The sequence below is a fragment of the Onychostoma macrolepis genome, chromosome 14, assembly GCF_012432095.1.
Source record: "Onychostoma macrolepis isolate SWU-2019 chromosome 14, ASM1243209v1, whole genome shotgun sequence".
NCBI lineage: Eukaryota > Metazoa > Chordata > Actinopteri > Cypriniformes > Cyprinidae > Onychostoma > Onychostoma macrolepis.
Genome location: NC_081168.1, coordinates 31,500,054 through 31,644,061, shown reverse-complemented (window position 1 = coordinate 31,644,061; position 144,008 = coordinate 31,500,054). Strand labels below are relative to the sequence as shown.

Genomic DNA, 144,008 nt, shown 5'->3' with positions numbered 1-144,008 from the left:
AATAGGATTTCAGCACTGCGTGCTTGAACCCCTAAAAATAAAACCTGGAGTTTTGACTATGCTATATGGTCGGCGGCCGATACGCGCCAGTAGCCTAAATAAAATTATGTGATGGCGGCAGCGGTGGTCGATAGTTTACATGACAACATACTAACCTGTCTTAAAGAAGGTCTTGATAGACTGGGATACAGCAATTCTCCTGGCCTCTCTCTCCTTCTTTTCATTCCGTTTCTGGTAACCTGATTTATATTTTTTTTGACATTGTCAGTCAGCATGTACATTAGGGTCGTTCTTGAACGATTCGTTCTTTTTGAACGAATCTTTAATGTGACTCGGGAAGAACGAGTCGTCTCGGAGAGTGATTTGTTCAGTCAGGCATGTGCAACATCCTATAGGTTCTGCACTGAATTAGTTCACCTGTTTCGAGGCTTCGGATTTGAGTCGTTCGTTCATCACATGACAGCCCCATACGTGTAACCTATGCAGTAACTGTAAGAGTAAATAATAATAATAATAATAATAATAACTATGCACCCGTTTGTAAGGAAGCTTGTAAATTAACTAATTTATCTGTCCAATGCTGTCACATCACATGACAAAAGAACGAACGACTCGAAAGACTCGAGAGATGAACTAATCAATTCTCTTTCCGGCTCTGACTGCATAGGTTTAGCTTATGATGCTGTCACGTGATGAACGAACGACTCAAACCCTTAGACTTGTCAGATAAGAGGTGAGGTGAGCTAATAATAGACAGACCCGGTAAACAATTAATTAATCTTTATGTTTCTTATAGCATTAGTTTTGTATTGCGTGTAGTGTGATCAACGTTTGCATAAGTAGTAGATGTGTTAACATTTTAATTATATTTAGCTAAAATGAACGAAATGACTCGAAAAAAGATTAGTTCATTTTGCTGAACGAGACTCAAAGGTCCGAGTCAGTAAAATGATCCGAACTTCCCATCACTAATGTACATCGCTAACTTCATCTGATGTCTCAACTCTGATTGGTCGTCTTGTTCACGATCTGGGGTGGGACTTCTGAGGATACTTCGCATCAGACTAAACCATTTTTCGGGAGGGTAGAGGAGCAGATATTAGAAAATGTATTTAACCAAATTGCATGCTTTTTTGTGGTTTTCAATATCTCAGTTATACAACTAATAAAATATTAGAATTATTCACAGAACATGGGCCTATATAGTATAATTCCTGAATTTTGAGGGGCCCCCTGGGCGGTGACAATAAAAATCTACTTAATCTAACCCTAACCCTACCAGTCAACTAATACACTACTAACACTCCAATGAGAGTTAATAGAAATGTAGGGGCAACATTACTTATAGTCAATAGAATGTGTTAAAGGGACCGTCAAAATAAAGTGAAACCTAGATTTTTTCTAAGTATAAGTCAGGTATACTTAAATATCATTAATTAAATGGCACTTAAATGTTACTTAAATGTTATTTTAAGTTTAAAAGAAGTATACTAATAGCACACTTGAATAAACTTCTTTTCCGTATGGGCAGTGGAAACATCTGATGGATTAGCATACTGAAATACTGTATTCTTAGTTGCATGAATGTTTCTTACGAAAATTAATCAAGGTTTTACCACAAACAAACAAACAAACAAACACAAATACATGGTTAATATGTTAATATGCAAATTAGCCATGGTTTTACATAAACCATAGTTTAACCATGGTATTTATAGTAAATCTGTGGTTGTACAAATGGTAAATCAATCTGTCAAAAAAATTAAAAAAAGTTACTACACCTTTTGTGTAAGGGTTGTTAACTTATCAAACTAAAAGTAATCATCTTTAAGATGATTATTTAGAATGTATGCTAAACTGCTTGAAAAGATGTGAAGTGCTCCTTAGCAGACTTGGATATGGGTCAATATCACTATAAAGCGTCTTTGAGACTTCACAATGTCCAAAATAAAAATATGACATTTTCTATTAAACTTCATATTTGTTGTATTAAGGAGACTGTAGGCAATTAGAAATGCATATTGGTCAAGCTCCAGCACTTTTTCATAAAATAACTGCAACCAGACAATTTGAGTAAACCGCAAAATATGTCTCATAAGGCTGCGGTTCTCTCGGTTGGTTGTGCATCTTTTTCTTCCACACTTTTTCCTTCCACTCAACTTTCTGTTAACATGCTTGGATACAGCACTCTGTGAACAGCCAGCTTCTTTGGCAATGAATGTTTGTGGCTTACCCTCCTTGTGAAGGGTGTCAATGATTGTCTTCTGGACAACTGTCAGATCAGCAGTCTTCCCCATGATTGTGTAGCCTAGTGAACCAAACTGAGAGACCGTTTTGAAGGCTCAGGAAACCTTTGCAGGTGTTTTGAGTTGATTAGCTGATTGGCATGTCCCCATGTTCTAATTTGTTGAGATAGTGAATTGGTGGGTTTTTGTTAAATGTGAGCCAAAATCATCACAATTAAAAGAACCAAAGACTTAAACTACTTCAGTCTGTGTGCATTGAATTGATTTAATACACGAGTTTCACAATTTGAGTTGAATTAGTGAAATAAATTAACTTTTCCACGACATTCTAATTTATTGAGATGCACATGTATAACACACATTGGTAAAAGGATCTATTTTAATATTTATTTGTCTGTATACACTTTGGGCGGCCGCGGTACATTATAAAAGTAGCCCAAAAAAACGCAACCCACGGCTCTGTATAGAATGTACGAATGTAGACGGAAATAATTATAAAGCAATTATCTTGTATCTTATCGAATATGATGAACACGAACAAATCATAGAAAGAAAAAAACACGTCTCAAGCTAATTTTTTTTTTGGTCTGGTTTCAGAGTCGGCCTACTACAGTGAAAAACTTTGTGATTTATACAGAACGTGTCTTCAAGTAATGAGGTGTTAAACCTGTGAAACTGTAACAAACAATATTCAACAAACTAGAATCCAAAACTGTGAGCTTGTTTTACGTTCTGTAGATTATCTCAGTATGAAATCTCAGTTCACTTGCATTTTCAGGCTAACAGCTGAAATGTGGACTTAAGCTAAACCTATTTTTCAGTCCTTTAGGTTTGGTGAAATATAGGTTTTAAAATTCAACAACAGGCATGACAACTTTGTAAACACTTAACAACTGATATTTAAGCTAAATACATGATATGTAGAAGAAAAAAAAAGATATACTACAATATTTCAAGGGACTGTGCTGTTGAATACAGTAACTTCATGCCGCATTGTTTTAATAAAAGTGGATCAGTTATGAAGACAATCATGACGACACACAGCCGCTGTTGTGCGTGTTTCCCCAGGATCAAACCTTTTGGTCAAAGATAAATACCTAAAACATGTGTCTGTGTGCTGGTGCAGACTGTCTAAAATGGTCAAAAACATGCACCTTTCAATGAATTAATAAATTAAAATGACATCTGTGATATATTTATTAAAGTCATGTTTAGAGACGCATACAAAGAAAATAGTGTTTCCGCTTCAACTAGTAATGTGCAACTTTGTGTTCTAAATGAAATAGATGTGCATGTAACAGAGAAACAGTAAGATCTGTGTGTCTCGTGGCGGCTTTGTAGACAGACCAGAAAAAGCTCTACAGTACATCACAATCTCGGTCTAAAAGGACTATCCTTTTATATTCTTATAATGTATTTGTTCATATTTTCCTGCAAACACTCGCGACATGATTGACCAGATTCTGAGAATAGTCTTCTAAAAACAATGAAAAAGTATAGAGTGGTATCAGCTAGTGGGGTAGGCCATCAAAATCAACATTAAAACTTTAACAAATTTAGAAGAGAGGATTTCAGTATTAGGTATTTGTTATACTGATACATATTTCTGTTGTGCAAATATATTTCCTGTATAAACGACTATGTCTATAACCTTTTCAAAGGGTATGTAGTATAATGTCATGGTTCTTAATTGCGGTCACATTACCTAGGCTTTAATCTCAAGCGGAAATGTTGAAACGTGTACGACAAATAAAATGTGCACATCTGAACAAGAGCTCTAGATGTAGTGACGTAAGAAAAAAGTAATTTAAAACAACATTTACAAAAATATACCCAGATGATCATGAGTGGGTTTTCTGTATTCATATGATATTTACTTAGTGACTTGGACTCTTGAGTTACATAGAGAGCGCTAAACAGTTCCTTGATATTTTGTGTCTGTAGCCTTTTCAAGACCGTGTACGACCTCAAACTTTACTGAATGTGCAGCTTTGAGCACAATGGTAAGATATGACAATTCAGTTGTGAGTGTAAAACAGCACGCCTTAATTTTTGTGTCGATACTTAATGGGGTCTCACATCAAATAGATGAATAATCGCCCTAAAAAGAAATAACGACGATTTTCTTAATTTTCATTTATTTCTATACACACTGAATGCTGATGGCTCTCAGAGAGAAGGCCTCACCTACAGTACAGTCGTAGTAGTGACATAAACAGTCCAACAAACACAATGTGAGCCGCGTCGTCCATAATCCTGATCGTCTGACTTAGTAAAATGTCAGTCACAATAGATCAAGAGGAGGATTTCTGTATTCTGTATGCATTATAGCAATTTTTTCTTAAATGATGTATACATTTTTGCATTTTGTAATTCAATGATTATTCAAGATAATTCCTATGTAAAGATTATGTTTGAATTCTTTCTATAACCTTTACAAAAGCGTGGAACATCATAGTTCTCAAAATATGTTTGCATTACATCAAATAAATATGACAGAAGTGGAGAAACAAAGATGTTTATTACATGCACACATTGTAGATGCTTACGTACACCTGAGATGTTGCTTTATTTGAGTCAAAGAAAATGGCGACAGTGACTGATGACATTCTTTAATGTTTAATGTCGTTGTGTTGAAAAAGATTCTGTGGACAAACACCTCGAGGGAAATAATTTGAAATGGAGGTTTGTCAAAATAATAAAAAGTTTGGTCAAATGTTCAATCTGTTTCTTAAATGAATAAGTATGTGCTCGTCATGCTCTCTTTCCCATGCAAGGATTAGCATGAACTTGCAGAGGAGTCTTAAAACAAATACAGCCAAACAGACGAAATGTGAATTGTGTCATCTGCTATCTGAGCAAGATGACTAAATCCAGTCATCCTTTCACAATTGTTTATGAAACAGATTTTCCGAATTCTATATATATTATAAACATTTTCTTGTCTTGCTATACACTCTTTCTTAGAGATTTGGTCTCTTGAATGTATGAAAGGTTATGGATTAAATTTATCAATACAAGAATGTGGAAATTTTTAACATGCTCAAACTTAAATTCATGTGCAGCTTCCAGTGCAATAGTTTGATTTGTTTCAGTTGTAATAGTTTTAAGGGTAAAACAGCAAGACTAAATTTTCGTGTTGATGCTTCGTGTGTTCGCACATCATGGACAGACACAGAGGTGCTCTAAAAGAGATTTCTCAAAAAGATTTTCATTTATTCCTGTTATGATGACAGCTCACAAAGAGCTGTCTTCACCTAAAAACATAAACAGTCCAACAAACAAAATGTGAGCGGCCATCCGAAATCTTGATAAAATGATAATATTGATAAAATCTATTAATGTAAAAAAAAAAAAATGTTATTTACAAAACACTTCTTAGATGAGACGCATCCCTGACAAAATCTGTTGGCATGCAAAATACTCATAAATGTTTCAGCACAGCTATTTACACACATAGTATGAGAACTGTAGCCTACATTGTATCAGTTGTCATAGTAAATTCATCACCAGTTTATTAGGGTCAAAAAGAAATTATGATAATAGTTGAAACATCCTTATATTTTATACCCCTTTCATTTTGAAAATCACACATGCTGGTGCTTTAATCTTTTAGTAAACCATTTAGTGTTTAGTAAACCAAGTTTTGTGTTCTAGGTGAGAAATTTACACCAATAAAGTTTTCATAAACATTAGAAAACAACATGTATTCCCTGTGGCTGTTAAACATAATTTGAAATAATAAATAATTTGAAAACATAAGTCTGTCAAATGAGAAAGGTTCAGTCATACATTTACAAAAAAAAAAAAAAAAACCTTTTCTGAAGTAAAAAATTGTGTGTTTGTCACAAACACATCCAAAGAGTTTTCTATTCTTGTGAGAAAAGCACTTGGGTGCATTATCATCGGGCTGTTTTAAAAAATTCAAGAATAAAACTAAAGTTTAATTTAAAGACAATAGACAGCATGACTTGCTTTAGTGACACACAATGTGTTTAAAACCTTTTAAACATGTTTAAAACCGTAGGTGCAATTGTTTTACTGAGAAGTTTTAAGTGAAATGTATATTTGTTCCTTTACAGTACACATACTATCTCCGGCTAGATTAAAATGAAAACATTTATTAAATAACAACGAAAAGTAAAAACAACATTTTTGCTCATACTTAAAATTTAGTATACTCAGATTTGTGTGTGTGAGTGTGTGTGTGTGTGTGTGAGAGAGAGAGAGAGAGAGAGAGCCCAAATAATCAGCCAAAGTGTTGATTATTTGTCTAAAGCAGGGCTTATTTAAAAATGTTTATTTGTTTGGCTTGTCATATGTTATGTACTTTTCATTTAAACAATATTGTTTAGCACAATAGTCAACCATTGTTGTTTTATTGTGCTTTATAAATAAAATGAACTGAACTGAACTAAAGCATGATTCTGTGCACATCTATATGAGTGAATGCTGTAAAGCCATTAACACAAGCACAAAGAGGATACTGTCGTCCACTGTCAGTTAGACCCCACAATCACCTTCACTGTCAGAAGTAAATGGACAGATGAGGTGGACCGGTGGATAGTTGGTGGTTTGAATAATTTTTTAACTTAAGACTCCTCCTTATAAGTTTATCTATTCAAGCTACAGATTAGGTTGTTCTGATCCTACAGAGGTGTTAGCATACACACATTGAGATGAGAAAGAAAAACATGCCTGGACACAGCACCTTTTTTCAGATGCATATAGAAATTTTCATCAATTGGTGAATTCTTTAATTCTATGTTTCAGTTTTCATACAATCAAAACAGTGACGTCTTAGCTATCAACATTTAGCCTATAGATCAAGCAGAACTAAACCGTTTAGGGGTTTGACATTAGACACGTGTTTGGATGTCTTCCGTCCCCCCAAAAACAAAGAACAACCCCCAGACATGACACCTTTCTTTTATCCCCAACCTGGAAAGGTAGACGTCCTGACAACCTTCCTTATTCAGAAGCGGATGTAGACAAGCCGGTAGGAACAAATTGGTGTCTAGACAATAACATATGCCATACAAATCAAACAAACGTTGGTCCTCTTAAGGAGCCACTACATCACCCTTTGCTCGGCTATTTTTCCCACAGTCAGGATGACCCCCCTGACTAGGCATTAACATATACCATACAGATCAAACAAACATTGATCCTGTTAAGGTGTCAATACACATCCTTTGCTCAGCCATTTTTCCACAATCAGGAAGAGGCCCAACACCTCCAGGCTGAGCGTTAGCTACAGGCCTGGAAGGAACACCATAAAAACCCCATGGCACCAGGTGAGTGATAAAAACATCATAAATCCACTCATAAATCCAACAAATGTCAAATCAAATGTCATCTGTTTAGATCTTTTGATTTACACACATCCTACTGTCAGTCAGGGGTGACAGGACCCCTGTGACGTGACAGGCAGGGTGACAGAGGGGTCATATACCCATAAATCAGGTCATAAATCTACCCATGTATACATTTGACATATGATAACCTGTCAATCAACGCTGACAGGGTGCTCATAAATCTGGTCATAAATCAGGTCATAAATCATCAAAATGACGTGGAGTATTGGATATTACTACTCAGACTGTATACACTGCACTTAGAATTGCATAAAACCTATGAGATTAATTGATTTTAAATGGGCATTACTGGATTTTTACAAATTTAATATTAAATTATGAAAGTAATAAAAAATGAAATGATACTCTAAATATGAAACTAAAGCCACTGACTAGATTTTTTTAAAAACACGAATTCATTCAGTAACGAAACACCGCTTTGTGTTTCTCAGATGCACAACAGTTTCACTGTGGATTTTTTGGAACCATTTCCTTTGTCGATTGCTCTGAGATCGATTGCTTCAGTCTGTTGCGCTACTGAGAGGTTTGTGATTGTAGCTCCGTGTACCTTCGCTTTTTATTGAATCTCTACCTTACTTTCAATCCCTTTTTGTCTAAAGTGATAATATATAACTTAATTCCCACCATATTTCTGGTGCTATCCTTCAAACTAATCTAACTAATTTGATCGTCCGCTTTTAAAACCGCGAGTGCAGCTTGTTATCCCGTTAGCTTGTCACTCGCGGTTCCATTGCATTTCGCGCCTATTATTTATTTATTTATTTATTTATTTATTTATTTTTTCTCGCTCCGTTTTTCACGAGCTCTTCAAACAACAGTGGTAAGTGGTAAGTTAAGTTGGTATCATTCATCAATCACGGTGAGTAATGGCTTCTTCTCCTGCTATTGTTGTTTGCACTGTTTGCCACATGTATAGTTTATCTGTCTCTGTCAGCAGCGAGGGATTCACATGTGATAAATGCAGGGAAATAGTTAGGCTGACAGAGAAGGTTTTAGAACTAGAGACACGCATCCAAACTTTAGTTGAGGACAGTAAGAATGTGAGGGCTGTAGATACTACTTTGGATGCGACTAGTTCAGGGAGTCCTGTACATTGTTCGGTTTCGGTCGAGCCCGTGCAGCAGGGCAACTGGGTGACAGTGAGGCGGCATAGTCACGGGTCAAAACACCACTCTTCCGTTCCGATCAGAACATCAAACAGGTTCTCCCCACTCAGTGAAGCACCCACTGAGAAACCTGATGAAAGTGCTCTAGTTATTGGCGATTCTATTGTACGGAACGTGAAAATAGAGACACCAGCCACCATAGTCCATGGGATTGTGTCTGTTCCCCGAACTAGAAAATACAGAAAACATCCAAACCAAAGTAATAGTAACAATTGAATTGATGTTCAACAAATACAAAACCGATATAATACAGATAAACACATGATAAAGCTTGGCTTATTGAATATTAGATCCCTTTCTTCAAAACCACTTTTTGTAAATGATATGTTCACTGACCATAAACTAGATGTGCTTTGTCTGACAGAAACCTGGCTAAAAGAAGATGATTACATTACTTTAAACGAGTCGACACCCCAAGATTACTGTTACAAACATGAACCGCGTCCAAAAGGTAAAGGGGGAGGTGTTGCTACAATTTGTAGCAATATTTTCAGTATCTCTCACAGGTCGGGTTTCAAGTATAATTCGTTCGAAGTAATGGTGCTTCATATAACGTTATCCAAAGAAACAAGTATTTATGATAAACCCCCTGTGATGTTTGTACTGGCTACTGTATACAGGCCACCAGGGCACCATACAGACTTTATTAAAGTATTTTCTGATCTTCTATCGGAGTTAGTGCTGACTGCAGATAAAGTCCTAATCGTTGGTGATTTTAATATCCATGTTGATAATGAAAAAGATTCATTGGGATCAGCATTGATAGACATTCTAAACTCTATTGGTGTTAAACAACATGTGTCAGGACCTACTCATTGTCGAAATCATACTCTAGATTTAATACTGTCACATGGAATTGATGTCAGTGGCATTGAAATTTTGCAGCAGAGCGATGATATCTCAGATCATTATCTAGTCTCCTGTATATTCCATATAGCTAAAGCTGTAAAGCCAACTTCTTGTTACAAATATGGTAGAACCATTACCTCTACCACAAAAGACTGCTTTATAAATAATCTTCCTGACTTATCTCAATTCCTCAGTATATCCAATAGCTCAGAACAACTTGATGATGTAATAGGAACTATGGACTCTCTCTTTTCTAGCACTTTAGATGCGGTTGCTCCTTTACGCTTAAGGAAGATTAAGGATAAGGGAAAGTACCCTATCCTACAGAAAAGCATTAAAAACTGCTAGATCTGATTACTTTTTGTCTTTTCTAGAAGAAAACAAACATAACCCTCGGTATTTATTCAATACAGTGACTAAATTAACGAAAAATAAAGCATCAACAGGTGTTGGCATTTCCCAACAGCACAGCAGTAATGACTTTATGAGTCAGCTACAGTATCGCATCAGATAGCGCACTATAGATCCCCTGAGGAACAATTCCATTCATTCTCTACTGTAGGAGAGGAAGAATTGTATAAACTTGTTAAATCATCTAAACCAACAACATGTATGTTAGACCCAATTCCATCTAAACTACTAAAAGAGCTGCTTCCAGAAGTCATAGATCCTCTTTTGGCTATTATTAATTCATCATTGTCATTAGGATATGTCCCCAAAACCTTCAAATTGGCTGTTATTAAGCCTCTCATTAAAAACCACAACTTGACCCCAAAGACCTAGTTAATTACAGACCGATCTCAAATCTCCCTTTTCTGTCAAAGATACTAGAAAAAGTAGTATCCTCACAATTATATTCCTTCCTAGAGAAAAATTATATCTGTGAGGAATTCCAGTCAGGATTTAGATCGTATCATAGTATTGAGACTGCTCTCATTAGAGTTACAAATGACCTGCTTCTATCATCTGATCGTGGTTGTATCTCTTTATTAGTTCTACTGGATCTTAGCGCTGCGTTCGACACTATCGACCACAACATTCTTTTGAATAGACTATAAAACTTTGTTGGCATTAGTGGAAGCGCCTTAGCATGGTTCAAATCATACTTATCTGACCGCCATCAGTTCGTAGCAGTGAATGAAGAGGTATCATATCGATCACAAGTGCAGTATGGAGTACCTCAAGGCTGAGTACTAGGGCCGCTACTTTTCACGCTTTACATGATACCCCTGGGAGATATTATCAGGAGACATGGTGTTAACTTTCACTGTTATGCTGATGATACTCGGCTCTATATTTCTTCGCGGCCCGGTGAAACACACCAAATTGAGAAACTAACGGAATGCATAGTTGATATAAAAAACTGGATGATAAGAAATTTTTTACTGCTAAATTCAGAAAAAACAGAGGTGTTAATTATCGGACCTAAAAACCCCACATGTAATAACCTAGAACATTATCTAACACTTGATGGCTGCTCTGTCAATTCTTCTTCATCAGTCAGAAACCTAGGTGTGCTGTTCGATAGCAATCTGTCATTTGAAAGCCATGTTTCTAGCATCTGTAAAACTGCGTTTTTTCATCTCAAAAACATATCTAAATTGCGACCTATGCTCTCAACGTCAAATGCAGAAATGTTAGTTCATGCGTTTATGACCTCAAGGTTAGACTATTGTAATGCTTTATTGGGTGGTTGTTCTACACGCTTGATCAACAAACTACAGTTGGTCCAAAATGCAGCAGCTAGAGTCCTTACTAGAACCAGGAAATATGATCATATTAGCCCGGTTCTGTCAACACTGCATTGGCTCCCTATCAAACATCGGATGGATTTTAAAATCTTGTTAATTACTTATAAAGCTCTGAATGGTTTAGCTCCTCAGTACTTGAGCGAGCTCTTATCACATTATAGTCCTCCATGTCCACTGTGTTCTCAAAACTCTGGCCATTTGATAATACCTAGAATATCAAAAATCGACTGCGGGCGGCAGATCCTTTTCCTATTTAGCACCCAAACTCTGGAACAATCTACCTAACACTGTTCGGGAGGCAGACACACTCTGTCAGTTTAAATCTAGATTAAAGACCCATCTCTTTAGCCTGGCGTACACATAACACACTAATACGCTTCTATTATTCAAATCCGTTAAAGGATTGTTAGGCAGCATTAATTAGATCAACCGGAACCGGGAACACTCCCCATAACACACGATGTACTCGTTACATCGTAGGTAGAATGGCATCTACGCTAATATTTGTCTGTTTCTTTCCTATTCTGTTTCTCAGTCCGTGTCCGATCGGATGGTGGATCAGCGCCGGGAGATGGTGTCTGTGGCCCTGGTCGTCGGCGGAGACCAGGACACCCAGATGACTCCCAAATGACCCCCAGAGACATATCCCTAGCGAAAACCTCGATTAAATACAATAAAACTTAAAAATATAACAAAATAACTAAAAATATAATAAAATACCTAACTACATAATACTGCTATTGTTAGAACTTGCAACAAAATTAAAATAGAAATATAAACTTTTGAACTGCGGGTTTCGTCTGGTCAGAGGAGAACTGGCCCCCCGACTGGGTCTGGTTTCTCTCAAGGTTTTTTTCTCCATTCTGTCTCAGAGGGAGTTTTGGTTCCTTGCCGCTGTCGCCTCTGGCTTGCTCAGTTGGGGACACTTAATTTCTAGCGATTATCGCCGATTTGATTGCACAGATACTATTTAAACTAAACTGAGCTAGACAATGACATCTCTGAATTCAATAATGAAATACCTTTAACTGAAAATTGAGTGTTTAATCTTATCATTATACATTACTGACACTCTATCCTCCAATTTGATACTGTTAAGTGCTTTGACACAATCTGTATTGTAAAAGCGCTATATAAATAAAGGTGACTTGACTTGACTTGACAGTCCTACAAAGATATCAATACCTCGATTAGTTTTAACAGTAAGCAACCACTTTATATCGACATAAAAAAGGAGTTCAAAACCGCCTAGGTGTATTTGTGCAGCAAATGTAAACCTGAGAAAGCATTGATGCGCTATTGCACCCAAGGGGCCTTCTGACGATTCCACCGACTGGGTTAAAACGTCCAATGTATTCAAATTAAAATGACTTTTAACATTTAAAATAACACAGTCAAATTCTAAAGCTTGTATTGCTCATAGTGATTTACTACAGATGAGATTTTGCCAATATATATACTGTATGTACAGTACACAATTATTTACATATAAAAGATCCCTGGAAAGGTTTTTTTTTTCATGTTCCAATGGTTGTAGTACATTGCTAGATACAAAACAACTGTGTGATTCTTATTATTGATGTTGGTAATTGTTGGTTAAAAAACTACAGTAATTCACCAAAAGGGTTTTTCATGTTCCACAGGTTGTAGTACGTTGTGAAATTTTGCCAGTATCTCCCTTACTGTATGTACAATTCACTTTTTTCATTTTTAAAACAAAAACTAAAAAATCTGTAAGACCTCAAAAGGAATTGTTCATTTTCCAAAGGTAGTATAAAATATTTATGTACTTTATGTACATTAAGGGAGGTATTAGCAAAATTTCACCTATAGTAAGTGAGTCTAGTCACTAGGAATGTACTACAACTTTAGGAACACGAAAAAATTGTGAATTAATTTCTTAAAAATAATTATGTATGTACAATGAGGAAGATATTGGCAAAATGACAACTGTAGTAAGTCAGTCTGGTCATTAGTAATATACAACATTTGGAACACGAAAAATCCCATTTTGGTGAATTAAAAATTCTTAAAAATATTTGTGTAGTGTAAATTATTGTCTAAGGTGAGTTATTGGCAATATATATTTAGTCAGTTTGAGTAAATTATTAATTTACTGTAAACATTAATTTGAATAAATTATTTGAATTTAATAATTACATTTAAATAATTTAATAAATTATTGCTTCCCAGCAGGCACACAACGTCATAAGACGTTAATATTTGGTTAGATTTAGGTCGCGACATCAGGTAACCAAAATTCAATGTCAAGCCAACGTCTAATGACAACATTACTGTGACGTCCAATACCGACGTCATACTTATATTTAGTCGTCAGGTATGGCAACCAAAACCCAACGTCTCCTAGACGTCATAATGGTAACGTCCACACAACGTCAAATTCTAACATCATTATACGTTGATATTTAGTTAGATTTAGGTTGAGGCATTAACTAACCAAAATCCAACGTCGAGCCAACGTCACATTGACGTCAAATACTGATATTTAGTCATCAGGTATGGCGACCAAAACCCAACTTCTACTAGGCGTCATAATGGTAACGTCCACACAACGTCAAATTCTAACATCATTAGACGTTGATCTTTTGTTAGTTTTAGGTTGTGGCATTAACTAACCAAAATCCAACGTCAAGCCAACGTCTTAAGCCAACGTCATATTGATGTCAAATACTGACATTTAGTCGTCAGGTATGGCGACCAAAACCCAACTTCTACTAGACGTCATAATGGTAGCGTCCACTCAACGTCAAACTCTAACATCATTAGATGTTGATCTTTAGTTAGATTTAGGTTGAGGCATTAACCAACCAAAATCCAACGTCAAGCCAACGTCTTAAGACAACGTCACATTGACGTCAAACACTGATATTTTGTGGTCTGGTATGGCGACCAAAATCCAACGTCTAATAGACGTCATACTGGTTACGTCCACTCAACGTCAAACTCTAACATCATTAGACGTTGATCTTTAGTTAGATTTAGGTTGAGGCATTAACCAACCAAAATCCAACGTCAAGCCAACGTCTTAAGACAACGTCACATTGACGTCAAATACTGACATTTTGTGGTCTGGTATGGCAACCAAAACCCAATGTCTACTAGACGTCATACTGGTTACGTCCACTCAACGTCAAACTCTAACATCATTAGACGTTGATCTTTAGTTAGTTTTAGGTTGTGGCATTAACTAACCAAAATCCAACGTCAAGCCAACGTCTTAAGCCAACATCACATTGACGTCAAACACTGATATTTTGTGATCTGGTATGGCAACAAAAATCCAACGTCTAATAGACGTCATAATGGTAGCGTCCACTCAACGTCAAACTCTAACATCATTAGATGTTGATATTTAGTTAGATTTAGGTTGAGGCATTATCCAACGTCAAGCCAACGTCTTAAGACAACGTCACATTGACGTCAAATACTGACATTTTGTGGTCTGGTATGGCAACCAAAATCCAATGTCTACTAGACGTCATAATGGTAGCGTCCACTCAACGTCAAACTCTAACATCATTAGACGTTGATCTTTAGTTAGATTTAGGTTGGGGCATTAACCAACCAAAATCCAACGTCAAGCCAACGTCTTAAGACAACGTCACATTGACGTCAAATACTGACATTTTGTGGTCTGGTATGGCAACCAAAACCCAATGTCTACTAGACGTCATACTGGTAACGTCCACTCAACGTCAAACTCTAACATCATTAGATGTTGATCTTTAGTTAGTTTTAGGTTGGGGCATTAACTAACCAAAATCCAACGTCGAGCCAACGTCACATTGACGTCAAATACTGATATTTAGTCATCAGGTATGGCGACCAAAACCCAACGTCTCGTAGACGTCATATTGGTAATGTCCACACAACATCACACTCTAACATCATTAGGCGTTGATCTTTTGTTAGTTTTAGGTTGGGGCATTAACTAACCAAAATCCAACGTCAAGCCAACGTCATATTGATGTCAAATACTGACATTTAGTCGTCAGGTATGGCAACCAAAACCCAACTTCTACTAGACGTCATAATGGTAGCGTCCACTCAACGTCAAACTCTAACATCATTAGACGTTGATATTTAGTTAGGTTTAGGTTGGGGCATTAATCAACCAAAATCCAACGTCAAGCCAACGTCTGAAGCCAACGTCACATTGATGTCAAATACTGACATTTTGTGGTCTGGTATGGCGACCAAAACCCAACGTCCACCTGTCCCTCCAACGACGTACCCAGGAGCTCCGAGTCGAAACGATCAACAGAAAGCCGCTAGGACGTGGGCGAGTCCAGTATGAGGTTCCATCGATGTCACTCAGGATTGGAGTTCTGCATGAGGAGGAAATAAAATTCCTGGTACTGGATATCATCCTGGACGCCCCTGGCTCATCCTCCACTCACCAGTAATCAGATGGGAATCAAGTGAGATAATTCGCTGGGGTGAAGGGTGCCATCAACAGTGTCTCAAGGGAATTCCACGACCCTCCTTCAAGTTCTCCGAACTCCAAGTTGCCTCCACGCGGATAGAAAGTCCAGACTCTGATGAAGTTCCTGAAGTCCCATCTGATTACAGGGCGTTCCAGGATGTTTTTAGTAAGCAGGCAGCCACGCAGTTACCACCACATCGGCCATGGGACTGTGCCATAGATCTGCTGCCTGGGTATAAACTCCCCATGGGTAGAGTATACCCACTGTCCATCCCGGAGCGCAAGGCTATGGAGGAATACATCAAGGAGGCTCTCAAACAGGGATATATCCGGCCATCCAGTTCTCCAGCGGCTTCAAGCTTCTTCTTCGTGGGTAAGAAGGACGGGGGCTTGCGGCCCTGTATCGACTACCGAGCCCTCAACTCCCAAACCGTCAAGCTCCCCTATCCACTTCCCCTGGTCCCGGCCGCCCTCGAGGAACTCCGTGGGGCCCGCATCTTCACGAAGCTGGACCTGCGCAGCGCATATAACCTCGTTCAGATCAGGAAGGGGGACGAGTGGAAAACTGCCTTCATTACCCCATCCGGCCATTATGAGTACCTGGTCATGCCCTATGGCCTTGCCAACACCCCTTCCGTATTCCAGGGATTCATGAACGAGGTGTTCCGGGAGTTCCTCCATCGTTTCGTCGTGGTGTACATTGTGACATCCTGATATACTCCCGGAACCTGGCCGACCATCGCCACCACGTTGCACAGGTCCTGGAGAGGCTCAGACACCACCAACTATACCTTAAATTGGAGAAATGTGAATTCCATCGCCCCACGGTACAGTTCCTCGGTCATATCATTGGCAAGGAGGGAATACAAATGGACCAGGGGAAAGTCACTGCCGTTTCCACCTGGCCTGTCCCCCAAACGATCAAGGAACTCCAGATATTTCTAGGATTTGCCAATTTCTACCGCCGCTTCATAAGGAATTTCAGCATGCTCACAGCACCACTCACCTCCTTACTCCGATGAAAGCCCAAGTCCCTGTCCTTTGATTCCAACGCCCCCGAAGCCTTCGAAGCACTGAACAATGACACGTCTGGAAAGCCTTCTTCCGCCTTCTGGGAGTCATTGTGAGTTTAGCTTCGGGCTATCATCCCCAGACGAACGGCCAGACTGAGCGGAAGATCCAGGAACTCGGACGGTACCTCCGGGCATACTGTCACGAAGACCAATATAGCTGGAGCCGTTTCCTCCCGTGGGCCGAGTATGCTCAAAATTCCCTCCGGCAAGACACCACCGGCCTAACCCCCTTTCAGTGCATACTCGGCTACCAACCACCGCTCTTTCCTTGGTCGGGAGAGCCATCTGAGGTTCCAGCTGTAGACCACTGGTTCCGGGTGAGCGAGAGAGTGTGGGACTCAGCACACGTCCACCTGCAACGGGCAGTGCGGAGACATAAGGCCTTCGCAGACGCCCGCCGTAAGCCCACTCCCATTTACCATCCTGGAGATCGAGTGTGGCTCTCCACCCAAGATCTGCGACTCCGCCTGCCCTGTAAGAAGCTGATTCCCCGCTACATAGGTCCGTTCAAGATCTTGAGGCAGATTAACGAGGTCTCATACCAGCTCCAACTCCCTCCCAGGTACCGAATTCACCCCACATTCCACGTGTCCCTATTGAAACCTTGTTCTTCTCTCGCCCCAGATCCACAAGAACCGGACGAGCCTCCTCCTCCAGACATCCTGGACCAACCGTCCATCTACCAGGTCCACGAAATTCTGGATTCACGGTGGCGGGGAGGCTGACTGGAATACTTGGTCGACTGGAAAGGCTATGGGCCGGAAGAGAGATCCTGGGTGGCCCAGGACGACGTCCTTGACCCCCTATTGCTCCAGGAGTTTCACCGTAACCATCCTGATTGTCCCGCACCCAGAGGTCGAGGTCGCCCCCGTGGCCGTGTAAAGGCGTCAGGAGCCGCCCCTGGAGGGGGGGGGTAGTGTCAGAGAGTCACTGTCACTGTCGTCACCAGCAATCACGAGATCGCAATTACCTGAGTTCTAATCACCTGCACCTGCTCACCCTCATCAGCACTCCCATAAAGCACCCACGCTCTCTGGCATTCATCGTCCGGTCTACGGTTCACACACTGAACAGTAACCTGGCTCCCCTCATCACTAAACCCTCTGCTTATTGCTCCTCAGGTTTCCCCAGCGAAGCTCCAGCGAACTCCTACGACTATCTCCATTGCTCCCCGGATTCACCATCGGCTAAGGACTCAGATCATTCCCCATTTCAAGACCAATCTCCACTTGCACGTATAATCTGTTTGAAGTCTTTTAATAAACGTCACATTCACCTCTCACTCTTGGTTCTCGGCTCTGTTTGTGACAGTGACACTGAAGACCGTAGCTTTGCATCACAGAAATACATTATATTTTAAAGTATATTACAACAGAAAACCATTATTTTAAATTGTAATACCGGCAATACTGCACAATATCACTGTTTTTTTCTGTACTTTTGATCAAATAAATGAAGGCTTGATGAGCAAAAGATATGCAATGTTTAAAAACATTAAAAATAGTAATGTGTCCAAACTTTTGACCAGTACTGCACTTTTGTATGATAACAGAAAACTTGCTAGCAGAAGGAGCATCACAGCTTGAGCTATATAGCACATAGCCTACCTCATAAACTGTCTAGCTACTGTATAAACACTTTTTGGTATTTACTAGTTAAATGTGAATCCCATAGATCAAATATATTTAGAATATCAAAACTTAGATGGAGTCTTTGGGCTCAAATGCAGAAAGTGCGGCTTCAGAGAAAATGGAGGGGAATCCCCCTCTTAGGTGACTAGAGGGGATTGTGTGTAGGGGAGGGTCATTTTTAGACTGTTGTTTTGTTATTATCTCACCTAAATATTTGTTCAGTCAGTGTATTTGTTTTTACTATAGTATAGCCTAATGTAGTTGCACAGTATATTACACACAGCACAAGGAAGTTTTAAACATTTTTTGTAATATTCATGTAATTTATATGAATACTTACCAAGATGGACATTTTGATATTTTGTGTCCAGGATTTAAGAAATGATCTGTGCATGTAATGGTAGATAAGCACAGTGCATGTAGGGGGTGTGGCCTCGATAGCCCCGCAGTAAGCAGTGTGCTGTGTGCGATTGAGCTATGTGTAGAGTAGAAATTAAACTGAAATTACATTAAATCTGGTTGTTTTAACCAAGATTATGCTGCAAGTTTTTGTTCTCAACTACATTTAAGTTCCCAGTTCCTGCAATTTAGCAAATTTCCAGTTTATTCCAGTTTATTCCCATTAATTCCCGTTAATTCCCATATATTCCCATCAATTCCCATGGAAAGTTTCCAGTCTTGAAAATTCCCGGAATTTTGCAACCCTAGAAACGACTGACTGACGACACAGCTTAATGCTCATTGGTTCAGACAACTGTGATGCTGCGTTCTCTGCTAAAATGTTTTTTTTTTTTTTAATCTGATTTCATGTGATTGTGTATTTAAATTTTGCTTGAATATTCCCAAACACTATGACAGTGCGATCTTTGTGTGAGATATGTGATTGTTGTCATATTTCTATAAAAATCTAAAATACATGTTTGTATTAAAGTAGAATGGATGATAAATATGCCTTTCGTATGGGATTAAATAAGAAGCACTTTGAGTGTCTTGTTCATCATATTTATTTTTATATAAAGGCAACAGAACTGAAATTATATCATGTTTATCAGCAGCACAGCATATGAGTGAGAATAAGGCGATATCTGTCTTTGATCTCGTAGGTATCTGTTCTTCTTCGAGAGCTCAGAACTGTCCGTCTTGACTGTGTTTATTTCACTCCTCCCCTCACTGCAGCCGCCTGCTCTCCCTACATTTCAGGCGAGGCGCATCTCAAACAAGCCTAAAGTTACAGAAATAAGCAACCGAAAGCAATATATGTCTTCCCCAGATGTAATGTTAGTTCTGTACTTCAGCGTTGGGTAAAAGAGCATTATAATCTCCTTTGTGGTAGAGAAAGCTGCTTATATGTAGGCTACGGGAAACAGCGAAAATATTGAATTAAACATACACACAATCAGCGTTTCCACATGTTTATACTGGCCCCGATAATCAAAACTTCTACTTAGTGCTTGCTCCATTTCTGCAAATCAGTTTTTTTAAATGAATGACTTGATCCACATATGGCCTTCATCAACAGCCGCTTGTGCCACCTGCTGGTGAGCGGCTGACAGCAGCTGGAGATCATGCATCGGTGCTCTACTGCTATTCCTGCAGTTCCCGGATGTGCAACGCTGAATTTTCTGCCGAATTTTAACCACTAAATTTGTGGCAGCAAATTTGGAAAGTGAAATAAAATGACTGAAATTTGCCTGTCGAATATTATACATTGTATTTTTAAACAGATTGAATATTTTGGAAGTGAATTCTGGAAGGTGAATATGAATTATTGAATTTTTAATTATGAAAATGTATGTGAAATATTTTGAATTGAAATATTCACAGATTAAATAAACAACTATGTTAAATTTCAGGACCTAAAAATGCAAGCCCTGGAAATACAAGGCATTAAAATGCAAGCACTGTTAATTGCAATGCATCTTTTTTTCAATTTGTGGAATTCAGCATGCTTTATGTTTCAAAAACTATTGTCATTATTCTGCTTCCATAGTATTCCTTTTGGTTCTTTTCACATTCATTGCATTTCTGTTTTAGCACCATTTTAGCATGGTAGATGTAGGTTTTAGCAGCAAATACACTGTGAGATGGTCATCCTAAATTTCTGACACTGGCAGAGAAATTTTATAGACTATCTTTGGTCACAAGACCATGACAACAACCGTCTTTGAATCTCTCTCACAGTGTAAGCTGGGTTACTAATATGATAAAGCCCATATCAAAGCCTGTAAAAGAAAATAAATAAATAAGATTAGATGCACATGTAAACAAGACATTATGTGATTTATTGTACTCTATAGATGTACCAAATGATTCAATGATTTCAGAAAATGAGCAAGGAACCCAGTCTCCAACATTAAATTATTTGATTGAGCTACAAATTTTGATGTTGATACCAGCTCCACTTGGCAATGTGCATTGGTCCACATTTGATTCTCTTTTTGGACTTTGCTAAGCCAAGTGTTATGAACAGTTATTGTGTCTGTGCCAAGCTGCTGCCAGATCCATGCTCCAGTTTTAGGATTTTAAGGATTTTCATACATTTGTGCTGACAACACCCTACATGTGTTCACTCATTCATCTGACTTAACAAAATGACACAAAAAACACATACTGAATTGCATTTTTTGTGTGCAAAACAATGAATCATATGAACCATATTGATATTTTGTGTTTTGTGATATCATGTCACAACAAATGCATTTTTAGCATATTTGCTTTAATTTCGGCACTGCCAATCATACCTGTTTTCTATTTTCTCTCATGACATTCACTATAGCACCTGTATACGGATAAACACTGCTATTTTGAATCCAGAATCAACAGAAAAATCAGTTGAGGAATGACATGCTTGTAATTTAATTAAAAGTTAATTCACCAAATATTCTGAAGGGGTAAATTTACTTATTTTTTCTTGAATTCTTGGTTCTGGTTTCATGTTACAGGTATTTGGTGTTTGAGAGGAGAGTGAGGGAGAATAATATGCATTTGATTTGCAATGAACTCATCCAATCATAGTACAATCAAATAAATTAAGATTTACATTTTCTAGAAAGAGACTTTTCAGTTTGATTCTGGGATCTGTTTTCATCTGTTTTGTAGCTGTATGAGACTGTGTCTAGGGTCATGGAAGTCAATAATGTGCACATATATCCACTAACACATATATATAACATTTGTAACTCTTTTTAGGGTTTACAGAACCATTAATTGTATTTGTTTTATATTACATGATAAAAATATTATAAATATATTTATAAGTAGAAGTTATGTCAGCGCAGGTTTACTCTGTGGATGTCTTGTTCCTGCTCTCTTCCACTGAGGTCCTGAATATACTATAATATAAATATAAGAGAAAAATTGGTTCATTTCGCCCCCATATCTTGAATACTATGATACTATGGTAGACAATACATATTGCACACCCCTAGTTCCACTTCAGAGAGCCAAGCTTTGCATCATGCTCTTTACTCAGCTACTGCATGCAGTGTGAGATGATGGGGGCAGGTTTGTCTTAAATGTGTTATCATCATTGTTATCACATTTTTTAAAAGTTATATTTTGGGGGCTTTGATGCCTTTATTGTTGATAGAACAGTGAAGATACGACAGGAAAGCATAGGGAAGATATAGCAGGGATCGGGCGGGATCAGCAAAAGACCTCGAGTCAGGAATCGAACATGAACACGAGGTCAGCAGACATGTCAGTGCACTAATCACAAGGCTATCAGCGCCGACGTTATTTTGATGCATTATTTTTTTTCTCCCCAAAATCACATCTAACATATTAACAGCCCTAACATAACATAAACATAAATATAAAACTATAAATGGTGATAAATGTTTGCGTCTTAAAATAGTTTATGGCATTTAAACTTTGTTAATTAGAAATCCATACTTGTAGCTGTAACAATTACCTGTTTTAGTTACTTTTTATTATTTGAATGAATATAAATATGAAGAAAGGCAATGCTCCAGGGAGAAGGACATCTGTCTGTCAAAAGTCAAATGTGGTTCAGTGAATGACTTTTTTCACTTGCAGCTCCATATGTTCACCACTAGATGTCCTACATAGTACTAAAAGTTTTCTCTTGTAACCATTATTCTTCATTGGTTCTTCATGTGTCTCCCATATTCCTCAGCTTTCTGCAATGTAAGCTGTGCATTTCATAGCTGTTTATTTATTTATTTTATATGTAACACAGGTTCTGTATTTTATTTTGGAACTGATTGATAGTTGGTCTCATTAATCTGAGTTTATGCACCTCAGCTTTTGAGTGAATATTGCCAAAATTGTACGCAAATAATGCTTTTTCACTCAAAAACTGAGGTACTTCATTTTTTTTCTGTACTATCGAAGTCAAGGGCTACCGTCAACTGTTTGGTTACCAACATTCATCATAATATCTTCTTTTGCTTGTTTCTTTGACCCTTACCGTATAAAGAAAAGGTAAATGAGCTTGAGTATGTGATAGCTACGTACAGTATATCTGACACGAATAAAAAGTCTATGCCAGGGGTTCTCAAACCTGTCCTGGAGGCCCCCCTGCCCTGCACATTTTGTATGTCTCTCTAATCAGACACACCCAATTCAGTTCTTGCAGCTTCTACTAACGAGCTGATGAGTTGAATCAGGTGTGTTAGAAGATGAAGGAGACATATAAAATGTGCAGGGCAGGGGGTACTCCAGGACAGGTTTGAGAACCCCTGCTCTATGCTATATTAACATACTTAAGCCATACTTTGAGAAACCACCAGGAATGTCTGGACAAAGTCGGCTGTGTTGACGAAGGAGAAGGTTTAGGAGAAGGCCTGATTATGAGACGCTGTCCAGTGCTTTGACTTTTGACTGTTGAGTGTTCCATAGTTACTGATAGAGCTGTTATTCACTCTTGAGGGGGAGGTTGAGGCTGTTGATTTTCCAGTTACGGTACTGGTGGTGGGAAAGTTGAAAAATCAGGAAATTTGTCAAAATCTTGACTCTTACCTTTTTATATTTTACCGTTGCTGAACGTGTTTATTCATGTTACGCGGACTAACCTGTTTTCTGATGTTCCTTCTTGTACTTCACTGATAGAACATGACGTCCGTGTTGGTGATTCTTTGCCTATAAAACAGCATGTTTAGGGCAAAATATGAATTTGGTGAAGACTCGATAACATATCCGTGGAAAGGTTGTCAGTGGTGGGTCAATAACAACCGGTATTTATAACTGAAACAGATCAAATTCTATATTAAAACTTAAATTAACTAAAAAAAAATAAAAAAAAATAAAAAGATTTATGAATCATTATGAATACCTACAGATAAACAGTGAGACCAGACTGTATAATCTATGTCTGTCTGACAGTGCTGGTTAGTAGCTGATTACATGTAATCTGGATTATGTAATTAGGTTCCAAAAATGAAATACTTCTAATATATATTATATTACATTTAGTATGTAGTACATTTTAAAATACTTTAGATTACAATTACTTTTTTTAGATTACATGATTGCATATAATTCACACAATGGCAGTAAATTATTCATAATTCATTGATTATTTTTATTCTCTCTTATTAATGTTCCTTTCTAAAATTCCTACTGTGTGTCATTTAGTTTTGAATATATTCCTAATATAGAATGACTGTGTAAATGTAGTGTAAATAAATTTGCAAAACATTCTGAATTTGGGTAAAAAGAGCACCTCTCAAGCTATTAGACCATGCATGAAGTAAATAATTATGCAAATCACTAAACACTGGTGATGTATAGCTGTGGAACTTATAGCTTGTGTCTTCATCATATCCAGAGAAATCTTCAGTAACTGTTGATTCTGAAGTCTGGACAAATATATTTCAAGCCTGCATGTCATTGCTGTTTTCATGTTTACTAACGTCTGTTCATGTAATGCAGGGATTCCCAAACGAATTTGTCAGCTAAACCACGTTGTCATAAAATGTTTACTTGAAATGCCTCTGAGAAAGTTAATATTTCAATAATTTATCAACACATTTGCATGTTTACAGTTTGGTATTGGTTAATAGTCACATTGACAGGCAGGTATACAAATAAAATAATTCTGTTTTTAGTGCTCAAGTATTTAAATTATTTAATTTATTTTAAATTGTATAATGTTAATTATTAGCTTTTTATCAACTCACAAACCCACTTAAGTTCTTATATTAAGATCAGTTTGGGAAACCCTGGTATAATGTAATGTTTAAACAAATTATGATGCTAATATAAAAAATAAATTCAATATATCTAATTGCATTTTCTTCCTCTTTGCTTTTTAAAAAAAAATATAAATATGGTACATTTAATAGTAAGTTAAAACAAGTCAGTTAAATAAAATAAAATAAAAGTAATCTAAAAAGGTAATCAGAATACATCACCGAAAATGAGTAACCTAGATTATGTGGTAACACTTTATAATAGCTGCACACTATGAATCATTAGGTAAGCATTAGTAAATAGTCAATTCATCATTTATAAAGCATTGTTCCAACAGTAATAGGCATTAGTAAGCAGTTTATAAATACTGCTATAAATGTTTTGTTTTTGAGCATATTTATAATTGTATTTTCATACTTTATTAATGATCAATTTATCATTTCTAAATGATTACATTATTTACAAACCAGTTATTTAGGAGTTGTCAGTGGTTCATAAGATCATTTAGAAAGTGTAAGTAAATGATTAATAAACTATTTAAAGTGGCAGAGCCAGTCACCAGACCTTAATCCCATAGAAAATCTGTGGAGGGAGCTGAAGGTTCGAGTTGCCAAATGTCATCCTCGAAACCTCAATGACTTGGAGAGGATCTGCAAAGAGGAGTGGGACAAAATCCCTCCTGAGATGTGTGCAAACCTGGTGACCAACTACAAGAACCGTCTGACCTCTGTGATTGCCAACAAGGGTTTTGCCACCAAGTACTAAGTCATGTTTTGCGAAGGGGTCAAATATTTATTTGACTCATTGAATTGCAAATCAATTTATTACTTTTTTTAAAATGTGTTTTTTTGTTGTTGTTGTTGTTGTTGTTGTTATTCTGTCTCTCACTGTTCAAATAAACCTACCATTAATATTATAGACTGATCATTTCTTTGTCAGTGGGCAAACGTATACAAAATCAGCAGGGGATCAAACAATTGTTTTCCCCCACTGTAGATTGAATAAAAGCACTTTAGAAATAAAGTTGACTTTCTGACTTGGCTTCTATGCATATTTAGGGTAGATAGATAGATAGATAGATAGATAGATAGATAGATGGATGGCCGCTTTAACACATTGTCTTAACTATAAGTAATGTTGCACCTACATATCTTCTAACTCTCATATAGTGTTAGTAGAATACTGGTAGGGTTAGGGTTAGAATAAGTTGACATTTACTTGCAAAGTTACTTATAGTCAGTAGAATATCTGTTGGGAGACCATCACAATAAAGAGTTAGTAGATGTGAAGCAGACAGTCTACTAATACTCTTATGAGAGTTTGTTGACATGTAGGTGCAGCGTTATTAACAGAATGTTCAAAAGGGACCATCAAAATAAAGTGTTACGGCATTTACAGATTTTTTGTTTTTCAACTGCTTACACACAAAATCTTTACTTGTCACACAATTTCTGAAAGCTGACACTCAAACAGCAGAAACACACACCAAATCTGCAAAACTATACACTAAAGGCTGATTTATACTTCTACATCGGGCCTACGCCGTAGCCTTTACGCCGTAGGCTATATGTCGGTTTTCATTTATACTTCTGCGTCGTTGTCCGCATCGACGTGCAGTACACATGCAGACCGCTAGTCTGCAGTGTCAACGGGCAAGTTGCTTGTGTAACACATTAAAATCTATTAACGTGCACATAAATACACACACAAATCATGTACATACGGAGGGAGATGTTCTAGCAGACCAATCACAGCGCTTGCGTTCCGCGTAGAATTGACACGCTGTTAGAATTTTGGAGAGGTGCACATCAGGCTATGGCGTAGGATACGCAGTACTACACAGAGCTGCGGCGTAACCTACAGCGTAGGTTCGACGCAGAAGTATAAATTGGGCTTAATTCTCAGCCTTTGACTTTTTTTCAATTTCATTAAACGCTTTTTGCAAAACACAACACACAATTCTCTATGTAACACACAAAAATCTAGCAGGAAGTAACTTGATTTCTTTTTTCAAACACAACCAATCAGAATGTCACACTAATTCATCAGCGCCTCACACTAAACATGTGCTTCACTGAACACCAACAAATCATGGGTTTAGAACATGGCCTATAAACACACATCTACACAACTACACATGCTTGATGTATTTCTTTGCTGTATTCACAACCACAAATGCTTACAGTTAAAATGTTTGGTTTCAATCTTGCTATCGTGTTTACTGTGAATTTTTCAATATATCTCTGCCAATTACTTTCAATCTTGTACAGAAATGTCCATAGGAGCTCATGAAAGAAGAGCTTTAGGTTTTGAATAACTGTGTATATGATATATCCAAAAATATAATATTATGGTAAAGGTGTTTGCAACATAAGAACACTTTTTACTTTTGAGATCTGTTTGTGATATTTTGAATGCATTACTTCATTTTGCAAGAGATGTGAGGCATTTTACATTTTGTGTGTGCAATTCTTGGATTTGTGTGTAAAGTTTTGAAAAAAAAGAGGCAAAGTTTTGAAAACGTGTGTAAGCAGCTGAAAAAAAGGTAAATGTCAGTGTTTCCCAAATGAAACAAAAATTGCTGTTAGTTTTAAGTGATGTGTGTAAAGTAGAGAACTGTGTTTAGACTTTTGCAAAACGTTTGTTGTACAGTATCAAACTGAATTTAAAGCATGTAATGTGCATGTAGTTTTGCAGATTTGATCTAAAGATTAGGTATATGAGTGAAGGGTTTTACTAAGTGGGGGTTACGATCGCCAGCTGGAGTGCCCATGAACTCCATTAGAGGGCACTCCACTCAGGACTCTTGCCATGTGTGTCTTGTTTTCCGAGTTTCATAGTTCTCAGAGTTTCCTAGTTTCCTTGCCTTCATGATCTTGGACTGTTCTGTAATGTGTGGGAGGAGTGACAACGGAGTTGGAGATCCAAATGCAAAGCTTTATTATAGAACGTATTCAGACAGGCAGGCTGAACCAGCAAAACAGTAATATCCAAGGCACAGGCAAAAGAGTAATCCAAAACACAGGCAAGGGTCAGAGCAGGTAGCAAACAATCAAAAAACAAGGAAACAGTCCAGGGACAAAAACTAGAAAACTAGGAACACGGGAACTGACTATTACTGATTTATCATGCAGCTCAAACCATTATGGGTAGAATCTCTCATCAATCTATTCTGATTCATCAACACAGTTTCAATGATGATTTATAATAAACCCTAAACCCAGGATAGAGCGGCTGAGTGAATGTGGTCTGGACTGTGTGGATGAGGCTCATTGTGTCAGAGACGCTGTAGAAGGACAGAGTTCCTGCACCGTGATCCACAAACACTCCTATTCTCCTGATGATGGACTTTACAGGGAGACGAGTCACTATGTTATTGTGTCTGAATGAGTATCTGGAGCGAGAGCAGAACAAACTCCAGGACTGATCATTATATCCAAACCTACACTCATAAACCTGTCCCTTCCTGCTGATGCTCTTATATGACACTGATATCTCCACACCATCATCTCCACTCCACTCCAGCTCCCAGTAACAGCGTCCACACACACTCTCTCTACACAACACCTGAGGCCAATAATCAAATCTGTCTGGATGATCAGGATACGACTGATCTATGTGAGTGTCAGTAATCACTCCGTTGTTCTCAGACAGAAGGAGGAATTTATTCACTGTGTTCAGATCCAGAGTCAGCCATTGGGAATCTGATGGAGATAAAACACATCAGAATCAGGAATTATGAACCTGTTTGATCTTTTCATGTATCTGAACTCTTCATGTTCAGTGTATCATCAGTGTCTCAGTACAGATGACCAGATATCTGTGCAAATCATCATTTACATAATCCGTTATAAAACTCTTCTTTCACCTTCTACAGAAGAACATGAACACACTCATTGAGTTTTTCTGCTTGATTTCTTACTGACTTACATTGTAGGAAGTCGTTCCTGGTCCAGAGAACAATGTAGATAAACGTGACTGTGGAAATCAACAGACATGAACAGTGTGATTCTCATGATCCTGCATCCATTCCTAAGACATTTCTAATATGATGTTCTCCATGATATGAGATGATGATGGACTGGTTTCTGAGAGCAGATTAATCTCCAGGACTTTACCTCTGTCTGAGATCTTCTTGAGCTTCTCTTTGCAGAAATCCTCCAGTTTTTCTTTAAGCTGATGAACAGATTCTCTGAGGCCGTCAAAAGAGAAGAGAGAACTGAAGGGATCGTCATTTACATCTATAGATTTAGGAGGTGCTGAGAGAGACTGGAAACTCTACAGAAAACAGAAATCAAAACTCATCAGCTCCACACTTCACCCAATAACCTGCACCAACTTCAGATTTGTGCGGCTCTTGTTGACTTGACTGATCTTTAGTAACTCACCTCAATCCAGCACTTTCACAGCATCAGCTTCATTCTTCTCATTTTCATTATATCACATTAGAGCTACAGATTCTAGTATTTGCCACTTACACTATATGTGAACTTTCTAGGAAATCAGCACATCAATAGAGTCTCATTGTAGGGATTAGTAGATCTGCTCAGAAAAAGCAGCTCAAAGGCTATGATTGGATTGACTATTATTTATAACTTTAGAGTAGTTAGAGACACTGAAGAGAGACACCTCCCAAGGACCCTTAAGACAGGTTAAAATGTTTTTGACATTCCATAGGAAAGAAATCAAATGTCTTGTTTAGCCTATATTTCCGTTTTCAGCATGCAGGACCAAAATTATTGTTTATAGACTACAGCTTTAATGAAGGCTATTATTAAACTACTATACAGAATAGTGAATATACTGCATATTGGTGTGCATATTTACTAGTCACCATAATAGCTAATTTCACCAGTAGCTTTGTATATTCAGTAGATTTGAATAAGTACATTATTTTACTGGGTGCACTATTTACATGAATCCACCATGATAATTAGTGTGTTTTAATGTAAAACAACAACAACAAACATATGCTGAAAATATCGCCCCAATATTTGAGAAAAGCCACCACAAATTCAGTCATTTTTGGCCACAAAATCAGAAAAAAAGCCCCCCAAAATTCTGATGAGACTGATTGGTAATAAACAGCCTCACTTCATGGTCAAATTCATCAATATGTAGCAGGCAAATAAAATTACATTGTAATCAGGTTTTGAGGATCTGATGCAATTTTGATGAACGTTACTCAGAATTACTGAGTTCACTGATTTCACCATGGTGTAATAAATCAGAAGGAAAAATGAGGTAAAAGCTGAAATGTTAGTGAAGTTTTGAACTGTTGGTGGGGCTAGTGGTGTTTGACAGCTAAATATACTGTATTTTCCAGAAGAAAGAGCTCAGAGAATAATTTCCAGAGCTGAAAGCCATTTGTAAGCGGCTTCTCTTTCAGAAGAAGACGATCAGATGAGAGTCTGACTGATGATTATATAATAAGACACTCATGAAATGTTTCTCTGAGTCTCCTGTCACAGTAGGATCTGCTCAAGTCCACTATTGGAGCTTTTCCAGTGCATGGTACGGCACGGTACGGTTCAGTACAGCTTACTTTTGGGGGGTTTTCCACTGGGTACAGTACCTGGTACCTGGTACTTTTTTTAATACCACCTCGGCCGAGGTTCCAAGTGAACCGTACCGTTACCAAAACGTGACATGTAAACTCTGCTGATCATTGATTGGCCGGAGAAAATCATCACTGCCTGCGTCATTGAACTTGCGGCACGAGACAACAGACCCGCTAGATTTAAATCAGCACAGCCAGCGAAGGATCGAACGCAACTGTTTTGAATGAGCGCACCTTTCTTTTAACAACTAAAAAATGGCTGTTTCGTTGTCTGTTGAGGAAGTACAGACTGTCTCTCGTTGATAGCCGAGGAGCGGATCCAGCGAGAGCGTGATGGAGCGACGCGGAATTGAAACGTTTTTCAGAGTCACGGCAGTAGAGGCGGCACAACTATACGACATGTAAATAATCCCGCCCACTCTAAAGCGGTACTAAACTGCAGTGGAAATGCAAACCGAGCCGAACTGAACCGTGCCGTGCCATTCTGAACTGTGCCGAGCCGAACTGTGGAAAAGCGCCATATGATCCTATTATTCTAGATCTGTGTTACCTGCAGGAACTGGATGTGATCCTGTGTGTGTGAAAGCTGCTCCAGCTCAGCGTCTCTCCTCCTCAGATCATTGATCTCCTGCTCCAGTCGCTCCAGTCGTCCTTCAGCTGGACTCACTGCTTGCTTTTCCTGATCTCTGATCAGCTGTATCAGCTCAGAGCGGCTTCTCTCAATGGAGCGGATGAGCTCAGTAAAGATCCTCTCACTGTCCTCCACTGCTGTCTGTGCAGAGCGCTGTTAGGACACACAGTGATTCAGGCTTCAGTGAGTCTGAACTGAGACTGAGACAAACTTCTCTTCTTCTCCAGACTCACCTTATGAGACTCCACAGCCTCTCTCAGCTGCTGAAGATCTTTCTCTCTCTGCTGGATTCTCTGCTGGAGCGTCTTCTGCGTCTCCATCAGCTGGTGCTGCAGGACAAACGGATGATAAGAAATATCACAGAAAACTACTGTATTATATAGAAAAATTATATAGAATAATAGTAAATTAGAGGCACAAGCGGAGTCCAGAGGTGTAAAGTATTTGAGTAAATGTAACTAATTACTGTACTTACTGTAGTTTGTAATGAGTGTTGCAGTTACACAATACATTTTGCATGGCACCTAGCTTTTCTGCAGCAGTTTATTTCTGCTACAAAGGATGTGATATCGCCTACTACAGAGCACTGAAAGTTGTCAACGAGGCTACTTTACATGAATGCAAGCACCTTAGCAAGTAGTTGTGAATCACATGTGTTTTAGATGACTGCAGCTGGCAATGACGCCACATCTCAATGCAGGGCTGCTAACATAGCGTTTCAATGCAGTGCGGGGGAATGAGAATATGGTAAGTTTTGAATGTTATATTCTGGAAGATGTTCCGCATTTAAGGAAGAAGCTAATTGTTTCTCGAAAACTGTTGTACGATGTGACCAGTCTGCAAGGCTGGTAGTCGGCTGTTGCGACGTGATTCTCTCTGAATTGGTTCAGGTATAGATTTTTATATGTCGTGGGATGTATGTTTTAAATCGTGAGTCCCGTATTCTCACTGCGGGGACATGAGTCTCTCTTGTCATCGCTCGTGGATTGCCTAATTCCACGAAGTCGGTACTCCCCATCCCACTCTCCCATTCCCTTTCTTGCCTAAGAGAAGGGAACAGTGGAGCAGCAGGGCTCATTCATTCGGGCTCGAGTGACTTCATGCCAGCTCAGCCCCCTCGTGTTTCACTCTCCCCGCATTGCCTCGTTTTGACGGTGTTTTTCACACAGGAAGAACAACGCTCCTCATCTGCTGCGAGCAGCTTGGTTTCCTTCAGCGCTTCCGAAGAGGAAACAGCAGTCAATGACTCAATGTCTTTGGCGGCATCTGATGTTGAAAAGTGGGTGTGTTCCGGTGAAGAGCCTAAAGCTCCCACTCTGACTCAGTCTACACGGCTGAGTTCAGACAGCAAGCTCATCCATGTGCTGTGCAGGGTTACGTTTCCTAAAAGCATTGTAAGCTTAAGTACATCATAGACCCATTGAAACCAATGGAGCTATGATCAACTTAGGCTTATGATGCTTTTAGGAAATGCAGCCCAGAGCTGTGGAGGATCTCGGCCTTGATTGGGCGGCCCCGGAAGAGCCCGCCCCTGGCCTGCTCGACAGATGGTTCCTGAATGTCAGTGGCCAGCTTCTTTCATGCCTGCAGTCCACGACGAGCTCACCAAGATGTGGCGAGCCCCCTATTCGGTTCATGTTAACCCTTCCACTTCTGCTGCTCTCACCACTGTTGATGGCGCTGAAGAAAAAGGGTACAACAAGCTTTCCCCTCTCAAAAAGGCAGTGGCTGCTCATCTCTGCCCACCATCGACTTGCGGCTTCAAGTCTGCAGCACATCTCTTCAAGACCCTGTAGGATGATTTGGCACCCCCAGCCACAGCTGTGGAACCTTCATGTCTGGCCCCTCGACAGGAGCCTACACAGCTCCCCGAGAGAGTCCCAATACCATTTTAGAGGCTAGAGCTCCGTCTACAAGACGTCTTTACATCCTTAAATAGTCAGTCTTCCGTGACTGGTGTTCAGCACGAAGCCTGGACCCGAGTTCTTGTGACGTGTGTCTCACGTCCTAACATTTTTACAAGAGCTGTTGTATAAGGGGCACACCCCTTCCACACTCAAAGTTTATGTGTCGGCTATCACAGCGAATCATTCCCTCTTAGCTAGCCAGTCAATCGGCAGAAACGACTTGATTGTTAAGTTTTTAAGTGGAGCTCAGAGACTAAATCCATCTCGTCCTAAGACTGTTTCTATCAGGCATCCAACTGGGACTGACCTCCAGAAGGAAGGTCCAGCTTGGGCTGGGGCATGCTGTTCGAGGGCAATCTGGCTTTGACATGGGACTTGTCTATATTCCTAAGGGCCCTTAAGGGCCCTCCTTTTGAGCCACTTCAAACGGCTGATCTACGCCCATGTCACTCAAGACCACCCTCATGTTGGCTTTAGCATCAGTCAAATGGGTCGGGAATTTGCAAACACTTTCGGTTAGCGCTTCCTATGTGGAGTTTGGGCCTAATGGCTGCAAGGTCATTTTCAAGATGCGGTTACATTCCTGAGGTGCTCTCAACTCCGTTCAGAGCCCTGGTCATTACCTTGTTAACACTCCCCATGGCGGACAGTGAACAGGGTGCCATCTTATTGTGGATGCCTGCAACAGTTTTGAATTGCAGCTTTTTGAGACGAATTTTCCCACGACTGTATTATGTGTGGTAGTATATCGACCTCCAAAGTATAATAAGAATATTATTTAGGACTTTGCAGACTTTGTGGTGGGGATTGCATTGAAATATGATGGCTTTTTAATTATTGGTGACTTTAACATACATGTGTGCTGTGAATCCAATGCATTTAATCTCATGCAGTCAGTCCGTCCTACCCATGAAGAAGGACATACTTTGGACCTTGTGTTGTCGTATGGTTTATGTATTACTGTCAGTGAAATATGTGACACATGTATTTCAGATCACCTGCCTGTTTTATTTACTGTGGTTGTTCCCAATTTGGAGATTTCTACCTGTGCTTCTGCATGCAGTGTGCGGGCAATTAACCCTTTAACTGCCTCACAGTTTTCCAGTGCTTTTAAAGACTCGTTGTACAACCCAAATTCCGGAAATGTTGGGACGTTTTTTAAATTTGAATAAAATGAAAACTAAAAGACTTTCAAATCACATGAGCCAATATTTTATTCACAATAGAACACAGATAACATAAATGTTTGAACTGAGAAATTCCTCAACATCAAATTGCAAAGGCTTTGCAAATCTCATCATCTAGAGTGCATAACATCATCAAAAGTTTCAGAGAAACTGGAGAAATCTCTGCGCTTAAGGGACAAGGCCGAAGACCTCTGTTGGATGCCCGTGGTCTTCGGGCCCTCAGACGACACTCCATCACTCATTGCGTGATTCTGACATTGACATTACTAAATGGGCCCAGGAATACTTCCAGAAACCACTGTCATAAACACAATCCACTGTGCCATCTGCAGATGCCAACTAAAGCTCTATCATGCAAAAAGGAAGCCATATGTGAACATGGTCCAGAAGCGCCGTTGTGTCCTGTTGGCCAAGGCTCATTTAAAATGGATTGTTTCAAAGTGGAAAAGTGTTCTATGGTCAGACGGCTCCAAATGTGACATTCTTGTTGGAAATCACAGACGCTGTGTCCTCTGGGCTAAAGAGGAGGGAGACCTTCCAGTGTGTCATCAGCGTTCAGTTCAAAAGCCAGCATCTCTGATGGTATGCACCCCCATGCACTTATGCATCCCCATAGTATGGGCAGCTTGCATGTTTTGGAAGGCACTATTAATGCTGAAAGGTATATAAAGGTTTTAGAGCAACATATGCTCCCCTCCAGACGACGTGTATTTCAGCAGGACAATGCAAAACCACATACTGCAGCTATTACAACAGCATGGCTTCATAGTAGAAGAGTCCAGGTTTCACCTATAGAGAACATTTGGCACATCATTAAATTAAAAATACGTCAAAGACGACCACAAACTCTTCAGCAGCTGGAAACCTATATCAAGAATGGGACCAAATTCCAACACCAAAACTCCAGAAACTCATAACCTCGATGCCGAGACATCTTCATACTGTTTTGAAAAGAAGAGGAGATGCTACACCATGGTAAACATGCCCCCGTTCCAACTATTTTGAGACCTGCAGCAGGCATCAAATTTGAAATGAGCTCATTTTGTGCATAAAATTGTAAAATTTCTCAGTTTAAACATTTGTTATGTTATCTATGTTATATTGTGAATAAAATATTGGCTCATGTGATTTGAAAGTCTTTTAGTTTTCATTTTATTCAAATTAAAAAACGTCCCAACATTTCCGGAATTTGGGTTGTACAATCTTGATGACTGTGATCTCAGTGTAGAATAATTCACTGTCTTATTTGACAGTATTTGTACTGAGATTTTGGACTCTGTTGCTCCGTTGAGGAAAAAACGTCCTAAAGTTGCCTGTCAAAACAAATGACAAAGCTTCATTTCTGTCATTACTTAATTGCCTGAGAGATTTAAAAATATGTCTGGATCAGAACTTTCTTTGTCTTAATGAAAATAAGACTGAGATTGTTGTGTTTGGTCATCCTGGGGATTTAAGTGCTTATGTAGATGCACTTGGTAATTTAGGTTTGTATATTTGTCCATTTACCAAGAATCTCGGTGTGATTTTTGAAAGTGCTTTTAAATTTGAAAAACAGATTAGTTCTGTTGTAAAAGCCAGTTTCTTTCAACTGAGACTGCTGGCTAAAGTCAAGCCCTACCTGTCGCATAAGGAGTTTGAAAGTGTAATTCATGCTTTTATAACTTCTAGACTAGACTACTGTAACTCGTTATATGTTGGTTTGGATCAGTCATCTCTTCAACGCTTACAGTTAGTCCAAAATACAGCAGCTCGGCTTCTAACTGGGACTAAAAAGTATGAGCACATTACCCCAGTCTTAGCTTCACTACACTGGCTTCCTGTACGCTTCAGGATTGATTTCAATGTATTATTGTTTGTTTTTAAGGGTTGGCGCCTGCTTATTTATCAGAGCTTTTACATGTCCACACTCCTGTTAAAGCACTGAGGTTGTCAAATCAGGTGTTCCTCGATGTTTCGAGAGCCAGGTTAAAAAATAAAGGTGACCAAGCTTTTTCAGTGGTGGCACCTACTTTGTGGAATAGTTTACCTGTACACATAAGAACTGCTCAGACTGTTGGAATTTTTAAAGTCGTTACTTAAGACACACCTGTATTCCTTGGCTTTTATTTCGAGCTGAGCTGAAACATTGTCACGTTTTTATTGTATTTGTCTTGTTTGTTTGTGAGTTTTTCCGGACATTGTTAAGCACTTTGGTCAACCATGGTTGTTTTTAAATGAATATATAAATATAACAGAACTGAACTGAACTGAACTGAACTATATTCATGTGTGCATCCCAAACCACAACACTAATAATGGCTTTTTGGAGTTGACATTGTATATCTTCAGCAGCTAATGTTACAGCAAGAAAACAGTAACGGTGGACTGTTGCTTCTCACTCAGGTCTGTGTTTATACAAATAGGGCAGAAAGCGTCACAAATGGGCGGAACGTTTTCCCGAAGATGACATGTATGTAGGGAGAATCTGGTATTCACTTGTTCTGAGAGACTGTTACAGATTTATTGGGATGTTAAAAAAATGAGTGAGTGGATTTTTTACCATTACCGGGTGGTTGTTTTCACACACTGCAGCAACACAACTGTGTTCAAACACCTTATAAAAGTGATTTTTGGTCCCTTAATAACATAATAGGTCCCCTTTAATCAAGGTCTATTTTACAAAAGATTGTGTTGATACATGTTTCAGTGTCAGCAATATTTCATCAGTGTCTAGTGTTAAATACCTGTTTCTCTGTCCTCTGTGCTGCAGCTGATACAATGTCATGGTTTTTATGTTCAGTAATCGAACACAGCACACATATACATTTCTGATCAGTGCAACAGAAAACCTCAAGGAGCTTCTCATGTTTCTGGCAGATCATCTCCTGCAGTCGTCCAGTGGCATCAGTCACTTTGTGTGGCTTACGTGAATGAAACTCCTCATGACGCTCAAAATGAGTTTGACAGTAAGATTCCTGACACACCAGACATGACTTGACGGCTTTGTATTTTCTTCCAGTACAGACGTCACACAGCACATCTCCAGCTCCAGCGTCACAGTCAGCAGAGAGTTTGGTCTTCTTCAGTTTCTCCACCACTTCAGCCAGCATGGTGTTTCTAGCTAAAGCAGGTCTTGGACTGAAGGTCTGTCTGCACTGAGGGCAACTGTAGACTCTCATCTGATCCTCCTGATCCCAGCAGTCTGTAATACAGCTCTTACAGTAACTGTGTCCACAGTGGATCGTCACTGGATCCTTCAGGAGATCCAGACACACTGCACACAAGAACTCATCCTGAGAAACTCTGGCTTCTGCCATTTTACTGCATGAATACAGAGACACAAACACACAACAGCTCAACCACACTTTCACTTTCTCTTTCCCTGAACTCATGTGTTTCCTGTTTCCTGGTTCTGTGTTCGAGTGACGTGAGCAAAACAGGAGTGTCTGCAAGTCTGTACTGCCTTCTACAGACTGTACAATTTCAGATAATCTTATAAGATCATTACAAATCACACTGTGCGACATGGATCTAATAAATGTACCGGTGTATATAGACTGTACAATGATGACACCTATTTAATCGTAGGCTACAATGTAAGTTTGTATAGAAGAATAAAACTTCGTCAGCATGCACTTGTGGTAAACAAATAGAGTAAGGTGAATCACGCTTTGGCGTGGTGGTTTTAATGTGAACTGAAAAAAGAAGTGGAGGTTGTAAAGCAGGACAATAAATCACTTATTGGAATTCTACACATCACTATTCCTTTTAGCTGTTTTCACCTCCATTGCATTTCTGTTTTAGCACCATTTTAGCAAGGTTGATGTAGGTTTTAGCAGCAAACACACTGTGAGATGGTCATCCTAAATTTCTGACACTGGCAGAACATTTTTACTGGCTATCTTTGGTCGCAAGACCATGACATCAACCGTCTTTGAACCTCTCACAGTGTAAACTAGGTTACTAAAGCCCATATCAAAGCCTGTAAAAGAAAATAAATAAATAAATAAGATGCACATGTAAACATGACATTATGTGATTTATTGTAGTCTATTGTGTCTGTGGTAAGCTGACAGATCCATGCTCCAGGATTTTTAGGGTTTTTATACATTTGTCCTGACAACAGCCTACATGTGTTCACTCATTCATTTGCATTCACGACTGATTAACAATACAAACTACTGACCTTTGATCAGTGTTGGGCACGTTACTTTAAAAAAGTAATTAGTTATAGTTACTAGTTACTTCTCACAAATAGTAACTGAATTAGTAACTGAGTTACATCATTATAAAAGTAACTAATTACCAGGTAAAGTAACTATTGCGTAACTTTTTTTATATTTTTTTTATGTTCACATATGTCAAATAACTTGGATGCCCCCAATATTAAATGAATGAAATGGACACTAAATAGAATAAATTATTATTATAAAACATTGTACTATTAATAATCTATTTTAATATTTCTGTGGGACAATGTGAGAGACACCTATCAAATTCAATATATTATTGTAAATAGTATCAACCAATTATATATATAAAGTTTATGTTTGTAAAATGGCACAGATTTTTTTTTTTAAATATCTGACATAGCATCAGTCAGTCAAGCATTATAATCTGATATTATGATAATTTAGCATTATATGATGATAGAACTTTAGTAATTATTTGTCATGTTGACTGAACTTAGGACTGGTGGTGGTGCTTAAGATATTGTTTGTCATTTAATGTTTCGATTAAAAAAAGAAAAAAAAACTAAAAATAATACTGATAAGATAACAAAACTACTACGAATTCTACTACTAATAACAATATAAAACGCACTAAGGATTAATGAGCTGCTGGGTTCATGAATATTAATCACGTTGTCTGCGTTCGCTCGAGTTGATTTGCTGAAATCAAAACAGGGATGATAATAGGTGAGCGCCAGCCAATGAGATTGTCACTTGCGCATTAGCTCCGCCTACTACCGGAGAACCAGGCAGTTCTTAAAAACTGAAGAATTCCAAAGGAACTCCGTTATTTTGAGAGGAAAATACAACAAATAATATAGTTTACATGTAGCGCGTCAATTCTGCATGTTATGAAAGACTATCTTGCTCTGTATCTTTCTTTGCGCGTGTGAGACAAAGCGACGGCGAGTCGTGCGCCTTCACACTAGAGTTTACGGTATGTCAAATACTACACTGTGCATCCATTCATATAAACTGAAAAATAAAATGATAATAATATTATAAATTATAGTAACGCCGCATTTTATTGTCAGTAACGGGGGAAAAAGTAATTCGTTTGATTACTTGTTACTGAAAAAAATAACGCCGTTAGTAACGCCGTTCATTTATAACGCCGTTATTCCCATCACTGCCTTTGATGATGTTGCTTTATTGATTTCTTGATGTAATTAATTATTTTATTGAGCTTATTCTGCTGTGTCGTTTGAGCCAGGTGTGACATCAAGGAAGGCGTCTTTCATCTGACTTAACAAAATGACACAAAAACACATTCCAAGATTGAATCATCAAAACAATGAATCATATGAATCATATTGATATTTTGTGTTTAATCATATCACAATAAATGCATTTTTTACATATTTGCTTTCATTTTGGCACTGCCAATCATACCTGTTTTCCATTTCCTACCATGACATTCACTATACCACCTGTATAGGGATCAACTATGGCTCCATAATCAACACTGCTATTTTGAATTCAGAATCAACAGAAAAAGCAGCGGAGTAATGACATGCTTGTAATTTAATTCAAAGTTAATTCACCAAATAGTCTGAAGGGGTAAATTTTCTTATTTTTTCTTATATTCTTGAATGTGTTCTGGTTTGGTGTCTGAGAGGAGAGTGAGAGTCTGAGCCATGTCAGGAGTGCAGTAAAAGAGAATAATATGCACTCAATTTGCAATGAACTCATCCAGTCATTGTACAATCAAATAAATAAAGATTCACATTTTCTAGAAAGAGACTTTTCAGTTTGAATCTTGGATCTGTTTTCATGATAGCTATATGAGACTGCGTCTAGGGTCATGGAAGTCAATAATGTGCACATATATCCACTAACACATATACATAACATTTGTAACTCTTTTTAGGGTTTACGGCACCATTAGTTGTATTTGTTTTATATTACATTATAAATATATTATAAATATATTTATAAGTAGAAGTAATGTCAGCTCAGGTTTACGCTGTGAATGTCTTCCAGCTCTCTTCCAGTGGCGTCCTGACAGATAATTTGAAGGGAAAAGATATTGCCTGTTTTATCTAAACATGGAGTTTTCAGTGCTTGTCTAGGGTTATGAGAAGCATATGATCATGGAACAGGAGAATCAGCAGTCGTCCAAATAAGTGGCTACCACTTCCAGTCCTGGGGACTCACTGCTCTGCACATTTTGCATGTTTCCCTTATTTAACACACCTGATCATCATCAAGACACTATGCCCCAGCACTGTGGATCAACAATCAACAACTGGCAGACGATCTGAATGAGTTCTTATTGCAGGTTTGAAAAAACACCATCCACACCTCCTGCAACCCCCCTCACTCCTCCTCCTACACTGCAGATCAGTGAAGATGATGTGTGTCAGGCAGGGGCGGCGTTTCTGTATGAGAGAGTATGGCAGTCACCATACCCTAGCCCAGTCAGGTGTGCCGTGGAAAATTATCCAAACTTCATATCTCTATTATATTTCGTTATTATCATTGTAAATCAGTGCTATTGGTCTTCTTTATGTCTGCTTGAGGGTTTTGCAAATATTTAACCAATGAAAAGCAAGTAAAAGAGCTTGTCAGTAAAACTTCGTAACACCATTGGACCCTCAAGCTATCAGCGAAACCTCGTAACTTCACCCTGCCTCCATTTAGAATGAAGCGCTGCGCACAGCCTGGAGGAGACAGATCTCCGCTTGTTCGCAATGCAAGGGTAAATAAATAACTTATGTTTGAATAAAACAGCGTTTTCTTTACTCAAACACTGTCTGCAAAGGTGAATGTAAAGGCTAATTTTTTAGTGTGTTTGAAGAGTGGAGAAGAGTTACGTTTGCTGTCTAGTTGTAGCCAATATACATTTGTATGTTTTAAATATCCTGTGCATATAGCGTTTCATATCATGAGATTTTGGCCAAGTGTATTAAACAACAAGAAAAACCAAGCGCCCATATAGTTACAATAAACGTTATAAGCGTATAAACGTATAAAGCGTAATGCGATGCACTTGCTGCCTCAGATACAGCCGTTCTAATGACAGACAAAATGCAGATCTCCGTCATTTGCTGGTCAAAAACCTTGTTAACTCCATTTGAGCTTGATTTTCATATAATGTGTCTGATGTTATATACGGTATAATGTTTCAATGCAAGTGTCTGATAAAACCAGAATACCAACTCTGACGAAGCAAGTGTTTAATTACTGAAAAAAAAATCACTTTCTTCCCCTTATTTTTCAGTGCTTCTTTGTGCTGTGGGATTTTTATTTATTTATTTTATATATTTATTACCCCCACCACCCCCGCACCATACCCTATGGTTTTGTGAAATGCCGCCACAGGCATTTTAACAATACAGATGGTGTCAAAGCAACTTTCCAATATGAAAATAGTGTCAGTCATGTAAAATGACAAGATTAAACACTCAATTTTCAGTTAAAGGCATTTCATTATTGAATTCAATGATGTCATTGTCCAGCTCAGTTCAGTTTAATTAGTATCTGTGTAATCAAGTCGATGATATCGCGGGAAATTAAGTGTCCCCAACTAAGCAAGCCAGAGGCGACATCGGCAAGGAACTAAAACTCCATTGGTGACAGAATGGAGAAAAAAAAAAAACCTTGGGAGAAACCAGGCTCAGTCGGGGGGCCAGTTCTCCTCTGACCAGACGAACCAGCATTTTGTTCCAACTGCAGCAAAGTCAGATTGTGTAAAGGACTTATTTGGTTCCCGTGGTCTTGTCCCGATGGCTGTCTAGGTGATGAGGTCCTCACTGGGGATCTGTCTCTGGGGCTCATCTAGGTGTCCTGGTCTCCGCTGACGTTCAGGGCTGTAGAGGTCATCTCTAGGTGCTGATCCACCATCTGGTCTGGATATGGACTGGATCCGGGTGACTTCAGTGACCATCTGATCTGGATACAGACTGGATCGGGTGGCCACAGTGATCTCGGAATAAGAAAGAAACAGACTAATATTAGTGTAGATGCCATTCTTCTTACGATGTAACAAGTACATCGGGTGTTATGGGAAGTGTTCCCGGTTCTGGTTGACCTAATTAATGCAGCCTAACAATCCTTTAATGGATTTGAATATTAGAAGCGTATTAGTGTAAACCAGGTTAAAGAGATGGGTCTTTAATCTAGATTTAAACTGACAGACTGTGTCTGCCTCCCGAACAGTGTTAGGTAGATTGTTCCAGAGTTAAATAATAGCTAAATAGGAAAAGGATCTGCCGCCCGCAGTTGATTTTGATATTCTAGGTATTATCAAACGGCCAGAGTTTTGAGAACGCAGCGGAGGTGGAGGACTATAATGCGATAAGAGCTCTCTCAAGTACTGAGGAGCTAAACCATTCAGGGTTTTATAAGAAATTTGCAAGATTTAAAAATCTATACGATGTTTAATAGGGAGCCAGTGCAATGTTGACAGAACCGGGCTAATGTGGTCATACTTCCTGCTTCTAGTAAGAATTCTAGCTGCTGCATTTTGGACCATCTGGAGTTTGTTTATTAAGCGTGCAGAACAACCACCCAATAAAGCATTACAATAGTCTAACCTTGAGGTCATAAACGCATGAACTAACATTTCTGCATTTGACGTTGAGAGCATAGGTCTCAATTTAGATATATTTTTAAGATGAAAAAAATGCAGTTTTACAAATGCTAGAAACTTGGCTGTCAAAGGAAAGATTGCTATCAAATAGCATACCTAGGTTCCTAACAGATGACGAAGAATTTACAGAGCAGCCATCAAGTGTTAGGCAGTTATTACATGTGGGGGTTTTAGGTCCGATAATTAACACCTCTTTTGTTTTGTTTTTTAGAATTTAGCAGTAAGAAATTACTCGTCATCCAGTTTTTTATATCAACTATGCATTCCGTTAGTTTCTCAATTTGGTGTGTTTCACCGGGCCGCGAAGAAATATAGAGCTGAGTATCATCAGCATAACAGTGAAAGCTAACACCATGTCTCCTGATAAAATTCCCAAGGGTAACATGTAAAGCGTGAAAAGTAACGGCCCTAGTACTGAGCCTTGAGGTACTCCATACTGCACTTGTGATCGATATGATACCTCTTCATTCACTGCTACAAACTGATGGCGGTCAGATAAGTACGATTTTAACCATGCTAATGCACTTCCACTAATGCCAACAAAATTTTCTAGTCTATTCAAAAGAATACTGAGAGCAGTCTTAGTACTATGAAACGGTCTAAATCCTGACTGGAAATCCTCACAGACACCATTTTTCTCTAAGAAGGAATATAATTGTGAGGATAGTATCTTTTTCTAGTATCTTTGACAGAAAAGGGAGATTCGAGATCGGTCTATAGTTAACTAGATCTTTGGGGTCAAGTTGTGTTTTTTTTAATGAGAGGCTTAATAACAGCCAATTTGAAGGTTTTGGGAACATATCCTAATGACAATGATGAATTAATAATAGCCAAAAGAGGATCTATGACTTCTGGAAGCACCTCTTTTAGTAGTTTAGATGGAATAGGGTCTAATATACATGTTGTTGGTTTAGATGATTTAACAAGTTTATACAACTCTTCCTCTCCTATAGTAGAGAATGAGTGGAATTGTTCCTCATGGCATCTATAGAGCACTATCTGATGCGATACTGTAGCTGACAGCTGCATGGTTTCAATTTTATCTCTAATAGTATTGTAAAATAGTTCATAAAGTCATTACTGCTGTGCTGATGGGAAATGTCATCACCTGCTGATACTTTATTTTTTGTTAATTTAGCCAAAATGTTTTCTTCCAAAAGAGATGAAAAGTAATCAGATCTAGCTGTTTTTGATGATTTTCTGTAGGATACGGTACTTTCCCGCCAAGCAATACAAAATACCACTAATTTAGTTTTCCTCCAGCTGTGCTCCATTTTTCATTTGTATCATTTCGAACAATGAGTAGGTCCTGAGACATGTTATCTAACCCCAATAGAGTTCATGATGTCTATGAATGCTGATCCTAATGCATCTTTTTCATTATCAACGTGGATATTTGTAGCGAAGGCTACCTTGAAGGATAATAAGGGCTGATTTGAATTGGAGTAGCAGTGTACCAGGTGTGTCGGTCAGAACACGACAGAGAGGGAAGTGATAAACTTGAACTGGTTTAATTTGTCAAGTAGGTAAATATACATCAGAGGGGGGAGCTAATCATCAACTTGCACCTTTACAACATCCACTCGGCTCCACGAGAACTTACAGCCACAATGAAAGCAGCAACAGAGAGTCAATCGGGCCTCCTGAGGTTGAATCCAGGGCCCGGTTTTTCAAAAGTAATGCACTAGGATTTTGGATAACGGATTGGATCAAATCTTGAAAATGTGCTTTTCAAAAGAAAAATCGGATTACATAATCGGATTAGATCACGTAATCCAATTTTGGTTTTGATCCGGATCAAACCTTTAGTTTGGGTTTTTTTTTTTTGAACTTTTTTGTAGGATTTGGATCACTTTGATCCAAAAAATCTGGATTAAACTGATCCCATCAGAAGGGTGGATTCAGCGTGGATTTCATGGCCAAAATGTAATGAAAACTTTAAAAATGTATCAAATAATACTATATTTGGATCATGCAGTATCTTACAAGATATCCTATTTATTCATAAGGTTTTAATTTTATTTGTTCATCCGTCAGGCTACAGTGATTAGGTAGGCTTTAACGTATTCAGCCTTTCAGTATAGGCCTACAGCAAAGTAGAAAGAGTTTGGCCTCATAAAATAATCCCCCAAACAGCTGTCAAAATTGACCAAAAACAATAAATTTTATTCTGTCACTAATTGATATATATATTCATCACAATCGAAAATATTTTTGTTTTTAGAATATTTATTAGTGATGCATGCAATGATTACAGAATAACCAAAAAAAAAACGCAAAGAATGGCAATCACTGATTTTTGAAATCCAAAACAAATCCAAATCAGAAATAGTGTCTAACTATTGCGTCCCTTGTTGCACGTCCTGTTTGCTCGTTCTGGCAGAATGCAGGAGGTTGGTTAGGGGCTCCAAGGGGCTCAGGTGCATCATTGTCAGCACAGAGAGGGACATTGCACTTAGTAGTGATATTGTGCAGGACAATACAGGCAAGGGTTATGTTGCATGCTTTCTGTGGTTCCGCTCTCAGGTAGTTAAGGCATGCAAAGCGCCTCTTAAGAACTCCATTTAAACGCTCAATTGCACATCTTGCTCTGCAATGAGCAGTGTTGAAGCGTGCCTGGGCCGGTGTATTTGCTGTTAGAAAAGGAGTCATCAGCCATGGTAGGAGTGGGTAGGCACTGTCTCCTAATATTACGCCATCCGGTCGGTTGGTTTGGAGGTCTCTATATAGAGCGCTCTCCCTCAGGATGCGTGCATCATGGACAGACCCAGGCCACTTGACAACGCAGTTGGTTATAAGGTCAGCATCACACACAAGTTGGACATTGATGCTGTGCCTCCCCTTTCTGTTTATAAACTCCCATTCATTCTCACGAGGTGCTTGTATATGCACATGTGTGCAGTCGATTGCTCCAATAGTATTGGGCATATTCCCCAAAAGAAAAAAGCTGCACTTGGCCTGGGCAATCTGGTTGTCCTTCGGAAAAGAAACAAATTCACTGACCAGGCTGGCCAGTGCGATTGACACATCTCTCACCACATCACACACAGCTGATTTCACCACTCCCATATAGTCACCAACAACTTGATAGAAAGTCCCACATGCATAAAATCGGAGAGCAATGAGGATCTGGTCTTCCACAGACAGACCGTGACTCCTTTGGGTTCTGTGTTGAAGTTTTGGCCTGAGAAGGTTCACAAGGTACTCTATATCAGCCTTCCCAAAGCGAAACCGGACATACAGCTCCTCAGTGGTGTATTGCTCCAGTGGCTTGGTACGTTCAACATACACCCTTTGACGGTATCCTCTCCTGGCAAAGTGGTGGTGGCAGTGGACAACACCTGCCATTTCACTGTCTCTCTGTGAATCCTCTGAGAAAGGCTGATTTATATGGCAGTGTAGTTGGTCTTTTCAAACACACCTATTACAACTGATTAGTTTTGGCTTGCGCTCAATTGAGGCAATTGGACCCAAGGCCTATAATTGATGAACAATGTTCACTATAGTAAAGCAACGGAACCATGGACTCAAGAAGCTGTAACGTCACTGCTGCTGAAACCAATGCACTACTAGAGGGTGTTCGTGCCATTATGGAACAATAGTGGGAAGTTTTAATTCTGCTAAGGATACCAACAAAAAGAAAAATGATGTTTGGATTTTAATCACAGAAAATGTGAATGCCATAGGGTCTGGCAAGAGGAGGACCACAGACCAAATCAAATTGCGGTGGAAGAATCTTAAGGCCAGGGCAACAAAGGACCATGCTGAAGCCAAAAACCCACAAACAGGCAACAAGCCATTTAAGAGGGGAGATTGCACAGATGTGGTCCTCGACATCATTGGAGGTGAGAAGTCGCAAGCTCTCCATGGTATTCAAGGTGTTGTAGGGGATGGCGAGCCTTGGATTGAGGAGGAGGAGAATCTGCCAGTTCCTCCTGAGGCTGATCCAGAGAGCGTATTTATATTGAATCTCAGCTCTGTTCCTGAGGAAGAAGCTGGATCCTCATTGGTTGAGCCAGTGGTAGTTGCCACAGGATCTCAGAGGAAAGGCTTGAAGCGCCCTTCATCAAACAAAGATGATGATTACAAGGCACTTCTGCAAAAAGAGACTGAAAGGGCAGAAGCACAGCTTCGTCTGGCAGAGGAACAACTGACTCTGACCAAACTGCAGCAAACCAAGGCCAGACTTGAGATCCGCCTCCTAAAGGCTACGCTCAGACAAGCTGGTCTCTCCACATCAGATGAGGAAGTCTGAAATTATTGTGGAGTATTTGACATTGTCTTTTTTTTTTAATTCAATACATCTATACTTGATACTTGTTATAAATATCCTCAATGTACAGTGTTTGTGTTGTAGGTCTCAGATGAGCGGACTGCTGGAAGAGGATGGGGTGGGGTTTTTCTTGTTTTTAGTTTTTTTTTAAATGTGTGGGTTTTCATTTCAAATAAAAATAAACTTATATTGACCCCACACTGGCTATTCTACTTGTTGCTCTTTACATATCTATAGTTCTACATTGTGATTTCCTATCCTGTTTGAGCACTGGTTATCCAGATTTGGTGATCCTGAAAAGTTCCTATCCGGATCAGATTGATCCAATCCGATGTTGCTTTAAAAAACTGGCTCCAAAAGTAAGCTGGATTACGTGATCACGGATCGCAAAAAAAGGATTACTAAATCCGGATCAATTTTATCCGGATTAAACCTTTTGAAAAACCGGGCCCAGAGGATCAAATTAGTCCAGGAAAGTGAACAGTCAGTTTAAGCCCTTAGGAGCGGTGGCGAGCGAATAAACAATGACTGCTGAAGATGCGGGTATGAACATCGCAAATATTGAGTACTGTCCTGACTCCTGACTTTAGATTAGTGGTGCTATATCTTGATCAGATGAGAGTGTAATAGACTAATTGTGCTGGTATTTGGGGTGTGGTTTGCCTGTAACACACAAGGAGTAGCACTCTAATATGAGTAAGCACATGAAACATTAATACACAACTATTGACTCCTCCCCTCACATAAACATAATATGAACACATAATAAATCACAAACTGACGAGCATTATGTCACTCACAATAATATTTTAACATTTACTGGAATTATTAATCAACATGAGATGTTATATCATCCTAAACATATCTATAAGCACTGTAGAATAACATTCGGTTGATCAAGGATGGCTAAGTGTCGTCACGTAACATTACATGGCTGATAACTGCATCATACCATATGACAATGAACATAGATCAGCGAACGTGATAGTATAATCCTTAGTCACTCCTATAAGACGCACAAAGCACAATTTACACTCGATCTGTGGCTGGGAATCGATGCCATTTGTCCACCTCAGCATTCGTGCCACTGACGAACTGATATCTGCTGCAGCTGATGCAATCTGCGGTCGTTCTTTTATGTTACCTCGCTTCCTATCTCTTGAGCGCACCATACTTTCATAATAAAAGTCCCCGTTAAAGTCGGCGCTACAGTGCTCCTAATTCTCTAGGTCTCCCTTTGCACAATATTAAAATCACCAACGATTAAGACTTCATCTGCAGCCAGCACTAACTCTGATAGAAAATCAGCAAATTCTTTAATAAAATCTGTATGGTGCCCTGGTGGCCTGTATACTGTAGCCAGTACAAACATCACAGGGGATTTATCATTAACACTTGTTTCTCTAGATAATGTTATATGAAGCACCATTACTTCAAAGGAGTTATACTTAAAGCCTGCCTTTTAACACGATCATCCCATCACTCCTCCTGCCCAAATCAACTCAGCTCTCAGTGCCCACCTCCAACCAACTGTCTGTGGATCACCAGCTTCCTGACAGACAGGCACCAGCTAGTGAGGCTGGGAAAATATACATCCAACACCCGTACAATCAGCACTGGAGCTCCTCAGGGCTGAGATGGATTGCCTGAGGGTGTTCATGAGATGGACTGTCTGAGGGAAGAAACTGTTCCTGTGCTGGCCGTTCTGGTGCTCAGAGCTCTGTAGCGTCGACCAGACGGCAGCAGTTCAAAGAGGGAGTGTGCTGGATGTGAGGGTCCAGAGTGATTTTGCCAGCCCTTTTTCTCACTCTGGATAAGTACAGTTCTTGGAGGTTGTACCAGTGATTCGCTCAGCAGTCCAGACTACTCTCTGTAGTCTTCTGAGGTCAGATTTGGCAGCTGAGCTGAACCAGACAGTTATTGAAGTGCAGAGGACAGACTCAATGATGGCAGAGTAGAACTGTTTCAGCAGCTCCTGTGGCAGGTTGAACTTCCTCAGCTGGCGAAGGAAGTACAACCTCTGCTGAGTCTTTTTAACAATGGAGTCTATGTGAATGTCCCACTTCAGGTCCTGAGAAATTGTGGTGCCCAGGAACCTGAATGGCTCCACTGCAGTCACAGTGCTGTTCATGATGGTGAGTGAGGGGAGTGAAGGTTTTTTTTTCCTGAAGTCCTTGATCATCTCCTCTGTTTTGAGCGTGTTGAGCTCCAGGTTGTTAAAACTGCACCAGACAGCCAGCTCTTTAACCTCCTGTCTGCAAGCAGACTCGTCACCATCCTGAATGAGGCCGATAAGTTTGGTGTTGTCTGCAAACTTCAGGAGCTTGACAGAGGGGTCTTTAGATGTGCAGTCACTGGAGTACAGGGATAATAGCAGTGGAGAGAGAACGCAACCCTGAGGAGATCCAGTGCTGATTATGCGGGTGCTGGATGTGTATTTTCCCAGCCTCACTAGCTGCTGCCTGTCTGTCAGGAAGCTGTTGATCCACTGACAGATGGAGGTGGGCATGGCGAGCTGAGTTAGTTTGGGCAGGAGGAGGTTTGGAATGATAGTGTTAAAGGCCGAGCTGAAGTCCACAAACAGGATCCTCACATAAGTCCCTGGTCTGTCTAGATGTTGCAGAGCATAATTCAGTCCCATGTTGACTGCATCGTCCACAGACCTGTTTGCTCTGTAGACCGAAGAGGATCCAGTAAGTAAGGGTCCAGTAATGTCCTTCAGGTGGGCCAGCACCAGTTTTTCAAAAGACTTCATGACCACAGATGTTTAGTCCTGTAATTTTGGATTTCTTTGTTATGGGGATGATGGTGGAGCAATTGAAACATGAAGGGACTTCGCACAGCTCCAGTGATCTGTTGAAGATCTGTGTGAAGATGGGGGCCAGCTGGTCAGCAAAGGATTTCAGACAGACTGGTATAACACAATCTGGGCCTGGTGTTTTTTTCCTTTTCTGCTTCCGGAAGACCTGGCGCACCTCATTTTCACTGATTTGAATTGCAGGTGTGGGAGAGAGGGGGGTTGCTGGAGGTGTTAATGGTTGTGTGGAGAGGTGTTCAGGGCGGGTGTGGAGTGTTTTTTCAAACCTGCAGTAGAACTCATTCAGATCGTCTGCCAGTTGTTGATTCTCCACAGTGCTGGGGGATGGTGTCTTGTAGTTGGTGATCTCTTTCAGACCTTTCCACACTGATGCGGAGTCACTGGAAGAGAACTGAATCAGAATAATTTATCTTTGCCACTCTGATCTCCTTTTCCAGTGTGTATTTGGCCTGTTTATACAAGACTTTGTCCCCCTTCCTGTAAGCATCTTCTTTGGCCTGACGGAGCTGTCTGATTTTTGCAGTGAACGGTTTGTCGTTGTATTAGGTTAAATGAGTCCTGGTAGGAATGCACATATTTTCACAGAAACTGATATAAGATGTTACAGTCTCTGTGAGCTCGTCCAGATCGGTGGCAGCAGCTTCAAAAAACACTCCAATCAATGAGAAAGAAACAGGCTTGTAAATCCTGCTCTGCTTCATTAGTCCATCTTTTAATAGTCCTTAAAACAGGTTAAGCTGATTTAAGTTTCTGCCTGTAGGTTGGTATAAGATGAACCAAACAGTGATCAGAGAGTCCTAAAGATGCCCATGGGACAGAGTGATTTATCATATATGCATCTTTTATTGCTGTGTAACAGTGATCCAATATATTACTGTCTCTGGTGGGACATGTGACATGTTGTCTGTATTTTGGCAGTTCACGGGAGAGATTGGCTTTATTAAAGTCCCTGAGAATTATTAAAACAGAGTCTGGGTGTTATTGCTCAGTATCTGTGATCAGATCAGCTAGTTTCTGTAAAGCTGAGCTCACGTGCGCTTGCGGTGGAATATAAAACTCCCGCGGCGAGTAAACGTGGAACACATGACACTATTATACATTTATTTATTTAACACATACTTGTTTACATTTCAAATTTGCACCTAACATACCTGTACATAGTAAATTGTCTATTTTGTATAATGTGCAAAATAGCAAAAACACAATGTCTATTTTGTATATTATTCTTTTTATTATCTGTGTCCCCTTATGGAAAGATAATATATTGTTATTATAAATATGAACGGCTAATATATTAAAGAATTAGCAAATAGGCCAGGTTCATTTCAGTTAGTCTGACTCACTGTCAAATGATTTGGTTCCATAAAGCAAATTTAACAAATATCAACCTCAGTCACTGTGGCTACTTATGCTGGAAAGCTAACCTGGTTCAGGGCAGGCAAACTGTCAGGCTAAGCTGAGCTCACTGACCAATGAAATGCAATTACCACTGATTCTCACATACATCTGTCTGTCAAAAGTCAAATGTGGTTCAGTGAATTACTTTTTTCATATGCAGCTCCATATGTTCACCACTAGATGTCCTACATAGTACTAATAGTTTTCTCTTGTAACCATTATTCTTCATTGGTTCTTCATGTGTCTCTTATTCCCATATTCCTCAGCTTTCTGCAATGTAAGCTGTGTATTTCATAGCTGTTTATTTTATTATATATATATATGTATGTATATGTTTGTGTGTGTGTAACAGGTTATTAGATAATAGGTAGTTTTGGAACTGATTGATAGTAGGCCTCATTAATCTGAGTTTATGCAGCTCAGCTTTTGAGTGAATATTGCCGAAATTATCCGCAAATAAAGCTTTTTTCACTCAAAACCAGGTGCTTCTTTTTTTTTCTTCTGTACTATCGAAGTCAATGGCTACCGTCAACTGTTTGGTTACCAACATTCATCATAATATCTTCTTTTGCTTGTTTCTTTGACCCTTACCGTATAAAGAAAAGGTAAATGAGCTTGAGTATGTGATAGCTACGTACAGTATATCTGACACGAATAAAAGTCTATGAGGGTTCTCAAACCTGTCCTTGAGGCCCCCTGCCCTGCACATTTTGTATGTCTCTCTAATCAGACACACCCAATTCAGTTCTTGCAGCTTCTACTAACGAGCTGATGAGTTGAATCAGGTGTGTTAGAAGATGAAGAGACATATAAAATGTGCAGGGCAGGGGGTACTCCAGGACAGGTTTGAGAACCCCTGCTCTATGCTATATTAACATACTTAAGCCATACTTTGAGAAACCACCAGGAATGTCTGGACAAAGTCGGCTGTGTTGACGAAGGAGAAGGTTCTGCCCAGTGCTGATTTACCTGATGATGGGACGCTGTCCAGTGCTGAACTTTTGACTTGCCCATTGTGTTCCATAGTTACTGATAGAGCTGTTATTCACTCTTGAGGGGGAGGTTGAGGCTGTTGATTTTCCAGTTACGGTACTGGTGGTGGGAAAGTTGAAAAATCGGGAAAATTGTCAAAATCTTGACTCTTACCTTTTTATATTTTACCGTTGCTGAACGTGTTTATTCATGTTACGTGGACTAAACTGTTTTCTTATGTTCCTTCTTGTACTTCAATAATAGAACATGATGTCCGTGTTGGTGATTCTTTGCCTATAAAACAGTATGTTTAGGGCAAAATATGAATTTAGTGAAGACTTGATAACATATTCGTGGAAAGGTTGTCAGTGGTGGGTAAGTTCAGCCTGTTGACTGTAAAGCGGATGCTATCACGCATTTCCCCAAGCCCAATATGCATTGTGATTTTTCTGCTGTGGCATCACACTTGAAAGACTTCCTCAGCTGAAATAAAAAATGATCAGATCAGATGATCGGATGTAAAGTTTTGAGAATATCTAAGTACTTCACTTCACGTCACTTTCACTTTCTTTCACTTTTCAAAACAATAACAACCTGTATTATAACTGAAAATAGACCAAATTCTATATTAAAACTTAAATTAACTGAAAAAAAAAAAAAGATTTATGAATCATTATGAATACCTAAGAATAATCAATGAGACCAGACTGTATAATCAATAGGCCCTTTCGCACCGCAGGAACCTTTTCATAGTACCCGAACTAATTGTGGAACTACCCACTTTTTGGCGTGTTCGCACCGTGGGAACTAGGAACTGTTTTAGTTCCTGGAACTCCGTTTGGAGAAACTAAATTAGCTCCTACTTCAGAGTAGGGTCTAAAACAGTTCCATAGGAACTATCGTAACTGTACGCTGACATAAGTGTACGCTGATTGGCTAAACGCATACGAAAATGCCCTCACCCACCATGATTTAAAACGCCGTGTAAACACATACTGTGTAAACATCGCATCAACTTATATTTTGCAAGAATGGAGAACAGTGATAGATGGACGGACGCTGAAGTGCAGGCACTTTTGAACATTTTGAACTCCTTTTCGATCTTTCAATCGCTTGACGTATGAGTTACGTCGACATTCCATGTCCATTATTGTGAACCCCGCAAGACACAACAACAACACAGCTCCGATCACAGCGTCCTCCATCCTCCTGTTGTTAACGTTGTTCTTCTTTGTTTTCGTTGTTGAATGCCGCGCACAAATGACGTCGTTGTCGATCGGCTTACGTCACTTCTTAGTACCCACTGTCGGTGCGAATGCAACCCTTTAAATGGTACTGGGAAATAGTTCGCGCAAACTCGTCCCAGTACTTTAGTACTGTACTTTTAGTTCTGGAACTAAAGCGGTGCGAAAGGGGCTTATGTCTGTCTGATAAGTAGCAGCTGATTACATGTAATCTGAATTACGTAATCAGGTTCCAAAAATTAAATATTTGTAATTATATTACATTTAGTATGTAGTACATGTTAAAATACTTAAGATTACAATTACTTTTTTTAGATTACATGATTGCATATAATTCACACAATGGCAGTAAATTATTCATAATTTATTGATTATTTTTATTCTCTCTTATTAATTTTCCTTTCTAAAAATCCTACTGTGTGTCATTTAGTTTTGATTATATTCATTGTTCTGCCACCCCAATGCACCTTGCATACGTTGACAGACAGATAACTCCTCTACCAATCACCAAGCTGATGCAGATACTCATTTAATAGATGACTGGAAGTAGGGTAAAACTGAAAAGAACAAATTAAATTTAAGTACACTGAAAATGAATATTTTACATATGCATCACTAGTGTAACATAAGCACATATGAGATAACAGTGCATAAGTTTGCATTCATGTATATGAAATAAAGTACTGTAACACCTGAAATCTTTCACATTCCAAACTGTATACTGAATGAATTGCATCATATTGCACCAAAGTAAATGAGTAATGATACGTAACTGCAACATAGGTCACACATCTGAGTATAACACAATTAACACATGGTGACACACACCTGTATAAAGATTCACATGAAAGTTTGCACTTAACAGAATATACTATCAAATATAGTTGAATTACTCTTTAACATAAACTTACATACCAACGATACTTCCGAAAGACAAGAAATGTAACAGATGACTTAAAATGAAAGGAACCACAATAACAGGCTGCTCTCTTCCATGCAATAGACTGAAGCTGGTCCTATATTGATGACATCATCAGCGAATTATAACTCTTAAAGGAGCCAGCACCTTTTACACTAATGTCACACATGACAACACATTCCTAATATAGAATGACTGTGTAAATGCAGTGTAAATAAATTTGCAAAACATTCTGAATTTGGGTAAAAAGAGCACCTCTCAAGCTATTAGACCATGCATGAGTAAATAATTATGCAAATCGCTAAACACTGGTGATGTATAGCTGTGGAACTTATAGCTTGTGTCTTCATCATATCCAGAGAAATCTTCAGTAACTGTTGATTCTGAAGTCTGGACAAATATATTTCAAGCCTGCATGTCTGTCACGAACTCAGCCTCTGTGGCTCCCTCCGATCGCCACCAGAGGGAACCATCACCTGAGTATTAAACTTCACAAACTCCATTTCCCATATACCCCGTACCTGTGGCTGATTACAGGCACAGGTGGTTCTCATTACCCTCACCTTTATAAGCTGTTCTCCCTATCACCTCATTGCGAAGTCTTGTATTGCCATGCAAACATTTCTGAGCGTTTACCCTGTGTTTGATTCCTCGTGTATGACCTGGACAAGTTACTGGACTCTGATTCTTTGCTGCCTGCCGACTCTGATTCAACCTGCTTTGTTACTTGATTATCCTGAGTGTTTTCCGCCTGCCCTGATCCTTAGCCTGAACTCTGACTTTGATTCTGCCCTGTCTACGTTGTGTTTGAAGCCCGTGATTGAACTTTGCCTGTTTGTCTTGCATTCTGTATTAATAAAGCTGCACATGGATCTTAACGCCACCGACTCCTCATTACAGAAGACTTCGCCAGACTTCGATCCAGCAGCATTCTACCACGTCACCACCGAGATCTCTACCCAAGCGTCGATACTGGCCACACACCAACAACAGCTCAACCGACTCACTTCAGTAACCGAAGAACTGGTAACGACTTTACAAGCTCTTCGTCTCCAAGCATCCAACGCTCCTGTTCCACCTCCCAATCCACCTCAAGCACCCAACACCACTGCCAGCCCTCGTCTCGCCTTCCCAGAGAAATTTGACGGATCCCCAACCAAATGTAAGGGCTTTTTACTTCAGTGCTCTGTTTTCGTCAACCAACAGACTATGCTATACCCTTCAGAAGAGAGCCGCATCGCATTCGTGTGTTCGCTTCTCACGGGGAGAGCGCTGGATTGGGCCACCGTGGTGTGGAGTGAGGATAGACCTACCTTCCCTTCGTTCAGAGCGTCCATTCAACGATTCAAGGAGGTGTTCGAACACCCAGCTGGCGGAAAGGAGGCGGGTGAGCAGCTACTATCTCTCCGTCAAGGAAGGGGTTCACCGGCGGATTACGCTCTCTCTTTCCGCATTCTCGCAGCGCAGACGGGGTGGCCAGACGATCCCCTCAAACTTCATTACCGTAAGGGCTTGAATATGGAGCTGCAGTCCGAACTCGCCTGTCGCAACGAGGGAAAATCACTGGAACAATTCATCGAGCTGTCTATCAAGCTCGACAACCTATTCCGCTCTCGTCGTCCCAGTCGACTGCCCGCATTCTCTGCTGTATCCGCAGCAGCTAACACTGACGCAGAACCCATGCAAATCGGCTTGACACGCATCAGCGAGGAGGAAAGAGAGAGACGCCTTCGACAGAGCTTATGCCTGTACTGTGGATTGCCTGGACATCTACGTGCATCCTGCCCTACTCGTCCATCTCGCAATCCTGTGGCGGTGAGTGAAATTTTGAGATCTACTACCAGTTTAGAGATTGCAGTCACCCTGGAGATCAATGGGAAAGTTATGGAGACCGTTGCATTGATCGACTCTGGAGCTGCGGGAAATTTCATGGATGTGTCATTCGCTAGAAACAATAATATTCCTCTTGTTCCCTGTGACTCTCACTTGGCAGTGGCAGCGCTAGATGGCCGACCCCTGGGATCCGGTTGCATTCAATTCACCACTGAAGATCTCCAATTGAGGACCGGATCCCTCCACACTGAAATCATCTGCCTGTTTGTGTTCCAATCTCCACAAAACCCCATTATCCTGGGCCTTCCATGGTTGGAACAACATAACCCCTCTATCTCGTGGACTAAGAAACAAATCATCCAATGGTCAGACTTTTGCCTGCAAAATTGTCTCCGCAGCATACCCATCAAGAGAGGGAGTGAGACTTCCTTGAAAGAACCTCTACCCAACGAATATCAAGATTTAGCCGAGGCCTTCAGCAAAGTGAAAGCATCACACTTACCTCCTCACCGATCTAGTGACTGTGCCATTGATCTCCTCCCCGGAGCACAACCTCCCAAGGGCCGAGTTTTCCCGCTGTCACAACCCGAAGCAGAAGCTATGAGGTCATACATCGAGGAGGAGCTCGCCAAAGGTTTCATCCGTCCCTCTACGTCACCCGCATCAGCGGGGTTCTTCTTTGTCAAGAAGAAAGCTGGAGGTCTTCGTCCCTGTATCGACTACCGGTCTCTCAACGACATCACCAGGAAGTTCCGTTACCCTTTACCACTCGTCCCCGCAGCTCTCAAACAACTCAGACGAGCTATATACTTCACCAAACTGGATCTTCGCTGTGCCTATAATCTCATTAGCATTCGGGAAGGAGACGAGTGGAAGACGGCATTCTCCACCACTACGGGGCACTATGAATATCTGGTTATGCCGTTCGGGCTGTCCAATAGTCCTTCTGTGTTTCAGGCATTCATTAACAACGTTTTCAGAGACATGTTGAACCAATGGGTAATTGTCTACATCGACGACATACTAATTTACTCGGAAACCTATGAGGAACATGTCAGACACGTTAGAGCAGTCCTGAAACGTCTCATGCAACACCGACTGTACTCCAAGGCAGAGAAATGCGAATTCCACCAAGAAAGCATCTCCTTCCTCGGATATGTGATCAGTTCCGGAGGAATCGCCATGGACGATCGGAAGGTACAAGCAGTAGTCAACTGGTCCCAGCCTACCACCCTCAAGGAACTACAACGCTTCTTAGGATTTGCTAACTTTTATCGACGATTCATCCGTAACTTCAGTACAATCGCGGCCCCCATGACATCCATGATCAAAAAGGGAGCCCAACGTCTCACCTGGTCTTCGGCAGCTATAGCAGCATTCCGGTCACTGAAGGAGAGGTTCACGACCACTCCCATCCTGCATCATCCCGATCCGGAGATCGAATTTATCGTGTAAGTGGACGCTTCCAGTACGGGCATAGGAGCAGTGCTCTCACAACGCCAGGGTGATCCTCCCAAACTATACCCCTGTGCGTTCTACTCCCGCAAACTGAACCCGACAGAGCAGAATTATGACGTGGGCAATCGCGAACTCCTCGCTATGAAGGCAGCATTCGAGGAGTGGCGGCACTGGCTGGAAGGGGCAAAACACTCATTCACTGTTCTCACGGACCACCGTAACCTAGAATATCTGAAATCAGCCAAAAGACTCAATCACCGACAAGCAAGGTGGTCTCTCTTCTTCACCAGATTTGACTTCAAAATTACTTACCGTCCCGGTTCCCAAAATACCAAGGCTGATGCTCTTTCTCGGCTCCATGACTCTGACTCCAGATCCCCAGATCAAGAACCCATTATTCCATCCACCATCATCCTCGCGCCCGTGCAGTGGGACATAATGACCGAAATTACGGAGGCTCAGGTCATTGATCCACCACCGGCTGAAACCCCACACAATCTCACCTACGTCCCGCAGATCTTAAGACAACGAGTAATACAACTGGTCCACTCAAATCCCAGCTCCGGACATCCGGGTATTACAGCCACATTACAACTCCTCAACAATAAGTTCTGGTGGGCTACTCTACGAACCGACACTATCACGTTCATCCAGAATTGCTCTATCTGCAATACAGCCAAGTCCCCGCATCAACTGCCTGCCGGGCTTCTTCATCCGCTACCCCTTCCACAACGCCCATGGTCACATATAGCCATTGATTTCGTAACTGACTTGCCATCCTCTCAGGGTCACACTACCATTCTCACGGTCATAGATCGCTTCTCCAAGGCATGCAGGTTGATACCACTTCCAAAACTTCCCACTGCTCTGGAAACCGCTGAAGCGCTCTGCAACTATGTATTCAGGTTTTACGGACTACCAGAGGATATAGTTTCTGATCGGGGTCCTCAGTTCACCTCCCGTGTTTGGTCAGCCTTCTGTCGCCAACTAAGCATAAATGTCAGCCTCACTTCCGGGTACCATCCTCAAGCCAATGGGCAAGTAGAGCGACTAAACCAAGAACTCACCCGCTTCCTCCGCTCATACTGTCATAAGAATCAGCTCGACTGGAGTTGCTATTTGCTATGGGCCGAATATGCCCAAAATTCACTCCGCAAACCATCTACAGGTATCACTCCCTTTCAATGTGTCCTAGGCTTCCAACCCCCACTGTTTCCATGGTCAGGAGAGCCCTCAGACCTACCTGCAATTAACTCATGGTTACAACGCAGCGAGGAGACGTGGAATGAAGCTCACGTCCATCTTCAATGAGCAGTTCGTCGCACCACGGAACAGGCCAATCGTCATCGGCGCCCCAATCCCGACTATCAGCCAGGGCAATGGGTTTGGTTGTCCACCCATGATCTAAGGCTCCGATTACCCTGCAAAAAGCTCAGTCCCAGGTACGTGGGTCCCTTCAAAATCATCAGACAAATCACTCCAGTTTCAGTTAGATTAGCCTTACCTGCTCATTACCGTATCTCACCCACTCTTCATGTCTCTCTGCTCAAGCCCGCAGCACCGCAGGTGGTTCGAGAGGAGCGGAGGTCCTAGACGAGGCTGGTGACCAGAGAGTCCCCCCCATCATCGTCGATGGTCAGGAGGCATACCAGGTTCGAGAAATCCTGGACTCTCGTCGTCAGGGCAGATTCCTGCAGTATCTCGTGGACTGGGAGGGGTATGGTCCGGAGGAACGGTCATGGGTCAATGCTGATGATATCCTCGACCCTTCACTCACCACAGACTTCCATAGAGACCACCCGGACAGACCTGCCCCAAGACCTCGAGGAAGACCCCGGCGTCGTTTGCCTCCTCGCGTCAGGAGCCGCTCACAGGGGGGGGGCTCTGTCACGAACTCAGCCTCTGTGACTACCTCCGATCGCCACCAGAGGGAACCATCACCTGAGTATTAAACTTCACAAACTCCATTTCCCATATACCCCGTACCTGTGGCTGATTACAGGCACAGGTGGTTCTCATTACCCTCACCTTTATAAGCTGTTCTCCCTATCACCTCATTGCGAAGTCTTGTATTGCCATGCAAACATTTCTGAGCGTTTACCCTGTGTTTGATTCCTCGTGTATGACCTGGACAAGTTACTGGACTCTGATTCTTTGCTGCCTGCCGACTCTGATTCAACCTGCTCTGTCACCTGATTATCCTGAGTGTTTTCCGCCTGCCCTGATCCTTAGCCTGAACTCTGACTTTGATTCTGCCCTGTCTACGTTGTGTTTGAAGCCCGTGATTGAACTTTGCCTGTTTGTCTTGAAGTCTGTATTAATAAAGCTGCACATGGATCTTAACGCCACCGACTCCTCGTTACAATGTCATTGCTGTTTTCATGTTTACTAACGTCTGTTCATGTAATGCAGGGATTCCCAAACGTATTTGTCAGCTAAACCACATTGTCATAAAATGTTTACTTGAAATGCCTCTGAGAAAGTTAATATTTCAATAATTTATCAACACATTTGCATGTTTACAGTTTGGTATTGGTTAATAGTCACATTGACATGCAGGTATACAAATAAAATAATTTTTAGTGCTCAATTATTTAAATTATTTAATTTATTTTAAATTGTATAATGTTAATTATTAGCTTTTTATCAACCAGTTTGGGAAACCCTGGTGTAATGTAATATTTAATGCAAATTATGATGTTAATATAAAAAAATAAATTCAATGTATCTAATTTGAATGTTCTTCCTCTTTGCTTTTTTATAAATATGGTACATTTAATAGTAAGTTTAAAACAAGTCAGATAAAAATAAATCTTAAAAAATAATCTAAAAAGGTAATCAGAATACATCACCGAAAATGAGTAACCTAGATTATGTGGTAACACTTTATAATAACTGCGCACTATGAATCATTAGGTAAACATTAATAAATAGTCAATTCATCATTTATAAAGCATTGTTCCAACATTAATAGGCATTAGTAAGCAGTTTATAAATACAGCTATAAATGTTTTATTCTTGAGCATATCTATAATGTTTAATAATTGTATTTTAATAATTTATTAATTATCAATTTATCACTTCTAAATTATGTTATTTACAAACCAGTTATTTAGGAGTTGTCAGTGGTTCATAAGATCATTTAGAAAGTGTAAGTAAATGATTAATGAAATATTCAAATGTACATTTATAAATCTTATTATTTAGGCACATGATAATAGTTGCTCAGTGTGTTAATAAATGCTTTATTAAAACATATTCCTGCTGTAATTCATGATTAAGTCAGGTAGTTATAAAACATTCAGTAGTTGTCAGCCATCTATTTGTGTGAGCTCATCTAAAGTGAGGACTATTTATTCCTTATAAAGCATTTACACAGCAGATTTAAAGGCACATTTATCTCCCAAACAGAAAAGTTAAACAAACACAGAGGGATACAGAACACAGAAATATTTTTTCAAGATGCAAAAAATGAAACTGTGCAACTTGATAAAAAATTGAAAAAAAATTGAAAAAAAATTCAAGTGTACAGTTTCATTTTTTGAAATAAATATGTCTGAGTTCTGTATCCCTCTGTGTTGTGTTTGTTTATTTATTTATTTTTTCTGTTTGGAAGATAACTGAGCCTTTTAATCTCCTCTGTAATGGATATGCTTATAAATGAAGAACGAGGCATTTATAGCAGTATTTATAAACTGCTTACTAATGACTATTAATGTTGGGACAATGCTTTATAAAGGATGAACTGACTATTTACTAATGCTTACCTAATGATTCATAGCGTGCAGTTATTATCATGTAATCTGTAATCAGAAATGGACTAAAATTTACCCAGCACTGCTGATCGACAGGTTCTTCCTCTTCTATTATTTTAGTCATAAATAATGTAACAATCAGATTAACGTTATCTGGTTAAAAACCGCTACCCTAAATAAATAAATAAATAAACTGTTGCTGTGTGGGACTGGGATTTCCATTCCAGTCCTCCTCTGAGATCCTATTGGTGCCAGTAAGTTTCCTTCCCATCGGCAAACGAGGAGTTAAGAGGATGAGAAATGAAGAGGTGAAACATGAACACAAGCCGCTCAGAGGAGAGCAGAGAAAGATGTGTGTGCTGCTGACAGACCCTCATCTCTTCATCTGATCTGCGCTCAGAATGCAGGCGATCTCCGCGGATGCTTCGGGGGAAAGTTTCAAGAAGATGAAGGTGAAAAATATGAAGAATAAGAAGTTGCAGTGCATCTCGGATAATGACAGAGATGCACCGACAGCAACTTTCATCGACACACAGGGTTAGTGTAGCATAACTGAGGGAGAAGAAACAATATCAATGTCCGGCTACTGTTTTAAGTATTGTGTTGCATTACCATTTATGTAATCTATGCAATTTTGATGGCTTGTGAAGATCAGCGAAACAACAAGAAGAAGAAAAGCATGAAGCCCAGCAGACCTGCAGGAGCAGAATGTGAAGCTGCGAGAGAAGTTGGAGTAGATCTTCAAGGATCTGACCTGTGGAAGAGATTTCATGAGATCGGCACAGAGATGATCATCACCAAAGCTGGGAGGTAATCACAATTTAACCTTAATATTAGCCTACACTTGTGTTGACCTTTAAGGCTGGATTACACTAAAATGAGGCATACATTTCTGTGTTTAGAACAACAGTCTGTTAGTATGTGATCCTTGTTTAATGTACAATGCCCAGTTTTTCCTCTTTAAACATTTACAAAGTCAGCAAGTATATGAAGCCTACTGAAAAAAAAAGCCTACTGCTTTTCGATTCTTTTGATATCCTCTCATAGTCTGAAACTAAAAATAAATAAAGGTTACACTTTATTTTGATAGTCAGTTTAGACATTCTGCTAACCATAAATAACTTTGTAACTACGTGTCAACTACATGTCAACTAATTCTCATTAATTAGCAACTACATGTCTACTAACTCTCAGTAGGGTAGGTTTAGGGTTAGTAGAATAAGTTGGCATATACTTGCAAAGTTTCTCATAGTCAGTACGTTGTATGTTGTGGACCCATCAAAATAAAGTGTTAGAAGATATTAAGCAGACAGTCAACTGATACTGTAATGACTGCTAGTTGACATGTAGTTGCAAAGTTACTTACTGTTAGTAGAATGTCTAAAGTGGACTATCGAAATAAAGTGTTACCTAAATAAATAAATAAATTTAAAAAATAAAAATCTGTGAAATCTGTACCCTGACTGCCCGAAAATAACTAGTGTCAGCTTCCCAGTCTCTATTTTGACTTATGTTTTAAATATTGGAAGTAGGCCTATGCTAACTATTATACTATTCAGTATTTTGACTTGTAACTAGCCAAACTGCAGTAATGATGTTATAATGTCAGTGTTGACTGTGTATCTATCATCTCCTCAGGAGAATGTTCCCCTCTGTCCGAGTCAAAGTGCTCAATCTGGATCCTGACCAGCAATACTCCATTGCCATGGACATCATGCCTGTGGACTCAAAGAGATACAGGTCCTTCAGTCTGAACTGATTATCAAACAAACAATTAAATTAATGAATGAAGATGGTGAGAATAGTAAAAGACTAATACCTACAATTTAATAAAATCTCATCTCAAAAAAAAAAAAAAAAGTAATTTCACACACTTGCTTCAAATGCTTAAATCATGTATTGAGGAGCACAAGGAACAGCACAGTTATTGTAATTATCACCTGTGTCAGGTATGTGTACCACAGCTCTCAGTGGATGGTGGCTGGAAACACGGATCATCCCTGTGTCCCTCCTCATCTGTATGTCCACCCGGACTCGCCGTCTTCAGGACAGACCTGGATGAGACAGCTCATCAGCTTTGATCGGGTCAAACTCACCAACAATGAGATGGATGACAAAGGCCATGCGAGTTCCCTTCTTTAACATGACTACCTCTACACTAAAACAATCATCAATAACAGTTTTATATATAACTAAATGTGTCCAATGTGATTTTGAATTCAGATAATCCTGAAGTCCATGCACAAGTACAGGCCACGCATTCACGTTATTCTGCAGAGTGAACGCCTGTCACAGACTCTGCTGTCTCTGCCGGCGGACGGCATCTACACCTTCTCCTTCCCTGAGACTCAGTTCACCACTGTCACAGCCTACCAGAACCAACAGGTCACTCATCTCAACACCTGACTCTGCAGTTTATCTCGGATTAATACAACATGCTTCTGCATTTATGTTGGAAAATTTGACCAAATTTGAGTGGGGTCCAAAAGTCTGGGACGATACTGAAATCTGAGTATGGTGTGAGTCTAAATTAGACTGACACGGATGTAGAGTGCAGATGAGTACAAATAATTATGGGTAGCTTGGGTAATAAAACCTGTTCTTTTACACGTTCCATTCTACAGATTGTACTATAAAACCTGGAACATGTAATGCTATGGCAAGTCATTCTGATTTCAAGCATATGATATTAAAACACAATTTTATTCTCACAATTCTGCTTCTTTCTCACTGACTGACTTTTTTTTCCTCAGAACTGTGAGTTCTGACTTTATAACTCACAATTGCTTATGAAGTCAGAATTGTGAGATATAAACTTGCAGTTGTGAGAAATTCTCACTTTATTTCTCAGAATTGCAAGTTTATTTACAAAATCAATGTTTTAATTTGTAACTCCCAATGCAAGTTTATATCCCACAATTCTGAGAACAAAAAATTCAGAGGGGTGAGATATTAACTTGCAATAGCAAGAAAAAAAGTCAGAATTGTGAGATAAAAATTACATTTTTTATTTTTATTCAGTGGTGGAAACAGGCTTCCATAAGTGTAAAATTATAAGTCTGTATGGAGAAGTATATATCTATAATATATATCCAAAGTGTTTGACTGATTGTGTATTTTCTGGTACCTTTAAGATAACAAAACTAAAGATTGACAGGAATCCTTTTGCCAAGGGCTTCAGGGAACGAAATGGGTAATGAAAGTTACTGTCTGTATGAACTGTGTATTATACATTTTTTCCAAGCTATAAAAATGTGATATACGGTATCTAAATAATCTGAAATAAACACATAACAATTGATGATTTAATGATGATGTGCAGATTTCTGAAATCTCATTCTTCTGCAATGCGTTTTAGAGGCGTGCTGGACGGGATGCTGGAGTCATATGCATGGCACAGTCCCTTTAACCTCGACTTCAAATCTTTTGCTATGGAGCTACAGGGTATGTTTCAGTTATTATTTTAGCTAAAATGTTCATTAACAGTAGATTCCATTAAGAGCCATCATGCATTCGTTTTATCTGACTGCAGGCAGATCTTATGGACCTCCAGCCAGCTTTGGTATCACCTCCTCAGGGCCATGCTTCTTGCCCAGCTGCTTCTCTCCAGCAGCTCATCCCGTCACGTTCTCAAGCCTTCCGTGCTGCAAGATGCTCCCTTCACACAGTGTTCTCTCATACAGAGCCTACTGCAGCATCTGCCTGGCCAAACTCAGCACTTACGCTGGGATGCCCCCCGTGTTAGATCTGCCCTTCATGACGGCTCTCCAGGTAAAGAAAGGAGACAGCTGGCTCCAGGACTCTACCTCCAGAAGTGCTTCAGCTGTACGGTCCTCTGGAGACTATCAAACTCAGAAAGACAACAGAGAGCCAGCCTTTGTGTCTCCCTACAGCTACAGTTTTCTCCACGAGCCACCGCTTCTCTACTGTTACTCATCATCTAAAGCTGGCTCATGCTGAGAGCCTGATTACTAAATGCCCCTGATCTTCTCCATCAGTTACTGCCCCGACACCAAACCTGCCAAAACATGCACCCTAACGAGGGCACTTGTACCCCAATACAGCATGATCTCATGAGCACTACTACATTCACTTACATTTACACAGAAACGAAAATGTAAATATTGACAGTGTGTGAATAGTACCATTTTTGTATGAACAACTTTAGAGAAATAAAAATGTTTATGAATCCTTATTGAATCTATGAACATTAAATTTGTGGAATTAACCAGTTGATTCTGTTGTATTTAAAATCCATGAGATTAATAATGTTTTCAATGCAAAAAAAAGTCAACACATTGCAACTTTGAAACTGTAATGTTTTATTTTATTCAGTGACATCTGGTGCCACATTCGCCAGGTGAAAAACAAGTGCACTTCCATAATGTACTTAAAGTGTTCTATTTTCGTGCACTAATTTTGTACTTAATATACTAAACATGATTCTTTAGTACTTCGTAAGATAAACTTAAGATCATCTAAGTGTACTCAAGTGTGCTATTTTGAAATGCCATGAATATGAACTAAAATCCACTTTTAACATATTATCTCTGTATTTAAAAAATGTATTTAGTCAGCACTTGTAGTGCACTTGAACGCATCTTTCATACACTAGTACACTCAAGTGCACTACAAGTGGTGACTAAATACATTTCATTTTAAATAGAGATAGTATGTTAAAAGTGGCATGGCGTTTCAAAATAGCACAGTTGAGTACACTTAGATGATCTTAAGTTTATCTTAAGAAGTACTAAATAATCATTTTTAGTATATTAAGTACAAAATTAGTGTGTGAAAATAGAGCACTTTAAGTACATTACTTTTTTTCACCTGGGTCAACTTGTTTTAAAAGGAATGCAAAATTTTAAACAAGACTTAAAATGAATACAAATTCTATAATAATTTAACCATTTCTTATCCTGATTTTGTTTTTATTTTTGTTGGTATGATACACGAAATGAGTATTCTGAATATGCTTTGGTTTCAGCACAAACCACTCTAATATTTTCATTAAAGTAATCCATTTTATTTGCACAGAAGAGCTATTACAAGGTTTTACATCAGTGATTTCAAATGCTTATTGGCTTGTACTGGAACTGATTGTGACATGCTGTTAATCGGTCAGTGTGAGAAGCTTTCCCTACAGGTACAGCAGTGGTTATCAGAGTTGGGAAGGTTACAAATTACTCTAATTAATCTAAAATGTAATAAGTTGTGTAACTATTTAAATTAAAGTAATGTAACTGATCACATTTGATTACTTTTTGAATACTTTTCTAAATTTCTAACAAAGGTTTTCAAATGTTAATCATTTTGAAACATTTAAAGCAGGCAGGGTTACCTTACAGTAGCACTCAACACTAATTACTGTCAGACTTCTCAAAATCCTTCGTTACTTTAACAATGCCTTGGAAAAAGCAGTTAATCTTAAAAAATAAAGCATGCATAAACCGAAAATAGGAAATAAAACAGTTATTGAATAAGCATATGTCCTATGCCCTAAACTCCTGAAAAATTGGCATTTCATATTTTAGAGCCGTCAATGCCCCCCCCCCCCCCACCCCACCCCTGTAATCATTAACATTTTCAAAAGTAACTGTAACTTAATTTAACTTTTTTTTTTTTTTTCTCACTGCAACTGGTTACAATTATTTTGTAATTAAATTACGTAATTTAGTTACATGTAACTATTTATTCCCCAACATTGGTAGTTATTTATTATAGACACTCAATGACTGGTGTGTCAGATAAGAGAGACGTCCAAAATGTGTACTGTCAGGGTTACATTAGGAGCAGGGTTGGGAAGCACTGCCCTACTAAGACTTCAGTCCCACCTGCCTGTGATTCTGAAGTAATCCTGAAGTCAGACCTCCACCAGGCTCTTCTTCTCCAGCCACACACAGATCACTCTCGCTGGACGCTTAATCACTCGCACCTGTTCACTATTACAATCAAGAGCAGCCCCCATAATCAGCCCAGACCTCCCTGTAGGTGTAGTTACATACCTCCTGTGATCATCATCATCCCTCGACGAGAGTGTTCTCCATTAACTGTGTGTCTGCTTCAACACCTGCTGTCCTCATTCATCAAGTCAAGTCATATTGCTGTCACTTACCTGTCTACTCTCCTTTTACTAACCTGGGCTGCGTTTCCCCAAAACATTGTAAATCTAAGTTAGGTTTAGTTAAAATAGTGCTCAGTTGAAAGTGGTAGTTCACTATTAGCTAATCAGCAACTACTATTTTTCATATATCCCGGAGAACTACTATATACAGGTTCATAATTAATGTGAAGTATGCATAATGTATAATTAATTCTGAAGTGAAGATCATGGTAATCCACTAGTAATGACTCAATTGTTGCAAAATTTTGCAAAAGGAATTATTCTGCAGAACCTTACAAAAACCCCAATCGCTTACAATAATTTTAGTCATTACTAAAGAGTTATCATGATCTTAATTATAGAATACTGATCCAAATAATTAGTTATTCTTTAGGAAGATTTTGGTTATATTTGAGTCATTACTAGTCAGTTACCATGACCTTCACATTAGAATTACTTATACATTATGCATTAATCATATAAATGATGGACTGGTATTCAGTACTTCTTAGTAGTTCTAAGGGTGGTATGAAAAAAATAGTAGTTACTAATTAGCTAATAATGAATTACTGTATTGGACTAAGCACTATTACTTACTAAATCATTAATAAAAAGAGTTTCTTGTTAATTACTACTGTGTTATTATTGCATTAGTCATTTGTTCCTGTGCAGTTATTCATTAATGATGGAACAGTGTTCTAAAGTGTTACCCTCACAGGACATGGGTATATTGTGTAATGGACTGTGATCTAATAAAACTGTAATATTTGTTAATTTCGTTGTGTGTAATGATGAATAGCAGCATGCATCATCTTCCCCATCGACTCCCAGTACAGCAATTTTTAAAAAAATTTTTTTTTAGCATTTTTAAAAGCTGTGGTGAGAGCTAACAAGTGCTAGAACAGCTGTTTCATGACCCTATCTTCATGTTTTATGGTCCAGTTTAGAGCTGGATTAGAGATTAGATTTGCCATATAGAATATTTTGCTCTATGTGATTATACTGTATGTATGCAGATAAAATTGAATGCTCTATATATACAGCTTTAAATATGTTGCTTGCTGATAATAAAGTTGACCGTTTGCAGCAATATAAGCAATCAAGCAGCTGAGATTCTAGTATATATCGCGTCACATGATCGTACTGTATGAACAGTATGTGGGTGTGTATTTGATGATGTGTATCACTAGCTCTTGTAAATGATGCATATAAAGGGTAAAATTTTATCGTATTGTATCATATTTTACGCAGCACATTGTACATAATAGTCTTGTTTAGTCCCCAAGTGTTAAAGCCAAAGGCGACTGTGGCAAGAAATGAAAAACTTAATTTGATCTTGGATAATGGAGACCAAAAAATAATAAAAAATAAAAAAACTTGGGAGAAACCAGGAAACACAAAGGTGGCAAGTTCCCAAGTAATGTCGGTAAAAATTTGTTATGTTACTATATTGATTGAACAATAAGATGAAGTCTTTGAGGTCCATCCAGAATTGAACAGTACAGTGCAGGCAAATTTAGTGTTGTACGTTGTAGACAGTATTAGTATTATTTGTCATATTTAAATTGCTTTGCCACTGTGGATAAAAGGAAAATGATTTTCTCCTGAGCGCACCTCGGCCCAGGAGTGCCTTTAGCCAGTTTATCCAGAGCCTGTCAGCTTCCTGTGTGTGACACTTCTCCATTTGATCCATCTGATCCGTGTGGCTCTGACTGGCCTCAAGATCAGGTGGCCGAGCCAAACAGGTGATTTAGAGCCGCTGCTCTTTGAAGCTGGTCTGTGAGGTCAGTGGCATCAGGTGCCTGCAGATGCTGCTGTCCGTCTGAGAGCTGATGTTCAGGATGTGTTCAGCGTGGCTCCACCGCCCCGGGCCCCTGTGCAGGTAATTGATTTCAGGGCACATGCCCCTCCCGCCTCGACTGCTGAGTGTTTAGAGTCCACGGTCCGGCCTGTGGTGCGCTGTCAACGCTAATTCAATTAGAGACGCAGGAGTGTGACTAACTGCAACCTGCCAAGCAACTTTCCATATGTGTGCTTTAACCCCTCTCACCACACACACACACACACACACACACACACACTGATGTACATGTGCATGTCCTTAGACACATTTATGCAATGCTGAACATCTTATCTTTTGTCAAGCATTACGATTTATATTTATTTATTTATTTATTTGCATTGTGACATTATTTTAGAAAAATAACATATTTACAAACCTCTATTAAAAAAAAAAAAGGGAAAAAAAGAAAGAAATATGACCTAGACGCGTATTCATGCGATTGTTTTTCACATGACATGTGACGTGAAATGCTATCATGGGTTTGTCTTTAATATCAATGAATCGGCATGGGTTTAGACAGGAGGATCATCAGGGCACACTTGTTCAGAAGGATAAATCTGGATCAGAATCATCTGGGGCCAGTTTTTCAAAAGTAATCTGATCAGATTTTGGCTCGGATAGGATCAAATCTTGAAAATGGTGTTCAAAAGAAAAAAAAAAAAAAAAGGATTCTGAATTCGGATTAGATCACAAAATCAAATCTTGGTTTTGATCTGGATTAAATCCTCAATTTGTGTTGTTCAAAATGTTTTTGTAAGATTTTGATGCTTTTGATCCAAAAAAAAACGGGATTATTCTGATCCCAGCAGAAGAGTGGATTTCAGGAACAAAAATGTAATAAAACTTTAAAACTGGTTCAAAAAATACAACATTTGTAACATGTAATACAGGTGCTGGTCATATAATTAGAATATCATCAAAAAGTTGATTTATTTCACTAATTCCATTCAAAAAGTGAAACTTGTATATTATATTTATTCATTACACACAGACTGATATATTTCAAATGTTTATTTCTTTTAATTTTGATGATTAGAGCTTACAGCTCATGAAAGTCAAAAATCAGTATCTCAAAATATTAGAATATTACTTAAGACCAATACAAAGAAAGGATTTTTAGAAATCTTGGCCAACTGAAAAGTATGAACATGAAAAGTATGAGCATGTACAGCACTCAATACTTAGTTGGGGCTCCTTTTGCCTGAATTACTGCAGCAATGCGGCGTGGCATGGAGTCGATCAGTCTGTGGCACTGCTCAGGTGTTATGAGAGCCCAAGTTGCTCTGATAGTGGCCTTCAGCTCTTCTTCATTGTTGGGTCTGGTGTCTCTCATCTTCCTCTTGACAATACCCCACAGATTCTCTCTGGGGTTCAGGTCAGGCGAGTTTGCTGGCCAATCAAGCACAGTAACACTATGGTCATTGAACCAGCTTTTGGTACCTTTGGCAGTGTGGGCAGGTGCCAAGTCCTGCTGGAAAATGAAATCAGCATCTCCATAAAGCTTGTCAACAGAAGGAAGCATGAAGTGCTCTAAAATCTCCTGGTAGATGGCTGTTTTGACTGTGGACATCAGAAAACACAGTGGACCAACACCAGCAGATGACATGGCAGCCCAAATCATCACTGACTGTGGAAACTTCACACTGGACTTCAAGCAACATGGATTCTGTGCCTCTCCACTCTTCCTTCAGACTCTGGGACCTTGATTTCCAAATGAAATGTAAAATTTACTTTCATCTGAAAAGAGGGCTTTGGACCACTGAGCAACAGTCCAGTTCTTTTTCTCCACAGCCCAGTTAAGATGCTTCTGACGTTGTCTCTGGTTCAGAAGTGGCTTGGTAGCCCTTTTCCTGAAGACGTCTGAGCGTGGTGACTCTTGATGCACTGACTCCAGCTTCAGTTCTCTCCTTGTGAAGCTCTCACAAGTGTTTGAATCAGCTTTGCTTGACTGTATTCTCAAGCTTGCGGTCATCCCTGTTGCTTGTGCACCTTTTCCTACCCAAATTCTTCCTTCCAGTCAACTTTGCATTTAATATGCTTTGATACAGCACTCTGTAAACAGCCACACCTTTCAGTAATGACCTTCTGTGACTTACCATCTTTGTGGAGGGTGTCAATGTTCGTCTTCTGGATCATTGCCAAGTCAGCAGTCTTCCCCATTATTGTGGTTTCAAAGAACAAGAGATACCCAGAATTTATACTATAGGGATGGTCATTTATTCAAACTCAAATGTAAATATTCTAATATTTTGAGATACTGATTTTTGACTTTCATGAGCTGTAAGCTCTAATCATCAAAATTAAAAGAAATAAACATTTGAAATATATCAGTCTGTGTGTAATGAATGAATATAATATACAAGTTTCACTTTTTGAATGGAATTAGTGAAATAAATCAACTTTTTGATGATATTCTAATTATATGACCAGCACCTGTATATCCCCAAACAGCTGTCAATTAAAAAAAATAAAAATAAAAATAAATAAAATGTATATATATATATATATATATATATATATATATACACACACATATATATTTAATTTAAAGTGTTTTTTGTTTTTTTAATCATTGATTGTAAACTACATTGGCACAATCATCAGAGATGGAGCAGTCAGACATAGTTATTTGTGTAATTGCAATGCAAAACTAGAACGCAAGACATTGGCATTTTTTCCCCCATCTTTTTTTTTTTTTTCCATCATGGTGTCCCTTTAGGGGCTCCGTAGAACACTAGTAATCCAGATTTGGAAATCTGAAAGTGTGTGTCTGGATCAGGATGATCCAATTCAATTTTGCTTTGAAAAACCAGCACAAAAGTAAGATGGGTTACCTGATCCTGGATAGCAAAACGTGGGATTTCCAATATACATATATAAAATCTATTTAAAGCTATTATTGAGTTAAATGAGAAAGTATGAAGTAGACATTACAAATAGTAGCTTTAGAAAGAAATATTTTATTCGATTCAACATAAAATTCATTACACATAAACGTTTAGGCTACAACTGCCTAACATAAACTATGGAACATAAAAGAAGATCATTTTAGAAACATCAGTCTTTTTTTATTCATGCAATGAAAGTCACAATTAACCAAAACAGCTTTGTTACCAACAGTCTTCAAAACACCTTATTTTGTGTTGCGCAAGACATTCATGTTTAAAACGACATGAGGGTGAGTAAATGACAGATTTTTATTTTTTGGGGGGGGGGTGAACTACCATTTTAATATTGTATTTATTTATTTATGTGTTTTTTATTTATTTTTTTTTTTTTTAAAATAAATTAAATGATACTCTAAAGAAGAAACTAAAATGGCCAGCAGGTGGCGGTAAATGTCTTTATGAGTCATTCAATCATTCGATTCGTTCAAACGGCTGATTCATTAAGGAATTAAGTAAACAGCTCTCTTTATGGATGGGCCTTTGAATCATTGGTTCACATGATTCATTCAAAATGAGGATTCAAACTAAACACCGCTGTGTTGCTCACAACACTTCAACATATTGTGCAAAAACACATAATATTGTGTTTAAAATATAACACAATATTAAATTCTTATATACTGAACTGTTGCATAAAACCACATTTAAACTCATGATGTTTGGGACAAAAACAACACTGGTGTGATAGTATTGCTCTCGCGGCTTGTGTGATATTGCTTATATGATATGATATAAATATGTGATGGCCAACATCTTCCCATCAGACATGCTCTGTCTGTCAGTGAGTCTTATAACCAGAATCCAGAAAAGTTTGTTAAACCACAGATAAAATAGCATGCATAAACTTTTTTACATAATAGATCGAACTCATTCTGAGATCAGTCCCAAACAATCAGACAACACTGCATCGTTGAAGGTAAAACAATATTTAGTTTGTTTTGTTTTAGAAGTTTTGCATTTGATGATTTTCTGATGATCTCTGAGCATGTGAGGCTGAGACACAAGAGCGGGACGAGGGCTCAGCTCAATAATACTGTTAACAATAATACTGTTGACTCCAGACACTTTGAAAGCGGGAAAGTGATAGGGCCAGCTGCAAAACGCAATAAAAACAAATTAGAAGCATTAGCACATATGTGAGGAAACACTGGCTTAGGCAGAAGACAGTTTGTGTGTGTGAATGATGGAGGCTGGGGAAAGACTTTTATTGCGCTGATTGGACACACATGCCCCGGCAGATCAAGCAGAACCAATGCTCTCCGCTTCCTGAGCCGTCAGCCTGGAGAAAATTCAGTGCTTCAACAAGGGGGAGCAGGAACATGAGGATTCAAACCATCTGCCAGCAGGACAGCTGTATCATCAGACACTACAAACACTTACTTAGGAAGTATAACATTCGCCCCTGCTTTCAGAATCACACACAGTTTATCCATGCTGCCTCAAGCGTTAAACATGCACTGTTTGCAGAGCTTTCACAGCCAAGATGTGGACCATTTTCTTTCTAAAGAGAAATTAAAAATACTTGTATGTTGTCACAATTATAAGCAAAAATTAAGCAAAGTAAAATCCTTCTGGTCAACATGCCAGAGAAGTGAGAAGAAGTGATTGCTGCTCTGAATGATCACACCAAGCCCAGGCGCAGCTGTTCAAAAGGTTAATCTGGTTTTGCAATCCAGGATCAGGTCATTTCTTTCTGCTGGTTTTTCAAACCAGCATTGGAGTGGATCACCCTGATACAGACACAGACTCATCCGGATCACCAGATCCAGAGCTCCAGTGTTCTCATATCAGCTATGTGGAAAACAGCAGGTAAAACAGTCAGTGTGGTGACACATTTTCATTTTGTCTGGTCCATCTCTACTGATTACATCATCGTAATTAATATACAGCGATAAATGTCCCTTAAAATTATTATTATTATTATTTTTAGTTGGATATTGACATGTTTAAGGGATTATATGGGGCCAGTATAACCTAATGTCATTGTTAAACAAATAAAATGCAAACCAGTTTGACTAATTTAAAGTTATAAAGTTGTATTCCTGAAGTCCACCCTCAAGGCCCAGCTGTTAAAATGAAAACTGACTGAATTTTGGCTTGGATTAGATCAAATCTGAATCAAAAACTGTAATACATTTGTTAAAAAACAAAACAGGATTATCCTGACCCCAGGCTGATGTTATAAAAATGTGCAAATAGCTTAAGTAATGAAGTAAACATTTTAAGTAAACAAAACAAAACAAGTATACTGTTTGTATAATGCAGCATACATACACACTAACAGTTTGCACTTGATATATCTTGATTTGATAGAAATAGAATATATTAATCCTTTCAGTATTTAATTTATTTATTTTTTTTAAAGTACATAATACGTAAAATGGATAACCTGACCCTGGATATCAAAACATAGGATTTCCAAATCTGCAACATTCAGATTCAGATTAGACTGGGATAATCCTGTTGTTGTTGTTGTTTGTTTGTTTGTTTTGTTTTTTCCATTTTATTTTGATTTGTACCGTATGTATTTATTTATTTTGATCAACATTTTGAACAACACATACTGAAGGTCACATACTGAATCCAATCCAATGCCAAGACTGACTTACGTAATGTAATTCAATTTCAGAATCCCTTATTTTTGAACAGATGAACTTTGCATAACAGCAGTTAATAAACTCATCACAGCAATGTGCTCAGCAGCTCATGCATCAGTCAGTGGCTGTTGATTGTAATTGGGCCGGACAGAGGATTTGTGGGAGCAGGAGCTTGTGTGTCTGTGTCCTGGCAACACACAGCGGCAGGAACTCAAATTGGTAGCAGATAGCACATAATGGTAATGAAGGCTTGGCATGCAAAAGACAACTTCCGTCCTAGATGGGATGTTTGATTTTCATCTGTTTCTTGTTGAGGAACTGGAACAGAGGAAGGAATAACTGAATAAGAGCTGTTATCAAATCTGACCATTTCAGCTCCTCAGATTTGTGAGAACAGATATATAACAGGAGAATAATTCAAACTTTTAGAAACTTGTATAACATTCAGTGCTAGAAATACATATGCAACATTATTATTAATATTATTATTATTTTTTTGTTACAGTGGGTTTATCTGAGGAAATACAAAAAAATATACAAAAAAGGCAAACATAAATCACATGCATTTAATAACATAAAAGAACAAGTGACAGTAAAACCAAATTAAAAACTGATTTGCTGAGAAGAGAGACACCTTTTCTGACTCTTTTCTAAAATTCTGTAAGATTTTACATTTATAGTACCATCATGAGGTGAAAGGGACCGTATGCACATGTCTGTTGAGGATTTGCACAAGAACCGAACCCAGACCCCTTTAAATGGACCAAGAGGTGGACCAAGTGAAAAAGGACCTAGTTTTATTTGTGTTCACACTACCGCAGTTCCTGAAAGAGGACTCAGATCTTTTTTTGGTCCACTTAAGCAGTAATGGTGTCTCAGTCCTCTTTGTGTTCAGACTGTTGCTTTTTGGATCTATTCCAGTTCGGTGTTTCATAGCTGACATTATGGCCTCCAAAACTGGAATATTTTTGTCTTTTGCACAAAAATATAAGGTCCGTACACATTTGTAATATTTATTTTGAATTGTTCCCCTTGTTTATCCAAGGATTTTTTTTTATTTTAATCATCACATTAAGCTATATGGCAAAAATCAAGTGAGCCAGGGCCGATTTGTGTTCACAATGCACGTTTTTAGCGAACCGTACCTTTAGCCAAAAGCGAACCGTACTCAGACAACCTCCCGAGTGTTCACATATGGACCAAAAATCATGCGAACCGTGCTCAGAGCCCTGAAAAGGACCAAGTGTGAAAACCCTAAATACAATAGAGTTAGATCTAAATCTGGAGGATCACTCATAGCATCGTTATATATCGTCATAGTATTTTACCGCAGGGCATATACATAACAGTCTGACTTTCTGTAAAGCCACTTTGAAACATTGTGTATGATGAAAATCATTGTATAAATGAGTGTACATCATTCCCCATGCACACATCAGAATTTCTAAACTAATAAACTTGCATAAATATTTGTGCACCATTTGCACATTTTGAACCATACACTCATTCTCTCTCTCCAGGAATCAAAAACTGAAGTATGGCCAGGCGCCTTGCACAAAACTATTAAGATGATAATCACTGACATATTAACTTCACTTAATTTCTTAACATTAACATTTTAGGTGCATAATCCAATAAAACAACTATGAAAACACATTGTCCATGTTTTTCATGACTGTGGGAATCATGTATACCAGTACTTTGTGATGCACAGATCACACAAGATACTTTAAATATGATGAAGGTTAAAAACTTCTGCTGATGTGAAAAGTGAAACTGCATGTTGTATAAAATCTGAATAGACAGTGAGTTCTCTCATTTCAAAAATATTACCAAGCCTTCTTTTATCTCGGTCTACAGTCTAATGAGAGAAAAAAAAAAAAAAAGAACCTGTTTCTGAATATTTCTTGATAGATTTCTTGATTTCTAAATAGTCTGCATAATGAATAAAAATCACAAACATGACACAAACTAATTTGAGATGTTATTATTGCTGACCTCGTAATATCCATGTCTGTACCAAATAGCATCTCTCTCTAACACAATATTTTTATGAAAAATAATGGTTGGAGGAACATTCACCATGGGTTAGCAGGGGTTAGCAGACCATAGCCACGGTAGCCACCAAAGCATCACAAATGAGAAAAAATACTGCGAAAGCGCCCCCAGCTGGGCGTCTTCAGAAGAGTGCCTGGAATTTTCAGCTGGATAAAAACAAGGTGGACATGACACACGTCAGTGACAGTAATTTATTGAAAAAACAAAACAGACAACCAAACAAACAAACAAAAAAAAAACATTACAAATAAAATTGTAATCACTGAAATTGAGCACATTTATCTCATTCAACAGATACATCCCAAACTTTAGCCTGTTATTGTTAGTCACAACAAGACACACAGCAGCCAATAGCATTTCACATCGAAGCTGATATAACGCTTCTTCAGGCAGCAGTTTTTTTAATTTGAGTGTTGCAACAGATGAGACAGTGATCAGATTTGGGCCTGTTTCTGACACAATGCAATTGTTTGGCCTTGAAAGACCTGCATTTGTAATTTGAAATTTGTATCTGTCAGTGTTTTTTGTTTTTGTTTTTTTTGTAATTTATTGTTATGATATTGGGTCGGGTTAGGTACACAGAATGTCTAATGACATCTCAAATAAATAAAATTACTGTGGCTGTTCAAACTGCAAATCATTCCCCAATGATGTCATGATGATGAAATTATACGCCAACATATAATTTCAAGATAAAATTAAATTAACATCTGTGCATTGACAGCAAAACGTTTATTTCAAAGGGATGCGGAAACTAGTGCTTTGAAAATCTCAGCTTGATAAATATTTAGATGAAGTGTCTATCTGCGGGTTAAACATAAGCATAAACATAACCAATTAGCATGCTAAGCTAACATAGACAACAAACACAGAATTTCAACTCAGTAACGGTAGCACATATAAATATGTTCAATTTTTTCTGTGCAGCTCAGTCCAAAGTTCACCTGAGCAGATATTGGACTGAATTCGACAAGAGTTGTAGGATGAAAAGCAGGAAATAAAACATTTTTCATATACTTGGCAGATGTCAAGTGAGATTAAAAAAAAAAAAAATTAATCCTTATATTTTCTGAATGCTATAAACACTGTCTTCAAACATTTCAGGTACCTTGAGGATATGTTGATACATCAATGTGTTTTAAAAAAATATATATATTGCAATTTATGACAAAGTTAAAAATGGAGAAACAATGATTCACCGATTCTGGCAAAATTGGTATTCAGATGTTTAGCATCAACCAAGGAATCAACAAAATGATATATAATGTAGACAACAAAATGATTTCCTGATAAACATTTCAAATATTGTGAGCAAAACATTTTCAGATCTTCTGACCTATTGGTGGCACTTTTACCAAACTGCTGATGAGGTGCACCAAGTTTTGGATATTTTGATCAAAGTATTGCTGAGCTATAGCATCTAATTTAATTTTGGGTAGATCTCCCTAAATTCATATCATCATATCTGTGCAGCTTGGTCCTTGGATAATCTGAGACAATTTTGGTAAGAGTCTGACAAAATTTAAAGGAGGAGTTTCTGTTTCAAAATGCTTCATACTTTTCAAAATTGTGACTACTGAAATGGACAGTCTTAATATAAGATAATGAACGTTTTCATCATGAAGAGATTAATTACATTTACATTTAATCATTTAGCAGACGCTTTTATCCAAAGCTACTTTCAAAAGAGGACAATAGAAGCAATCAAAGCAACAATATGTAAGTACTGTGACACGTCTAACACAGTACACGTAACCATTTTTTTAAATAATAAAAAGAATGAAAAATAAATAGAATAGAATAGAGAGGGATAATGTTAGAAGTCAAGTTATTATAATTTTTATAATAAATAAAAAGAAAACAAGTAGATAGAAAAAAATAGAGAGTGCTAGTGTTAGAGGGTCAAGTGTAGGTAGAAGAGATATGTTTTTAGCCGTTTCTTGAAATTGGCTGAAGACTCAGCTGCTCGGAAAAGGAATGCAGAGCCAGTGGTTGTTTTGTAGGCAAACATCAATGCCTTGAATTTATACGAGCAGCTATTGGTAGCCAGTGCAAATTGATAAACAGAGGTGTGGCATGTGCTCTTTTCAGCTCGTTAAAGACTAATCTTGCTGCTTGCATTCTAGATTAATTGGCTGGAAGACCTGCCAAGAGAGCATTGCAATAGTCCAGTCTGGACAGAACAAGAGCTTGAACAAGGAGTTGTGAAGCATGTTCTGAAAGAAAGGGCCTGATCTTCCTAATGTTGTATAAAGCAAATCTGCAGGACCGGGCAGTTTTATCAATGTGGTCTGAGAAAGTCAGCTGATCATCAATCACAACGCCAAGGTTCCTGGCTGTCCTGGAAGGAGTTATGGTTGATGCACTTGCTGGACGGAGAAATTGTGATGAAGTGATGGGTTTGTTAAAACCACAAGCAGTTCTGCCTTGGCAAGGTTGGGTTGAAGGTGATGGTCCTTCATCCAGCAAGAAATGTCTGTTAGACAAGCTGAGATGCGAGCAGCTATTGTCGGATCATCAGGATGGAATGAGAGGTAGAGTTGAGTGTCATCAGCATAGCAGTGATATGAAAAGCCATGTTTCTGAATGACAGAACCTAGTGATGCCATGTAGACAGAGAAGAGAAGTGGTCCAAGAACTGAGCCCTGAGGCACCCCAGTAGTTAGAGGTTGTGACTTAGATACCTCACCTCTCCAAGATACCTTGAAGGACCTATCTGAGAGGTAAGACTCAGACCACTGGAGTGCGGTTCCTGAGATGCCCTTTACCAACAGGGTTGGCAGGAGTATCTGGTGGTTGACCGTATCAAAAGCAGCAGACAGATTCAAGTATTGAAGATTTGGAAGCCGCTCTTGCCAGTCTTAGGGCTACACCCGAGAGAAGGGTAGTCTTGGTTGAATGTTCACTTCTGAAGCCAGACTGGCTCCTGTCTAAGAGGTTGTTCTGTGTGAGAAAGTTAGAGACTTGGTTAAACACAACTTGTTCAAGTGTTTTTGCAATGAATGGATGAAGGGATACTGGTCTGTATTTTTCTAAAAGTGCTGGGTTAAGAGTGGGTTTATTAAGTAGCCTGTTTAAATGCTGAGGGAAAGACACCAGTGTGAAGAGATGTGTTAATGTTGTGAGTGAGTGCAGGCACAACTGAAGAAGAAAGAGATGAGATGGAATAGGACCAAATGGACAAGCAGTAGGATGATTGGAAAGGAAGTGTTTGGAGACTTCAGCCTCAGAGAGTGAAGAGAAGGATGTGAATGACTGCATGTTTGCTGGTAAGATGTGTCTGATAGTTTGTGGTGTGGAATGTGGCAAAGTCATCGGCTGTTAGAGTAGGGTGAGGACAAAGGAAGGAGGAAGTGTTTTTAAGAACATGCAAGAGTTAGATGAATTGTTAAATGCACTTTATTTTACAGTACATGTACTTACAGTTTACTTACTAACTTACCTAAGAAAGCACTGGTAATATAATGTAACTACATGGGGTAGGGTTACGTTCAGGATTAGTACCTAGTTATTACCTAGTTATTGTAATTACTATAATAAGTACATAGTATGTGCTGTACATGAGGAACAGGACTGTAAAATAAAGTGCTAACGTGACTTTTTATAGCATATGTTACCACTAATAAACAGTATTATTGCTTGTCATGATTATTAGATCCATTTTTCTGAAGTCTAATATAAGGCAGAGCAGGAAGCCTAAAAAAGGAGAGCTCGATTATGTCACTATAAAAATAACAATGAAAACCAACAAAGGGAAATCACTTAAAGGAAGTTGTTCGTTTAAGTAAGCCTTTGCGGAAAATATGCAATGCATCAGATTTCTAAAATGTCCATTTATGACACAATTATATTGAAATCCAATATTGTCAATAATTAACTAGCTATGCAAACAAACCAGTGTGGCATACTGGTGTTATAAACACACTGCTTACTGTACTGGATCACGTACTACCAGCACACAACCCTTCTTAACCCTTGCAGCAGATCCAGTGCCTCAGAAACAACATAATATGGGCTGGTCTTTTCAGCAGGGAAGCTGTTCTTAAATGAGCTTAAGAAAGATGATGTGCACTGAAAAAAAGTGACATTTATATGATTTTTATTAATATTTACACAACATCTAATTTGGCCAAGCAGTCTTTCAAAAGTCAAGTATATCAAAGGTATGTTCCTTTGTATATTTGTGCATGTTCCATCAAATTTACACTGCTTTAATAAAATAATATTTTGATAAAGTTTTTCATAAAGTTGTTACCTAAACTGCTATAGAATAGTTATTGATGATGCTATTATGCTATTCATATGGAATAACCTTATATATATATATATATATATATATATATATATATATATATATATATATATACACATGTATATACATATATATAAATATTAGATATAGATAGGTTCGATTGTAATTAGCAGAGAACAAAAAAAAATATTTTGGTTATGACTATGCTTGTGCAGAACAAGACTAATCATATAAAATAATAGGCCTATTCTTTAAAGCAATTATTTAAATCAATCTTAAACAAACGCTTGTGGGAGATAAGGGCTTATGACTTAAACAAAAGAGATTACATATTTTAATGGTAGCATTTTAATATTTTTAAACGCCCATTTACACAGATTGATGCCCCCTCACCGATATTCTTATAATAACCCCGCCGAATTACACCGAAGTGAGGAGTCAACCGAGCTTCCTCAATTACAATTACTTGCTTTGTTTTTAATTCTAAACGCTTGTTTTGGTTTCATTGAGCAGAATCCAGCAGATAGCTACGTACCATCCGCGTCACCGACGGCGTCCTCCGTGACGTCACGCGCAATCGGGCGGGAGCTCAGCGAAAGCCCAGGCGCCAACAAGACATTTCTAATACACCGTGCTGGAGTCCATTTAGGTACGAGCGTAGTGACGTCGGATTTATTTATGGAAATTCGCAAATTTCCATCATCTACCGAGATGATGCTTGAAACGCTCATAATGTCCAGTAAAACGTAGCCTAGCCACAAGCCTATTAAAGCATACTGTAACTGGGGGGAAATATAGATATAAGTTATCTCCTGAAGGGGAACGCTTAGCAGTTTTCGAAAGCAATTACTTGTTTTCTAAAAAAATTAAAAAAAATAAAAAAACCTTCATTACAGTATTACACGTTTGATCAGGCTGTAAATGTAACTAAACTAGAGTCCCAGTGAGGAGTGTCTAATCATAATGCATTGGACATGACAAGTCTGTCCAGGCTTTCACTGCAGAGATCTATCCTTGACGTGTGCAGGAGGGAGGGGTTGATTGATGCTTGCTTTTGCGTCTCTACATCATGAGAGCAAGAGAGGGATGAGTCACTAACCGGCTGATATAACATAGCACTGCAGCGCCTGTGCACAGCATCTCTGAGCTCACTGCCAGGAAAGCGCATCTGTGCGAGCAGATTAGTGCTTATACTTGACAATGTGACTCATATTAAACTAAATCAAGGTAGTGATCGTTCAGATTTTAGCTGAAGTAAAATAAAGTGGGGAATTGCAGTATAATCAATAGCAGTGTGGGTCTTACGAATTGCGCACAAATGTCAACAAAACAAGATGTTTAAAGATGAAAGATAGCGCCTTTATCCTCTGAATGCAGAAAGAAATGCAGTCTTATGTGTGTATTAATCTCTAGATGTCACCGAGGCTTGAGTAATTATTATTCACTTGATATAACAATCACATTTTCGCGCGAAGAACTATTAAGAAATGTAAACTTTGAGTCCTCCTAGATATTTTTCACAGGCCTTTAATGACGCTCATCTGCTTTTATTAAATGCATCTTTTTAGATTAGACAAACTGTCTCAGATGCAGTTGTCGCGCAATAACACAACATGCACATGCATGAGCGCGCACTTGACACCTGTTAGCTCTCGTTGCGCGCGCTTCTGATGCGTGCCATTGTTGTGACTCGCGCTACGTGGACTACCTCAAAACTCTGACGCCAGGTCGCCATGGAAACTGCTTTAAGCTGCGGCTCTGAGAGAGCAGAAGGTGTGGGATATTTAAGAGTTTCAGAACCACGATCCGCCTGAACAGCGACCGGCTCCTGCAGCACTGCCCAGCTTCGGAATACAGCCTAATGAACCCTAAACGACTGAGCCAACGACCAGATCACTGTCGGATTAACCCCGGAGATCAGCCCTGACGCGCCGCCACTCCAATTCTGCTCATCCAGCGGTGAGTTGAACAAGTCCCATCTTTGTGTGCACTTTGTGTTCGACTTGGCTTCTAATCCCACCACATGACTAGATAAATAATCGTCGTTTAATGATGCATCTGTACTAGTGTCAAGTTTTCATTGGCAAAGTTTGAAAAACCCTCGAATGATGTTGGACTAGCAACGCAACTCTGATGTATGGAAATAATGAAACAGTAAGTAAGTGAATACTTTTAGGGCAGCCGAGTGATGACGACACCATGTTTACTATTAAATCGAATGCACAAATCATTTTTATGCGCTCATAATAAAAACGCGCTGTTTGCTCTGACGTGTGTGCCACGCATCCTGTGATTCGGGAATGCCACATCTGTTTTGCTTCTGACCGATCAGAACTTTAAATACACTTGGTCTGTTAGCAACTGTGAACAAAGGGATGCTATTCAACACAATACAGGCAAAATGTAGCCTACTCTATGCATAAAGACGCATTATGCATTAGGAAGAGTCAGTTTTTTTCTGGAAGCTGCTGGCGTGTATCTGTGAATGGATGAGCAGAAGTACTCGGATGACTCACAGCGGTTTATTTGCGGGAGAGAGCGCGCATGAGGGGCGGGGGCGCTGCAGCGTCACGCTGTTCACATTTATGCGTGTGTCTGTGGACAGATGGTACCGAAAATACTAATAAAGCTCTTCTGCACAAGTGCATAATCACGGGGACAGTTATTTGAGGTGTTTGACTTTATATCTCCGTGGGATTGAACTGTCGTGACGTGTCGCTCTATGACGTCATTAGGCACCGGGCCGGCGTCACGACGCCCCCTCACCCGGTCTATCCCGCCCACTCAGTCGAGATGGACTACCAGGTTCGTTGGCTGTCTGGTGTTAATAGGCTACAGAAGCAGATTTTAGTTAGGGGCAGTTGGGTTCATCAAGAATGTTCCCACACATCAGGTTACAATGAACTTCCAGTGCCAGATGACTGCAGCTCTGTAGAGCATTTCAAGGAAGTAAACAATGATAAAGAAACTATAATGCCACTGCGCGTGTCTAAACATTTGTGACCCTGGAGCACAAAAGCAGTCATAAGCAGCACAGGTATATTTGTAGCAATAGCCAACAATACACTGTATGGGTCAAAATGATACATTTTTCTTTTATGCCAAAAATCATTAGGATATTAAGTAAAGATCATGTTCCATGAAGATATTTTGTAAATTTCCTGTCGTAAATATATAAAAACTTATTTTTTGATTAGTACTATGCATTGCTAAGAACTTCATTTGAACAACTTTAAAGGAGATTTTCTCAATATTTAGATTTTTTTGCACTCTCAGATTCCAGATTTTCAAATAGTTGCATCTCGGCCAAATATTTTCCTATCCTAACAAACCATACATCAATGGAAAGATTATTTATTCAGCTTTTCAAAAAAATTGAGCCTTATGACTGGTTTTGTGGTCCAGGGTCATATATTTGGTTGTGACTTTGCAATTGATCTGAACAGCTGTTGATGAGCACTGTTTATTCACACATATAAACTACGCTTTTAAAAAGTCACGGTACACACTTCAGTCTCTGGGCTAATTTTTTTTATTACAGCCTGGTCAATTTATTAACGATTCATAAAAGAGAAATCATTGTCTGACTGTCTGAAATATCAGTAAGGAGATAAAGGTTAGGATTGGGATTTTTCAGTAATGTTACAGCAGACTGTAAGTGTAAATTAGCATAATTTGGTGTTTGTTTTTAGCATCTGATAAAGCATTTGGACCCCGAAACAGTGATGTGTGACGTCAGATTTAAGTGGATAGTGATGGCAAGACCGATTCATTTGTGCAAACCAATGAAGAAAAAAAATATATTTTATGTTGTCACAAAATGAGGTCACTCGTGTGTATTTTAACAGCTCAGAAATAGTCAGATAAAACTTATTTTATTTTTCTTATTTCATTCACTTAAGTTAATGGTGTTTGTTAGTCACAGTTTCATTCTGATGTTGAATAGCAGTCAGAATTTGATGCACAAACGTGGAAATATTTCCTCTAGTCTTACATGATTTAGCTTAGCAACCTAAAACATAACATGCATGCCTAATAAACTTATTTACATATTTCGACAGAAAGGTTTTTAAATGTTTTGGTAAAAGTTTATTTAATAATACTAATGAGCATATTTCCAGTATGCAGGGTCACATGTGCATGTATCATCAACAATTGCTTGGAAACCTTGATATTTACCTGCTCATTCAATTCTTCTTGAATAAGCTTGATTCGTTTATTTTTAAACCAGTTCTTTGGTTCAATAACCAGTCTTGTGAGAGCTACTGTACATGATAACCTGCCTGTAATGGTTAAATTGGTTCATTCTGAACTCTCAGGCTCGTGCAGCACACAGAGGCTCGTCGTTGTTGATACATGCATTGAGTATTTTAATTTGAGTAGTCAAAACAAAAAAATTACTCTTGTGTTATCAATCTAGAACTAAAGTTCAGTTCAGTTGGTTTTTGTGAAACTTCATGTTTCAAATTAAAACGTGTTGATCTTTAAATAAGGCAACACATTTTCTTCAAGAAAACAAATCAAATGTTTGGGTTGCAAAATTTGTTTTGCCTGGCTGGAGGGAGATTTTGATGACATGGACTCTGTCAATGATAATTCATAATAATGAATAATCCAACAATTCATTTTTCAAATTTCTTATCATCATCCAAGATTGTCAGGAACAAAACTCACATGGGTTTAACAGATAACATCCATCCATACATACAAACACGCACACACATGTGCACACACACACACACACACACACATGTGCACACACACACACACACACACACAGACAAGATAAATAAAAATACAATTTCTAAAATAAAAATATATAATATATAATGAAAATGGGAATTCAGTACATAACTAAATCAGACAAAGCATCAAAAAAAAAAAGATGTTTCTGTATCAAATCATTAAAATTCACTTTAAAAACTTCCAATGAGACCAGTTTCCTAAGTTTCAGCTTATTTTGCTAATTATTCCAGGCAGAGGGAGCAGCAAACTGAAATGCGTTTTCCCCCAGTTCAGTGCGCACCACGGGAACAGACCGGAAGAAACATTCCTGCAACCGAAGACTATAACTACCTACATGGTTTTTTTTTTTGGTTTTTTTTACAGATGTAGATCTGAAGATAGGAAGGAAGCAGTCCCAGGATAGATTCATAAATAATTAAAATGATCCAGTTACTCATAATGTTGTACTAAATGCACTTTTTAGAAACTGGCCCAATTAACTTTTCAAGTTTCAAGTTTGTTTTATTTATATAGCACGTTTAAAAACAGAAAACAAGGCTGACCAAAGTACTGAACAAACAAAGACATAGGACACAGGGCAACCCACAGATTCATACCATAAACTAACAATGAATTAAAAACCAAAGAAAAGAAACAGGTTTTAAGAGATGATTCAAAAATAGTTAAAGACTGTGCCGATCTGATATAGGCTGGAAGGCTGTTCCACAGCCTAGGGCCAGCAACAAAGGTTCTATCCCCTCTATACTTTAACCGTGATCTGGGGACCGAGAGAAGTCTTTGATCACCAGACCTCAGATTTTGTGTAGGATTGTATGGATGAAGTTGATCAGACAGATACTGTAGCTCGGTGCCAGATTATTTATAAATTTAAAAACATAGAGAATAATTTTGAACTCAATTCTAAGATGCACAGGTAACCAATGCAATGATTTCAAAATTGGAGTAAAGTGATCAAATTTACGTTAACCTTTGAGAAATTTAGCAGCGGCGTTTTGTACGAGCAATGGAGACGAGCGATGGCACATTTAGAAATGGCAAGATAAAGAGAACTGCAGTAGTCCAAGTGAGATGTAATGAGCGCATGGATAGCAATCTCTAAAGTTTCCACAGAGAGAAAGATTTAATTTTGGAGAGAAGATGTAGCTGAAAAAAACAGACAAGACTCTGATCTCAGAAAACATCTAGGTTCTAGATACAGGAAGAAGTAAAAGGAGCAAGGTGGTCCAGATCGATACTTCTGCTCTCTGAATTTTCACTAGGGCTAAAGACTATAACCTCAGTTTTTGATTCATTCAGAAATAAAAATGTTTGAGAGAACCATGTTTTCACTTGCAAAAAGAGATTCCAGAGCAGCATGTTTATTTCGTTTCAGAGGTAGATATATTTGGGTATCATCTGCATAGCAGTGAAATGATACACCATACTTTCTGAAAATAGAGCCCAAAGGAAGTAAATACAAAGAAAAAAGAATGGGTGTGAGACTAGAACCCTGTGGCACTCCACAGGAAAGTTTAGCAGGCAACGAAGAAAGATTACCCAATCTGACAGAGAAACTTCTATTTGTTAAATATGATTTGAACCAGCTAAGAACAGTTCCTTGGATGCCCACAAAATATTCTAGTCGAAATAAAATAATTGTATGATCAACTGTATCAAATTAACTTTTTCTAGCATTGTTACCACTATTGCTGGTTAGTTAGTTGGCTAATATTACCAGCCAGTCAGATTTCCTATTGGCTAAATTGAAAACAAACAAACAAACAAGGAAGTAAGTAAATAAATCAATTTAATTTGTACTTTCTACAAACTGTATTCTGTGGCAAAAGGTGTGCATACACTACAAACTGCATATATAGCTTGTTTGTTCACAGTTTTAATGCAGTACGCCAGTTTAAAATCACTAAATTATATGCACTATTTAATGCCAATTTGTCATATAAATAGTCAGATTTGTGTGTTCACTGAAAATTTCATTAAGAAAAAACACAATCTAAGTGCAATCTAAGTGTTAACAGGTCAGATGTAGAATTTTCTGTGTGAACACAAACATTCAGTCTTCTTAACACAGTAACATATTACTGTCATGTATTTTTAATGTACATCCTCATACATTTTTCATGTACATCCTCAAAATTCACCAGCCAAACAGGCCTATAACAGTTTCCCGACCCGTACCCGTTTTGGGTGCACAAACACTCATTCCTGCTATTGTTTTGATTGAGTTTGATAGCTAGTTCCAGGAACAATGACGTCACTTTCCAAACCAATCAACAGCAGTATGGGCCTGACACAATACCCGCTCTTGTGGTCTTTGTTTCTCATCACTGGTCTGCTTACATGACATGTTTCCAGTATTTGGCCCAAGTGTTCATAAAGTAAAGGTCCCAAATGTGTATAGAACTTTAGGTTATCCAGTGGGTCACACTTACAACATAAAGCTGTAAAAGCGCAAGTAAAGTTTTACAGAGCTTTATTTATACATTTTCATTTTTAATAATTTGCACTTATATAAATAAACTTCTAAATGTCTGTTCAGTAGTTTCTAAGTAACATATGTCACAATTTAATTGTGGTGCTTTAAGTTATTAAAAGCAGTTGCAGACATTTTATAAAATACACATACTCATCTCTGCACTAATATAATGTGCAACACTTTAAGTTTTACTACTAAATTACATGTAATATCTAACTCAGCTGGAAAATTTTCCTTGAAATCTTACAATTTATTGGCACATAAGTTCGTGAACATGAAGAATAATAGGATAGTACTGCTCCAGGACAGTCTTAGAGATAGTGTGGATTTAGTGTGTTAAGGGCACTGAGATTTGGCATTTGTCAGACCTGCAATAGTCTTGCACACGCACTTGTTGTATTGTGTATGGCGCCCTCTAGTGGCCAGGACTGACAGTGTGGGTATTAAGACAGGCCCTATGAAATGGTCTATAGCTGGGGAGGGCAACTCTGGCCCTCCTGATCCACTTTCCTGCACAGTTTAGCTCCAACTCTAATAAAACAGCCCTAATCAATTTGTAGTAGCAGCACGTTTGTTTACAGCCCAACTAACACATTCAGGAACGGGCCACATATGTTTTACTAGCTGGGAATATTTTGCATAATGTGATCACCTCCTGACTGAAACAGATAAATACATTTGAATGTGTGTAAAATTACACTTGAATCACACTTCATTATGCTGACAATAAGCCATTTGGCTAAAATCTTAAAGCCAATTCTGAGTCATCTGAAAACCAGATTACTTTTTTTTTTTTTTAATAAAATTTTTGTTTCACTTTTATTTTTAATGTTTCTTTATGACGTTTGAGATGTTGAATAATCAGCTAATCTGTTATTACTTATGTATAAAAATGACATGGTACATGCATAATATTGAGTTAACAACAGTTTAACATAAATCATTACCAAAAGTGAGCCGTCCAAAATTTCAGAAGTGTACACTGGATGGTTTTTGTCTTTTATGACTAGTCCCACAATGTTCTGGAATGTTCCAGAAAGCACTAGAATATTACAGAATATTTCATAATGTTACAGAAGCTTCTAGAATCTTCTCATCCTTGCAAATGCAATACATCTTTAAAAACATGCAAAATTAGTACAAAAACTGATCTGGACTAAACCTATATTTCATAATTAATGATTATATGACATAAGTATATACCAAAATATTCATGGTATGTCAGAGTTCAGGTAAATTAACATTAACACTACAATTAGATATGTCAGTTTAGCAGTGTTCAGCAGAAGAGACCAACACTCTCCTTCTGCTAGAGATAACAAGCAATTGCGGTCACATGTTGGAGACAGAGGGTTCTGCTCCCTGACAGTGGAAATGCGGTTCTGAAGGAGTGCCACTCTTGGCCGAACACCGGCTCCAGCTCTGGCACCAACCCCAGTGGAAAAGCAGTATGTGCGATGCCATAAAAAAGAGTTTGCAAAATAATGGCAAATAAGCTGTCATAGAATAATAATTTTATGGTAATTCTATCTGCACACGCATGCAGATTCATTGATAAATGACTCCTATATGGTTTATTATGGTGAGTCCAAAACTCTTACTGCTGTTTGGGTAACTCAGAGGTTCTCAGAGATATTTAATGATGTCTTTAAAATTTTAGAGATTGCCGTATTATTTTCCACAATGCTTCTCCTCGTTTATTGTGACCTTTCTCAAGTACAGTAACTATTTTCTTGTTGTGTGGCTTGTGAAGGTCATGATCTTGTAAATTAATAGCAGAATTAGGTAAAAATATTCATATATTTATAATTCCCTATTTATTCTAAATAATTAACAAAATAGATGATTACTTTGTGGTAAAGCAACTGTTTTGCATATTCATGGGTATGAAATACCCAAGAACTATGCATGGATTCTTGTTGTGTTTTTGCCACCTCTCATGGTCCTCATGCCACTCCCTTGCTTTATAATTTATACTTTCTAATAGTACAGTGTACAGTGTCAAAGGCTCTCAAGCTCCCTCTGGTTTGTTCAAACCACATGTGCAACTCCTTTTGATAGGGCAGTATTAACAATATGGATGCATTCATACATGCAGATGCATGCAATTTTTTTGGAAGAGACCTAGTGCCCTTGCGTAATTCAGCCTAAGGGTGGCACTCTAATATTAATTAACGCCCTCAGTAATGTCAGAAGTCTTAAACATGACCCTCTTTTTGGCCAACTAGAGTCTGTGATGTCCATGAGTATAAGAGGTCACCTGTAGTACACATCATCAGCTCTTTTGTCTTCAAGAGCTGTTTGTGTATGTGCTAAAAAGGCACCCACTTTGGACCAACACCCAGCCAAGTGTTTCAAGAAGTTTCAGCAAATAGTGCTTTATTGACATCTAGCCAAGAAGAGCTGAATGTGGCTGAGGAGGGCAAAGATGTTATGAGTGAGCCCTCCCAGTCTGCCTGTCCAATGAGCGGTTGAACATCATGGCCCTGCACTGCACTAGTGGCACAAGAGATGGGAGTTCACTCATGGAAGGCTCAATGAGTGATTTCTATCCGGACATAACTGCCCGGCTCCCATGAGTCTACCGCTCTTCCCTAATCTCCACGCTGAGGTAGAGAGATTGTGGAGGAAACCATATTCATCTTACATTTATCCTTTTCAGCACACAAATTATGTGAATATGAAGGGATTGCACGAGCACGGACATGTGTCGATGCCTCTTATTGATAAGATACTTGCAGGCTATCTCTCAGTGAGGCATCCGCTTGTAAGTCTCTGACTCTGCCATCCAAGCCCTTATGTATGCCATCCCATTTGAATGGGAGGGCATATGGAGCAGGTCAGGCTGACCTGCTGAAAGATTTGGATCAGGGCCAGGGTTTGCCCCAAAGGTGGTGGCTGAGCTGTGCAGCACCACGGATTTAGCTCTTTTGGCCACCAAACAGACAGCCACTGGGAACAGTCAATCTAAGGCAGTAATGGTGTCCACAGAGAGACATCTGTGGTTGAACCTAGCTGACATCACGGAGGAAGAAAAGAGCTTTCTCCTTGAAGCGCCAGTCTTGCTTTCAGAGCTTTTTGGCACATCTGTTGAGGTAATGGTCTGGAGGTTAAGGGACGTGTGGGCGTGGTTGGCAGGCTTTAAGAAATATTTACCACACTGATCCAAATCTTCGCCGAAAGCCTCTGGGGAACCTTGCCTGTTACAGTCCGAGGACTGGAGGAAGGGCCAAAAGGTGAGTGCTGCCTCTTGGACCCATCTAGGACCCATGTCCTGTGGTATCTGACAAGAAAACATTAACAGTAGATTCTTTACGCCAGGGGTTCTCCAACCTTGCTACTGAAGAGCTTCCGTCCGGCAGATTTCTGCTCCAACCCCAATCAAACACATCTGAACCACCTAATCAAGGTGTTCAGGTTGCTTAATAATTACAGACAGGTGTGTTGGAGAAGGGTTGGAGATCCCCATTTAAGTCTTGCAAGTTATAAGGTGGGGCCTCTATCGATCAGATTTGTTGGTCCAGCACATCCCATAGTTGCTCAATCAGACTGAGATCTGGGGAATTTGGTGGCCAAGGCAACACCTTGAATTTCTCACCATGTTCCTTAAACCATTCCTGAAACTATTCTGTTCAGTTTTTGCAGTGTAACAGGGTGCATTATCATGCTGAATAAGTCCACTGCCATCAGGGAACACCATTACCATGAAAGGGTGTACATAGTCTGCAACAATCTTTACGTAGGTTGTACATGTCAAAGCAACATCAACATGAATTCCAGAACCCTATGTTTCCCAACAGAACATTGTCTAGGCATACAGTAGCACTGCCTATGCCAACCTGCCTTCTTCTAATAGTGCATCCTGCTGCCATCTCTTCTCCAGGTAAACAATGTACACACACCTGGCCATCCACCTGACCTAAAAGAAAGCATGATTCATCAGACTAGGCAACCTTCTTTCATTGCTCCAGTGTCCACTTCTGACACTCACATGCCTATTGTAGGTGCTTTTGGACAGATTTTGCTCTCACACACACTGTTTGTTGTTTATCAATTTAATTGTCCAAACCAATCTCCTACAAGTGGAAGAGCAAACCTTTTAGAAACAACTGACTTGCGCTGCAAACCATGGAAGTCACCACAAAAGATATTGTACCCTCTGTGGGAAGCTTGGCAGTCCTGCATCATCTTTAATTGACTCTCACTGAAATGTGCAGTACCGTGAATCTGCCCTCATGAACACCATGAGTGGATTTTTTGGCCATGCTGTAGAACAGCGGTCCTCAACCCTGTTCTTTGAACCCCTGCAACACTGCACTTTTTGGATGTCTCCTTTATCTCACACACCCATTTCAGGTCTTGGAGTGTCTACTTATGAGCTAATAACCTGAGTCAGGTATATTTACTTAGAGAGATATACAAAAGGTGCAGTTTTGTGGGAACTACTGCCATAGAAGGTTTTGCTGAGTGTGGTTTTGCTTCAGCACAGCTCAAAACAGGCAATGGAATATTTCTTGCTAAAAAGAGGCAGTGTCACTGCTCCACAGAAAGTGTTGGCAAAATCACAGCACTCCTGAGCCTCGGGGTAGGCAACTCTGGCCCTCAAGATCCACTTTCCTGAGTTTAGCTCCAACCCTGATCAAACACATCTGAACAAGCTAATCAAGGTGTTCAGGATTAGTAGAAAGCTACAGGTAGGTGAGTTTGGTCAGGGTTGGAGCTAAACTGTGAAGGGAAGTGGATCTTAAGTACCAAAGTTGCCCAGCTCTTTTGCATCCTCCTGTGGTCATTTGCCAGGATCAAGAAGGTGCCCTTATGCACCTTTTTCACAAGGGTAGAGGTGGTAAGTGATTTAAATACCAAGGATCTTGAAACTGTTCACCCTTTCCACTGCATCTCCATTGATGTAGGGCAGTACCCCCACACTGCATTTTTGCACTTTGCATTTTTTATATCTCTCTTATGAGACATCCATTTGAATTTCTTGAGTTGAGACATCTAAAATGTCCAGTGATGGTAGGTACTTCAGGACCAGGGCTGAGAACCACTGTTGAACTTATGAGAATCTGTGCTTTCTGAAGTCAACAGTGAGTTATTTTGTGTTCAGAATTAGATTGTTCTCAATGCTCCACTGGTCCCATGTTTTAGACTAGTTTACTTTAGAGAGGAAAAAAGTTAAAATATTAAAATACTATGTCAAGGAAAACCAGTGATAAGGTTTTGGAGAAAACCTTAAAAAGCTCATAAATCAGTATCTGAATTAAAGTGAGCTTCAGTCTGGAGTTTGTATTTATATATGGCTTCTTTGGTGCTTTTTAAAAGCTTTTTATGTTTTGAAGTTGGATCTTGTAACACTATAGGCCTCTTATCCCCCAAATACAGAGTCCCATGCTCTCAGTTAAAGGTGAACATCTTTGTTAAAACCTAATGTTTCTGACGGGGATGAACAAGTATTCTCTTATTGACTGTAATATTGTCTACACACCAACTGACTTAAGACTGCCAATGTATGGTTTTCATTTCCAGTATTAGAGCCATGCTTGCAAACAGGCTCTCATCAGTGTTTTCAAACGAGTCACAAAAGAAACATTAACACTATTTAAATTGGTTTCAATGCATATCCTTCCTCGTTCAGATTCTTTACCTCGTTCAGATTTTTTACTCAAAAATTTACCCATGAAGAGGACATACAGGTGCATCTCAATAAATTAGAATGACGTGGAAAAGTTCATTTATTTCAGTAATTCAGCTCAAATTGTGAAACTCATGTATTAAATAAATTCAATGCACACAGACTGAAGTAGTTTAAGTCTTTGGTTCTTTTAATTGTTATGATTTTGACTCACATTTAACAAAAACCCACCAATTCACTATTTCAACAAATTAGAATACTTCATAAGACCAATAAAAAAAAAAAAAACAGTTTTAGTGAATTGTTGGCCTTCTAGAAAGTATGTTAATTTACTGTATATGTACTCAATACTTGGTAGGGGCTCCTTTTGCTTTAATTACCACCTCAATTCGGCGTGGCATGGAGGTGATCAGTTTGTGGCACTGCTGAGGTGGTATGGAAGCCCAGGTTTCTTTGACAGTGGCCTTCAGCTCATCTGCATTTTTTGGTCTCTTGTTTCTCATTTTCCTCTTGACAATACCCTATAGATTCTCTCTGGGGTTCAGGTCTGGTGAGTTTGTTGGCCAGTCAAGCACACCAACACCATGGTCATTTAACCAACTTTTGGTGCTTTTGGCAGTGTGGCAGGTGCCAAATCCTGCTGGAAAATGAAATCAGCATCTTTAAAAAGCTGGTCAGCAGAAGGAAGCATGAAGTGCTCCAAAAGTTCTTGGTAAACGGGTGCAGTGACTTTGGTTTTCAAAAAAACACAATGGATCAACACCAGCAGATGACATTGCACCCCAAATCATCACAGACTGTGGAAACTTAAGACTGGACTTCAAGCAACTTGGGCTATGAGCTTCTCCACCCTTCCTCCAGACTCTAGGACCTTGGTTTCTAAATGAAATACAAAACTTGCTCTCATCTGAAAAGAGGACTTTGGACCACTGGGCAACAGTCCAGTTCTTCTTCTCCTTAGCCCAGGTAAGACGCCTCTGACGTTGTCTGTGGTTCAGGAGTGGCTTAACAAGAGGAATATGACAACTGTAGCCAAATTCCTCGACACGTCTGTGTGTGGTGGCTCTTGATGCCTTGACCCCAGCCTCAGTCCATTCCTTGTGAAGTTCACCCAAATTCTTGAATCGATTTTGCTTGACAGTCCTCATAAGGCTGCGGTTCTCTCGGTTGGTTGTGCATCTTCTTCTTCCACACTTTTTCCTTCCACTCAACTTTCTGTTAACATGCTTGGATACAGCACTCTGTCTAACAGCCAGCTTCTTTGGCATTGAATGTTTGTGGCTTACAGAGGCGAACCAAGATGAAGTGGGGGCCCCAGGCAAAATTAACAGATGAGGCCCTTCTAAAAGATTATTTTGTTAATATACCTTTGTTACCTAGATATATATTTATACAACATACAAAAAGTAGTCAAAACACTTAATATAACATAAATAGTTTATTTTTTAAAACAAAGTGCTTATTCTTTAACAAAATTTTAATCAGGAACTTAAGTAATGCTCCTGCATGCAGAAGTATATGATTAGCATTTTAATTTAATCTTTTTAATTTAATTTAGTTTATTTGAACTATTAGTTCATTGTTAGTTGACAACTAATTATGTTAACTCAACTAATTTACTGTAGAAGAGCTAAATAAATAATGTCAACTAAGTAAATATAATGATATTTATTTATTTTGATTCATGAGCTCCCCACTGGCAGCAAGGCACAGTACCGAAACTTGCCAAGTGTTGATGTGCGCATCTTTCCCGGTACCATATTCTATTGCAGCCTATATTAATACCTGCTAAATGCTATATAATACATGCTGCTGCTAAGTGCAACCCTAGCTAACCTGTTTCCCAGTAACCCTACTAGTAATTTGACTAGTAATTAATCTAGCAAATAATTAAACGAAAATAAGATGGAATTAACAACAAAAACCGCTGTCATGTTTCCTCTTTTCCTCCTCTTCTTGCTTTTTTCCCGCTTTTGGCAGCCAGATGGATAAGTCCTTTTCATTTTTAAAATAGCCTAGTAAATGCATGAGTAAGTGCTGTGCCAGTTTGAAAAGCGGCCGGCGCATCACGAGGAAGCAAGCACATCCAGCGTAACGAGAGGAGCCCCTAGGGGGATGCAGATATATTGCTCCATGTTACATGTATATTATTAATAATGACATTTCCGATTGTTCAAATGGTCAGCTGTTGGGGGCTCCCTCAAAATGCGGGGCCCCAGGCAATTGCCTGCCTTGCCTGCCCTATTGCTACGCCTCTGGTGGCTTACCCTCCTTGTGAAGGGTGTTAATGATTGTCTTCTGGACAACTGTCAGATCAGCAGTCTTCCCCATGATTGTGTAGCCTAGTGAACCAAACTGAGAGACCATTTTGAAGGCTCAGGAAACCTTTGCAGGTGTTTTGAGTTGATTAGCTGATTGGCATGTCACCATATTCTAATTTGTTGAGATAGTGAATTGGTGGGTTTTTGTTAAATGTGAGCCAAAATCATCACAATTAAAAGAACCAAAGACTTAAACTACTTCAGTCTGTGTGCATTGAATTTATTTAATACACGAGTTTCACAATTTGAGTTGAATTACTGAAATAAATTAACTTTTCCACGACATTCTAATTTACTGAGATGCATCTGTATATGAACCAGTGGCTCAACATTCCCCAGACATTCCCCTTTTTTTTCTTTTTTTTTTTTTTACATTACAATATTATACACTAGATGTATACCAATTATATGTTTTGTACCTGAATACATTTAATTTAGCATAAAGGTCATTACATAAAAAGACAAGCAAATGTTGCTTCTACACTAAAAAAAGCTGGGTTAAATACAACCCAGCGCTGGGTAAAATATGGACAAACCCAGCTATTGGGTTGTTTTGACCCAGTGGTTGGGTTACTACTAAGAAGACAGGGTTAAACATTTAACCCAACCGCTGGGTCAAAACAACCCAGTTGCTGGGTTTGTCCATATTTTACCCAGCACTGGGTTGTATTTAACCCAGCTTTTTTTTAGAGTGTATATTGCACTTTATTAAACATAACTAGAATGTTATATATGGTGCACATCTATAATCAATTTTCTCTCTGTATTCCTCCCAGATCTTGTGAACATAATAGAGATGGAAGATGATCGCCGATTTCACAAACTGACACAAGAACAGGTTGAGACTTTGGACCAAGTTCTTACAGAGGTCATTCCTATTCATGGTAGGGGTAATTTTCCCACCCTTGAAATCAAGCCTAAAGACATAATCCATGTTGTCAGAGACAGACTGATTTTGAAGAAGATCAAGGTGAGAGATGTCCGTCTCAATGGCTCTACAGCCAGTCATGTGCTGGTCAAAGAGAATGGCACCAGCTACAAAGACTTAGATATCATCTTTGGTGTGGAGCTTCCCAAACCGGAGGACTTCCAGATTATCAAGGAGGTGGTTTTGGGCTGTCTGCTGGACTTTCTACCTAAAGGTGTCAACAAAGATAAGATTACAGCTCTCACCATGAAAGAGGCATATGTACAAAAAATGGTCAAGGTGTTCACTGAGCATGACCGTTGGAGCCTTATCTCCCTTTCAAACAACAGTGGTAAGAACGTGGAGCTCAAGTTTGTCAACTCTCTACGACGCCAGTTTGAATTCAGTGTGGATTCCTTTCAGATCATCCTGGACAGTATGCTACAATCTTATTTGGATGCTGAAAGGAGGAAGATTGAGGAAGGGCAAGAGGGCCAAGACTCTTCTTTAGCTCAAAGTCAAGAAATTCAGACAGCCCTAATGGATGAACCACTCCTCAGCTCTTGTGACACAGGGCATCACCAAGAAAGTGACATTGACATGTCCTGCAAAACTGATGACATTCAGACTTTTTGTGACTCTCAGTGTTATTGTACAACGAGTCAGAAAGAGCAGTCTAAATATTCAAAACAAGAACCATCACTTGAAACAGACAAAGATGTTGAAACAGAGATGGTTCAAACTACAACTACGCCTGTATCTATGGCGCAAGCATCAGAGCACTCTGTTATGGTGCATGTGGAGGAAAATAATGAACTTCATGAAAATGTGTCTTTGCAAACTGAGACACTGCTCGAAGTAAATACAAATGAAACAGGTATAGACTCAGGGGAGGGAAATGAACAAGTTGGGGTAAAAACTATGTCTGTTAAGGAAACAAATCCCAACGTTAAAACATATGTTAATGAATCAGATTCTGACAAAACAGAATACATGTTAGACATAGAGCCAGTTAAATCCCAACCATGGCTTGAAATGGTGCATACAGACTTTTCTTGTCTTTCAACAACAGGGACCTTTGGTGAGCGATGCACATTCCAACCTGCTCCCATTACATTTCTTACACAATCAGCACTAGAATCATATGCGGAGTATCCTTTACCACCCCCTGCCAAGAAAAACAGCCAAAATTCACAAATGGTTGTTCTCAAGCATTCCTCACCCAAACCTCCTCGGAAAATGTCCAAAAAGATAACTCTTCCACCGAGTTCACCAGAAAAATCAGTGTCAAGTAATTCTGATGTTAATACTTGTCAGGTTTTGCATCCACCTAAAGCTTACCCAACAGAATCATTACCTATGCAGGTTAAAATGTCAGGTCTTACCACAAAAAGCTTTGAATTATCCAGTGCCTCAGAAAATGACTCTAAAGAGTCTAAAGAACTAGTCAATTGTACTGGAGCTTTTACTGTTGCTGCTCCAGAGAATGGTATGCATTCAGAAAAGACATTGTACATGAATCTATCACCAGAGGAAGGCCTTCAAAGTCGAGTGCAAACTTCAGAACCAGAAACTGGTGAAGCAACTCACGTCACTATTCTAATTCCTAAGTCCACTCCCAGTTATCTCCCCAAAGATCAAAACAGGATAAACCAGCCTTTTAATGAAAGTGTTCAGACAGCAGAGTGTCAGGCAATTGTACCTCTTATTAATGTGAATTCTGAGCCTTTACTTCAGGCAAATGACAGTTATGACCTCAACTCAGCCTCTCCCAAAAATAAAGATATTGAGCCTTGTGCTCAAGTTGATGATGCCACATCACCAAAATATCTTACTGAACCCTCAGAATCAGTCAATATGGCAACAAATTGTGCCTCTCAAATGTTAAAACCACTGTCTGCAGACCTTACTATTGACTCACAAGCAGTAGGGACTAATTCTTCAGGCTCTGAACATGTTATATCACCTCAAGTTCACAACTACCCCGTGTCCACTCTGCAGACTCAGGAAATTCTTGTGCAAAGTCCACAGACTAAAGAACCTCCAGAACTATTATCACTTGTCTCCTTACCACAAGTTCAAAGCCTCACAGTTTCAGCACCACATTTTTCAAAGCCACTAGAACCTTCCATATCCTCAACAGCAACTCTAGAATCTCCAAGAATCTCAGAACCTCTTTTAGAACCATCCGTTATGTCTCTGGATGTCATAGACCCCTCTGAAGTATTCTGTGAAGTCGCAGAACCATCTGAACCACTTTCACAGGGTTTGACACCCTCTAAAGCATCGATGTCACATACATTAGAAACATCTATGTCATCAGTACGTGAGGAGGTGGTTTCCAAGATATCAGACCCATTATCTTCAGACATTAACGAGCCCATACGCCCTTCAAAAGAGCTGCCTTGCATTACAGTGTTGGCTGAGAGCATGTATGGTGACTTTGAGCAGGCTATGGACCACCTACGTTACCGGCTAATAGCGACACGCAACCCTGAAGAGATCAGGGGTGGAGGCCTGCTCAAGTACAGTAATCTGCTTGTCCGGGACTTCAAACCTGCCTGTGAAACAGAAATTAAGACTCTTGAGCGCTACATGTGTTCACGTTTTTTTATTGACTTCCCTGATGTGAATGAGCAGCAGCGCAAAATTGAGTCATACCTGCGCAACCACTTTATTGGAGAGGAGAAAAGTAAATACGATTACTTGATGACCCTTCGGAGAGTGGTCAATGAGAGCACTGTGTGCTTGATGGGGCATGAACGCCGTCAGACTCTCAATATGATTACCATTCTAGCGCTTAAAGTCCTGGGTGAGCAGAACATCATTCCCAATGCCAATAACGTTACCTGCTACTACCAGCCTGCACCATATATGACAGACCACAACTTCAGTAACTATTACATTTCAAATGGTCAGTCCCCACTGATATACCACCCCTATCCACTACACATACACATGCAGTCTGGATTAGTTTAGGTCTAATTACATTACGTTGATGGGAAAATGTACAGGGAAATCTCTGAATCTTGCAACCTAAAATATCCACCACAAACAATCTACCCTTAAGCATGTGTCCCAACACTTAACTGAAAAAATAAAATAAAATAAAAAAAACAGTTAAGTACCTAAGTGTTGGACAACAGTGTGTGTCAATTAAGATCTGGAAGTGAGAATTACGCATACAAACCATTGAATATGAAGGTTAAAACAAATGTGTCACATGCATTTCATTGAAAAAGACAATGACAAGATAATTGGCTTTAAAACAGGAAGACGGTAAAAGACTGCAGTATATAGTGACTACAAAAATAAATTAGGAGGAAAAACTTGGCTTGGCCTGTTCTTGTCTTAGTAACTGAAAAGTCCTGTTGTAACAAACAAACAAAACATTAGAAAAAGTAAATGATTTTGATAGAAACACTATTTTCAATAATTTAATGCTTTATTGGCATGACAAAAAGTGCAAGAGAAATAATCAGCATGCAGCCAATGCTTTATTACATAGTAAGGTACTTTTGTTGTCTGAAACAATTAAACTGATTGTTCCCGTCTTGTTATGCTCTAAGAAAGTTCAGTAAGGTCAGTGTTCCATTCCTTTTTTTTTCTGATTTCTGTTTGAATTAAGTATTTTATATGTTGTGATACTTCTTAGTGCATCTACTGGGTATGTGTATTTTTATTTATAAAATATATGCTTATTAGTAGATTATGAATGATGATTCCAGGGATGTCCAATTGTGTCCTGCAGCATTTAGCTCCAACACACCTGTCTGCAAGTTTCCAGTGATCCTGAAGATCTTGATTAGGTGGTTCAGGTGTGTTTAATTAGGACTATTGCTGAATTCTGCTGCAAGGTGGCCTTCCAGGAACAGGATTGGAAAGCCTTGATGTATTCAATATTTCACAAGAATCATACGTCTTCAGAATATGGGGGGGGGGGGAGGGGAGCTCCATTCCTCATCATATGACTAAATGATAGAATTCAGGAAAAACTATGTAGTGATCTACAAATGTTTGTTTGAACAAATGTACAATATGGAATGCATTAAATTGATGTAAACAAATCTCAAATTTGACAGAGTGAGGTACAAAGATTACTACCAAACTTGGACAAATACAAAAAAGAAAACAAACCAACCAACTACAAAAGAAGAAAGAATAAGGACGTTTGCTGGTGTCTTTTGTGTATCTATGGCGCACAATGTTGATTTTACACAGAGAGTAACAAGCAGTATTCTTTATTTTTCTTTTCTTATACTGTAAATGTTGCCTCAAACAATCCATGTGAGGACATTAAATGATGTTATTTAGTATTTATTTGTATTTAACAGAACCATCAGTGGTGCTGAAGACTTAAATACATTTCCACCCTTTTTTTACATCTTTGTGACAAAAATGCATATATTTTTCCAAGAATTTATGTGTAGAACTGTATTATAGCCTACATGAAAGATTGCACCAGCCACACATACAGTATACACAGATAAACATGAACAGAAACTATAAAGTCAGGACCAAAAACATAAAAGTGTGTATTGTTGGACATCAATATGGCATGAAGATTACTGAACTGTTATTTTCAGTTGAGTGATTATTACAGCAAAATTTATTAAAGTGATTTGCCTAAATAATACATTTTTCAGAAGCAAGAGAAAATATACACAACTTGCATGACATGTTGGCTTCACAGAAATTGTATAAATAAATTTTATTTTTAGGTTATCTTGAGTACATAGTGAAAGTATTAGCAAATGTTTGACCTTGACCTTAATAAAATGCAAAAGTTTCATAGACCTTACAGAGATCTCATCACTGGTATAGTTATTCAAACTTGTGGAGTTACTTTTTCCTGTGCAGACCTACAGTTTTTGTAAAGTGTTGGCTTGATTGTATGATGATTTAAAATTCTGTTTTACCTTTATGTAATTGTCTACCTATGAAATACAGCCAAAACCTGTAGTAACACTGTGGTTAGAAATAGGTTTAGACTGAAATTGTTTACCAAGATGATGTACACCCATCATGAAATACTTAAAACAGTTTATATGACCAAAATTATTTTTGCAGGAAAACATCAGTGCCTAAATGAGCAGGAGAAAGCTGTAAAGGAGGTGACAGAAAGGACAATGCTCCTGCAAATGCAGCAGTCACTTTTTTTTTTTTTTTTTTTTTCAGGTGTACATTATCTCCTCTTCTCGTGCTGTTTGTGTTGATGTCAGATGTAGTTCTGTGCTGTGGCTAGTTTTGTTCATTTAATAAAAAGGATAGAAAAAGAATAGACCCACTTCATTGCATATGAGTATTGATGTTCTGTTTATGTAAAATATAAGATATTGTGTGTGTGTGTGTGTGTGTGTGTGTGTTTGTGAAAAGTCAGGACATAGATGTGTATAATGACGAGGGTATGACAGGTATTGCAAGGTGAAGGTGACATCTCAGGACATTGACCCATGTCCCCACTTTTCAAAACGCTTATAAATCACACAGAGTGAGGTTTTTTTGGGGAAAGTTGAAATGCACAGTCTCCTGTAAGGGGTAGGTTTAGGTGTAGGGTTGGTGTAGGACAATAGCACATACAGTAAGTACAGTATAAAAACCATTACGCCTATGGGATGTCCCCACTTTTCACAAAAACAAATGTGTGTGCGTGTGTGTGTGTTTGCGTGCATGCGTGCTTGCTTGCGTGTGTGTTTCAGGTACATACTATGCTATAGGGACCACCATGACAATATGCAAAATTTTTGAAAATTTGAAAAGTCCTGTAGCTTTGCATGAGGGGTAGGTTTAGGTGTAGTGCTAGGGTAAGGGGATAGAAAATACAGTTTGTATTGTATAAAATCCATGGATTTTATAGGAATGAACCTATAAAACATGGAAACACACACATGTTGGTATTTGTGGTTTACGGGGACTCTCCATAGACGTAATGGTTTTTATACCGAACAAACTGTATGTGCTATTGCCCTACAGCAGGGTTCCTCAAATCTTTCCCTGGAGGGCCAATCTGCTGCAGAGTTTAGCTCCAACCCTGATCAAACTCACCTACCTGTGATTTTCTAATGATCTTGAAGACTGATTAGCATGCTCAGGTGTGTTTGATTAGGGTTAGAGCTAAACTCTGTAGGAGTGGGCCAGATTTGAGGATGCCTGCCCTACACCAACCCTACACCTAACCCTACCCCTTATAGGAAACTTTGTGCATTTTTAGATTTTCCAAAAAAAATAAAACAAATCACCATTTAGTATATTTTTAAGCCTTTTGAATTACAGGGACATAGGCAGTGTCCTCATAAACCACCTTTAAATTGTAATACCTCTGTCATACCCATGTCATTATACAAATTTGTGCCCCCGTAAACCACAAATACCATCCTACACACACACACACATTGTGTGTGTGTGTGTGTGTGTGAGAGAGAGAGAGAGAAACAGGGGTGCAGCTCTGGTTTAGATGTAAAAATAAATCAAAAATAAAGAAGTATTCACATTTAATTGCTATTTTTAAGTAAACACTTTTCTTAACTTTTTAAACAACTTTTGAAAATAGGAGAGCAATCTTAGAGATTTTCTCATTTTAGTATTTTTGATGCAGAGAAACCTGTCAACAATCTTTATTTTCTCATTGTTCTCTGTAAGACTCTAAGAGACAGCAGATGTTCATCCAGAACAACATCCCACTTAAATCAGCAGCAGGTAATTTTACATAGGATTGATTTCACGAGTTCACACTTACATATAATAAAGTTTATGCGTATTTGGTGTGCTGTCCGAGGGGAGGGCTCCGAGCTCGGAATTTTGGCCCGAACCCTGGGTACCCCCCTACAGGTTAGGACAGGAATAGTTGTAAGTGCGGAGAAGGGGTGGCGGAGGGATGCTGGAAAACTGCCAATGAACAGAGGTAAGTCTGCTGTATATATATACACATGCCTCTTATCTTGTTAACTGGGTTGATTACTGATTGTTCTCCTCTCGTGTTAATTAGGTTAATTATCTGAACGTGCTCCTCCCGAACTTTGTTAATAAAACATAATTTGAATGTATTACGGCTGTTATGAAGTTTGAAGAGTTCAGCCATCTACAACGATGGTTATTTACTCAGTATTGTCTTTCAATGCCTGAATGACATTCTTCACCGGAACACAAAAGGACATATTTACAGCAGAATGTATACAATGAGAGTGAATGAAATCATGGCTGTCAAGCTGGATTTTAAAAGCAAGTGACAACATACATTTCTCTCTGTTTCTCACGTAAAGCCTCACATGGCTTTGAAAGACTTGGAATACAGTAATTCATAATATGTCATTTTTGGAACTTGAACCTCCTGGTCCCCATCTACTTTCATGATGGTCGGGAAAAGCATTTACACCCTTCAGAATGTCTCCTTTTGTGATCCAGTGAAGAAAGTCATATAGATATGGAATGACAATGTTGGGAAAATTGAAATTTTTTTGGTGAACTATGAAAAATGCTTCCTTGTTAAAATTAACATTAAAATGAGAGATCACGTGACCCTTCGACAGCGATGCACGCATAGTCCTTCGCTCTGCTCACTCTGTCAAATATTGTATAATCCTGTCAGTAAATTTTGAACCACTCTGCATTTGACCCATCATGAGTACTTCAACAGTCAAAGGCGATTGGAAAAGAGAGATTGAGCAATCGCCAATAAAGAAAAAAATCAAAGATTCCACCATCTCCAGAGAGGATCTTAACGGTGCTATCGCTAACGGTATCAAGCTAGCGCTTAAAGAGCAACAAAGTACTTTGGATTCGGTTGAGGCCTCGAAGAGATGCGGTAGACTCTGTACCAGAGGTCGCGTTAACCGAAAATTCTCCATCATTGACAGAATTTTTTTAGCAGTGACGGAAAAATCTGAAGGCCGTCCGTCACTTTGGCAGATTACACACACTGAGGGTGATCTATTGTAATTTATAACTGTAATTCCCAGCCCTGTCCAGTTGGTGGCGAGTGCGCTCCAGTGAGGCAGCAGAGCGCGCGATCGTCTCCAGAACAAAAATAAAGGTCTTTTGTTGTGTCTTTGATTACTCACAGGCGAGTATAGTAAAGCGAATCGCTTGATCTGAGGTGTCTACAGCGATCTATCACGCCACATTAAAGCCAAAACGGTATTTATTGCTTGAATTTCCTAATAAAATGGACAGAATTTGAAACCTGAGACTGCATTTCATATCAAAAGTAACAACGCACAAAGTTTAGCCGATTTTCTAACGTTACTGTGCATTCATCAAATGAAAACAGCATCAATTGGGAGTTAAGAAACGATATTGGTTCATAAAAATAATTATCTATTAAAACAGAGAAATCGGTTTTATTTTATTTTTTTTTTTTATCCAGCACTAGCATATTTTGTTGTTTTAAGTGTCCTCCGCTGTCATTGCAGTCTCTATTCATCTGTTCTCTTCATAAAAAAATAAATGCATAAGCCAATATGCTTGTCCTTTAGGTTCATTATTAAAAATGAAAACGTGAACAAAAATAAAAGCAATTAAATGGGTTATTATAATTAAAATACGAAAATTAAAATGACGGGTAATAATAGATTATGACGGAATTTTTACGACCCTGTCCGTCAAAATGACGGATAATATTAAAGTCTAACGCAACCTCTGCTCTGTACTGACCCCAGCATTGTGTGACCTGCGTGCGGACATACAAGCGACCAACAATTCTGTTAAAGAGCTAAGAGCGGAGCTTGAGGCACTAGCTAACATTGCGAAGCAGACACGTGACCGGGTCAATTCCGTTCAAGCAGCTGCATGTGAGGATAGGAGGACAGTCACGGACTTAAGAAATCAGCTGGAGCAACTCACTGAGATGACGGATATTGACGATAGGAGCAGGAGAAATAATGTGGGGTGTGGTTGCTGGAGGGGGCGGAAGGCTCCGATGCAGCTGGCTTCCTCAGAGATAATCTTTCCAAGTGGATCCCTTCCCTGAAATGCCATGACATTGAGATTGACCGGGCCCATCGCGTGTATGACAGAAGGAAAAACTCCGATCGGTCGTGTACTCTCATCTTCCGTGTGCTGAGGTGGCATGACAGATCGGCGATCCTGAAGGGTGCTCGGCAGGCATATCCGGTGAGATGTGCACTGGGCAATGTCACGCTGTTGTTTTTTCCCGACTTTAGTCCAGCCACAACTACTAAGAGAAAGAGCTTTAATCCAGCCTTGAAGAAGATGACAGCTTGGTCTCCAGCCCTTTCTCACCTATCCAGCGGTAATTAAACTACGGCACAAAGGTGAGCAGATGATGTTCGACTCTCCTCAGAAAGCGGAGGATTTTATCAGCTCACTGTCACAGAAGAAGACCTATGCTGCAGCTCTACAAAGCAATGGGAAAACAGCGGCCACCATCTCCATCTCTTTGGCCCAGCAAGAAGAACTTAATGACCGGGATGGAGGCGATTCCAGCTGCCCAGGAGAGGATAATAACAAGGTGGACATGGACACTTGTTGAATTTTTTTTTTTTTCTCTCTCTCTCTCTCTCTCTCTCCTCCTGGGATATTGTTCATATTTATCCAGCACAACTGTCTCTTTACTGGTAACATTAACAACCTTTTTTTTTTTTTTTTTTGGAGGGGTCTAATGGAGAGTAAGTTTAATTGCAATAATTTTTGACTATGTGGGCCTTTTGGGGACATGTCTTGCATTGAAGTGGACCGGTCATGTATCATCACCATTTTTTGTTGCTCAATCAGACCTACGTTCTCGGTAATGTGCGGTCTGAGTTGCTTCTTGTTTATAGTTGTTTGTTGTTCCTGTTTCTGTGTTGCTTTTATTTTTTACAACAGACATTCATACCTTTATTTATTTTACCTTATTTCTAAAAGGATTTTTCATCTAGGTGGTTTTGGTATCTAATGCACACCAGCGTTTACATGTTACTTACAGAATGGGAGTGCTTTTGCTTTTCTTCATTTACTGAATACAATTTTGGAATTATGAATATTCAATGCATACCCTAAATATTTTATCATTGAATGTGAATGGCCTAAATTCTGCTGTGAAACATACTTGTGTATTAGAATATTCACACCGTAAATCGAATTCATGTGCACTGATACAAGAGACACATTTAAAACAATCTGACGTGGCACGTTTCCAGAATACATATCATAAATCGGCAGCCTTCTCCTGCGCTCTTAATAAAAGTAAGGGGGTGCTTATCCTTGTTAACAGGAAGTTACATTTAACAATTGAACATACCGGAAGTGATGAGGAGGGTAGATATGTTTTTTATCCGTTGTAAAATACATAATAATAGGTTAGCATTACGGTCCGAATGAGACAGACAGTGCATTCTTTACAAATATTTCCAAAACATTACTTGAGCAGACTGATTGCCCATTAGTGGTCGGTGGTGATTTTAATGCTGTCGTAAATCCTGCTTGGGATAAATCTCAATCTGATACAACAGTCAATCCATCTTCTAAATTACTGAATAAATTTATCACTGAGCTCAACTTAATCGATCTTTGGAGAATTCAGAATACTAAAGCTAAGGACTTCACTTTTTATTCTAATAGACATAAGACTTTCTCTAGGATAGACTACATATTTCTCAGCCCATCTTTAATTTCGTCTAATTCCTCCATCTCTATATTACCAATTTTATTATCTGATCATTCTGCTGTGTTGTGCAGTGTTCCTCTTTCCGTTGTTAAAGCCAAGTCCCCTAGATCGCGCTTTAACATATCATTGTCCTATCGTCATTAATCTATGGACACATGTGAACCTGGTTTAATCCTCCTAACTAAAAATTGATTGCTTTGCTAACCCAAGTTTGTGTCTTCTTAATGATGATTCTGGTCTCTGTATAAGCTTAATACAAAAGAGAATGTTGTTTGCTGGTTTTACGGCTGCGAAGAAGACAATACATGTGTGGAAAAACATATTGGATCCATAGCCTCCTGAAAATAGTGACTTGTGAGCGTACAACAGCGCAAATTAATTGGGCCAAGCCCTCTACTATTGATGCTTGGCAGGGTTTTTTCTTTAACATACTTGATTATATAAAGGAATGACTTGTTTTGTTTTTTCTTTTTTCCCTGCCTCTGTCTCTTTCTTTTGACTGGACTTGTCACATGTCTGTGTGTTGAGTTTCTGTTTTAACCTAGTTTTTGCCTGTGTCTTGTTAAGTTCATCGTTACCACCTGTTGTTTCATTAATTATCCCATTAGTTCCTGTGTTCTTAAGTCCTGAGTTCTCCCCAGTTCATTTGCCAGTTATTGTTTGTATTTCATCTGTTTCTTCTGTGGATTATTATTAAAAGACGATTATTTGGAAAACTCCCATGTTGTGTGCGCTTATAGCATAGCACCCGCAACAGGACTCTTTAAAGTATGATTATGATTATATGCCTGTTGTTTTTTGTTATTTTGAATGGATGTTGTGATGTTGTTGTGATGATTGTGTAAAAAAACAATAAAAAGAAAAAGAACATTAAATACAATTCATTGGCTGTTTAAACAAAAGGAAAGATTAATTGATGTGAGCATGATTGATTGGCTTTTTAGTCGCATTAGGATAAAGAAAAATACAATTTTTTTTTAATTATTGAGGAAACTGATTAGATTTTAAAAGATTTTCACACTTTTAGAAAAAAATCACATATGACATTAGCAGTGATGGGAATAACGGCGTTATAAATAAACGGCGTTACTAACGGCGTTATTTTTTTCAGTAACGAGTAATGAAACTAATTACTGTTTCACCCGTTACAATGCCGTTACCGTTACTGACAATAAAATGTGGCGTTACTATATTATATTATTAGAATGAAATTTTTCAGTTGATCTGAATGGATGCAGTGTAGCTGCATTTGACGTACCATAAACTCTGGTGTGAAGGCGCACGACTCGCCGTCGCTTTCTCTCACATACACGCACGCAAAGAAAGATACAGAGCAAGAGAGTATTTCATAACATGCAGAAGTGACGCGCTACATGTAAACGATATTCTTTGTTATATTTTCCTGTCAAAATAACGGAGTTCCTTTGGAATTCTTCAGCTTTTAAGAACTGCCGGTTTCTCTGGTAGTGGGCGGAGCTAATGCGCAAACGACAATCTCATTGGCTGGCGCTCACCTATTATCGTCCCTGTTTTGATTTCAGCAAATCAATTCGAGCGAACGCAGACAACGTGATTAATATTCATGAACCCAGCAGCTCATTAATCCTTAGCGTTTTATATTGATGACAAATATGCATTCATACTTGGTTATTCTAATTACTAAAGTTCTATCATCATATAATATTAAATTATCATAATATTATATTATAATGCTTGACTGATTGATACTAAGTGTCAGTAGATAAATAGTGTAGATTAATGTACAATGTTTTATAATAATAATTTATTCTTTTTAGTGTCCATTTCATTAATTTAACATATTTAATATTGGGGGCATCCAAAGTTATTTGACATTTTAACATTTTTTAAAAAGTAACGCAATAGTTACTTTCCCTGGTAATTAGTTACTTTTATAATGATGTAACTCAGATACTAACTCAGTTACTATTTGTGAGAAGTAACTAGAAACTATAACTAATTACTTTTTTAAAGTAACGTGCCCAACACTGGACATTAGTACTTTGTAATTGTAAGTACAAAAATGAATTTCCCCCCTGTAAATGTAATTAAGTAAAAGTATGTGATTAGTTTTAACAGAGCACAAGTAAAGTACAGATTCCCCAAAGTAATACTTCAGCACAGTAGTGCTATTACTTTCAGTCATTCTAGTAGTGCTAATGCTATTACTCTAATACTTCACACATGTCAAATTACTGCTGTTTCTCATTCAAGGATCTTCGGTGGGTATGTGTGTTTCTCTTTTCATCACAGAATTTATCAAATTGTGAGCTATACAGTGTTTTGAGGACAAGCTTTAAAAACACTACACCCACATGGCAGACCGATCTCACAGGACTCCCCATATGCACAAAAAGCATGTACCATGAGGCCAGCTGAGCTGAACAAATGAAGCATTACAGGATTGCTTTCAGTTTGATGAAACCAATAGTGCACGAGCATGTGCACATGTACAGTGATTTGGATGTTTGCTGCCAGTTACATGAAAATAATTATATCCAAACAGTAAAACAAACTGTGAGCATCAGTGACAGGAAGATATCAAACGCTGATTTAATTTCCTTAACAAAACACCAGGATCATGTGGTTGAAATTTGTCACTTTATTTTATAAACTGCTATGAGCACATTGAAGATTACATATCAGGGGTATGAGTACATGATGCTTTTGTTTGTTTCTTTATAATTAATTATCATGTGAACTCAATACAGTCTAATTTCTTAAAGTCAAACAATCAAGAGGTTCACAACATTTATCCTTGTTTTAACCTCATGTTAGGCTTTTTAATTCACCTCAAAAGACTAAGATCACTTCAGTACACTTGACACTGATTTGGACACAAACTCTGGTTCAAAATGCTCAGTAATGGATTATTAGTGTAACTAACAGATAGACATTCTGTCCAACTGAGAATTCACATGGACTCAAATTCATCAATGCGCTGTTTGGTGTTTCCTTGTCGGATTTGCCGTAAGGTCTTGTATTTGTCCCTCCCTAACCTAACGTTCTCAGCGTGGATCAGATCATTAGCAGTTTTCTTGCTTTCATCACGAGTATCTGCCAGCTCAGAGCTCAGAGCCTGCAAAGACATAAACAAATCATATGTCTCATTTCAGTGGGACTGATATCATTATTTGCTCTTAGGAATTTATATTTGTATCTTGTATACTGAAGGAGTAAATGCAATTCATTTTCGTTACCCAGATAGGGCTACAAAAATATGTAATGAGGTTATGCTGCAAATATTTGGCAGATTGTTTTTTCTGCTCTCGCAAAACAATAAACACTGCACTCCTGCAGTTAACACAGTTCAACAATATTCAAATATATATTAAATTATTTTACTGTTTCTCTTATTTTTCTTTTCCTAAAGTGAGTTTTTTAAAACTTTTTTCCTCTTTTCTTCACTTGTAATCTCTATGAATTATCCTTTCCTGTACTAACAGGCCACAAGAAATGAACAAAAGCATTTTGAATGATCCATCAATGTTTTTATAATTAAGTAATTTGACAGAAGGGAGAATTTTTAGTTAATAAAACCTCTCATGTAATATGTAAGTTTTATCCACTGGAATGTATTGGTTTATAATGTAAATACAAATTGATACATTTTGCAGAGGCCATGGATTTTATGAAGGCAGTGGGTAACACTTTAGAATACAATACTGTTCCATCATTAATGAATAACTACACAAGAACACATGAGTAATGCAATATTAGCACTCTAGTAACTACTAGTAACTAACAAGCAACTCTGATTAATGAATTATTAAGTAATAGTGCTTAGTCGAATGTGGTAGTTTACTATTAGCTAATCAGTAACTATTATTTTTTTCATACCTCCCCAAGAACTACTAAGAACTACTGTATACAGGTTGATAATTAATATGAATAATACGTAATGTATAATTCATTCTAAAGTAAAGGTCATGGTAACCCACTAGTAATTACTCAAGTATTACCAAATTCTTCAGAAGGAATTACTAATTATTTGGATCAGTATTCTAAAGTGAAGATCGTGATAACTGCCTAGTAATTACTGAAGTCATTGTAAGCTTTTGAGGTCTTTGTAAGGTCCTGGTTAGTAATTAATTTAGCTAGATTTGGCAACACTTAAATCATTACTAGTGGGTTACCGTGATCTTCACTTTAGAATACTGATCCAAGTAATTAGTAGTTTCTTCAGAAGGATATAGTAACACTTGAGTCATTACTATCCAAAACCTTAAATATATCTCAAATGCTCACAATGACATCAGTCAATATTAGGAAGTTATGATGATTTTCATTTTAGAATACTGATCCAACTAATTAGTATTTATTTAGAAGGATTTTGTAATACTTGAGTCATTACTAGTGGGTTACCATGATCTTCATTTTAGAATTAATTATTCATTATGCATAATTCACATTAATTATGAACCTGTATAAAGTAGTTCTTAGGAGTTCTCAGGATATATGAAAAAAATAGTAGTTATTGGTTAGCTAATAGTGAACTACCAGTTTCAACTTAGCGTTAATCAGAGTTTCTTGTTAGTTAATAGTAGTTACTACAATGTTAATAGTGCATTAGCCATTTGTTCCTGTGTAGTTATTCATTAACGACGGAACAGTATTCTGTTACCAGGCAGTGTATTGTGAACCAAATATTCAGAGATGTCAATCATTTCTTTAGTTTTATTTTTGGCCTGTTTGACAAATGGAATTGTCAAATGGCTTGAGCAGGATTTGAACTTGTGCTGCCACATACACACCAGGGCGTATTACAGAAGTTTATTATCTTAGGTCTTAACTTAAGATATGATGTGTTAAATTAGGATTTTTTGCAAATTTGTATTACAGAAGCAAATCATAACTTGATTTGGGATTCTTATCCTATCTTACAAAATCGTATCTTATTTCTAGTTAGGAAATCTTAAATTGCACCATCAAGTTCGACAATCCACTCTCAGGTCTGTTACCATGCAACCAACACTTGGCAGCTGCTGATGAGGTAAACAAAATAATAGAGGATACTTCACTGTTGGAAAATCGCCTTTTGCAAAAAAAAAAAAATTAACCTAAGGCATTAAGGCTCGTTCACACCAAGGATGATAACTATAAAGGTAACGATATTAGTGTCCACACCAGCGGACGATATCGTCTGTTTATTCTAAGAACATGCTCATCTGCCGCTTTAAATTCTCCAGCTCGTTATAGCAGGATGGATTATGGTTGGGCGTCAGTGTTTGTATCGTTCATCAGCTGGAAAAAATCGTTCTGAAAGTGATTCCAACTATATCGTTTCTCTGTGCCTTTATCGTTATTGCTGTGGTGTGGTCTCTGCTATTCTTTAATTTTGAGAACGATTTTTATCTTTATCGTTATCGTTATAGTTATCGCGCTGAATGTGAATGGGCCGTTAGTCACTTGCACTGTCTATAACCGGTAATGCTCCGTGATGCTCTTGTTGGTCTCTGTAATGCTGGTTGCAATAACTGTGCTAACTGTAATATGTTGTGCGGCAGGCTGTACTTATAAGTGTTTTGTCAAATCAAAATGTAACACATCTTCAGGGTCCTCCAAGAGCCTTTCTACCATTAAACATCTTCATTCTTCATTTTCAATTATTAATAAATGTAATACCATTGTTGGACAGCGCAATTGTAAGCGGTTTTTCCTTTAGTTTTCAGATAATTTTGAAGTTAGGACAGCTGTGGGGTTGTCCTAAAGTTAAGCCAGTTTTTAGGATTTTTTTGTCAATTTAGGAGGTTTCTGTAATACCCCCTTCCTATCTGTAGTTAAGATAGGATAACGCACTTAGGAAATGCTGTTCTGTAATAGCTTTTGTCCTAAATGTGGTCCTAACTGAAATTACCATGGTTACCAAACAGATAAGATGAGATTTTAAAGTTAGGATCTTTCTGTAATACGCCCCCAGGTGTCAGTGTGCTGGATCACATGCTCTAGCCACTAGTGTCAGGGTTCTGTCACATCAGTCTAGTTTATTCATGGTTTTGTGACAGAGCCCTGACACTCCCATCATGTCCTGTTTGTCATGTGAGCATGCGGCTTTGAGTGTGCTCTCTCGTCTGCATGCCTTGTTTCATGTAGGAGCATGGTGTTCGGTTCCCGGCACTCATGTCTTGTTCAAGTTTCTGTTTCGTGTCAGGGTTCGGACACTCGCACTCCATGTTCTGTTTTGTTGTGGGAGCGGGCGGTCTCGAGTTTGCTCGGGTCGTGCACTCTTCTGTCCATGTTTATTGTGTTGTTTTGTGTAGCGCACGGTTCGTGTTCGGCCGCATGCTTTACTGTTGTCTTGTGGTGTTGCACACAGCTTGTGTTTTCCATTGGCTGCGTGCTTTCATGTTGTCATGTCTTGTGTGAACATGCGGCTTATGAGTATTCTCATTAGCTGCGTGTTCGTGTCTTGTTTTGCACATGGCTGGTGATTTGTTTTGCTGGCCATGTGCTTGTGTTTTTGTTTTATATGTGCCATGTGCTCTCATGTCAATTGTCTTGACCCCACCCATCTTGTTACCTAATTATTGGTTAATTTGCCCCACCTGTGTTCCCTTGATTCTGTCCTCATTTGCTCCCTATTTATTCTCCTTGTGTTTGCAGTCCTGTGCCAGTTTGTCATTGTATGTTCCCCAGTTGTATCCCTACCCAGCCTTGCCCTGTCCTGCCTGCCAGCTTGTTTTCCCCCTCGGGAGAGTTTTTGTTGTTTGTTTTATTTTATTTTATTAATAAAAGTCCATCTCTCCTGCAAGATTGAGTCCTTGCCTCATCCCTCTACCCAACCCTGACAACTAGTACCCTGTTCCTGGAGCTCCCTGACACTGCACATTCTGAATGTCTCCTTGGTCTAACACATCGTTTTTAGAGCTTGAAAAGTCTACTTATGAACTGACGAGTTGAATCAGCTGTATTTGATTAGGAAGACATACAAAATATGCAGTGATAAGAGGCTCTTGGAAAAGGTTTTAGAAACTAGGCTATGGCAACGACAACACTTTTTTTATAAACATGATAACTGTGTCTTATATTCACCTGTAGGCGCTTCTGCAGACGTTCATTCTTTTCCGTTTCTGTTATGCGCTGCTCTTCACTGCGGTCTTGATATGTTCCAGTGGATGTGAGCTCAGCGCTGGCCTCGGCACTGCTCTCATCATTTTCATCATGGTCATTCTCCGTCTGGGACATTGCCTGGATGTGGACCCCAATTAGCTTACTCTTCAACTCCTCTTTTGTCTTCTCCAGGTCTACCTCAACCATAATCGCCTGCCAAGATATTCATACTGAGACTGCTAATGTCTTTGTCTGAGGCTAACCGTATGAAACAGATGCAACAGTACATTTACACTCTCACCCTTCTCTGCCATTTCCTGGCTTCATCCTCTTTCTTCTTTTTGGCATCTTCCAAAAGATTGATCTTGGATGTCAGCTCGGCCAACTCTGTTGCCTTTAGATATAAATGTTAATTCCATGTAAATAAAACAGAGTGTTTCAGGCAGAGGATGAAAAGAGGTACTACAGCAGTGTACAATATGTTTTTAGAACTTTAAATAACGTGAATATATCTAGATGACTCCTAAATAAAACAATTAACTTGTGAATGGGCACATTAAGACTGAAAGTGGACATCATCCACCCCCACTGTATGGAAAAGAGCACAGTACATACTTCATAATTTCTCCTTTAGAGAGAAGAAAAATAGTAATATGTGTTTGGAATGTCATTATAGTGAGTAATGACAGAATTTTGTCATTCTGAATGATAATATATTTGTTTCTCAAGAAGAAAGAAATGCACACGTTTGGAATGATGTGATGGTGAGTAAATGAACTAACCATGTAAGATCATAATGTATCTCTAAAAGGTTTTGAGTACTTATGTCTTAATACCAGATTTTCCTGGTTCTTCATCTGGTTCTCAGATTGCTGCAGTAAGGCTGACTTGACTTCTTCTGCAATCCTGCGGTCTTTCTCCAGTCGCTCAGCTTCTTCCTGTGCAAATTTCCTCTCCCGCTCCAGCTCCAACGCCCGCTTGGTCTGCTCTTCAAGTTCTGGACGACACAACTATAATGTTACACAAATAAACTTTTTCTGAAAAGTAAAATATGATAGAAATATTTAAGGTGTCTGTTTGTTTGAGCATCCAGCTTTTCACAGCAACAATGTCTCAACCGATAGCTTCAGCGTGTCGCAGGACTATGTGACTAATTGCAGACAGGTGGTGTATTTAGGAAACCTATTCAAGAACAGCCACTATTTTTCCAATTCTATTTGGTAACGTTAGTTGAGAGGAAATTACACACTTTGCCGAACCCATAAACTATTAATGTGACATGTGTACTAATAGGTAGACATTTGTAGTTCCAACCCTCTTGAGCTTTTTTGGTCTGCTCTTCAATTTGTCGAAGCCTTTCCATGAGCTCCATCGTCTCCCTTGCAATCTTCTCAGTTTCTTTCTCTGCATTTTCTCTTCTTTTTTTCTCATTTTCCAGAAGTGCTCTAAAATTAAAATGCATTAAAAACATTGTCACCACTAGAAGAACATTATGCTCTGTTTCAAAATCTAATGAGCTGTCTTTTTTTTTTAACGTCAAATACAAATATTACTTTCAAGAAGATTTTGAATGAAAATGTCTCCGTTACATATGTACTCCTGATTTCTTGAGTAGGAAATGAGACACTGCATCAGTAACTGACACTATAGAAACAACCTAAACATCTGAAGTCTGTTCATGATCATACCTATTCACAGGCTGATGACACTAGCACCACCCCACCACGTCCCAAGAATCACCTTAGATTTCCATAAAGGAAGTCATAGCAGTAACGAAAGAGTATGGCCAAATTATACAGCATCTCGTTTCCTATTCAGGGAACCAGGATAAGATATGTAAATGAGACATTCCCTTTCATAGGTTCACTCAATGTTTTGTAGGAGGCAGGTAGCTTGGTCAACCAATCTACCATTTAGACCCATATGAAAAGATGTTATCATCTGACAGTGTAAGATTACACCTCTTTTTATCTTCCTGCAGTGTCTGGTTGTGGCTTGCATCAAGTTCAAGACACTGATGCTTGCATTCAGAACAGCCACAGACTCCGCACCCTCCTACTTCTCACTATTACGAGTCTACATCCCTTCCAGAAGCCTGGGGTCAGTAAGTGTGCGAACATCACAGGTATCATCACAGAGAGGCACAAAATCACTTTCCAACATTTTAGTTCACTGTTCCTTGCTGGTGGGATGATCTTCCCACCCTCATCAGGAATGCCGAATTGCTGACAATATTTAAGAGACGGCTGAAAACTCATCTCTTCCGTGAGCACATAACCTGTTCTAGCTTGTACTATTCTTAATAGTGTCTGAAACTTTGTATTATGAGCACTTCTTGTGTTTATTTGCCCCTTGCTATGAATCACTTGTTGTATTCCTCATTTGTTAGTCACTTTGGATAAAAGTGTCTGCTTAATAAATAAATGCAAATGAATTTATTTATTAAAAGTAAGAAATTACATAAGTAACCAAAGTTCTATTAATAACATCAACAGGCTACCACATAGGACAGACCTGCTAGAGAGCTAGCAGTCAGGAAATGGTATATCAAATTAAATAGGCTACTCCACCTGTGTGTAACCATCCTCTGTAAATAGAGGTGCAATACCACCAGCACATTCTCTTATTTTGTCAATTGGCACCACCTAGTCAGTGAGTGATCATGTTGGCTGACATCCAGTATTTTAGGGACTCAGACCTCCCCCTATTTGTAGGACAGAAGTAGCCATAGAGGAAGCCACATTCAGGCAATAAAAAAATGTAAGCGAGGAAGTCCAGTCTGCGGCAGCATAGACCTCCTCTAAGGGCACACCTTTGAATAATGCCCAGGATGCAACCATCCCTCTGGTGGAATGTGCTATCACTCTCATAGGAGGAGTGACACCTGCACTGCTACCCGATCTGATACGCCATCTCACTCGCCTTGACCACACAGAGAACCAGCCTGTTTTGACATCATCTGGCCCAGTGCTGATGCTTTATAGCAGACCAGGGGCTAGTTGCATAAACTGTTTAGACTAGTCTTAAAAAGTTAGTCATCTATTTTTATTTTCTTCAAGACTGATCATAACTTTTTTAATTCAGTTATGAAAAGGTAGATTGGTCTTATTTGTATTGGAAAAGTAAGACTGATCTTGGCAACTGCATGTTGGTCAAACTAGTTCTTAAGACACAGTCTTAACTTGGTGGCTCAGTTTCAGTGATGGGAATAACGGCGTTATAAATGAACGGCGTTACTAACGGCGTTATTTTTTCAGTAACGAGTAATCAAACGAATTACTGTTTCCCCCGTTACAATGCCGTTACCGTTACTGACAATAAAATGTGGCGTTACTATATTATATTATTAGAATTTAATTTTTCAGTTCATCTGAATGGATGCGCAGTGTAGCTGTATTTGATGTACCGTAAACTCTGGTGTGAAGCACACCTCGCCGTCGCTTTCTCTCACAGTCACGCACGCAAAGAAAGATACAGAACAAGAGAGTCTTTCATAACATGCAGAATTGACACGCTACATGTAAATGATATTCTTTGTTATATTTTCCTGTCAAAATAACAGAGTTGCTTTGGAATTCTTCAGCTTTTAAGAACTACTGGTTTCTCCGGTAGTAGGCGGAACTAATGCGCAAACAACAATCTCATTGGCTGGCGCTCACCTATTATCGTCCCTGTTTTGATTTCAGCAAATCAATTCGAGCGACATGAACAACATGATTAATATTCATGAACCCAGCAGCTCATTAATCCTTAGTGCGTTTTATATTGATGACAAATATGCATTCATACTTGGTTATTCTAATTACTAAAGTTCTATCATCATATAATATTAAATTATCATAATATTATATTATAATGATTGACTGACTGACACTAAGTGTTAGTAGATAAATAGTGTAGATTAATGTACAATGTTTTATAATAATAATTTATTCTTTTTAGTGTCCATTTCATTAATTTAACATATTTAATATTGGGGGCATCCAAAGTTATTTGACATATGAACATTTTTTTAAAAGTAGCGCAATAGTTACTTTCCTTGGTAATTAGTTACTTTTATAATGATGTAACTCAGTTACTAACTCAGTTACTATTTGTGAGAAGTAACTAGTAACTATAACTAATTACTTTTTTAAAGTAATGTGCCCAACACTGCTCAGTTTATGCAACTAGCCCCAGTAGCTGATCTGGGGTGCATTTCCCAAAAGCAACTATGATCGCAAGTTCCATCATTACCAATGGAGTTCAATGGAACTTGTGACGATAGTTGACTAACGATGCTATTGGGAAATGCACCCCTGTTTTCCTTAAAGACTGAGCACAGGCTATATACCTCCTCAGAGCCCTGATTGGGCAGTTTAAGTGCAACTGGGATTCTTCCTCTATGGTGAAGCATGAAAGGTTTCCAGGAACATAGGTCTTGACACATATGTGTAGTGAGTAGGATGTTATGTAGTCCAGCAGGTTGCAGTAATGGTTTGTATAAAGTTAAGTGCTTTTGCTAAGTGAGGCAGTCGTAGTAATTTGTGTATGATGGCTGTTCCACATGGAATAAAGATGCCAGCACCAGCAATTATTTGCCTTTTCTTTTTATTGTTGTTCTGCTGAATATTACATTGTACCAGGAGTAGGGTAACAAGAAGACCATGGACACAATCAAACCACTGGGATTGTTGAAGTTGTGTGGAAATGTTGACACAAATTGGAGGACTTTCAAACAGCAGTTTGAGTTGTATGTTGCAGCTACTGAACAAGCAGATGCTGAAATATTGAAATGCTACTTACCATTGCGGGAGCAGATGCCATGGAGGTCTACAACACCTTTAATTTTGAGGAAGAGGCAGACAAGAAGAAACCAGAAAAAGGTATTGGAAAAAAATATATAATGCTCATTGTTTGTCAAAGAAGAATGAGACTTATGAATGATATGTTTTTAGAACATGAATGCAGCATGAAGGAGAGGCTTTTGATTGCATTCTTACAGACCTCAAGATAAAGATAAAAACTTGCAGTTTTAATGAACTGAGAGACTTCATGGTTCATGATCATGGCATATGTGATAAGAGACTAAGATAATGATTGTTATGGAATCTGAAATCACCTTGGATTATACTGTCAAATTGTCCCAATCCAGCAAATAATCGAGACAGTAAGTGATGCAGTTTGATGTCGCTAATTCTTCAGTGATGTCAACACAGTATTAGGTGCCGTTTCATTCAGAGACAAGAAACAAGGTAATTTAAGAAGAGGTATATGGAAGATGGATCCCCTTGAGCAAACGCAACCAGATCTGGCATCCACAGCTGGTGTGGCCAATCTTGAACTATGAGCAGGACTCTGGCTTGTGACTCTTGAATCTTGACCAGTACTTCTAAAAGGATGAAATGAATAATAAAGGCCCAGAGGCCAATTATATGCTATGGCATCTACCCCAGTGTTTCCTTTGGGCCCACTGAGTACCAAAGGGAACACAGAGTAGTCCTGGGAGGCAAAAAAACTCCATCTGTGACCCCCTGAACTGGGTCCAGGTGACTTACTTGCTCTGGATGCAGCCACCATTCTTCTGGTCTGGGTCCTCCCCTTGACAGAAGATCGGCTAACACATTGTCTACCCCTGGAAGATGTAAGATTCTGTGCACGTGCCCATATGAGGAGATCTCGGGCCTTGCCATGGAGAGATAGAGAGTGTGTTCTCCCTTGATGGTTTATGTAAGACACCTCTGTGGAACTCTCTCTGAGCACACTGGTTTATATGAACTTCTGCCCAATAGGGCTCCTAACCTTGAAATAGGCAATTTTATCACATGGCCCCACAACGAATCTTGGCTGCATCCATCACTATTCTTTCCCGTGACAAATCCTGATCTCAAAGGGCCTCCTGCTGGAGACCTGGCTTTTAGAACCAACACTTCATGGCTGAGATACAGGGATCCATTCGCAAAATTCTCTGACTGCCTTCATGTGCATTCACTTTGCTACTTCTGAACCACTGTCGCATGTGAAGCACACCTAGTGGCACTACCCGAGAGGCTGCTGCCATCAAACCAAAAGGCCTCCGTCCACACTACTCCAATAAATGCTATATCTTCTCCACAGCATCAGACTCCTCTGGGGTGTAGACATGCTCTCATAGTCTTTGAGTCCAGAACCAAGCCCAAATACGATACCATTCTGCATGGGGTGAGACAGCTCTTCTCCTCATTCAACATCAGAACTAATCTGTATTGCTCTTTCTCTGTATTGCTCCTCATCTGCTTTTTGGTTGGGGCACATATCAGTCAATTGTCCAAGAAAATAAGTGCTGCATCCATGCACTTTGTACAACTACAAGTAGCTAGAGACAGCCAAAGGGAAGTTGGGACCACTATCAAGAGGGACCTGCATTCCATGTTTTCTTTCAAGACTGTTGGGAAAATATGGTAACATATTCTGAACTGAAGCCTGTACCTGAACCTATGGTGTTGATAACCCAAGGGCACTGGGTACACTGGCCCCAGTGAGCAAGATGCTGAGGTATAAAGTGTGACTTTGGAGGTTGACAAGTGTCAGTGCCAAGACCAGCATCCTGGCATATGTAATTATGCCTGCTTTGTCAGCCGCTGCTGGTGAAAAGAGCGGTGGATTCTTGACTCAGGTTTGCTAAGGACCAAGGTATGATGTGAACTTCCCCAGCAGTGGCTAGATTAGGCTGAATGGCCCGTCCCATTCACCCTGTTTGCCGCACTGCACAAGTTACTTCCCTTGCCTTGGATGACTGTTCCATGGCAGTCTCTAATGGAGGCAGTGTCAAGTGCACTAAAAGAAGTAACAATATAAAAAATGTGTTGGCTTTCTTTGTGCTGACCTAGCCAAGGTTTTATTAAAATAGTGTAATACTTCTTTGACGGCAGCCAAGATTGGAAATTTTGTTGTGACAGAGTGAAATGGCACAAACATGAAGAAGAGCTGTTGCCAATGACATGACCATTACAATTGTGAAGTATGGATGCACTGTGGAAATTGACATCTGGACCAAAAACTATCGGAAGACACAATACTTTACATGGAAATGACTTCAGGCCCATTCACAAGAAAAATAATAATAACATTAACTATAAAGATAAAGTCCATAAGATCATTCTACATTTAAGATAATATTGAGAGTCCACACCATATGGTATAACTATAATTTTATAATGATAATTACTACAATGATAATGATATAACGATAATGACGATAATGAGGAAGGAACAACTGGGATCACTGGGATCACATTGAGAACATTTTTTCCAGCTGATGAACAATAGAATACTGACAGCTAATCAATCCATATGAATTTAAAGGGTTCACTCATTAAATGGATGAGAAAACAGAAAAGTACATCGCCAAGATTGGATGGACTCAAAACGTAGCATGCTGAAGACATCTGCTGGTTAAGGCCATGTAAATGCAAGAAGACCAGCAAAAACTGAAACTGGTACTGACTCACATGGAAGTGTGAACAAAATTAGTTTTTAAAAAAATCTACAATGTCTTTCACAAGCATTCTCATTCGCTGTGATGGATAAAACTCCCAAAGATGGCCAGCTTCCTTGACACCTACTTCAAATATTCTGGTTTACAAGTCAAATTTGGTAAGTTTCTAAAGTAATCAGTGGAAACAAGATGGAATTCTAATTTTGAAATGCTAGATTCTGTGTTTCAACAGTATGATGACATTGCAACAATCCCGTTGGATACAGTATGACAAAGAAGTATGCATCAACAAGAATACTCTTTAAACTGTAGTGACTTTTTCAAGCCATTCAAAGATGCAACCAGCATAACTTGGAGTCAGAAAATATGACCTTAACTGCATCTTGCCACGTGTGTATTCCTGTTTAGTTCCGTTTTGTCCTTATTTGGTTTAGTTCCTGTTCTCATTAGTTAATCATCGTTCATTCAGACATTCATACAACATATGTTGTATTAATCATCTTGTTTGCTCCTTTGGTTTGTCTGTCTTTATAAGCCTTCAGTTTCTAGAGTTTCTTGGTCCTGTTTTAAATTGTTTGAAGAGGTTGTGTTTGCTCGTTCTGTGTTGATTTATTAAAAGACTGTTCATTTGAATACCTGACTCCTTCGTGCTCTATTGAGCTTTTAGCCCCAACAACCCGTGACACATCTTTAATTCTGCCATGGTCTATAAGAATAAGAAACCACTGTGAATCAGCCAATTTCTCACTGAAATTGCATTGTGACTTGTGTGCAATGTCTGGATAAACTACTGCTGCTAAACAGTTTGACATAAAGTAGAATTTGCATGCTCTACAAAATAGCAACATTCCTCAATCCAAAACTGTGTCAGTTAAAGATGATTGGTGATAAAAGACAATCTGTGATCCATGCTGTCAAAGTGCTAGTTCATGAGCTGGGGTTTGATGAGGAAAACACAGAAAAAAACCTAACTGCCACCTGCAAAAAATAAATAAATAATTCATTTCATATCATTCATAACTACTTTTTTTTTTTCAAGAATTTGCCATGTATTTGTATCCCAGCAGGAAAGAGTTTTCAGTATTTGCAGTTGCATATGGAAGAGATGCATTAATCTGAATCCCTCATCAGTGAATGGCATGAACACATTAGGTAGGTCTGCATATTTATGTATTTATTGATTGATTGATCGATTGATTTATAAATATTGAAGATAGGCTTGTTTTGTTATTAGGGGATATGAATAGTTATTGTTAATGCTTGGATAGGCATTGCTAAAAGCAAAAATACCATAACAGAGGAGCACTGACAGAAGTTAGAGGTACTGAAAAATTTAATGACATCTAAACTGAGATCTCAATTTTAATCCAAGACCGATGTTTTTGTCTTTCCCGATGGGTTTGAGGCATGTCAGTGCAGCAGTTGTTTGGCTATACTGGCAAGTGCTTCTTGCCTAGACCCTTCATCAGAGACAGTCACTTCTAGGTACTCTGCACAGTCTTGAGTGCTTGCCTGCTTACTCTAATATCTGTATTAATGACACTGATGTTATTGATCATCACTTTTTAACTGCACCATTTCATAGGCTTGGGAAGTTGTGCCATCAAGTTACTGATGGCAATCTATGCCTGCAAGACCTGGAAAAAAACAGTGCTGATTGCCAACAAGTTGGACGTGTTCCACCAGTGCTGTCTCAAATGCATTATCTGCATCTCTGCCGTATCTCAAATGAAGAGATCCTGCGAGTGTAAAAACCACAGACTTTCCATCATTGTGTCTTAGCATCGCCTCCAACTGGCAGGTCACATTCTGCGGCAATCAGGTCAATGCCTAGCAAAGAACACAATGGCATGGGTGAAGAAAGCCAAATAAGACCTGGTGAAGTATGTTCAAAGAGGACTTAAAGCAAGCCGGGGTTAACTGGAAAAAGGCCAAAGCTCATGCAGCCAATTACAACCAGTGGAATATGCTTGTGCCCTGTGGCAAAGACGGATCTAAAGAAGATGATGATACTATATGTAATATATACAATGAATATGTGGCTGTATTGCAGCAGCATCAAATTTGAAAAGTCACTTGAAATGACAGCACCCTAAAATAAAATAAAAAACTAATTAAATTAAATTGAATTAAAATTAAATTAAATTAAATTAAATTAAATTAAATTAAATTAAATTAAATTAAATTAAATTAAATCAAGTTAAAGCATGTTACATTGGCAAAGAGGCAGAATAAAGTTGATTCTCTTGTAACATCTTTTGTTACCTAAGATACAGTATGTACTTATTGGCCATTGTTGAACAAAAATAATTCTTAGACATTGGTACAGGGCCTTTGCAAGGGTGCTAATGTAATGTAAAAGAGAACACTCAAAAGAAGAACTGATGAAAATTTTAGTACTTAACATCTATGCACCACTGCTGATATCTAACCAAAAAAAGAAAAAAATTGTGCATTAGTTACAAAACAGACATGTCAGTCCACATACTATACCTATAATCACATTGCAGAACTATTAGAGTAAGTCCATACAGAAGACATACTCACGACATTGTGGCTACTGTAACTACCTGCATCTAACTGAAGAGTAGACAATCCAACTTTCTCTGAATCATTCATCAATGGCAAAGTGCTCAGCCCAAAGTGCTCAGACTAAAATGTGCTCAAATATTCAATTAATTGACAAACCAGCAACTCAAAACACCCTGCATTTGTAAGTGGAATCAGGGCCTTCCCAAGCTGACTCGGGGCCCGGTGTGAGGTAGGGAGCAGGGCCCCCTCGGTCCGTTTGCAATCGCGTTCTGGAATGGCCCTGAGTGGAATTCACTTTATGACTGTTTGAGTCAGATGGCATCTCTTTAGGAGAAGCTTCCTGTGATCATGCCTGCCTTGTAACTCCTACCATTCAAAGAAGTAGAACTCAAGTCTCAAATCTGCGATAGTGCTTGGAAATTTTGCAAGCCATCATAGCTGACTTAGAGAAAAGTTTTACAGATGTTTCAATAATATTCAATAAAAAACCTTTTAAATTACTACCAAATTACAGGATCTTATGAATAATTATTTATTTATTTGCAGTGCAGTAATACAATCAACATTTCTCTCCACTCAGTCATTTTGTAATAATTTGATTCAATTCTTGGACTACATTTCTGTGAAGAAAAATTGCAGTGCCACTTTAGAATTTTGCCAAAACTAGGTATTTTATAAGGCAGCCTAATGTTACTGCCTATCTTAAGAAAACAGCCTTGACATTAGGAGCATTCCCACAATGCCTTAAAAGGCTGTCCAGCTAGGCAACTCACTAAGTTTTAGAACAGAGCTATTGTGTTAATGATTTACTTTCATAAAACAAACACAATTATTGAGTCTGCATAAAAGACAGTATCCTGGATAAAGTGATTTTACCTTAGGTATAAAAAAAATAGCATTGGAGATTCTATGTCTGTGCTGTGTGATATATCTGTTATTAGTGTTTTCACCTCTCTTGTTGTCTCTTGTTCTTCTCCTCTTTGGCCTGCGCTTTCATCTGCTGCACCTCAATGGTGTCTGGCTTGCGGCGTCGCATGTAAAGATCATGGTTTCCCATGCACAGAGCCAGGATACGCTTGTTAATGCGCAGACGAGGTGCATAGAACACAAAGTCCTGTGAATGAGCAAAGGACATGTAGTGCAGAAGGTGAAAGACAGTGAGTGAATGAATGAATGAATTGAGGGTTAAATTTATGATTTTTAACTACCGGTGACTTTTTGTCTATTGGCTTAATGACAAATTTCTTGTCATTGAAAGAAATATTCCGTATCTCACTCCAAGGGAATCCGATCTTAGGTGTCAGCCTGTTGAAAAACAGGAATACTAACATGGCGCAGTCCATTGCAAAGAATTTACAACCAATTGAATTAGTTATATTTGCTGCATTAAAGTTACAAATAAAAAATAGATGAAGATGTACTTGTCTGAACGTTCATATATGTTGAGTCCCAAAGCATCAACACCCAACCACAACTCCGACCCTTTTTTGTTTTTGATGCTGAAATAGTTCACTCCATACATCTCCAGATCCTGGGAAATCTTCAAGTATTCTATCATAGCGTCCTCTCTGTGGAGATAAAGCTTTACTGACCATGTACTCAAACAGCTAGTTTTAGGTTCAGAAGTTGTGAAGTTTCTACCTGAGCATGCCTTTGTGTTGCTCATGCCACACCTGGATTCGTTCTTCCCACTGCTCTTTAGTCAGTTTGTGTTGTTCTAGAACTCTAGAAGAAGGTATTTATATGAAAAACAGCAACTTTCAAAACACAATACTATAATGCAAGCTTTGTTGGTGTTAAAAGAGTAGAATAGAGAATAGAGAAGCACCTTTGTGGCAGCAGTTTGTCTCTGCACAAATATCCAGGCACGTGATATTCGTTGTTGTAGTCACCGTATTTCATCTGCACAGCATATGAGGCCAGGAGAACGGCCGTCTCAGGTGGACAGTAGATATCATCGTTCAAGATCCCCTCTTTCACCTGGAGGAAGAAAAGACGCTGCGTAGCTTCCTGGATCAGCTCTTCAGCCACGTCCTCAGGGTAGAACTTTGCTCGGAATTTAATCAGCAGTGGGTTTTCCTTTCTGACATCCTGAGCAGTCACCTAACATATAAACACAAATGCATTTGTGAGATGTGTTTCATTATATTATTTTAAAGCAATCAAGTGCTGCAAAGAAAAACAGTATTCACAGAAATACAAAATCTATTACACATTAAGTTTGTTTCTTGTTCTTGCTTTCCTTTTTAAACTTAAATGAGTGAAATTTTGCTAGAGTGAGATTTTGATGAAAGGCTAAATCAATTACTCAGTTGCCCCTAATTAAGCTTTTAAGGATCCAACAGTTAATTTGAACTCAATACGGTAGATTCCCCAAATACTTAAGCTTGATTTACTACATGCACTTTTATTAACACTCACTATTAACATTTCCCACCATCTACACTGGTTATCTTGCTACCTAATATTACATTTTAGGTTATTTCAGATTAGGTCAGTCAGATTTCCTACCAGCTAATCTGTGTTGCAAAAAGGTGTAGTATATAAACGATACAATATAAAGTCCTAATTGTTGGTGATTTTAATATCCATGTCGATAATGAAAGGGATGCATTAGGATCAGCATTTAAAGACATTCTGAACTCTATTGGGGTTAGACAACACATATCAGGACCTACTCATTTTCCAAATCATACTCTAGATTTAATAATGTCACATGGAATTTTTGGGGCATGCTGCATCTGTATAAGCTGCTGGGTGGTCACAGACAACATGTTTTTCAAACTCCCCAGCATTCAATCCGAAAATATGTCCAGTGTTAATGACATTGAAATTCTGCAGCAGAGCAATGATATCTCAGATCATTATCTAGTCTTGTGTGTACTTCATTCAGCTAAATCTGTAAAGTCAATTCCTTGTTATATGCAGTATGGTAGAACCATCACTTCTACCACAAAAGACTGCTTTGCAAATAATCATCCTGACTTATCTAAATTCCCTAGCATATCCAATAGCTCAGAAAATCTTAATGATGTAACAGAAACTATGGGCTCTCTCTTTCTAGCATTTTAGATATGGTTGCTGTCACGAATCTGGTCTGCACTCCCGTTCATTCACCACTAGAGGTCACCCGCTCACCACATGGACTATCACACACACCTGATCACACAGCATCACTAATCACACACACTATTTCAACCCTGGACATTCTCTCCCTCGTTGCTGAGTATTGTACGCATTATTGCTGCCCTACAGAGCCCTATTAGTTTTCCTAGCCTTGCCTTGCCTTGCCTTGCCTAGCCTTTGTCGGACTGTGTTTTCCCCTGCCTGGACTATCGCTGACATTGTTGGATTACCTCTCCTGTCTCGCCCCTCTGGATACTGTTCGCTGATCATCGACCCACGCTTGTCTCCGTTTACTCTTTGTCTTGTCCCTGCCATACCTGTTTGCCATTGTTTGACCCTGCCTGTTATGACCACGTCTCTGCCTAATAAAAGCCTGCACATGGATCCGCACGCCTCTCGTCTCGTCAGCCCCGTAACAGTTGCTCCTTTAAGAAAGATTAAGGAAAAGAGTCTGACACTGTGATATCCTTGCGCCCTAAAGAAAGAAGCATGGAAAATGGAGCGCAGCTGGTAGAAAACAAAATTAGAGGTATTTTCAATTGCATGGTGGGAAAGTACCTTCTCCTACAGAAAAGCATCAAAAACTGCAAGATCTAATTATTTTCGTCTCGTTTAGTCTCTTTTAGTTCTGACAAACACAACCCCAGGTATTTATTCAATACAGTGGCTAACTTACCGGAAAAAAATAAAGCATCAACAGGCGTTGACATTTCCCAACAGTGTAGCAGTAATGACTTTATGAACTACTTTACTTCCAAGATCGATACTACTAGAGATAAAATTGTAACCATGCAGCCATCAGCTACCATATTGCATCAGACAGTGCACTATAGATCCCCTGAGGAACAGTTCCGCTCATTCTCTACTATAGGATAATTGTATTTATATTGTATAAACATGTTAATCATCTAAACCAACAACATGTATATCAGACCCTATTCTATCTAAGCTACTTAAAGAGGTGCTTCCAGAAGTCATAGATCCTCTTCTGACTATTATAAACTCATCATTGTCATTAGGATATTCCCCAAAACCTTCAAACTGGCTGTTATTAAGCCTGTTTTTAAATGAATGAAGAGTGAATGAAGGGGTATAATACTGATCACAAGTGCAGTATGGAGTACCTCAAGGCTCAGTACGAGTGCTATTGCTTTTCACGCTTTACATGTTACCCTTGGGAGATATCATCAGGAAACATGTTGTTAGCTTTCACTGTTATGCTGATGATACTCAGCTCTATATATTTTTTTTTCACATCCTGATGAAACATAGTTGATATAAAAAACTGGATGACTAGTAATTTCTTACAGCTAAATTCTGAAAAACAAAACAAAAAAAAACCCAGAAGTGTTAATTATCGGGCCAAAAACCTTTACATGTAATGACCTAGAACACTGTCTAACACTCGATGGCTGCTCTGTTAATTCTTCATCATCAGTTAGGAGCCTAGGTGTGCTATTTCATAGCAATCTTTCCTTCGTTTCAAGCATTTGTAAAACCGCATTTTTCCATCTCAAAAATATTCATTTCGTCTCGAATCGCGCTCACGTAAAGCTCTCGAGAAACAGTATCTCTTCCGCAGCTCTTCCACTTTCAGATCGTTTTTTTTTAGTAAGCGCAAGAGACTGTACGACATTCACATTACATGATTTGGCTGATTTTTACGTAAAGAGAGTGACAGCGCACCGCATTAAAATAAATGATCATTCATGTTTTCATAACAGCTGGCCAAATTCAAAAACAAAACTAAAATGACAACATCTTTGAGAGCAAGGGGCTACGCAGCTTGCGTATTCTGCGTATAGGGAGGATTGGCTCTGTCTATACTAATATTAGTCTGTTTCTTTCTTATTCCAAGGTCACTGTAGCCACCAGATCCAGTCTGTTTCCAGATCAGATGGTCACTGCAGTCACCCGGATCCAATCCATATCCAGCCCAGATAGTGGATCAGGACGTAGAGATGACCTCAGCCCTGAATGTCAGCAGAGATCAGGACAACTAGATGGCCATCGACACAAGACCACAGGAACCAGATGAGTCCTCTGCACAATCTGTCTTTGCTGCAGCATGGAATTAATCTGCTGGTTGTCTGGCCAGAGGAGAACTGCCCCCCCCGCCCCCTGACTGAGCCTGGTTTCTCCCAACGTTTTTTTCTCTATTTCTGTCACCTATGGAGTTTTGATTCCTTGCCGCTATCGTCTCTGGCTTGCTTAGTTGGGGACACTTAATTTCCAGTGATATCATCAACTTGATTGCACAGATACTATTTGAACTAAACTGATCTAGATGAAGACATCACTGAATCAATGATGAACTGATTTTAATTGAAACAGTGTTTACTGTTGTCCTTTGTATTATTACACACTATTTTTCCTATTTAATATTGTAAAGCTGCGTTGACACAATCTGTATTGTTAAAAGCGCTACATAAATAATGGTGACTTGACTTGACAATACACAACAGATATGTGCTCGCGCCAAAAGATTTTGAGACTCATGCTGACTGTTATGGTACAGCCCAATTGCTGGCTTTCTCTTTGGGAATTTTCCTCTTGTTGAAGAACAGAGCAAGAAAAATAGTTCACCCCCTTGTTCAAAGAGTTGCTTATTAGCATGCATATTACTAGAATATTAGCCATTTATTAGTAGTAATGAAGTACATGTTAATGCCTTATTCTACATGACCTTATTCTACATCCCTAATCCTACCCAATACCTACACTTAACAACCACCTTACTGACTATTAATAAGCAGCAAATTAGGAATTTATTGAGGGAAAAGTCGTAGTTAACTGTAAATATGTTTTCCCTATTCAATGACCACGAGCAAGTAAACGCTTGTCAATTATGCCCTTCCAGACTCTGTCTACGAAGCAAAGCGAAGTAGCAGAGTTTGGTACAGTATAACCAGGCTAGCTGCCACGTGCCTTTGCACACAAAGTCAAGAGCGTTTGCTATGGCTCACTCACAGCATTCTAACATGGTCACTTCCCCAGTTTGCATCACTAAAGGGATGTTTATGTACTGTGAGTGTTCAATCGGGCTGCAAACGCTCTGTCCAGGAACTGGCTACATATTCACTTGTTTGTAGTTTTAGGGAGCTGGCAGGAGTTTGGTAAGGTGAAAATAGATCTGCTTTGGAAGAAGCAACCCACTGCTCATTGTGGTTTGCCAGATGGAAATATCCCTCATACAGCTCGTTGATTTGTCACCTGTATGCCTTTTTATCCAATTTCCAGAATTGTTCAGCGCAGACACAGGGTGCCTCTGGTAGCTCCACGGTGGCTGTCCAGACTATGGTTTCCAAAGTATCGCACATACACATACTATTAGCTTACTCCCATGTTAAAAAATAAGGTCTTTAAGACAACCGAATTTAAAACCAGAAAACAGGTGCCCATATATTGAAATGAAGGTTAAATATTTCAAAAGGGTTACCAGGTGTTATGTTTAGGGTTAAGGATTGGTTATGAGAATATATAAATGAAATGGAAAAAACAAACAAAAAAAAACAGTATAAGTCATTCCTGGAAATGAATAATGTAAATACTGAATTTAATGTTAAATGCTATGATTTTTTTTTTTTTTTTTAATGTGTTGATATTGCAGGATCATGCTACTCAGTAAAACACTGGGCAGAAAAAGTGTCTTTTTATGAGAAAAGCTCTGATAGGAGGATTTAAATTTTTGACATCTGGCAACCACAAGCATGAAAGCTTGCGGAGGTCTATCATTTTTGTTCTTATTTTTGTTGAAGAAAATGCCTTTTATTACATACACCTCTGTCAAAATGACTGCTGTTGCTTTGTGATTGTCTCAGTCATACAGCAAGTGGTGGTGGGTGAATATTAATATAAGTTAAAATTTCAGTTGTTTCTTTTTTTCGTTCTTTTTTTTTTTTGTCTTAAAATCTCTTTTAAAAAAAGGCCAAGCGTGCAAATATGATGAAGATTAACCCGCTTATTGAGTTTCAGCCATGTAGAGAAGCCCTTGCTGTCCTGATACTGCAGTCCAAAGTACCAGATCTCTCGGAGTCCAATCGTTTTCACAACCTTCAAGAGGACAAATGCAGTGATCTCATTGATTGTTCAATGTTTATTGTGTTGCATTTAATGACTTTTGTCTAAATTCCATACAAAATACATACTTGGTCAAAAAGTTGTTTACCAGTTGTACTGGGCTGAATGGCAAACTCCAGCTCAGCATCCATTGTAGTGACCCGTACGTTTATCTGAAAATACATGATGTGCAATAACACATGGCTTTGTTAAAACTATTGTAAAAGCACCTGCAGGTAGGGTCAGCTGCATTTTGAACAACTGAAGTATGGCACCATCATATCTGGACAAGTAACCCCCAAATCAAAGATAACTTCAGAAGAAATGGAGGCCTTTGAGATGAAAGATTCATGGGTGTGACACATTCATAAACCTGAAATAAGCTAAACAAAACACTAGTAATCAGATGAGGTACATCAACATTTAGATAGAGTCACATCTCAAAACCTGGGCTTAGAACAAAGTTTTCTCAGGGTTAAGCCCAAAAATGTAATATATTAGGATTATGATTATAACTTTATTTGGCTTAAAATAAATTGACAAGTATTCACAATAACATCCAAATTAACTAAAAGGTTTGCACTAGGCATACGTCATAAACTGTGAACCACCACATTCCATTCAACTCAACTCAAAACAATAAAAAAAGCTTTTATAATCATGTTTTAAACAAGAGTATTTGAAAAAAAGATAAAGTATTAGAGAGCGGGAGAGAGTACAACTATTTCCCCTTACTGCTTTAACATATAGCCTATCATATGTATATCATTATTCTCTAGTACAAAAGTTCAAGATTTTTGAAAATAGAAAAAAAAATATCCATATTAATGAATCTGCAATAATAAATATATAATCAGTACTCACAGACATTTGACTTTATTTTTATAGTTCCTCACTGTTGTCTTCTCGTAATGGTCCGCTCTCGTCAGAGTCATATGAAAGGACTTGCGATATTCTCCAGGATTACCCTAGTTAATGTGCTCCATTGTGTCTCTAATCCAATGGCAGCCCTGGAATCTCTCTTCAGATTTAAGCCTTGTGTGGGAATTTGACCTCAGATAGAAATCAAAAGGAAAGGAACAGAAATAACATTTACAGTATGCAATTATTTATGAGGATTTTTTGTTGAGGTTCAATGCAAGTAATGGCAGACATGTAGTCAGCTGTCTGTAGCATTCTGTGTGCAAGCATACCTAGTGAAAAATAAATGTACTAAAATGTGTTTGAAATACATTTATTTCATGCTAAGTATACCACAAATACATTTACATAGTTATGTACTTAATACCATGCAACTGTTCTTTTAGTACACTAAAGTCTGCTAAATAGGAACTGTTTGTTTGTTTGTTTGTTTATTTTCTTCTCAACGCCATTCCAGCATCTATGGCTATATTCATGGCGAGAACCAGTTAATCCATACATAAGTCTGTCTACACCAGTTCTTCAATTCACCTAACCTGCATGTCTTTGGGCTGTGGGAGGAAACCCACACTGACGCAGGGAGAACATGCAAACGTCTTGCTGTGAGACAACAGTGCTAACCACCGAGCCACTGTGCCACCTCTGCTAAATTGGAACAACTGGTTTTGTGCTTAATGCACTTTAATTGTGAGTAAGTAGTGCTGAGGTCCAGCTAAAGATATACTGGATTTGATTGTGCTAAAGAAGAACTATTGCAAGTATATTTCGGGTACACTTTAAATATCTTGACACTAAAGACCAATATTATTAAAAGATCATACAATCCTCATCAGTGGTGTCAGCCCTCTGTCGTGTGTGTCATGTGTTCCCGCCTCTTGTGTCCATATTTGGTCATGTTCCTGTCCTTGTTCAGTGTGATTATTAGTTAAGTCTTGTCCCGCTGTGTTTTAGTAATTATCTGTGATTGTCATGCGTATTTAGTTCCTGCCTGTTTAGTTAGTTTTCGTCTGGTCTACTCGTTATTCCCCGGTGTTCCTGTCCGTGTCTACCTTGCCTTGTCTTGCCCTGCCTTGATGTCCTGATTAAAGACTATTATTTTGAAGTTTATCCTTGTCTCCGTGTTCCTCGTTCATCCCTGCTGTGTACACCGTGACAAGTAGTGGCATTAAAAAACACATTTTAGGCTTAATATTAAAAAATGTGCATTGTGCACAAGTAGTACTCCAAATAAAGCTGAATTATTATTTTTATATCAGTAAGTATCGAGAGATATGTCAGTAATTATGGTAATACATTTGAACTAGACTTAGTATGAAATAAAAATATTTTAAATATATGGCTTTTTTATTAGGGATGTGTAATCGATATAGTTGAACACTGGGAATCAAAGGCCTAAAGATCAGGGAAAAAATAAAGTGTAGAATGTAGATTATGAGATCATTCTAATCGTTCAGGAAAATAAAAATAAGCAGCACAACTGTTTTTCAACACTCATAATAAATCAGCATATTAGAATGATTTCTGAAGGATCATGTGACACTGAAGACTGGAGTAATGATGCTAAAAATTCAGCTTTGATCACAGAAATAAATTACATTTTAAAGCATATTCAATTAGAAAATGTTAAATTGTAATATTTCACAATATTACTGTTTTTACTGTCAAATAAATGCAGCCTTGATATATATGTATATATATATATATATATACATACACACTTTTTTCTGTTATTAATAGCATATTAACACCATGAACTGGAACAGACAAGGCAATGATTCAAAAATGCAACAATTAATTTTGTTCTGAACATTTCTGTTCATCAGGAGATTTCAGAACTCCAAGACAGTAAGAAAACAAAAATAACTGGAGAACATTTGTCTCTCAGGGCTTTAGGTGCATCAGCAGCTGACGTCATCTACAGCTCCTGACAGAGCAACAGCTGCGACTGCAGAAAGCAAAGGAAATGTGCGTTAGCATGACAAAGGTAGCAGAAGAGGTTATAACACAGCCGTAATGCTTCCAGTGCAACACTGTTGTTTAGCACATGTTCTCAGTGGATATCATGCATGTATAGATGGCATTGCAGTGAGTCTGTGATCTTACGCTAACAGCTCATGCTGTCTGTCTGTGCCTGTCACAGGTCTATCACCTTTCTAATTATAACTCCATTCCTCTGGCCCTCCAAGAATGGAAGTTTGGGCTGGTCCATTTGTGGCCTAAACTTAGCCGTGTGTCTGCTCAGATCTGTGTGTGTCACACTGACCCTCAGCGCCGCAGAGCCTTCATGTGCCTCTCTCTGTGGACACTTCACACTCAACAGGTAAGCTACAATTACAGCAGAAACATGGCACAACAACCTGCGTAACTATCTTTTAAAGGGCCTCCAGACTTTTCTTGGTGGACTGATACAATACATTTGTTGCTAAAATACTTACAGCAACAGCAGCTGTTGTTAATGAAGACATTTGGCAGAGTGTGATTTGACTTAAAATATAACGTGGGCAAATAAGTATTTACAGTGACTTATACTGGAATAAATAAATACATTTAATATGCAGATTTCTGTTTGTGGGTGGCATTTGGTAGATTGTGCTATATATAGTGGACACCAGAGCTACTTAGATGAAGTTGTCACTGGACAATATCCCAGTAAATCTTTGGTTTTCAGTCTAATGTTCAATTACACAAATGTTTTGTTTTCTCTAGCAGTGACTTTTAACACCTAGTCCTAAATTAAGTTAATATTTGTCATTTCAGTGCACCAAATGAAAATCCATCATGATTTTATCATATATATATATACACTCTAAAAATTCTGGGTTAAATACAACCCAGCGCTGGATAAAATGGGGACAAACCCAGCTATTGGGTTGTTTTGACCCAGTTGTTGGGTTACTGTTGCAAATATTGTTAATATTGTTGGCAAACAATGTTTGTTTATTTATTTATTTTTTTGTTGTGTGTTTGTTTATTTATGTCATCTTACACATTTTAGCTGTTTCTTGAATTGCTTGGTACTTTATAATTGGGAGATTTAAAAAAATAAAAAATGTGTTACAACTAAACCCATCCCCCAAACATGAAAATATTTAGTTTATGAAATATTCACGGCAGCATAGGCTTGTGTTGGAATATCTATGAGCAGTAGCTGTGAATGTTCATTAGATACATGGTAGACAGAGTACAGCTGTAACACATTCATTTACAGTAACTTTCATAATCTGTGTGCACATTCACATCAGCGCATGATCCACATTCCTGCACGTGTGTTAAAGGTGTGTGTTTTGGAAGGTTGTGTTTTAAAACTACTTCCTTCTCTTTTATCCTGAATTTATTGTTATTCCTGATAATGCACTGTATGTATTGTAAATGTTCATATGTTATTGTCAGATTAACATGTTTCTTTGGAGCATGCTACTATGTTGGATATGTGCAAAAATCAAGCAAACATCCAGTGTGCTGCACTGCACTGATGATGCAACGCTGTATATCTGGCCACTAAAAGAAATAAAAATATATAAGCATACAAAAAAAAAATAAATAAATAAATATATATATATATATATATATATATATATAAATACAAAACATTAATTATCAGAGTTAAATAGATACATAATTCAGAATCAGAATCAGAAAGAGCTTGTGTGCTTAAACACACAAGGAATTTGTCTTGGAGACAGAAGCTTCCATCACAAGTGACAAGACAGACGACAAAAACAGTGATTAAAAATAAATGTGTGTAAACAATACACAATAGACAAAAAGACTAGACAATGTATTGTATGTAATGATAGTGATATGATAATGATATCAAATGATATCTGTTAGCATATTTTATTTATACTTTTAAACAATATCTTATTTAGCACATTAAAACTGTCCCGGGTTCCTTGTCTTCATCCATTAACTGCAGAAAATAGGAAATACGTGTAGAAAAAAAACTGTCCATGTTTATTCTGATCATTATTTGTGCAGTACAGAAAAAGGCATAACAACTGTACATTACAACCGTACTTGTTCAATATATTCAACAGTATATATCAGTTTTAACATTTTAGATTTGAGAAAAAACACTATTCACTATTAACTAGTTGCTTATTTGCATGCATATTGGCTGTTTATTAGTATTTATAAAGCACTTATAAATGCATGACTATATTCTAGAGATCCTTTAACCCTACCCAATACCTAAACATAACTACTACAATAACTACCTTACTGTCAATAAACAGCAAATAGGAGTTGAGGGAAAACTCATAATATTGAATATGTGTTCCCTAATCTAAAGTGTTTCCATCAAATCTGATTGCTTGGTTGTGCCTCCAATCGGCCCAAAAAACCGTTAAAAACCCTGATTCACTGATACAATCTTGAATAAATAATCTTTCCATTGATGTATGGTTTGTTAGGATTGGACAATATTTGGCTGAGATACAACTATTTGAAAATCTGGAATCTGAGGGTGCAAAAACATCTAAATATTGAGAAAATCACCTTTAAAGTTGTTCAAATGAAGTTCTTAGCCATGCATATTACTAATCAAAAATGAAGTTTTGATATATTTACGGTAGGAAATTTACAAAATATCTTCATGGAACATGATCTTTACTTAATATCCTAATGATTTTTGGCATAAAAGAAAAATGGTTTGATAATTTGATAATTGATAATTGAATACCTTTGGCTATTGCTACAAATATGCCTGTGCTACTTAAGACTGCTTTTGTGCTGCAGGGTCACATATCATACTCACAATCATGCCGATGGTCTGAATACCAGGCTATTATCTGTGGGCTGTGATATTAGAAACAGAAGTCACTGGAAAAAAACTATTTTTATGTTGTAGAGCTTTAATTAATTGAGTCTTTCTTTCTTGCCGTCTGATGGAATGGAGACCGGAGCAGTCCACCAGCATGAGTTTGATGGACATATCTAAGATCTTCTCCCTTCTTCAACCCAAAGAGGATGAGGAGGAGGACACGGGCTGCAGTCAGGAGCTCAATCAGGCCGTGTTTAGAGACGATGAGGGACTCCTGAGGGATCTGCTGTCTCAGGACAGGTACAGGAGGTGTGTTAACCTGCGCAGCGGCTGGGGCGTCCCGGTCACTCCGCTGCGCTCCGCTGCGTCTCAGGGTCACCTGCGCTGTCTGCAGCTGCTCCTGGCTCACGGCGCCGAGGTCGACAGCCTGGACGTCAAAGCCCAAACTCCGCTGTTCACGGCCGTCGCCAGTAAACACCTGGACTGTGTGCTTGCTTTATTGAAAGCCGGCGCCGACCCTAACGGCAGCCCATATAACAACTGCTCTCCGGCGCTCACCGCAGCCCGAGAGGGAGACGCAGACATCCTGAGAGAGCTCCTGCGGCACGGAGCCGATGTAGACGTCAAGCCCAAGATCCCGGACTGGGCCTCGAACGCCACGGCCTGCCGGGGGCCGCTCTATATTTCTGCTTGTTATGGTCATCTGGAGTGCTTCAAACTGTTGCTGCAGCACGGAGCAAACCCAGACTACAACTGCACTGACGAAAAGATGCTGAGCCGCATCAAACAGCCCAAAACTGTGCTGGAGATGTGTCTCAAATACGGCTGCGGGCCCCAGTACATTCAGCTGCTCGTAGACTTTGGAGCAAACGTCTATCTGCCCGCTTTAATCGAAGATAAAACAACCAGACAGAATGAAGCAGTGACGCTTCTGCTCAAAGAGAGAGGTGAGTCTGTAACACATCTGTGATATCTACAAGCAGTTGTTCTGGAAAAAATGCACTAAATCTGCAATTTATATATATACATATATATATATATTTTTTTTTTTTATTTTTTTTTTTTTTGCACTAAATCTGCTCTTAAATCTACTTTCAAAGATGCTAACATATCTGTGAGAGTGGAGTTTAGGTTTAGTGCATGGCCTTAACCTGTGAGGACACAATATATATTTTCAGATCCAAAATATAAAATTTAAGTAATTCACTGTTTTTAAATTAATATGTAAGAAAGAAAGAACAAAAGAAAGAAAAAACGAAAGAAGAATACTTTCCCTCAGTCTTGTTTGTGGACTGAAGCTGAATCTGCTTTGGTGGTTGTAGTCTATCAAGACCTCAGTAGCGTATGTTAGATTGACAGCTGTGTGGCATAAATGGATGTTTGACTTCTAGTGAGCTGAAAGATTAGGCTTATAACTAGAACACTGCATTTTACAGTTATTTCAGCTGCTTACACACATTTTCAAAACGTTGCCTCTTTTTTCAAAACTTTACACACAAGTCCAAAAATTGCACACAAAATGCAAAATGCCCCAGATCTCTTGCAAAATGAAGCACTGCATTCAAAATATCACAAACACATCTCAAATGCAAACATTTGCAAACACTTTTGCCATAATATTAATTCCTGTTAGATTTTTGTGTTACATAGAGAATTGTGTGTTGTGTTTTGCAAAAAGTGTTTTATGAAATTGAAAACTGAGTCAAAGGCTGAAAATTAGTGTATGGTGTGAGTGTGTGTGTGTTTGTGACAAATGAGGACATAGATGTGTATAATGACAAGGTATGACAGGTATTACAAGAAGAAGGTGACTTCAGGACATTACTCCATGTCCCCACTTTTCAAAACGCTTATAAATCACACAGAATGGAGTGTATTTAAAATCTGAAATAGCAGACAGTCTCCTGTAAGGGGTAGGTTTAGGTGTAGGGTTGGTGTAGGACAATAGCACATACAGTAAGTACAGTATAAAAACCGGCGACTCCCCGTAAACCACAAATTCAAGTATGTGTGAGTGAGTGTGTATGTGTGTGTGTGTGTGTGTGAGTGCACTTGTACAGCTATCTTTGTGAGGGCTGGTTTGAGTTTTAGACCATCGGAGTGAGGACAATCTTGTAAAGTTGGGTTAGGGTTAGGGTCACTTTCTGGGACCCCTTTAAAGGCCTGTTTGAGGGTTTAAGACTTGATTTTAGGGGTCAGGTTATAATTGGGTAAAGGTAGGTTTAGGGTAAGGGTTCGGGTGAGGCACTTAGTTCTGAAGGTTAGGGTAAGGAGCTAGAGATCGCATTGTGTCAATGTATGTCCTCACAAAGATAGCTATACAGAGTTGTGTGTGTGTGTACTTTGCTTTTATACCTTTCATGCTGTCATTTGTTTCTATGTGACTGTAATATTAAATCCTCTCTATACGCAGTTTGTCCAAAAACACTGATGTCTCAGGCTCGACTCTCTTTGTGGAAGTTCCTTCCCACGGAAAACAAAATGTGCTGCATAGATTGTCTGGATATTCCCAAATTACTAAAGGACTATTTGAATCATGTATCCTGATTTTCCTACATTTTCTCTTCTGATGTGGAATACATATCTGACTAATATTAATTTCCCTTTTTGTAAAACTTTGTAATATGTAATATTTGTAATATTTTCTGTATTAAGAATTATAAATACTACAGATAATGTAGCATTTAATGGAATGTTTTGTTGTTTTGCTCAAATATTCAGGAGTATGTGGTTAATGCAACAATGGAGTAGGTTATGTTCTTCTTTTGTTGATGTAGAGTAAATTAATGTAAAAGAAAAACTCTGCCCTCTAATTGTTGAAATGATTACAAAAGTGTGCTTGTGGACCTTCAACAAGATGATTTGCTGTGGTTCCCACTTTATCACTTTACATCTCTGGACGAAATATTCAATGAGCAAGACTGAAATCTATTTATGAAGTATTTTATACATGTTGATTAATTATTATGAATTACATTATACATGTGATAATGTTGAAGTTTACTAATGGTTATATGGTATATATAACATGGTTTATTTGAATAATATAAATATGTGAAGGGGAATTATGCCTCTAGAATGCGATAGCTATAAACAATGCTTAAACATCACTCTTCAGAGACTTTGTGAACTAGAACAATCGTTTACATTCAGTTTCTGGACATAAATAAACTCTTGTCACACTTATCAAGTCCACAATTCGCATTGTTTCAGTGCAGCTGTTTAAAAATCCATGATGTTAATGTTGATTCCTGTTATGTTTTTAATGTTTTTAATGCCAGTCCACACTGAACAGTTGAGAGCTGGCAGATAGTTTGCCTTTGACTGTAGGCTACTGTACGAATGCAGACAAAGTTGCATTTACATAATTCATAAAAAAAAATTGGTATAGTGACAACCTAATCAAATATACACTGTATACAACATTCGTGCAACGTATCAAAAATGCATTTAAAAAAGCTACTTAGCTCAAAAATAACACCTCGGCGTCAATCTCAGCACTGCCGGCAGAGGGCGCTGTCACCACAGTACTGATCTTTATCTGCCGTAGTTGCTCTAGTTCAGGGCTGGATATCCACTGTCCTGCAGACTATAGCTCCGACCCTGATCAAACACACCTCAACAAGCTAACTAATGTCTTCCAGATCACTAGAAAGCGACAGGCAGGACAGTGGCCCAAGTTGCCCAGCCCTGGTGTAGGTACTTTAGTTAACCTACCCTTCACTTTCCTTTGTGTTTCTAACCTGTGTTTGCACACTTTATTATCTTCTGTCATTGAAAAAAAATTTTTTTTTTTTTTGAGTGGATTTCAGTGGAGGCACATGTTTGCAATTTAACATTAATTTTGGATTGGTCTAATTTTGTAATGTACAATAAAAAAATGCTGTTTTGTAAGAGAAGTCACAGACATTTTTTTTCTCTCTCAGTCATTGCTATGGTATTCTCAAACATTGATTGCATGGCAGTCAATGCATTAAAGGGCTATAATGTGATTTCATGTGTTAACAGGGCACATGTGAGTTTAACTTTGCATTTTATTCAGTGATCAAGGCATGGAGGTTGGTACTGTATATCCTTTGATAAGAACATCTCTGGTTATCCACCTTTTTCTTCAACGCGGAAGTAAGCCTAGGTGAGATAAATCACGAAAAGAATAACAACGTGCAGTAAACGGTAAAACTGTTTGCACTACAAACCAGTGTGTTCAAGATAATACATTAAAATAATATGGTAAGACACACCAATTTTCAATATCAAGCAGCAAAACAAACTTTTTTGTATAGATAAAAATATTTGAACGCAGATGAGACCGGAAGCTAGACCCATAGAATTTACAGACGGCATTACAGCAACAACAATGTGGATAGTCTGGTGTGAAAGAAATCCAACGGCCTACTACAAGCCCAGAGCCAAACTCACAGAACACCTTTGGGAAGTGTTGAAACGCTTGACTGCAAGCAGGGCCCATCGCCTGACATCAGTGCACTTGTTTCTAGTTTCTGCTTCCATGTTCCTGCATCCAGTGGAAAGACTTTCCAGAAAAGCGGAAGCTGTCACAGAGCAGAAGAGTTCAATCAGAGGTCGACTGCTGGTCTTTGTCAGTCAGTTCTTTCACACGGCCAGTAAATCATTTCTGCATGGACATCACACAGACGTACTGTCATTTGGAACAGAAAATGATGTCTTCTCAAAACAGAAGAAGAATTCTGTAGAACGTCACTGATTTTGCCCTCGACCGAGTAGCCTTCATCAGAAGAGGGTGTCCACATACTTCATTTGTGTGTGGAATGCCAATGTGATGCATTTAGGTTTATTTGTTTATTCTTTGAATAACTGTGTCTATGTAGTCATATTACCAGTTTAGCCATATGGATGATGCTGTACTTCAGATTGAATACCACAGACGTCTGGCAGTGTAGGTGATGGTAGGCAGTCCTGGCCCTCAGTTTATAACAGCTAAACTGATCATATAAATTTAGTAAGATAAAGACATAATTATAGCTATGGATGCGCCCGAAGCTGAATACCCACGAATAATAGGAGAAATATTAGACAGACAGTCACTATTGGAGTTTGCTGGATAACAGGTGAGCCAGAGGATATTACAATATTATGAATGCAATCAGTGCATATCAGAATTATTCATTTAACGTTTAGTTTTAGAGTTTTTATTAGAAATCATTTAAAGAAATGCTAGTAATATAATAAAAAGAATAATAAACTATAAAGGGAACAGAATCACATTTAAATGCATTACATTACATTACATTCACATTTAGTGATTTAGCAGATGCTTTTATCCAAAACGACTTACAAATGAGGACAATAGAAGCAATCAGAATCAACAAAAGAGCATTGATACGCAAGTGCTGTAACAAGTCTCAGTTAGCTTCACACAGTACATGTAGCAAGGTTGGTTTTTTTAATAAATAAAAAGAAAACAGATAGAATAGAAAAAGAATAGAGCAAGCTAGTGTTAGAGGCCTTTTTTGCTTTTGTTAATTGTATAATAAATAAAAAGAAAACAAATAGAAAAAAATTAGAAAAGCTAGTGATAGTATTTTTTATTTTTATTTTTATTTTTAAGAAAACAAGCAGTTAGTAAATGAATAGAGTGCAAGTCTAAAAGGGGCAATTTTAGTTTTTTTTAAAGAATAGAATTAGAATAGAGAGTGCTAGAGTTAGAGGGTCAAATAAAGATGGAAGAGATGTGTTTTTAGCCGATTCTTGAAGATGGTTAAGGACTCAATCCACCCGGAGGGAACAGTTAATGTAAAGGTGTGTGAAAGTGATTTTGTGCCTCTTTGGGATGAACAAAAGCGACTTATTGTGTAATGCAATAAACTTCCGAAGCCCCGCCCATTTCCGGTCCACCCAAAACCAGATATTATAAGACTATTTATAGGACATAGCTGTGTCTTAAATAGTTATTTTAATGATGTTTCACTTGATCTTCATTGAACTTTAAATTCCTGAACTGAAGGTGATGCTTCAGAAAACGAGCGAGAGCAGGAAATGGACTGGCATCACACTGCAACAATAAACAAAACAGATCATATCCTGCTGTAAATCACCTATTAATAGCCTTTTTAGTCTAATTAGAACCTCATTCGTGGCACACAATGCCGCATGAAATAAATAGAC

At 38.6% G+C, this 144,008-nt stretch overlaps 6 protein-coding genes across 8 annotated transcripts; 3 read left to right on the top strand and 3 right to left on the bottom strand.

Annotated features, from left to right (window-relative positions):
- Positions 1-25,223: 25,223 nt before the first annotated feature.
- On the bottom strand, positions 25,224-37,336 carry LOC131552970 (tripartite motif-containing protein 16-like). The gene is made up of 6 exons (XM_058797225.1): positions 36,706-37,336; positions 31,122-31,217; positions 30,808-31,041; positions 28,816-28,975; positions 28,628-28,675; positions 25,224-28,401 (listed from the first exon to the last, which is right to left on the bottom strand). Exons 1-6 carry the CDS (start codon positions 37,276-37,278, stop codon positions 27,878-27,880), a joined length of 1,635 nt encoding a protein of 544 aa, XP_058653208.1. The 5' UTR covers positions 37,279-37,336; the 3' UTR covers positions 25,224-27,877.
- A 4,170-nt stretch (positions 37,337-41,506) lies between these two features.
- Positions 41,507-48,150, bottom strand: LOC131552973 (putative nuclease HARBI1). Of its 2 annotated transcripts, none has more exons than XM_058797231.1 (2): positions 48,065-48,150; positions 41,507-42,121 (listed from the first exon to the last, which is right to left on the bottom strand). In XM_058797231.1, exons 1-2 carry the CDS (start codon positions 48,137-48,139, stop codon positions 41,930-41,932), a joined length of 267 nt encoding a protein of 88 aa, XP_058653214.1. In that variant the 5' UTR covers positions 48,140-48,150; the 3' UTR covers positions 41,507-41,929. The 2 variants fall into 2 exon arrangements, with proteins under 2 accessions (XP_058653214.1, XP_058653213.1); XM_058797230.1 differs by lacking the exon at positions 41,507-42,121 and adding an exon at positions 44,585-47,723 and having other exon boundaries at positions 48,065-48,142.
- A 13,638-nt stretch (positions 48,151-61,788) lies between these two features.
- On the top strand, positions 61,789-65,534 carry tbx22 (T-box transcription factor 22). Its single transcript, XM_058797566.1, is given in 10 exon segments — positions 61,789-61,994; positions 62,108-62,267; positions 63,096-63,197; positions 63,407-63,581; positions 63,681-63,842; positions 64,592-64,650; positions 64,816-64,901; positions 64,990-65,357; positions 65,359-65,428; positions 65,431-65,534. Coding segments are annotated over 10 exon segments (1,422 nt in total). The 5' UTR covers positions 61,789-61,858.
- Positions 65,535-82,865: 17,331 nt separating this feature from the next.
- Positions 82,866-102,573, top strand: LOC131552966 (uncharacterized). The gene is made up of 2 exons (XM_058797222.1): positions 82,866-83,217; positions 97,207-102,573. Exon 2 carries the CDS (start codon positions 97,227-97,229, stop codon positions 100,314-100,316), a length of 3,090 nt encoding a protein of 1,029 aa, XP_058653205.1. The 5' UTR covers positions 82,866-83,217; positions 97,207-97,226; the 3' UTR covers positions 100,317-102,573.
- An 8,299-nt stretch (positions 102,574-110,872) lies between these two features.
- On the bottom strand, positions 110,873-132,366 carry msnb (moesin b). Of its 2 annotated transcripts, XM_058797226.1 has the most exons (12): positions 132,271-132,366; positions 132,080-132,175; positions 126,825-127,099; positions 126,638-126,721; positions 126,418-126,564; positions 126,205-126,301; positions 125,947-126,110; positions 116,323-116,453; positions 115,845-116,005; positions 115,310-115,402; positions 114,991-115,221; positions 110,873-111,037 (listed from the first exon to the last, which is right to left on the bottom strand). In XM_058797226.1, the coding sequence occupies exons 1-12, from the start codon at positions 132,364-132,366 to the stop codon at positions 110,873-110,875; spliced, it is 1,740 nt and encodes a 579-aa protein (XP_058653209.1). The 2 variants fall into 2 exon arrangements, with proteins under 2 accessions (XP_058653209.1, XP_058653210.1); XM_058797227.1 differs by lacking the exons at positions 126,825-127,099; positions 132,080-132,175 and having other exon boundaries at positions 132,271-132,329.
- A 2,978-nt stretch (positions 132,367-135,344) lies between these two features.
- asb12b (ankyrin repeat and SOCS box-containing 12b) lies at positions 135,345-141,739 on the top strand. Its single transcript, XM_058797232.1, has 3 exons — positions 135,345-135,422; positions 138,000-138,811; positions 140,278-141,739. Exons 2-3 carry the CDS (start codon positions 138,019-138,021, stop codon positions 140,409-140,411), a joined length of 927 nt encoding a protein of 308 aa, XP_058653215.1. The 5' UTR covers positions 135,345-135,422; positions 138,000-138,018; the 3' UTR covers positions 140,412-141,739.
- The last annotated feature ends 2,269 nt before the right edge of the window (positions 141,740-144,008 follow it).

Bases quoted from the DNA above. Each gene is read 5' to 3' on its own strand.
- LOC131552970 (XM_058797225.1), bottom strand. From the start codon at position 37,278: ATGGCAGAAGCCAGAGTTTCTCAGGATGAGTTCTTGTGTGCAGTGTGT. The intron at 31,042-31,121 runs GTGAGTCTGGAG...GTGTCCTAACAG, and splicing joins AGGCTGTGGAGTCTCATAAG to CGCTCTGCACAGACAGCAGT. The intron at 28,976-30,807 runs GTAACACAGATC...TGTTTTCTGTAG, and splicing joins ATCACATCCAGTTCCTGCAG to AGTTTCCAGTCTCTCTCAGC.
- LOC131552973 (XM_058797230.1), bottom strand. From the start codon at position 46,135: ATGGCAGGTGTTGTCCACTGCCACCACCACTTTGCCAGGAGAGGATAC.
- LOC131552966 (XM_058797222.1), top strand. From the start codon at position 97,227: ATGGAAGATGATCGCCGATTTCACAAACTGACACAAGAACAGGTTGAG.
- msnb (XM_058797226.1), bottom strand. From the start codon at position 132,366: ATGTATTTTCAGATAAACGTACGGGTCACTACAATGGATGCTGAGCTG. The intron at 132,176-132,270 runs GTATGTATTTTG...GTCCTCTTGAAG, and splicing joins GTAAACAACTTTTTGACCAA to GTTGTGAAAACGATTGGACT. The intron at 126,111-126,204 runs GTAGTTAAAAAT...GCTCATTCACAG, and splicing joins CAATAGACAAAAAGTCACCG to GACTTTGTGTTCTATGCACC.
- asb12b (XM_058797232.1), top strand. From the start codon at position 138,019: ATGAGTTTGATGGACATATCTAAGATCTTCTCCCTTCTTCAACCCAAA. The intron at 138,812-140,277 runs GTGAGTCTGTAA...CTCTATACGCAG, and splicing joins GCTTCTGCTCAAAGAGAGAG to TTTGTCCAAAAACACTGATG.